General features: G+C 47.1%; 1 protein-coding gene and 1 long non-coding RNA gene across 3 annotated transcripts; one reads left to right on the top strand and one right to left on the bottom strand.

Moving 5' to 3' along the window:
* Positions 1-47,633: 47,633 nt before the first annotated feature.
* Positions 47,634-53,178, bottom strand: LOC119846206. Its single transcript, XR_005289800.2, has 2 exons — positions 53,055-53,178; positions 47,634-48,520 (listed from the first exon to the last, which is right to left on the bottom strand). It is a non-coding gene; the product is annotated as an uncharacterized LOC119846206 (long non-coding RNA).
* Positions 53,179-71,463: 18,285 nt separating this feature from the next.
* Positions 71,464-136,706, top strand: LOC119849751 (ovostatin-like). Of its 2 annotated transcripts, XM_038386940.2 has the most exons (37): positions 71,464-71,633; positions 72,795-72,877; positions 74,023-74,206; positions 74,582-74,738; positions 75,776-75,828; positions 76,921-76,941; positions 79,589-79,757; positions 87,728-87,812; positions 90,734-90,845; positions 92,050-92,164; positions 92,413-92,522; positions 94,241-94,399; positions 95,143-95,370; positions 95,762-95,819; positions 96,431-96,579; positions 99,229-99,378; positions 102,669-102,839; positions 104,621-104,762; positions 107,366-107,462; positions 107,895-108,123; positions 109,648-109,774; positions 110,145-110,266; positions 111,155-111,206; positions 115,251-115,334; positions 116,847-117,023; positions 117,463-117,544; positions 117,957-118,113; positions 118,733-118,807; positions 120,121-120,286; positions 127,752-127,972; positions 129,365-129,580; positions 132,143-132,267; positions 132,652-132,742; positions 133,312-133,380; positions 134,391-134,493; positions 134,876-134,950; positions 136,459-136,706. In XM_038386940.2, the coding sequence occupies exons 3-36, from the start codon at positions 74,036-74,038 to the stop codon at positions 134,935-134,937; spliced, it is 4,305 nt and encodes a 1,434-aa protein (XP_038242868.1). In that variant the 5' UTR covers positions 71,464-71,633; positions 72,795-72,877; positions 74,023-74,035; the 3' UTR covers positions 134,938-134,950; positions 136,459-136,706. The 2 variants fall into 2 exon arrangements, with proteins under 2 accessions (XP_038242868.1, XP_038242867.1); XM_038386939.2 differs by lacking the exons at positions 71,464-71,633; positions 72,795-72,877 and adding an exon at positions 72,949-73,391.
* The last annotated feature ends 7,473 nt before the right edge of the window (positions 136,707-144,179 follow it).

Below are 144,179 nucleotides of genomic sequence, written 5' to 3'. Positions count from 1 at the left end.
GTATTAATACCTATCCCTAACCTCTCTCAACTCACTAAGTTTTGGAACCCATGTCTCTTGCCTAGCAAGTGCTACTTAGTTGAGGGCGAGTCCCTCCGTCATAACAAAAGGCCATGTACAGTTCCACTGTCCTTGATTCACATAATCAGGATAATAACAATTTATTCTTCCTGCCCCAATAACAGAGAAACTGGGGATCCCACAGCAGCCAAATGGGCTCATGCTAGGCGGGGTGGGTGTGCCTATGCAAATGAGATCAGCCCCTGAAGTTCTTTTCCACAACTTGCCACAACTCATCGCCAGATGTCAGGGTGGAGCTTATCCTGACTCTGCTTACACAGGCAAGGCTCTGTGGTGTCAGAGTTGGGAAGGGGGATACTAAGGAAGGAAAGTGGAATCATTGCTTGCTGGAAGTTCACCCCAATAACATTAAATTGTTTGCACCTTTGGACTTCGGGTATTGTTGCTCTCTGTTCATGCGAGAAGGACCAAGGAAATAAGTGGGTGAAGGAATAAGCCCTCTAACAGCTATGCTCATTTTGGGTAGGCCTTTTACAATACATGGTTGTGTCGAAGGGGTTTGTACTTGTTTCCATTATCCTGAAGAGGAGTACATCTTTCCAAAATTTGTGAAATGCTGCACTAATAAACAAACACCCCCCAACTGTGAGGAAGGCCCCATACTTAAAAGATGGAGAAGCTGAGGCATAGTGACTTGCACACAGTCACAATGGGAATCTGTGGCAGAATTTGGATTGGAACCCAGCTGTCCTGACTCTTACTCCTGTTTCTTAACTACAGAATTATTCTTCCTTCCTTCTGAGGAATGTGGCAGGAGAGTCAGTTGGAGAAGTAGTTAGGTGGTCTCTTGAGGGAGTTTTCCCGTAGGCCTTGGGGTGGAGAGCTGAATCCGAACAGTGAGACTGGAGCAGGTAAAGGGATTGCTTCAGTAAAGGTGGTTCGACATGCAGATGAGATCAACCACACAGAGGGATGCTGAAAGGCTGAAGGCCAGCACACCACGTAATGAAGACTGTCATCTAGTGAGGGGGACAAAAAAGAGGAGAAGCAGGCCAGGGAAAGCTGCTGCTGGAATGAGTCAGAAGAAAGCCACTTCTTTGCAGAGATCAGTTTCTTGCTGTTCTCCGTGCACCATTTTATCCACCTTTGCTTAGATTATTTTGCTAACAATCATAAGGTGGTAGTGTTGATCCACTTTGGAATGAAATTTAATGAGAGAAGATTGCCCTAATGAAAATGGATTCCAAGATTTATTCTGATAATTTAAATTAGAGTTGAACAAAGAGAGAGGAGTGAGGAAGGGAACAACTAAATGTGTTAGAAAAGGGTATAGATGGGTAATTGAGCAAAGCAAGGCCAATCATATCAGTGATACAATAAAATGTAACAAATTACACTCCCATTGAGCATCAGATCAATGCAAGTTACACTGCTATGTGGCCTATACACAGTATTTTACACCACAGTTATAGCTTACACCACCACTGCACTTAGCCCTGTGTAAGTTTACTCGGAATTCTTTAATTACAAACTGCTTAACAAGGCAGTAGGGCTACCTTAGCTATGTCCATACACTTGAAAAACAGGATGTGCTGACACATTTCAAAGGTGCAAATTAAGAAGACATGCTGAAAGCCTTGTCCTTGTCAAGTGGGGTTACATTTATTGTGGATGATGCTCTCCGACGTTTTTCTGCTCACTTACCAGTATTACTATTTTTATCCCTCCTGAATCATAGAATTATAGAATATTAGGGTTGGAAGAGACCTCAGGAGGTCATCTACTCCAATTCCCTGCTCAAAGCAGGACCAAAACCAACTAAATCTTCCCAGTCAAGGCTTTGTCGAGCCAGGCCTTAAAAACCTCCACCACCTTCCAAGGTAACCCATTCCAGTGCTTCACCGATGAAGTGAGCTGTAGCTCACGAAAGCTTATGCTCTAATAAATTTGTTAGTCTCTAAGGTGCCACAAGTACTCCTTTTCTTTTCACGCTCCTAGTGAAAGTGTTTCCTAATATCCAACCCAGACCTCGCACACTGCAACTTGAGACCATTGCTTCTTGTTCTGACATCTGCAACCACTGAGAACAGCTGAGCTCCATCCTCTTTGGAACCCCCCTTCAGGTAGTTGAAGGCTGCTATCAAATCCCCCCTCACTCTTCTCTTCTGCAGACTAAATAACCCTAGTTCCCTCAGCCTCTCCTCGTAAGTCATGTGCCCCAGCCCCCCAATCATTTTTGTTGCCCTCTGCTGGACTCTCTCCAATTTGTCCATATCCCTTCTGTAGTGGGGTGGAGTGGGGTCCACAACTGGACACAATACTCCAGGTGTGGCCTCACCAGTGCTGAAGAGAGGGGGATAATCACTTCCCTTGATCTGCTGGCAGTGCTTCTACTAATACAGCCCAACATGCCGTTGGCCTTCTTGGCAACAAGGGCACACTGCTGACTTATATCCAGCTTTTCGTCCACTGTAATCCCCAGGTCCTTTTCTGCAGAACTGCTGCTTAGCCAGTCAGTCCCCAGCCAGTAGCAGTGCATGGGATTCTTCCATCCTAAATGCAGGACTCTGCACTTGTCCTTGTTGAACCTCATCAGATTTCTTTTGGCCCAATCCTCCAATTTGTCTAGGTCATTCTGGACCCTACCCTCCAGGATGTCCTGTTGCAAAGATCCAGTCTCACCTTGGTTTTTCTCAGTTACTATGTTCCCACAGAACTTTGCCTCCTTTAAAAGGGGCTTATGGGGGAGTGGTGCTGCCACCCTCCCACCAGGCAGTTTGCGCACGGGACTAGCAGACAGGAAACCTCAGTGCTTAGGGGAGGGTGAGGAGCTAGTAAGTGTGAAAAACTGGGACAGGGGTTGGGGGGTAATAGGTGCCTGTATAAGACAAAGCCCCAACAGCAGGGCTGTCCCTATAAAATAGGGGCAGCTGGTCTCTCTCTACCTTGGCCCCAACCCCACTAGTCACAGGCTGGACCGGGCGGCCCAGGACAAGGCTCTCACAGCTCAGACATTCAGCCTGCAGCAGGTCGCTGCTCTGCACCACCGTGGGGCAGACCCTGCGCGCCCCCCAGCCCTGCCTCTGGTAACCCAGCGCCCCTCCCCCACCTCTGTCCCCAGGGGTCTCCTCTCCAGCGCGGGGAGGGGGGCGGCCATGACAGGTAACGAGGCGGAAGTGCCCGCGGTTGCGGGCATGAAGGAAAGGGGGTCCTGCCCTGCAGCGCATGCGCCGGGGGCAACCCGGGGTAGCCTTTCAAGCCGTTCTTGGCTTTTCCCCGCTCCCGGCCTGAGGCGGTGACGCCCAGAGCCCCGCCCCTTTCCTGGAGTCACATGATTCGCTCGCTCCCTCGGCTCCGCGCCGCGTGCTCGCGGCGCACATGAGCGAGCCGGCCCGAGCGCAGAGCGGGCGGGGCAAAGACGATGGCGCGGGGGCCCAGGCGGTGACGTCGCCGAGCCGTTGTCACCAGTGCAGGGGCTGCGCTCGGGGCCGGAGTCACGGGACGTAACGTGCCGGCCGCGGTGTAACGCGATCCCTGCGCGCGCGGGGGAGAGGGCGGGGGCCGGGGCCGGCCAGGAGCGTCCAACCCGGGGGGGGGGGACGCGACTGGGCTGGGGGAAGGAGCAAAGCGGCTCTGTGCAGACAGCGGCGGGTCCGAGCCTTTGGCCTCACGACCCCGCCCCCCTTAGCCTGGTCGCGCAGCCCCCCCCGCCCCCAGCTGTCTCCCTATGGGGCTCCTGGAGACCCCGCTGTGCCCCGGGGAGGGGAAAACACTCGTGGGGGGGGCATTTAAACCGGACTCCGCTGTCACCTGTGAACACGTGAGACCCTTTCCTGGAGTCAGAGGCGGCGCCCGCGGTATTTCTGCCGGGGTAGGACTGGCGCGCACCCCAGGGCGAAGTTCAGGGCTGCGAAATTTGCTGTTTATGCCAAGACCAGCCCACGAAATGTGTAATTTCTCCACGGCGAGGGGCCAGGACCCCAAAAGCGAACCACCAGCCTATGAGGAGCTACAGTATTGCCACCCTTGCTTCACTGCTGCTGGTAGCAGCGCTGCTTGAAGCTGGGGGGCGAGAGAGCAATGGCTGCTGGCCAGGTGCCCAGCTCTGAAGCAAGCATTGTATGGTGTTGTCCCCTTCTGTGCTGCGGCACCACCGCTTTCAGAGCTGGGCAGCTGGAGACCAGGTTTCACAGGGGATACCTTATTTAATGGAGGAGACCGTATTTCACAGTCCATGAGGCGATTTTTCATGGCCATGAATGCGGTAGACCCCTAAATATGGACAATGAAAATAGAAAGCAACAGTATAAAAGGCACTGATGCAGCAATGTAGCAATAAATGGCCTGCTGCTTAAGAACAAGTGGAGTAAATGGGCAACATATGTTCTAAACGCTCAAAAACGACAAGGAGTCCAGTGACATCTTAATGACTAACAAATTTATTTGGGCATAAGCTTTTGTGGGTAAAAAACCCACTTCTTCAGTTGCATGGAGTGAAAATTACAGAGGTAGGCATTATTATACTGACCCATGAAGAGAAGGGAGTTACCTTACAAGTGAGCTGTAGCTCACGAAAGCTTATGCTCAAATAAATTTGTTAGTCTCTAAGGTACCACAAGTACTCCTTTTCTTTTCGCAAATTAATGGTGTTATATTTGCAAATGAATTTTAGTTCTGCAGTTTCTCTTTGAAGTCTGTTTTGAAGTTCTTTTGTTGAAATATGGCTACTTTTAAGTCTGTTAGAGAGTGTCCAGGGAGACTGAAGTGTTCTGCTGTCTTTTGTATGCTACCAGTCCTGATGTCTGATTTGTGTCCATTTATTCGTTTGTGTAGACTGTCCGGTTTGGCCAATGTACATGGCAGAGGAGTATTGCTGGCACATGATGGCATATATCACATTAGTCGATGTGCAGGTGAATGAGTCCATGCTGGTGTGGTTGGGTACTCTGATGGTGTCGCTAGAGTAGAGTACTCTGTCCCCATATCTATTTTAGTGACACTGATTGAATTGAATTGGCCCTGTCAACACTGGTTCTCCACTTGTAAGGTAACTCTCTTCTCTTCAGAGTAGCAGCCGTGTTAGTCTGTATCCGTAAAAAGAAAAGGAGTACTTGTGGCACCTTAGAGACTAACAAATTTATTAGAGCATAAGCTTTCATGAGCTACAGCTCCTTTTCTTTTTAAGGATACAGACTAACATGGCTGCTACTCTGAAATCTGTCATTATGCAAGGCACTGAATATAGCTGTATGGAGTGGAAATCTATCAACTTCATGAAAAAACTCGTACACTGTAGGCATCCGATGAAGTGAGTTATAGCTCACGAAAGCTTATGCTCTAATAAATTTGTTAGTCTCTAAGGTGCCACAAGTACTCCTTTTCTCTTCTCTTCATGTGTCAGTATAGTAATGCCTGCATCTGTAATTTTCACTCCATGCATCTGAAGAAGTAGGTTTTTACCCACGAAAGCTTATGCCCAAATAAATTTGTTGGATATAGACTAAAACGGCTACCCCTCTGATACTAAACATACAAAGTTTTTACACTTTGCACATATCTTGCTGGTGGCCGCTCTGACAAATTTTCCTAAAATATGTAATTAACTAGAAAAAACAAATAAATATGCATATATCATTGTAATTTATTTATATAGAGGTTTTTTTGAGGACAATAAAAATAATGTACCATTGTATTTTGGTGCCTTTGGACTCTGCTGCCTCCCTGGTCCCCCGCCCATCACCTCTGACCCCCACTGCTTCCCTCCTCTGCATTGCCCCAACTCCCTTCCACAGCCTCACACCCCAGGCTCACCTTGCTTCTTGACCATGGCACCTGATAAAGCCAGCCCTGCTGAAGCCCCTCCACCCTGAGCTGAAACGCAGAGTTGGAGAGCCACGGCTGGATCCGGGGTGGGGGAGGCTCAAGCCTGGAGCTTGGAGCTCTGAAGGTGGGAGAGGGGAAGAAACGGAGGCTGAAGCATGGAGCTTGCAAGAGCCCCATGCAGCCAAAGGAGGGGCGGGGGTTAAGCCCGCTGCTGGAGCCTCCAGCTGAAGGTTGGGGGGAGCCTGTGAGGGTGAAGATCCCTGCTGGAGCCTCTGACTGAAGCCTGCCCTTGAGTGCTGCTTTGCCCCCTCCCCCCTCTCTGCCCAGGAGGGTGTTGTGGCTGCAGGAGAACCCCCTGATGCCCACATGTGGCCACAGTGGCTGCATTTGAGAAACACCGCCTGCCCTGTTCTGTTCATTTCTTCAGAAGCATCTGGCATTGGCCACTGTTGGAAGACAGGATACTGGGCTAAAAGGACCATTGATCTGACCAGTATGGCTGTTCTTGTGGTTTTATGTTCTTATGATAAAAGTATGCATAATTATGTAAAGGATGTAGACTGAAAAAAATGTTTTTTTTCCAGTAATACAAGAACATAAATGAAACTGAAAGGCAGCAAACTTAACTGATAAAGTTCTGCCCCTTTTTATCTTTAGCATCTCATCAAAGATTGGGGTTCTGTGGGTGTTCCAGCTGGGAGTAGAAATTGGTGATAGGGATTTCTTTAATGCAATTTTGTTTATTTACAAATAAGTCCTATGTCTCTGAACGCAGAGGGACTGACAGAAGTGGAAGCAGCTTATTGTGCACATAGCACAAGAATGCTCTTTTCAGCCTGCACCCCAACTCAAAAAAATCCCTCTCCCCAGGTTTCTTCCAGGGTCAGCCATATGCTATCAGGTATTTCTTCAGCCTGTTGTCCTGTCCTCTCAGTCAGTTTTTGTTTGTTCTCGTCCCCCCAATCCACCCATGCCTCTTTACACTACTCAGTCAAACCCTCCACTCACCTGATGCTAGTTCTGGGCATGCTCTCTTTGTTTTAGGTGTGACCCCTTAACTCTGTTTTACAATTGACTCAAATGCGTGACTGATTCACATGTGGGTTTAAAGAAGTTTTAAGTCAACCCATATCAAGGTTTCATCATGCTCATAACACCTCCCAACTGAGTTTTGTCCATCTTACTAATGAGTAAAATGATGACACCCAATAACCCATCCTAAACAAAAAGAAAAGAAATAATTTTAGAACTACAAGTTTAAGTATTTACATGTGTATAGTGTCCTTCTGTCAGGATAGTTTCCCATCACCAACAAAAGAATCATAGAATATTAGGGTTGGAAGAGACCACAGGAGGTCATTTAGTCTAATCCCCTACTCAAAGCAGGACCAACACCAACTAAATCATCCAGCCAAGGCTTTGTCAAGCCGGGCCTTAAAAACTTCTAAGGATGCAGATTCCACCACCTCCCTAGATAACCCATTCCTGTGCTTCACCACTCTCCTAGTGGAATAGTGTTTCCTAATATTCAACCTAGACCTCCCGCACTGCAACTTGAGACCATTGCTTCTTGTTCTGTCATCTACCACCACAGAACAGCCTAGCTCCATCCTCTTTGGAATCCCCATTCGGGTAGTTGAAGGCTGCTATCAAATCCCCTCTCACTCTTTTCTTCTGCAGACTAAATAATCATAGTTCCCTCAGCCTCTCCTCATAAATCATGTGCCCCAGCCCCCTAATCATTTCTGTTGCCCTCGCTGGACTCTCTTCAATTTGTCCTTCTGCAGTGGGGGAACCAAAACTGGACACAATATTCCAGATATGGCCTCACCAGTGCCTAATAGAGGGGAATAATCACTTCCCTTGATCTGCTGGAAATGCTCCTACTAATACAGCCCAATATGCTGTTGGCCTTTTGTCAATGAGGGCGCACTGCTGACTCATACCCAGTTTCTCATCGCCTGCAGTTCGAAGGTCCTTTTCTGCAGAGCTGCTGCTTAGCCAGTCGGTCCCCAGCCTGTAGTGGTGGATGGGATTCTTCCTTCCTAAGTGCAGAACTCGAACTTGTCCTTGTTGAACGTCATCAGTTTTCTTTTGGTCCAATCCTCCAATTTGTCTAGGTCACTCTGGACCCTATCCCTACGCTCCATGATATCTACCTTTCCGTCCAGTTTAGTGTCATCTGCAAATTTGCTGAGGGTGCAGTCCACGCCATCCTCCAGATCATCAACAAAGATATTGAACAAAACCGGCCCCAGGACCAATCCTTGGGGCATTTTGCTTGATACCGGCTGCCAACTAGAATTGAACCGCTGATCACTACCCGTTGAGCCCGAAAATCTAGCCAGCTTTCTATCCACCTTATAGTCCATTCATCCAATCCATACTTTGTTAACTTGCTGGCAAGAATATTGTGGGAGGTGGTATCAAAAGCTTTGCTAAAGTCAAGATATATCACATCCACCACTTTCCCCATATTCACAGAGCCAGTTATCTCATCATATGTTATGCTTATCAGAATGTTATGCTCACCCAAAATGTGGGGCTTTTCTCTCCCTGGATTTCCTTTCATTGCATTCTTGAAGCATTTTTGTTGTTTCCATGGAACTTGCTGACCTGTGAAAGTTTCTTCTTGCCCATTCTTGTTGAGTGGAGCTGCAGAGTTTTCTCTGGGTGTTCTTTTCAACTGTAAAGTCTTTGGGGGCAAGGATCCTTTTATGTTTGTGGTGATGTATACCTTTTTAGGAAAGTGTTGAGAGTACCAAAAACAATTGAAAAAGAAAATATCTAGGAGGGCGTGGAAAATTGGGATTTCCCTATGAAAACTTTCCCTTAGACTACATGAAAAGGAAAAGAGAGGTTGTGCCTTTTCTCTAGAGTGACCATATTTCCCAAAGAGAAAATGGGACACCCCCAGCTGCTCATCCGAGGCCCCCCTGTCAATGCTGTTGCTGGTGGCTGGAACCCTGCTTCCTGGAACCCTATGACCCCCATCCCGTGAGTCTGTTTTCTGGTCTTTGGAACCCTGTTGGCCCCCACAGGAGGCTGTTGTGATACCAGTCAGCTCTGTGTTTTGGGGGGAACAAGGGCATAGTATCTAGCCTGTCTGACTCATAAAAGACACCCCACCACCACCAGTCTCTGCTTGAACCAAAACCAATCAGAAAAAAAAGCTGGCAGAGAGCAGTGAAGGGCATTAGGAGACCCACCTAGACCCCTCCTAACAAGAGTAAGACATCTCCATTAGCATACAGAATGAAGAACAGAGACAACTCCCCTAGCCTCATCAGCATGAAAGATGGGACAAGGATTAGCATAAAGAATGAAGAACAGAGAACCGCACTGAACTCTGGGACCAGAAAAGCAGGGACACACTGCATCATGGGAATCTCTGCTCCAGATGTTAATGAACCTACACCTGCACACACCCAGCTCAGCAATTATTAGATCAATTTTAGTAATTAATCCTTGATTGATATTCAAAATACTGAAGCAGCCTAGTTGCATTGTGAGGTCCCTGGAAGAAAACACCACCCATATAGCCAAGAGTGATCAGCTCCTATTGTCTAGCCTAAAGAAAACCCTTGAGTCATCAGTTTACCTATAAACAAATCTATTGTTCTCTCTTGAACCATTGCATTTTCTCTACAAAAATCCCTACTCACCCTCCAGTCAGTGTTCCGATGTTTAGATCCAAACTATACATCAGGTCCACTGAGACTCCATCTCCTGACTGATTGTGCTGGGAGCTCTGCCTGTCTCCAGCACTCAGGACCCTGAGCTACCATCATCACCTGGAAACCCCGACCAGTTCAAGCTTCCTGGAGTGGGTGAGATCCCCCTCTTTCTCTCTCTCTGTTTTCCTTTCTACCTTAGGTATTAACCTTTAATAATGTATGTTTTGTTGGTTTAGGCCTCCTTGTGCAGTTATGACCATTATTCAATAAATAACTTTTATGGTTAAGCTGGTTGTCTCTCTCTCTCTCTCTGCACTTTACTTTTTTGGGTTTTAGCTTTCCGCATTTACTCTGCAGCAACACTTCTTTTACCTAAGCTAAAGATCCCTGTAGTGCCGAAAAATACTGTGGGGTTTGCTCATCTCGTGGGTTACTACCAGTACAATTGTGAAATGAAGGTGGGGATAGGGACATGTTGAACCTGTGGCACATAAGAGGGGCGGGGGGCAGCTGAAAGTGCTGCTTAGCCCAGCCTATTGAGACCAGGGGCACATAAGGGTGACAGCTTGAAGGTGCTGCTTAAACCCAGCCCACTGAGTACAGGGACATATAAGGGGATCAGCTTGAGAGCACTGATTGACCTGGTCCACTCAGACTTGCTCTATTAGTATACATGTGTGAACTTGTGTGTGTGTTTTCATCTAGTTCTAGGGCTGGAGGAACCTAGTCCTGGGGAACCTAGGTCCTGCAGGAGAGCTCCACTGGGAGGGGACTTGCGGAAGGAAGGAGTAGCACTCTATACGAACATACAAGTGACATAAGCAGCACATTAATAGAATTACAGAACCCTCCACCCCCCAAAGAGTAACCTTAATAAATGAGCATACCCCAAAGTAAAGGGCATATCTGGTAACAGTTGCCTGGCCGTTGGAACCATGCTGGCCCCTGCATGCTGGAATGCTGCTTCTCCCCCCCTCACCCTGCCTCCCCCCTGTGAGGGGCTAGTATCTGCACTGCACCCCACCTTTTTTTCCAAAAGTGAGCATCTGTCCTGTTTGCTCTTGCCAAATAATGTCAGCAAGATAAAATGGCACAAATGCCTCCTTTTGGGAAAAAAAAAAGTCAGGTTGGCCAGCACAGGGCTTAAAAAAGGGCCTGTTCTGGCCAAAACTGGACATACGGTCACCCTACTTTTCTCTTTGTTTAAAGGAGACCAAAAGCTGTTTTTAAAACGAGCAGGGTTTTTTGTTTTGTTTTGTTTTTTAATAAGAAATTCAGATCTAGTCTATTCTGTTTTTTTCTGTAAGACTTTGTATGAATTCTATTCTAGTCATCTAGATAAATGCTCAGGTTTCACTTATTTTGTAAATTAAGCACAATTTAGAACTGATTTTTAATACTCAATTACATCGAACACCTGACAAGCACTTTAAAAGAAAAGGTCTTTGTTAAATGTGATCCACCAATGGGAATGCTAGTATAGACCTGCATAAGTGACTCAACCTGCTCTGGGAAGAATCGGAGAAGCACCCGGAAGAATAACTCATCTTGCATTATTGCAGAATCTGTTCTATCCCTGGTGAAATAGCTTTTCAGACCCTCTTTTTCATGCACTAAGTTCACAATTGGAAAGAAACAAACATGGGGGTGAATACTAAGCTATTTTCTGCACTGTACCTTGCTTATTTATATTAACTACAGATGAGAAATGGAAGGGTCATCAAAGGCCAGTATCCCATGAGCGGTCTTTCTGCTGCCAGTTAAGGCAGGAGTGGCCTAGTAGTGTCAAGGGGGCTGTGGTATCATCTTACTGAGATGTGCTTTCTGAGATGCCAGTTACACTTCAGGAGTGACCTGCATCGTGCTGCATGAACATGGGAATGAGTAAACTGATAGAGACCAAGCCCATAATTTACCATAGCAGCAGCTGAGCCTAGAAGGCACTGAGCCTTCAGCAGCCAGGCAGCACTCTGCAGACTTGCTGCATGGGGCCATGACCTATATGGCATGCAAACGCTCTAGGGCAGGAGAGTGGATCCTTTCCTCTCCTCTCCTTCCTCGTCCCAGCCGTCACAGAAGCCCTGACCATAGGCACTTCCACCTCAGTAACTGTCATGTTTGCCATCTCCCTCTCCATCCTACCCAGAGGAGAAGAGACCTGGAAGGGAGAAAGGGAGATAGAGAAGATGAGAAAATGGGGAAAGGGATCTGGAGACCCTACAAAAGGAGAGGCAGAAAGAGATGCGGAGGGAGCTGGGAGACTGACAGATGATGGAGAGATAGGAGGAAGGGATGATGGAGGAGATAATCTGCTCCATGGCAATACAAAACAATGACCTAAAGGCTGTTTTCTAAGGGTATGTCTACAAAGCAAAGAAAAACCCGCAGCTTGCCTGTGCCAGCCAACTCGGACTTACAGGCTCAGGCTGTGGGGCTGTTTCATTGCTGTTTAGATTTCTGGGCTCACACTGGAGCCAGAGCTGTGGGACGCTATCACCTCACAGGGTCCAGAGCTCAGGCCACAGCCAGAGCCTGGAAGTCTACACAGCAATGAAATAGCCTTGCAGCCTGAACACCATGAGACTGAGTTGGTTGGCAAGGGCCAGCCATGGGTGTCTAGTTGCTGTGTAGACACACCCATAAAGACTTGTCCATGGCCACCCATACAATAAATAGCATAGCTGAGATAAAGCACTAAGGTCTCATATCTTCAAGTTCTAGGCTGTGTGCACTTGAGCAAACTAACAGGTGAGAAATACGTAATACCAGCCCAAGGAAGATGTTCCAGCTAGATTACTATATTTATTAGACAGTTCTATTACACGAGGTAAAGTTCTTTGGGAATATAATGTGATGCTGCATGCCATATTTTCATAGAGATATTATTATATGATTATGACATAATCATAATGTATCCTATACAGGATGTGTCGTGTGAGTTATCATGGAAACGTTATGATTTACTGAATATTATTATCCTATTTGTATGCATGTATCATTTTTGTATCTGAAGTTAAGAATATTGACTATATATTTGTATTACAAATGTGTTTGCGCCTAGGGAACGCCCACTATGCAGCATGCACTCAGTCTAGATGGCTGGCTGGGGTGAGCCCACTCAGTTAAAGGCCATTAGAGAAAACAATAGGACTTAGAAGAAGTTTATCTCCCACTGGGGGGAAGGGGATGGGCTTCCTGAGGATGCTACAAACAGCCTCTGACTCATGACTGCTATGACACTACAAGCACATATGACAAGGTCACCTGGTGCTGGTCTCCGTCTTGGGATTCCAGTGTTTTTCCGTTGACTGGCGTGGGAACCAAGCTTTGAAGCAAAGTGTTCCCACCATATGCAAAAGCTATATAAAGCAGGTGAGTGACTCCCCACCTAAAGAGACTCCTGGAAACATCTGAGAAACAAAGAGTGAACTGGGAGAAGTGCTGGACCCAGGCTAAAGAGATTTTTAGCCTGTGAACACCTGGGGTTTCCAAGCTGTAAGTTAGTGCAGCTTGCCCATTAAGATCCTGCAGCCTGCTTGCATCATCATTTAGGGTAAGAATTTGCTATTCATATCCAATCTATGTAGTATATTAAGTTTAGTTTGCATGTTTTGTTTATTTGCTTGGTAATCTGATTTGATCTGTTTGCTATCCCTTATAGTTACTGTGACAAAGCTCTGTCCTTGCCTCCATTGGTCCCACGTTTCCTGGCAGATTTTGCTAGCCTCAGAGGCTCACTGTGACCCTCCACGTAACCCTTCTCTCTCTCTAGAGACAAGGGTCACAGTCTACTGAGCCATTTTCATCATAATCCAGTGAGGGAGGTGAGGAGAAGTTATCCTTCCTTACACTGTTGTCTCCCAGTCTCAGTGATTAATCAGGGGGCAAAGGGAGGGGGGAGCCCGGGCTCAGCCTCTACTCCAGGCTCCAGCCCAGGGACCCTAATAGTATCAGCTATGGTAACTGATCTTTTATAAACATAACATGTACAATTCCCTGGGCTACTTCCCCCACAGCAGCCCTCACTTCCTCAAGCTCCACTTCACCTTTACCTCAGGGCCTCCTTCCTTGTGCCTGATATGGTGTGTACTACTCAGCCTCCCCAACAGCCCAGCTTCCTCCCACAGCTCCTGACATGCACACCCACCTGACTAACTGGGAGGCTTTTAACTAGTTTCAGCCAGCCCCTGATTGGCTTCAGGTGTCCCAATCAACCTAGCGTTCTCCCTGCCTTCTGGAAAGTTTTTAATTGGTCCCAGGTGTCTTAATTGACCTGGAGCAGCTGCCATTTCACTGATCCTGGTACGAGGGATTTCTTTAGCCTGGAGCTAATCTCTCCCACACTGCTCTCCCATAGACTTCTAGCGGGGAGGGAGGTGGGAAGTTGCTACTCCTGCTGCTGCTAGGACTTAAGCTCTCCCTGCTGCTCCAGCTGCTCCCCTGGCTGGGCCAGACACCCCCCCCATTCTCTGCTATCTGGTTGCTGGACCCCCTACTCTTGGGTGCTGCTACTACTGCAACTGCAGCCCCGGGGGGGGGGCTGCTAGCCCACTCCCCAGAGAGGAGGAGTGAGGGACCCCAGCCACTGCTGTTCTGGACACTACCACCATCACCACCACCTGAGAGGGGTCCTTTCTGCCTGCCTGGACCACCACCTGGAGTTCTTGGAGCTGCTGCTGCTGTGGAGTCTGCTGGCTGGAGCTGCTGAAGTCCCGAGGAGAAGGAGAGGACCATCTACCAGTGGGGGAGCACCTAGAGACTTTGCAGACCACCGTGGAGGGGGCCTAAGACTGAGTAATTTTCAAACTGTACTCTTGTGGTGGGGGTCTTGACTGTGTTTCCAGGGACACAGGGGGTGTGGCGTGGAGCTGCCCCCCAATCCATCTGTGTGTCCCCCCAACCCCCACCACTACTACCACCACCGCTGCCCCCTCCACCACCCCCACTGCCTGTATACCATCTGCCTCAGCTCCTGCCTCTGGACTCAACTGCTTGCTTGGCTTGCCACACCCTATTTCCACCCTTTGGGTCAGAAGCAGCAGCCAGCTTAAAAAAGACTTGTGCAAGTGCACATGGGCACATGTGCCCCCCCCCCCCGGACTGCCTACCTCCCAGCTTTGCCCTTTACTATCTGCCCCATTTGCCACTTGCTTTGCCCCCTCTTTTGCTCCAGCCCCCCTTACTAGCTTCAGTTTGTTTGCCTGCCCCGCCCATTTCCTTCTGCAGCCTTTGTTTGTTTGCCCCACCCCAGCCTCTGAAGCTAGCCCCTTGGTTTCCCTGTTCTACCTCCAGACCGCTTAGCCCCTCGCTTCGTGTGCCCATGCCCCCTCCCATGCGCTTGTGCATCTCCCCATTTTAGTTTCAACCCCTTTCACTGCACCCCGAATGTTGTTGTATCCCCCCCTCCCCTAGTGCACGAAGAGGAGCCGGAATTCCACCTTGTGTCGGTGACTGACCCCTAACCCCTGATTGCCCCCGTCCAGCCCACCCCTTTTGGCGCCCTCCTCCCCTGCCTGCAGCCTAGCGGGGAGGAGTAATCGACCTGTTTCCCCTCTCCCCTCCTCCTTCTGGTGTCTCTCCTTCCCTCCCTGCTCATGATGGAGGGGGATGAGACGGGTGGGGTTCCTCCAGCAGCCCCAGCTACCCCTCCCCCACCTGCCCCTCTGTCACCCCCCCAAGCCTCCACCTCCACCACCGAACTATCTGCCATCGCCCCCGCTGGGGCATCAGCAGCGACGGGCACCGGGGTGACCTCCACTGCTGCCACGTCTCTCACCCCCTCAGATTCGGGGGGAGTCCCCCCAGCCGGCGGGAAGGGCCAGGGGAAGAAGAAGGGGAAGGGCCTCGCTAAAAAGACCAGACCCTCCATGGCAGGGGCTGCCCCCGATGCCCCGGCCCCATCTCCAGCTGGGGCGCCCCTTCCCGCTGTTCCCTCCACCAGCTCTGCAGGTGACCCTCCCCCAGCCCCCAAAGCATACGCCCTGGTGGCGGCAGCCCCCGAGCCTGCCGCTACATCTTTTCTCCAGCCCACCGCCTCCGCTACCATCTATAGCGGCCGGGGCCCCTTTCCCACCATGACCAGGAAGCACGGCGTCCGTTGCCTCCTGGTGCCCGCTTCACCTCACGTGGAGACCTATGTGCGGGCGTTGGCGAGGGTGGTGGGGCCCACGGCCATTGTGGCGGCCTCCAAAATGTATGGCAAGGTCGTCTTCTTCCTAGCATCGGAGGCCGCCGCCCAGGAGGCGGTGGAGAAGGGCCTGGCGGTGGGGGGCGTGTTCGTCCCCTTAGAGCCGCTAGAGGACCTGGGCGTCCGCCTGGTCATGACCTCCGTCCCTCCCTTTCTCCCCAATTCCACCCTGTTACCCGCCCTTTCTACCTTGGGAAAGCCCATCTCTGTCATCAGCCCTCTCCCGTTGGGCTGCAAAGACCCCGCCCTCCGTCACATCCTCTCCTTCCGCCGGCAAGTGCAGCTTCAACTGCTGCCGGCGGCGCGCGACGGAGAGGCACTGGAAGGGTCCTTTCTAGTCCCCTACCAGGGGGCCCGTTACAGGGTGCATTATTCCACCGGGGAGGCCCGGTGCTACCTCTGCCGGGCGATGGGGCACGTCCGGAGGGACTGCCCCCTGGCCCGGGAAGAAGGGCCATCCAGGATCCCCGAGCCCCGTCAGGGCACCGGCCCCGTCATCGCCGACGCCCCTGGCTGCCCGGCACCCGAAACTGCCCCTCCTCCTTCCCAGTCCACCATTGGTCCCGCTCGGGCCCAAGGGGTACCTCCCCCACTATGCCCAAACGAGCGGGAGAACCCCTCCCCCGCTGTTTGCAATCTGGCGAGGCCTGTGGAGGAGGGTGCGGCAGGGACACCGCCCTGCATGGGAGAGGACCCGCCCCAAGGGGAATCTTCCCTCCCTTGTGCTGCCCCACCGTTACCCCCTCGAGTCCCTGAGCCATCGCCTCTGCCCCCTGACACAACCCCTGCTAGCCAGCCCCCGGATGATGCCATGGAGGGCTGGGCCCTAGTCAAGGGGAAGCGGGGCAAGCGGAAGGCTCGAGCTCCGCTCCTCCCATGTGACGCGGAGGCCCCCCGGAAGACCAGGAAGGGGGGCACCGATGCCGAGCCTTCCGCTCTACCCACGGGTGTGTTCCACCCACCAGAGCCGGCTGGGGAAGACGTGGCAGCACTGGAAGACGGTATCTCCCCTCCACGGGAGTCCCTCCCCTCCAAGACCCCCGAGGCACCATTTGAAACCCCAGTGTGCCCCGAAGTAACCATCGCGTCAGGTGCCGGCGGGGAGAATCCCGGGGTAGCGGAAAACAATTTCCCCTCTATATATGAGGAGATCGAGGCCCTGGGTCTGACCCCGGTCACCCAAGGGGAGGACGACCCTATGCCAGCGGGCCTCGATCTGGGCGACTTCTTTCCAGCCCCCTTTTCCCCATACTCCCTCCCCGTAACCGTTGCTTCAGCTCCCACCTCCAAGGAGCCCCTGGACTCCTCCATCAACCCGGCTGCAGAAGGCACCCTGCTGAGAGCCACCGAGCCAGTTGAGGCGACGGCCAGTGCCACGCGGCTGGAACCTGAGCCACCAGGGGCATCCCTCGCTGGTGAGGAGCATTCGACCTCCTTTCCAGGAGAGGACCCTACAGAAGACAGTCCACCTCCTGATGCCGTGGCTGCCAAATCCACCAGACAGCTTGCGCCCGGCATCGGTGAGAGCCCTCTCCCGACCCAGACTCTCACCTCTACCCCTGCCCCTGCCCTTATCCCGCCCACCTCCCGAGATATTATTGCCACCCCTGGGACAGTCTCCTTCCCCTTTCCAACAGATGACTCCCAGGGAATGGCCTTTGTGTTTGCCCGTCCCGACCCACCAGGGGCTGCTATTCTCCCTCCGCCGCCCCCTATCGCCCCAGCATTCAGGTCAACCCATCAAGAGCCACGTCGGGGGTCCGCACCCTGTCTGCCCATCTCGCTGGGCCAGGGGGCTGTACCAAGGGCCCCATCGGGGAGCAACCAGACCATAACCCCAGCCCCCCATGCGCTGCGAGAGGAGTTGCGGGAGTTCCTAGAAGACGTCCGTGGCTCCCGCAACAAAGTCCAGCTTGCCCTCCAGCGATGGGGGGACTTTAATCAAATCCTCCGGGCCGCAAGGGCCCTCATGGGGGAGGGGAAAAGGACCGGGAGACAGGGCGCCGCGGCCTACCAGCGGGTCCGCCACTTCCGTGACTCCTTACTCACCTACGGGGTGGGTCACGGACTGCTGCGCGGCCCGCTGAGCATCCCTGCCGGCGAGGATCCCCCCCAGCCCTCCTCATGGCACCCTTTACCATTGCAACATTGAACACCGTGGCTGTAAGATGGGTCTCCGCAGGTCCCAGGTGCTCCGGGTGAAATGGAGGGGCTTGTAGTCAACCTCGTCAACATCTATGCCCCAGCAGCGAGCCCAGAGCGGCTGCAATTCTATCAGCAGGCATCCGCCTTCCTCGGCACCTTGGATCCTCAGGAGTGCCTGGTCCTGGGAGGGGACTTTAACATCACCCTTGAGGAACGGGACCGCTCGGGAACCGAGCAGAGTCCGGGCGCCGTCACCGTCCTCCAGGAGATAGTCGAACACCACTCCCTGGTGGACGTCTGGCGCGACCACCACCCGGATGACAATTCCACGTTCACCTTTGTCCGGGTGGAGGCCCATCGGTCGCGCCACTCCCGGTTGGACAGCATTTATTTATCACGCTTTCATCTTACACGAGCCCACTCCTACAGCATCCAGCCGGCCCCATTTTCTGACCATCACATAGCCACCGTGACAGCCTCCCTCTGCGCGGAGAGGCCGGGGCCGGCCTATTGGCATTTTAACAACAGCTTGCTGGAGGATGCGGGCTTCGTGGCATCCTTCCGGGAGTTCTGGCTGGCCTGGCGAGGGCAGCGGCATGCCCTTCCCTCGGCACGGTGGTGGTGGGACGTAGGGAAGGTGCGCGCCCGGCTCTTCTTCCGTGACTACACCCGGGGCACCAGCCGACGGAGGGATGCAGCGATAGAGCAGTTGGAACGGGAGGTCTTAGAGCTGGAGAGGCGTCTGGCCGCCAGCCCCGAGGATCCACCCCTCTGCGGAGCGTGCCGGGAGAAGCGGAAGGAGCTCCGGAGCCTCGAGGACCATCGGGCCCGGGGTGCCTTTGTTCGATCCCGCATCCGTCTCCTTCGGGAGATGGATTGCGGCTCCCGCTTCTTCTACGCCCTTGAAAAAAAGAGGGGGGCTAAGAAACATATCATCTGCCTACTGGCAGAAGATGGCACCCCCCTCACGGATCCGGTGGAGATGTGCGAGAGGGCGAGAGCCTTCTTCGCAAGCCTTTTCTCCCCGGAGCCGACCGATCCTAACGCTTGCAGAGTGCTATGGGAGGAGCTCCTGACGGTCAGCGTGGGCGACCGAGACCGGCTAGAGCTGCCTCTCACTCTGGCCGAGTTCTCGGAAGCCCTCCGTCGCATGCCCACCAATAAATCTCCGGGCATGGACGGGCTGACCGTGGAGTTCTACCGCGTGTTCTGGGACGTCCTGGGCCCAGACCTAGTCACCGTCTGGGCCGAGTCTTTGCAGAGCGGGGTCCTCCCTCTTTCGTGCAGGCGAGCCGTGCTCGCCTTATTGCCGAAGAAGGGGGACCTCCGCGATTTACGAAATTGGCGTCCCGTCTCGCTCCTCAGCACGGACTACAAAATCGTGGCAAAAGCCATCTCCCTGAGGCTAGGGTCTGTGCTGGCGGACGTGGTCCACCCAGACCAGACCTACACCGTCCCGGGCCGCAGCATCTTCGACAACCTATGTCTGGTCCGGGACCTATTGGAACTTGGGTGTAGGGATGGTCTGTCGTTCGCCCTCCTGTCCTTAGATCAGGAGAAGGCGTTCGACAGGATGGATCACGGGTATCTCCTGAGCACTCTGCAGGCGTTTGGCTTCGGACCCAGGTTTGTGAACTTTCTCCGGGTGCTGTACGCTTCCGCAGAGTGTCTGGTAAGGCTCAACTGGACCCTGACCAAACCGGTCAACTTCGGACGAGGAGTACGGCAGGGGTGCCCCCTCTCAGGCCAGCTGTACGCTCTGGCGATCGAGCCCTTCCTCTGTCTCCTCCGAAGGAGGTTGACAGGGTTGGTGCTGAGGGAGCCGGAGCTGCGGCTGGTCCTGTCGGCGTACGCTGATGACGTGCTCCTCATGGTCCAGGACCCGGGCGACTTGGTGCGAGTGGAGGCTTGCCAGGCCATCTATTCAGCAGCCTCCTCTGCGCGGGTCAACTGGGTCAAGAGCTCTGGCTTGGTGGTAGGGGACTGGCGGCAGGCGAGCCCCCACCCACCCGCGCTTCAAGCCATCCGGTGGAGCACGGGTCCGCTGCTCTATCTGGGCGTTTACCTTTCTGCCACGCATCCCGCTCCGCCGGAGAACTGGCAGAATTTAGAGGGCGGGGTGATAGAGCGGCTCCGGAAATGGACAGGACTGCTCCGGTGCCTCTCCTTTCGAGGGAGAGCGTTAGTGCTTAATCAACTAGTCCTGTCCATGCTTTGGTACCGGCTCAACACCCTGGTCCTGGCCCTGGTTTTCCTGACCAACCTGCGGACATCGATTCTGGAGTTCTTTTGGTCAGGACTGCACTGGGTCCCTGCAGGGGTTCTCCATCTACCTGTGGAGGAGGGAGGGCAGGGCCTCAAATGTCTACTTACTCAGGTCCATGTCTTCCGCCTCCAGACCCTGCAGAGGCTCCTTTATGGTGCAGGTAGTCCGGCGTGGAGCATACTGGCGCACGCCTTCCTGCGCCGCTTCCGAGGGCTCCGATACGACCGGCAGCTCCTTTATCTCCATCCGAGAGGTCTTCCGCGAGACCTCTCCGGGCTGCCGGTCTTCTACCAGGACCTCCTCCGGACCTGGAAACTCTTTACAACGAGCAGGTCCGTGGCGGCCACCGAGGGGGCAGATCTCCTCGCGGAGCCCCTGCTATACAACCCCCAGCTCCGTTTGCAGGTGGCGGAGTCCCGCTCGGTGCGCCAGAGGTTGGTCCTGGCAGAGGTCACAAGAGTCGGAGACCTCCTGGACTATGACCGGGGAGATTGGCTGGATCCCCTAACCTTCCCTCAGCGCATGGGGCTTTCCAGACCTTGTACTCCCCGATGCATACTTCAGGAGGTGAAGGCCGCTTTGCCGCCCGCTGCTCGGGTTTATCTCGACCGGGTCCTGCACGAGGGCACGCCCCGCCCACCCACTACCCCAGGCCCGCCGGACCTTTTAATTGGACCCCTCCCCCGTGGACCCAACCGATCCCTTCACCCCTTCACTAGAAGCCAGCTGCACGAGATGCAGCCGGTCTGTTTTCAAACTGCGCCAAGAAAACATCTCTACACGCTCGTGTTCCACACCCTTCACGCCCGCACCCTCGTGTCCCGCCCCGATACAAAATGGCGGGACCTCCTGCCACCTTTGGAGGGTGAAGAGCCCCGGTGGGCCAGCCTATATTCCATCTTAGTCCCAAAGCCCGCCGGGGATGTCAGTTGGCGGCTCCTTCACGGAGCCGTGAGCATGGGCGTGTACTTGGCGCGGTTCACCACAATCCCAGACACCTGCCCCTTTTGCGGCGTGAGGGATACCCTGGCACATGTCTACCTGGAGTGTGCCAGGCTGCAGCCCCTATTCCGGCTCCTCACCAATATCTTATTACGTTTTTGGTTGCACTTCTCCCCTCACCTTCTCATTTATGCACTCCCTATCCGTGGCCCCACAAAGTCACGGGATCTCCTGGTCAACCTCCTCCTGGCCCTAGCTAAAATGGCCATCTACAAAACCAGAGTGAGGAGGTTGGCCGATGGAGTGTCCTGTGACTGTAGGGCCTATTTCCGATCCTCGGTCCGTTCACGTATCCGGGCAGAGTTCCTCTGGGCGGCGTCCTCTGACTCCCTTGACGCCTTTGAGGAGCAGTGGGCGCTGTCCGGGGTTCTCTGCTCGGTGTCCCCGTCCGGTTCCCTTCTTTTGACCCTCTGACCGCACTCCTGTCCCTGTTATTTTATTAGTTGTCCCCCGGAATTTCTTGGGTATCTAGGTCCTGTGGATCCCCCTTTTAGGCTGGGGGGGATCCTTTAGCAGTGGACGGGCTTCGCCCGCCCACTTCCCGGATCCCAATAAGACTGCTCTCCCATAGACTTCTAGCGTGGAGGGAGGTGGGAAGTTGCTACTCCTGCTGCTGCTAGGACTTAAGCTCTCCCTGCTGCTCCAGCTGCTCCCCTGGCTGGGCCAGACACCCCCCCCCCCCATTCTCTGCTATCTGGTTGCTGGACCCCCTACTCTTGGGTGCTGCTACTACTGCAACTGCAGCCCCGGGGGGGGGCTGCTAGCCCACTCCCCAGAGAGGAGGAGTGAGGGACCCCAGCCACTGCTGTTCTGGACACTACCACCATCACCACCACCTGAGAGGGGTCCTTTCTGCCTGCCTGGACCACCACCTGGAGTTCCTGGAGCTGCTGCTGCTGTGGAGTCTGCTGGCTGGAGCTGCTGAAGTCCCGAGGAGAAGGAGAGGACCATCTACCAGTGGGGGAGCACCTAGAGACTTTGCAGACCACCGTGGAGGGGGCCTAAGACTGAGTAATTTTCAAACTGTACTCTTGTGGTGGGGGTCTTGACTGTGTTTCCAGGGACACAGGGGGTGTGGCGTGGAGCTGCCCCCCAATCCATCTGTGTGTCCCCCCAACCCCCACCACTACTACCACCACCGCTGCCCCCTCCACCACCCCCCACTGCCTGTATACCATCTGCCTCAGCTCCTGCCTCTGGACTCAGCTGCTTGCTTGGCTTGCCACACCCTATTTCCACCCTTTGGGTCAGAAGCAGCAGCCAGCTTAAAAAAGACTTGTGCAAGTGCACATGGGCACATGTGCCCCCCCCCCCGGACTGCCTACCTCCCAGCTTTGCCCTTTACTACCTGTCCCATTTGCCACTTGCTTTGCCCCCTCTTTTGCTCCAGCCCCCCTTACTAGCTTCAGTTTGTTTGCCTGCCCCGCCCATTTCCTTCTGCAGCCTTTGTTTGTTTGCCCCACCCCAGCCTCTGAAGCTAGCCCCTTGGTTTCCCTGTTCTACCTCCAGACCGCTTAGCCCCTCGCTTCGTGTGCCCATGCCCCCTCCCATGCGCTTGTGCAACTCCCCATTTTAGTTTCAACCCCTTTCACTGCACCCCGAATGTTGTTGTATCCCCCCCTCCCCTAGTGCACGAAGAGGAGCCGGAATTCCACCTTGTGTCGGTGACTGACCCCTAACCCCTGATTGCCCCCGTCCAGCCCACCCCTTTTGGCGCCCTCCTCCCCTGCCTGCAGCCTAGCGGGGAGGAGTGGTCGACCTGTTTCCCCTTTCCCCTCCTCCTTCTGGTGTCTCTCCTTCCCTCCCTGCTCATGATGGAGGGGGATGAGACGGGTGGGGTTCCTCCAGCTGCCCCAGCTACCCCTCCCCCACCTGCCCCTCTGTCACTCCCCCAAGCCTCCACCTCCACCACCGAACTATCTGCCATCGCCCCCGCTGGGGCATCAGCAGCGACGGGCACCGTGGTGACCTCCACTGCTGCCACGTCTCTCACCCCCTCAGATTCGGGGGGAGTCCCCCCAGCCGGCGGGAAGGGCCAGTGGAAGAAGAATGGGAAGGGCCCCGCTAAAAAGACCAGGCCCTTCACGGCAGGGGCTGCCCCCAATGCCCCGGCCCCATCTCCAGCTGGGGCACCTCTCCCCGCTGTTCCCTCCACCAGCTCTCCAGGTGTCCCTCCCCCGGCCCCCAGAGCATACGCCCAGGTGGCGGCAGCCCCCCCGCCTGCCGCTACGTCATTTCTCCAGCCCACTGCCTCTGCTACCATCTATAGCGGCCGGGGCCCCTTTCCCACATGACCAGGAAGCACGGCGTCCGTTGCCTCCTGGTGCCCGCCTCGCCCCACGTGGAGACCTATGTGCGGGCGTTGGCGAGGGTGGTGGGGCCCACGGCCATTGTGGCAGCCTCCAAAATGTATGGCAAGGTCGTCTTCTTCTTAACATCGGAGGCCGCTGCCCAGGAGGCGGTGGAGAAGGACCTGGCAGTTGGGGGGGCGTGTTCGTCCCCTTAGAGCCGCTAGCCGCTGACCTCCGTCCCTCCCTTTCTTCCCAATGCCGCCCTGTTACCCGCCCTTTCTACCTTGGGGAAGCCCATCTCTGTCATCACCCCTCTCCCGTTGGGCTGCAAAGACCCCGCCCTCCGTCACGTCCTCTCGTTCCGCCGGCAAGTGCAGTGGCAAGTGCAGCTTCAACTGCCGCCGACGGCGCGTGACGGAGAGGCGATGGAGGGACCCTTCCTAGTCCCCTACTAGGGGGCCCATTACCGGGTGCATTATTCCACGGGGGAGGCCCAGTGCTACCTCTGCCGGGCGATGGGGCACGTCCGGAGGGACTGCCCCTTGGCCCGGCAAGGAGGGGCATCCGGGATCCCCGAGCCCCGGCAGGGCACTGGCCCCGTCATCGCCAACACCCCTGGCTGCCCGGCGCCCGAAACCACCCCTTCTCCTTCCTAGTCCACCATTGCTCCCGCTCAGGCCCAAGGGGCACCTCCCCAACTATGCCCAGACGAGCGGGAGAATCCCGCCCCCGCTGTTTGCAATCTGGCGGGGCCTGTGGAGGAGGGTGCGGCAGGGACGCCGCCAAGCAAGGGAGAGGGCCCACCCCAAGGGGAATCTTCCCTCCCTTGTGCTGCCCCACCATTACCCCCTCGAGTCCCTGAGCCATCGCCTCTGCCCCCTGACACAATCCCTGCTAGCCAGCCCCTGGATGATGCCATGGAGGGCTGGGCCCTAGTCCAGGGGAAGCGGGGCAAGCGGAAGGCTCGAGCTCCGCTCCTCCCATCAGACGCGAAGGCCCCCCGGAAGACCAGGAAGGGGGGCACCGATGCCGAGCCTTCCGCTCTACCTACGGGTGTGTTCCATCCACCAGAGCCGGCTGGGGAAGACGTGGCAGCACTGGAAGGCAGTATCTCCCCTCCACGGGAGTCCCTCCCCTCCAAGGCCCCTGAGGCACCATCTGAAACCCTAGTGTGCCCCGAAGTAACCGTCACGTCAGGTGCCGGCGGGGAGAATCCCAGGGTAGCGGAAAACAATTTCCCGTCTATACATGAGGAGATCGAGGCCCTGGGTCTGACCCCGGTCACCCAGGGGAAGGACGATCCTATGCCAGCGGGCCTCGATCTGGGCGACTTCACTCCAGCCGCCCTTTCCCCATGTTCCCTCCCCCTAACCGTTGCTTCTGCTCCCACCTCCGAGGAGCCCCTGGACTCCTCCATCAACCCGGCTGCAGAGGGCACCCCGCTGAGAGCCGCCGAGCCAGTTGAGGCGACGGCCAGTGCCACGCGGCTGGAACCTGAGCCACCAGGGGCATCCCTCGCTGGTGAGGAGCATTCAACCTCCTTCCCGGGAGAAGACCCTACAGAAGAAAGTCCACCTCCTGATGCCGTGGCTGCCAAATCCACCAGAGAGCTTGCGCCCGGCATCAGTGAGAGCCCTCTCCTGACCCAGATTCTCACCTCTACCCCTGCCCCTGCCCTTATCCCGCCCACCTCCCGAGATATTATTGCCACCCCTGGGACTGTCTCCTTCCCCTTTCCAACAGATGACTCCGAGGGAGTGGCCTTTGTGTTTACCCGTCCCAACCCACCAGGGGCTGCTATCCTCCCATCAGGAGCCCCGTCGGGGGTCTGCACCCTGTCTGCCCGTCTCTGTGGGCCACGGGGCTGTACCAAGGGCCCCGTCAGGGAGTAACCAGACCATAACCCCAGCCCTCCATGCACTGCGAGAGGAGTTGCGGTAGTTTCTAGAAGATGTCCGTGGCTCCCGCAACAAAGTCCAGCTTGCCCTCCAGCGATGGGGGGACTTTAATCAAATCCTCCAGGCCGCAAGGACCCTCATGGAGGAGGGTAAAAGGACCTGGAGGCAGGGCGCCGTGGCCTACCAGCGGGTCCGCCACTTCCGTGACTCCTTACTCACCTACGGGGTGGGTCACGGACTGCTGCGTGGTCCGCCAGGAGCCACGAGCATCCCTGCCGGCGAGGATCTCCCCCAGCCCTCCTCATGGCACCCTTTAACATCGCAACATTGAACACCCGTGGCTGTAGGATGGGTCTCCGCAGGTCCCAGGCGCTCTCCTTTCTTCAAGAGTGGAGGTACTCTGTGGTTTTCCTGCAAGAGACCCATACGGATCTGACCACCGAAGACAGCTGGTGGCTGGATTGGGGGGACAGGGTCTATTTTGGCCACCTCACAGTTCATACGGCTGGAGTGGCGACCCTGTTCTCCCCGACCCTACGGCCCGAGGTGCTGGGGCTCACCGAGGCTGTGCCGGGTCGCCTGCTGCACCTCCGGGTCCGCATGGAGGGGCTGGTAGTCAACCTAGTCAACATCTATGCCCCAGCAGCGAGCCTGGAGCAGCTGCAATTCTATCAGCAGGCGTCCGCCTTCCTCGGCACCTTGGATCCTCAGGAGTGCCTGGTCCTGGGAGGGGAATTTAACATCACCCTTGAGGAGCGGGACCGCTCGGGGATCGAGCAGAGCCCGGCCGCTGTCGCCGTCCTCCAGGAGATAGTCGAACACCACTCCCTCCTGGATGTCTGGCGCGACCACCACCGGGATGACACTTCCACGTTCACTTTTGTCCGGGTGGAGGCCCATCGGTCGCGCCACTCCCGGTTGGACCGCATTTATTTATCACGCTTTCATCTTTCACGAGTCCACTCCTCCAGCATCTGGCCGGCCCCATATAGCCACCGTGACAGCCTCCCTCTGCGCGGAGAGGCCGGGGCCGGCCTATTGTTATTTTAACAACAGCTTGATGGAGGATGCGGGCTTCGTGGCGTCCTTCCGGGAGTTCTGGCTGGCCTGGCGAGGGCAGCGGCGTGCCTTTCCCTCGGCGCGGCAGTGGTGGGACTTAGGGAAGGTGCGCGCCCGGCTCTTCTGCCGTGACTACACCCGGGGTGCCAGCCGACGGAGGGATGCGGCGATAGAGCAGTTGGAACGGGAGGTCTTAGAGCTGGAGAGGCGTCTGGCCACCAGCCCCGAGGATCCACCCCTCTGCGGAGCGTGCCGGGAGAAGCGGGAGGAGCTCCGGACCCTCGAGGACCATCGGGCCCGGGGTGCCTTTGTTCGATTCCGCATCCGTCTCCTTTGGGAGATGGATTGCGGCTCCTTGCAGGCTTCTTCTATGCCCTGGAGAAAAAGAGGGGGGCTAAGAAACATATCATCTGCCTACTGGCAGAAGATGGCACCCCCCTCACGGATCCGGTGGAGATGTGCGGGAGGGCGAGAGCCTTCTACGGAAGCCTATTCTCCCCGGATCCGACCGATCCTAACGCTTGCAGAGTGCTTTGGGAGGAGCTCCCGACGGTCAGCGTGGGCGACCGAGACCGGCCAGAGCTGCCTCTCACTCTGGCCGAGTTCTCGGAAGCCCTCCGTCGCATGCCCACCAATAAATCTCTGGGCATGGACGGGCTGACCATGGAGTTCTACCGCGTGTTCTGGGACGTCCTGGGCCCAGACCTAGTCACCGTCTGGGCCGAGTCTTTGCAGAGCGGGGTCTTTCGTGCAGGCGAGCCGTGCTCGCCTTATTGCCGAAGAAGGGGGACCTCCGCGATTTACGAAATTGGCGTCCCGTCTCGCTCCTCAGCACGGACTACAAAGACATGGCAAAAGCCATCTCGCTGCGGCTAGGGTCTGTGCTGGCGGACGTGGTCCACCCAGACCAGACCTACGCCGTCCCGGGCCGCAGCATCTTCGACAACCTATATCTGGTCCGGGACCTCTTGGAACTTGGGTGTAGGGATGGTCTGTCGTGCGCCTTCCTGTCCTTAGATCAGGAGAAGGCATTCGACAGGGTGGATCACGGGTATCTCCTGAGCACTCTGCAAGCATTTGGCTTCGGACCCAGGTTTGTGAGTTTTCTCCGGGTGCTGTACGCCTCCGCAGAGTGTTTGGTCAGGCTGAACTGGACCCTGACCGAACCGGTCAGCTTCGGGCGAGGAGTACAGCAGGGGTGCCCCCTCTCGGGCCAGCTGTACGCTCTGGCGATCGAGCCCTTCCTCTTTCTCCTCCGAAGACACCACCACCACCACCACCACCACCTGAGAGGGGTCCTTTCTGCCTGCCTAGACCACCACCTGGAGTTCCTGGAGCAGCTGCTGCTGCTTCTGCTGCAGAGTCTGCTGGTTGGAGCTGCTGAAGCCCGAGGAGGAGAAGAGGACCATCTACCAGTGGGGGAGTACCTAGAGGCTTTGCAGACCACCATGGAGGGGGCCCTAAGACTGAGTAATTTTCAAACTGTGCTCTTGTGGTGGGGGTCTTGACTGTGTTTCCAGGGACACAGGGGGTGTGGCGTGGAGCTGCCCCCCGATCCATCTGTGTGTCCGCCCCAACCCCCACCACTACTACTACCACCACCGCTCCCCCCTCCATAAGCCCCACTGGCTGTATACCATCTGCCTCAGCTCCTGCCTCTGGACTCAGCTGCTTGCTTGGCTTGCCACACCCTATTTCCACCCTTTGGTCCAGAAGCAGCAGCCAGCTTAAAAAAAAAAAAAGACTACTTTTCTATAGCCATCTGGCCTTGCCTCGTCACATTACTTAAAATCTATCTTTTGTAGTTAATACTTTTGTTTTTGCTTTTTCTAAAACAAATGTGTGTGGAAGTCATAACTCGGGGCAAAAAGCTGTTGTATATTCCTCTCCCCATTGAGGGAGGGGGCCAATTTCATGAGCTTGTAGTTTACAGTTCCGTGTGCAGCGCAAGATGGTATAATTTTGGGGTTACACTCCAGAGGAGTGTGCGTGGCTTAGGAACTGGGAAGTGCCCTAGCTGTGCCTTCCCATGCAGGGGTTCGTTAAAGAACCTGTGTGCATGTAACTGCAGATGGGTGTGTCCTTATCTGTATGTATGCTGGTAAAAGTGCAGGTTGGAGCCTGGGAGAGGGCTTGGCAGGCTGGTCACAGCAGTTCAGTGTAAAGGGAGCCTGGGTTGGTGGGTCAGGGGGCACTCGGGGGAACCCGTCACATGTAATAACAGAGAGAAACCAAGGTTAGACTGGTCTCAGTAACGTGATCAGGACTATTCATCATGGAGAAACATGAATACAACCTGTAAGTGACCAGAGCAACATCAGAGAGTGTCATTCACAATAAATATGACCCCACTGCAGAGGGCCACACTTTCAGCATTCCTCCTTTATTTGCCCCTGCAAAATGTATGAGTACATTAGGTAAAAGGATGCATAATTATGTATTTTCCATGGTACTAAGCAGGCTGAGGCATCTGTATACCAAACCCTAAATCTTGTTTAACACTTTAATGTTGGACACTGAAAGCTCCATGTTAACATGTTTGTCTCTTAGGTCCATTTATGACATTGAAATTAATACAGCAACATACATTGTGTCTGCAAGGAAACGGGCTGGACAAGGTAAGGGAAAAGGAGCTTTATTTTTTCCTAAAAGCAAGGAAGAGATTTAATTTGCGTCCCTCAAAGGCATATCATCACCTGGGGGGCAGGTGTTTTTAACTCGAGTTAGCTAACATGAAGTTAAAAGGTAGTGAAGACAGTTTGTAGTTTCCAATGGGTTAGTAGGTCAAGTTAAAACTGTGGCATAGCCTAGGGTTTACCATGACCTGCTAATTCATGTGACAGCTACAAATTGTCTTGTCTTCACTAGGATTTTACCTCATGTTTACTAATTCGAGTTAACCCTCCTAGTATTTTGGGGTCTATCTGACCACACTATGCATAACAATGTAAATAAAAAATTTTGTGTCAAATCTGGGCCTATTCACACATTATTCTCAAAGTAGGATCAGGTCCCTCTTTCCGTGTTGGTTTTATCATGCTGCTGGTTGTAGTTTTGATGTATCAAACAAAGTCAATAAAAAGGTCAGTTAGATCCTTCAATTTTAGTCAGTGGAGAAAATGAAAGTACTACACATCCAAGGGTCTTTGGAGGTCTCTTGGACCCCAAACACATACAAACATTTAAATAAATCATGACAGGCAAATCACTGTTTCTTCTTTTACGTATTCACAAACTGTGATGAGACCAACCTGTTAGCACTGGTTTTGCCTGCATACCTGTTGTGGTTTTAGTGTAGTGAAAAAAGTCACTCAAATGGTATTGGGGTCAGTTGGACCCCAAATTAATTTTGCATGTATTCCAGCATCAGATTGTTTTTATTTTGAGGCAGCAGTTATGATGGGATTATATGAATCTTTCTCCATTGCTTTTATTATAGTTTCAGTGGGTGAGAAATCACTGATGAAGAAAGAAAAGGAGTACTTGTGGCACCTTAGAGACTAACAAATTTATTTGAGCATAAGCTTTCGTGAGCTACAGCTCACTTCATCGAATGCATTTAGAAACCTGGTACATTCTGAAGGTCTAATTATGTGCAGCTAGTTCAGGGGTGGGTAAACTTTTTGGCCTGAGGGCCACATCGGGGTTGCGAAATGGAATGGAGGACCGGGTAGGGAAGGCTGTGCCTCCGCAAACCCCCTCTCCGCCCCCTCCCACTTCCCGCCCCCGACTGCCCCCCTCAGAACCCCTGACCATCCAACCCCCCCACTCCTTGTCCCCAGACCGCCCCCCTCCCAGGACCCCCTGCCCCTAACCGGCCCCCCGGGATCCCACCCCCTATCCAATCCTCACTGCTCCCTGTCCCCTGACTGCCCCACTGCCTATCCACAGCCACACCCCCTGATAGACCCCCCGGGACCCATCCAATCCCCCCTTTGTCCTCTGACCACCCCCTCCTGGGATCCCCATCCCTAACTGCCCCCCAGGACCCCATCCTCCCCCCGCCCCCTTACCATGCTGCTCAGAGTGGCATGACAGACTTATTGGAAAGCTTGGGAGGTTGGCAGGTGTAAGCCACGCTGCCCACGCTGTGGTGTTACTGCAGGGCAGGGGGACAGCAGGGGAAGGGCCGGGGGCTAGCCTCCCCAGCCAGGAGCTCAGGGGCCAGGCAGGATGGTCCCTTGAGCCGGATGTGGCCCGCGGGCCGTAGTTTGCCCACCTCTGAGCTAGTTGGACAATTTTTGGTAATTTTTTGTTCCATTTTCTGACAAGCTCTAATAATGAACTCTCAGATAAAGAAAAGGGGAGGAGGAGTGTACCTAATGAGATACAAAGAACGGGCAAATTCTGCTTCTCTTGAAATAAAGGCAAATGTTGCAAGTGTGTTTCTAAAAAACAAAAAGCAGCACATGGATTTCTCAGTTGAGGTGCTTCTTATTTCAGATATAGGAAAATAGCAAGTGGAGAAACAACAAATGTAAATCTCCTTGGAAGAGAGCAAACACAGTGACTGTCTTGGTGACATGTGGCATCTGAACTGAAACAGAAGAAGGCAGCTTGCCTTCCAGCTGCTCCCACAGCACACAAGATGGCTCTTCAACAGTGAAAGGTGCAGTACACAGACAACATGATGACAGTGTCTCCCTTCAGTTACATAGCTTTGACTCCTCCCCTGCAATTCATTAACTTATACATGTTTAGTCTTCTGGGAGGTTTCCATTTACATTATGTCTAAAGGTATCAGTCATGAAGGGCATTTGACACTTGTTCCTCATGGCCATCATTAGGTCAACCAATTAGACTAATATCTTCTTTAGGCCAATAAAAACAGGCCCATTTTCAAGTCAGTAAACATATTTACATCATCTTCAATCTCGGGGCCTTTTCTGGACCTCTGCTGTAACAGCAGGACAATATGATTCATTATTATCACCTCCTTTACGTATACCAGTAAATCTTCACCCCAATACCTTTCTGATAACTCTATTCCCCACTGCTCCAATCATTTCAAATCAGAACCCTTCCCCTCCCCCCTTGCTATCAGAAACAATTGGGACAGTACCAGGGTGTAAGCATGTTCCTCTGAAGTATTGTATCTCACATGGTACTCGTGCAATGGAGGTCGAAGCTCATCTTGGCATCACAGCTGCTGCCTAAAGTACAATGCATGCTTTGAGCCCCAGATTTCCTAGGGAATGGTGATGAATTCTGAATTTCTAAAGCATTAATGAAATTAATTACTCCAAATTAGTGCTAGTGCCTCTTCCTCTCCTTGAAATTTTTCTTTACCTTTCACAATGTTGTGTAAGTAAATGCTCTGGGTTTTTTTCTTCAATCTCTGTGGAATAACAGCTTCCATCCCTGCTAGGGAGACATTGCATACTAACAAGTGAGCTGTAGCTCACGAAAGCTTATGCTCTAATAAATTTGTTAGTCTCTAAGGTGCCACAAGTACTCCTTTTCTTTTTGCGAATACAGACTAACACGGCTGCTACTCTGAAACCTGCATACTAACAGAAAGGGAAGTTTGGGAGTAAAATGCACCAGTATCCTGGAACCATTTTTCCTTCTGCTACTTTAATAGTAATATTTTGCCTCACTTAATTTCTTAACATTGGGCTGATGAATTCTGATACATTTGTGAAAAACTGTCCAATAGTTACTAGTTTAATATTGCCAAGAAAGAACTCAAACTCTGAAACATTATGCAGTTCAGGTACATCCTGACAGGCATGTGTCATCTCTTTTTAAGGGATAGAACCCCCTCTGAAAATATGCCCCCTAAAAGCAACCTTTTCCCCAATTTTTGTGGGGTGTGTAGGTAGGGGAAAGGCTAGCTTGGTGAAGGCTATACCACTGCAGTGTGGATTGTACCTATTCTGGGCATGAATAGAGAACTTCACTCTTTAGGGTTTTTCAATCTAGTTTGCCAGGCTGCCTGTCAATCCTGTAGCTTTTGCTGCTGAGTGGTTGGAGACACCCTGCTTTTTTTGTATGAGGAGTGGGAGAACTACCTGTACGGCCTCTAACTACCCCAATAGGACCTTGGAAACGTACAGGTGTCCTTGCCCTTCCTCCAAGAATTGGTCTGCTGGGAGAAAATTCTGAGAGTAAGGAAAATGGGTGCTGAAACATGGTGGTTGTAATAATCAGAATTCCTTTTGTCCCACCTGTGTGTCTACTGTACAGACTTTTTTAGCAAGCACTGCTTGCTGGGGCATAGTCATGGGGAAAATCATGGAGTGGAGATTGACATAAGACCAGATTGGGCTTTAAAATCTGCTTGATGTGTCTCCTCCAGCATCCCATGTGGAAGGTGGTAGCAGAATGGCCAGGCAGCTTAGATATTCTCCCTGCTCCTCACTCATGCTTGTGTGGTTCCCTTGCAGGCTCTCTACCTTAGTATACAAGTTTTTCACATAAGACAAATGCTACATCTATACTGCAACCATGTTCAGTCTCAAACCCTGATCTGGCTGGCAGTAAACAGAAGCCAGATGTCAATTTCCAAAATGTTGGGAACCATTTAAGCAATGCCTTGGAGGCGAGTGATCTCAGCTTTCTCCCAGGCTTCCAGTTCTACCACTGGGATAGAACTGTCCAACCACTGCCAAATACTATCCTTATCTCCAAATGTTCAATCCTGTCATTGAGGTAAGTTACCGTCTAGTGGCTGTCCCACAGAGAATATAATTCCTAAATACTATTGACAGACAATGCAGTAGACACAGGTGGGTTTATGAACCAGAGGTCCTGGGTTTTATTCTCCATTGTTGCATATATGTGTTTATAACTGAGATGGTTGGGCCATGTGATGCTGTATTATCCAATAAAATGTGAAACGTTGAATTTTGAGAAGTTTTATATTTTATGATGATGATTACTTCATACTCCTTTTAGGACAGCCACAATAAATAGTTTTTCTATTACCTATTCTGGCCACTAGATGTCACTGTGGAATCATAGGCATGTAATAGCCCATCCCTGGCTACAAATGGCTGTTTGTGTAGGATCAGGGATATCTCCTGTGTTAAAAGTTGATATCATTTTCCTTGTTTAAAGCTTCAGGATGATCACAGAGTGATGGAGGTGGAAACCAAGAACAACCATGTCCTCTTCTACCTGGAAAAGATAATCTTGGGGAAGAATGTGCTTTTGTTTTTTGTTATATTTGGAGCGTGGATTCCCAAATAAATGAAAAAAAAACCCACTTCATCAGCAGGTCAGCCACTAGCCTGTGTTTATTGTTTTCTACAGAGAGACTTAAAGTGTCTGTTGCCATCCCCTATAGTTGGTGTGGTGGGCTGTTCAGATGGCCTAGTCACACTATATAAATCAATTAAGAGTAACAGCAATTAATATTAAAAGAAACAAAGTCTGATGCATTTTTCTGTCCTGTTTCCAGTCATCTCAGGAGGAAATCAGTTTCTCTTTTTCAGTTGAGCAAAACCTTCCTGGGTCTGATATGAAACCTGCTGCTGTGCACACATCTATCACTACTATGAAACAGGTAGGAGGCCTGGCTGAGTCTGGGAAGAGACCACTGAATCAAACTACTGGTCCCAGTTTTAGCAGAAGCCAAGGAGCTAAATAGTGACGAAATCTGATGCATTTCCCCAGCTAGTTGGATGCAGACTTCTCTTTCCATTTCTGTATTTGCCCTTATTTTTTCCTCCCAGCAGCAGTGTGTGGAAGGTGAATATGTAGCTCTTACTGGTTACTACACAGCTCCTCAGCCAAGGAGAGACATTGGGAATTCTCTCTCCCCATTCTTGTTTAATTTGAACACAAAGACAGATGGACAGTGGCACTTCAAGAACTCTTTACCTGTTCAGTGTGCGGCGTAACCATTGTACTACAGATTTAGCATGATGGTAAAAATAAATGACTTGAGGTGAGCGGTTCTGTCTTGTCTAGTCTGGCATGTCTCACCCACCCACCATATCATTGCCATAGAACCTAACAGCTAAGTAACGATGATTGTATCAGTCATCATGGAGTACCAAAGTCTATAGTTACCATTACACTTAAAGTCCCAAGGTGTTTGCCCTGATTTGGGATAAATAACAGAAACTGTCTCTGCCCAGATCAGTAGAGATGTACAGAGGATTGGAAGATATGTTGTGCTTCCTGTGATTGTGCACACTACCATCTGATCAACATAATTAGCATCAGAAATGGCTTCTGTGGTCACGGATAGTCCTCCCTTCTGAACATTGTCAGTGGGCTCAGTGCAATACATCGGGCACTGACTGTGCATTCTAGATCAGTCATGGAAACAAGTCCCTTGACGCCTGGGGAGGCTGCATGCGCTGGGGTTGGAGCGATTTGTCGTTGGAATACGGATGTTTTCTTCCTTTTCTTTTTTAGACGAGTACGCTCTTGCTGAATACAATACGCCCTGCAGTCAGGCTTCAAGCTGAAACCAGCTAAGAGTCCAGAAAGGGTAACTGAGAGCAACAGGTAGGTATGATAGGTATGAATGGGGAAAGAAGAGCATAAGAGAGTTGGTTGTTTGTGTAAAGGAAAAGGAAAAGTAGAGAGCTAGATGAGAGAGAAATCCACACATACTGCTGTGGATCAGGAAAGACTGCTTTCTGCCAACCCTTTCAAAAAGGTTGGGGACAACCTGGACTTTACCTACATTCCCTGAAGATCAGAGTTGCTGGTATATCATAACAAAGTTGATACTGTGCAATTAGTCTGGAGACCCCCTACCACCTAGATACCCAGGGGCACATTATATGCTGATGTTTCTTTTAGAAGAATGGATTCTTGGAAATCACATTTCTGGCAATAAATTCCTCTCAGAACTATAGTTTTTAGGGAGAAAATTAGTTTCTGCTTGAAAAAATAATCTATAGATTTTAATCACTTTCTCTTTTTTTCTTTTCTACCAGGAGAAATGAAAGCTGTGAATGTGATTTTGATCTCTACTTCCCTCTGTGACTGAGCTTGGATAGGGCCATTTCAATAAATGTCACACTCCAAATTACAGTATGTGTGGATTGGTTAATTTTAACAGGATGAGATTGACACTCCTTCTCCAACGTTGTTGGTTCAGGTAGGGGAGGGCTGTGTTCACACATTGTCCATCCACAGTCAACAGGGCCCCTTGGCTGGCAGTTGTTTCATTAAAAATAAATGGTCCAATCCCATTATATCTTCCAGGTACCTGCATTCATACATTGACAGGTTTTGTCAGTCTATTCCTACGAATCCAGACATGTCTACATGACTCACACATAGCTTAATTCCCCTGTCTCTGGAAAGAGATTAACCCCTCCCTTCATAGCAAGTGGGTCACAATACAAAAGTGAAGTGGGAAATCTAGGCACACACAATTTTCATAAAAAATAATAGAGATTTCCCACATTCTTCACAAGTATCATCTAAAAGACGGTCAAATAGAGGTTTCTCCAATAAAAAGATTCTGTACATCGAAATGAGGAGAGAATGAGGGAAATTGCTAAAGTGAGAGCTTGACTTAATGCTTTACGTTTCAGATGCTCTAACTGTTTTTCCTTCTTGAGTTTTTAATCAAAGGTTAAAACATTTTTAATGGTGACTGATACAATGGGACTCACCAGTGTTAACTTGACATGAACGCACCCCCCCAACCATTTAATGGTGTAACAGTGAAGAACGGTTTGGTGCATGTGATTATTTCTTTTAGATGGCCAGTGATGCTCTTGACACTTTGAAGACCTAAATGTGAAGATATTGTCTCTGTATTGATACATCTTCGTAATGCAGCTTGTGTTTAAGTGCTTTGCTGGATTAGGGCAGAGTGCTTGGTCAGCACGTTGCAGGATCAAATGCTATGAAAAGGATTTTCAAAGTTGTACTGCCGTAGTGCTTCAATGTAGACAGGGGTTCTCCAATTGCTATAGCTAATGCTCTCCCTGAGGCTAGGTACATGGAAGAATTCTTCTGTTGAGAGAAGAAGGGAGGTGGGTGGTGGTGGTCAGGGACTCTCTCCTCAGAGGGACTAAGTCATTTATCTGCCACCCCGACTGGGAAAACCGAGAAGTCTGCTGCTTGCCAGGAGCTAGGATTCACGATGTAACGGAGAGACTGCTGAGACTCATCAAGCCCTCGGATTGCTACCCCTTCCTGCTTCTCCACGTGGGCACCAATGATACTGCCAAGAATGACTTTGAGCAGATCACTGCAGACTACGTGGCTCTGGGAAGAAGGCTATCCACACCATCCTCCAGATCATTAATGAAGATATTGAACAAAACCAGCCCACTCCACTTGATACCAGCTGCCAACTAGACATGTAGCCATTGATCACTACCCATTCTGCCCAATGATCTAGCCAACTTTCTATCCACCTTATAGTCCATTCATCCAGCCCATACTTCTTTAACTTGCTGGCAAGAATACTTTGGGAGACCGTGTCAAAAGCTTTGCTAAAGTCAAGGAACAACCCATCCACTGCTTTCCCCTCATCCACAGGGCCAGTTATCTCATCGTAGAAGGCAATTAGATTAGTCAGGCATGACTTGCCCTTGGTGAATCCATGCTGACTGTTCCTGATCACTTTCCTCTCCTCTAAGTGCTTCAGAATTGATTCCTTGAGGACCTGCTCCATGATTTTTCCAGGGACTGAGGTGAGGCTGACTGGCCTGTAGTTCCCAGGATCCTCCTTCTTTCCTTTTTTAAAGATGGGCACTACATTAGCCTTTTTCCAGTTGTCCGGGACCTCCCCCGATCGCCATGAGTTTTCAAAGATAATGGCCAATGGCTCTGCAATCACATCCGCCAACTCCTTTAGCACTCTCGGATGCAGCACATCCAGCCCCATGGACTTGTGCTCGTCCAGCTTTTCTAAATAGTCCCGAACCACTAGTGAAAAATTCAGGTTAAATGACTTGGCCAGCATCACACTGGAACTGTTAACCATCTCTGAAGAGAAAACAGGCAGGTGAGCTTGGCAACCTGCCTGTGATGGGGATAACATGGTGAAGGCAGGGAACTGTGCAGCCTGGGAATACCTGAGTCGGAAGAGAGAAAGGCATCCAGAACAGCAGCAGCTGCAGAGCTGGAAACCTGAGTGTGGGCACCCTTTGCTTGACCACTGAGGGAGAATGCAAGTGCAGTTGCCCTAAACTGTGACAGTGATCATGTAATTAAAGACTGTTGCATAATATAGATGCACAAGTGGGCCATATTAAGGTTACACAGACAACCTTAATTCTGGTGTTTCCTAACTTTGGAGTGCTTGGCATTGCAACTTTAACATTCTTTTAATTTTTATGTAATTGTATCTAGTTTGTTGGCAACAAAGAGATGACTACATCAGTGACACAATAATCCAAATAAATAAGTAATATAATAATTAATCATATCACTGGCAAACCTCTGATTTGTTTGAAGCCTACTACCCAGAAGGGGAACATGCAGCTAACGCCACAGCATGTTATAAAATCACTTCTCATTGCAATTACAGATAATTCACTCTTATCTTCGTCTGAAATACAAATATCACTAAGAAAATGAAAGGAGAACTGTGTGCACATAAAATGTTTGTTCTCTGTTCCAAATAATCCCACGTTGTTTTAACAGATACAGACTTATCAGATGCAGAAATGAGGTCTCATATGTCAACAAAACATATTCCTTATCTTGCAGCTTGAAACATAATCTCTCCTAAGCCATCTGCTGCTGCAAAAAAGTCCATTCTTCTATGTTAAGTACATGCTGATCCAAACTGTGCCTGAGACATGTCTCTTTTATGTAAAATTTATGTCAATCCATCAAATCTCTCTCCTTGAAAATATGCTTGAATGAGTTGCCTCTCCCAATAACTATTGAAACTCTACTGTATCATCTCCACTCACTCACCTGGTGTTAGCCTTTTACATGCACATTGTGAAGTTGTGATTGGCTACAGAAGGTGCAAAGTAACCAAAAATCGAGCTCTGTATATCAAGCACTGTCCAGAAACAAGGATAATTTGTCTAGAGCAGGCCTGATATTTGCACTTCAAACTTTTCCTAAGCTGTTTGATGTGGGATTTTCATTTTGGCCCAAGTTCAAATGAAAGTAAACAACAGAAGCAGCCTCCCAATATGTGGCAGCCTGACCTGAGAATCACAAATAGACACATTACTCAGACTCCATTTATTACCACTGAGAAAACTTTTCTTGTATACACAGAGACCTGGGCCAAGATTTTCAAAACTGGAGGTATAAATTTAGGCTCTTAAATCCTTATTTAGATGTCTAAATAGCCTGATTTTCCATCATATCAAGCATGCAGCAGCTTCTGTTGGTGCAGTGTTGTGCAGAACTGTGTACGCAAAGAATTTTGGTGTGGTAATGCTGTGCACAAGGCCTCACAGGGACTTACTATGGCATTTTTATGCACAAATGAACATGCACACAAGAGCGTGGGATTGTACTGTTGTTTGTGCCAAGTGCGAATGCACAGGAATTTGCTACAACAATGTTATCCTCAGGTGGGTATGCTGGTCTTATCTAGTCAGTCTATAAATAAGACATTGACATCTATCTAGATATTGGGTAATACAGGACTGTTAACTCAGGGTTGTTGTTTCTCTCTTTCATGCGTGTTTCAAGGAGCTCATTGATCAAAGAGTCATAGTTTCATAGCATTTAAGGCCAGAAGCAACCATTAGATTATCTAGCCTGGTCTGCTGTATATCACAGGCTAGTATGTTTAATCCAGACACTCCTTTCTGAGCCCAATAACTTGAGTTAAACCAAAGGATTTTAGTCCTCAGGAAACTGAACTGTTGTGTACCACAGGCAGAGAATGGGAGAGACTGAGGTGTGCCACCAATGCTAGAGAACCCTGTGGCAGGGAACTGGTGTGATATGGCCAGATGATCCTAGCAGGCGAGCCATGCTGTGGAGAAAGGTGAATAACCCCAATGTTCCTGCCCATTTGACTTGAGGGAAAATTTCTTCCTGACCCAAATCTGGTGATCAGGTTGACTCTGAGCATGTGAACAAAGCACACCACCCAAGCATCTAAGAAAGATGATTCACTGTGCCACCTCAGAGCATTGATCCACCCCAGCAGGTTGCCCATTTCAGGTGTGGCCAATCCCTGACTCTTTAGGGGAAGGACAAAAAAATACATAACAGGATAAGTCTGTCCAATTGTACATTGAGGAAAAAATTCTTCCTGACCATTGTTGGCCACTGGCTGAAGCATGAGATTTGATTATAGTAATTTGTCTTAATGCAGAGTGTCAAGTATGATGGGCATATTGAGGGCAAAGATGAACTTTCTGTTCTCTCTCATTAGCAGACACTGCAAGACATTGACAACTGATTGGGGAGAGCGGATTTAAAAAAAAATGGGTTAAACCTGAAGGCACAAAACTTTCTAAACTGGATGTACGTGGTGTGTTGTATGTTTCAGAGAGTCAGAGAAATTTTTTTTCTGACAATTTTGTTCTAAAACTAAGATGCTACTTACAGAATCACTTTTATCTGCCAAGGTTCTCTCTGAACCACTGATATGAGCACTTGCACTGAATTTGGTCCCTGGTGTGTTAAATCTGGCCTGTGAGAGAGCCCCAATCCTGCAGCTCTTACTCCAATGGAATAGTTCCAGTGAAACCAGAGGTACTGATCACATGAGGGAAAGCTGCAAGATCAAGCCATGCTTAGACTGTAAACTCTTCAGGGCAGGAGCCATCTTCCTATTACATATTTCTGCAGTGCCTAGCACAACAGGAATAATAAATCCCTCCAGATCCAGGAGAGCTGATTCCCTTATGGACCCCTGCAATGCAACAGATATCAAAGAGAAGCTCCCATTTTTCTGGGCCTTGCAAAAATTCTCTTTTAATGCACTGGGCTAATTTGGGCTATGTCATTACCAGAGCAATAATCTCCATTCATGAGGAAATCCCACTTACTGAACATAAGCCTAACTGGCATCAATCAAAGGCCAGAAATTCAACCGCAAGTGATGGGAGCCTCTCTCAAATGTGCAATATTTACTTCCTCACAAATCCCAACCACACCAATGTGTCAGTATGTTCCAGGCTGGGGAGAAGTTATTGGAATGACGCCAGCACAAGCCTGGCACAATCTTCTCGTACTTCCAGTTCTGAAACCTGTTACTGAGCTCGCATTGTTTAACTTCCCTGACATTTGAACCCAGAAGCTTGCTCAATTCCCATTGCTAGTTGGAAGAGTTGAAATTATGCTCCCAGCCTTGCATTATGTGCTTAGCTATCTTTGTTTGTTCAGATCTAATGGTCAGGTGTAAAACACAATACTCTAGGGACTGTCCATTGGAACAATTCAACATAATACCCAAATGCATATTCCTCAGTTCTCTACAATAAATCTGAGAAAGGCACAAAGGAAATTCAACAACCTCCCCCATAAAAATTACTTGTTTATTTTATTTCTGAGTAGGGATGTCCCAAATTCTTAAATGATAAAAAAATTCAGAGGTATCACATCAACTAATTAGAAATAGAATCTCAGCATAGATACACCCCACCAGGTACATGCTATAAGAGATATGGCCTGATCTACACTACAGAGTTAGGTCAACATAAAGCAGTGTCCTAATTAAGTCAGTGTCCACACTACAGTCTTGCTCCCACTGATGTAAGCCCCTGGTCTACATTAAACGTTGAGGTCAAATTTAGCAGCGTTAAATGGATGTAACCCTGCACCTGTCCACATGACGAAGCCCTTTTTTTCAACTTAAAGGGCTCTTAAAATCGATTTCCTTACTCCACCCCCGACAAGGGGATTAGCTCTGAAATCAGTTTTGCTGGGTCGAATTTGGGGTACTGTGGATGCAATTAGATGGTATTGGCCTCCGGGAGCTATCCCAGAGTGCTCCATTGTGACCGCTCTGGACAGCAGTCTCAACTCAGATGCACTGACTAGGTAGACAGGAAAAGGCCCGCGAACTTTTGAATTTCAATTTCCTGTTTGGCCAGTGTGGCAAGCTGCAGGTGACCATGCAGAGCTCATCAGCAGAGGTGACCATGATGGAGTCCCAGAATCTCAAAAGAGCTCCAGCATGGACCGAACGGGAGGTACGGGATCTGATCGCTGTATGGGGAGAGGAATCCATGCTATCAGAACTACGTTCCAGTTTTCGAAATGCCAGAACATTTGTGAAAATCTCCCAGGGCATGAAGGACAGAGGCCATAACAGGGACCTAAGCAGTGCCGCGTGAAACTTAAGGAGCTGAGGCAAGCCTACCAGAAAACCAAAGAGATGAACAGCCGCTCCAGATCAGAGCACCAAACAAGCCGCTTCTATGATGAGCTGCATGCCATTTAGGGGGTTCAGCCACCACTACCCCAGCCGTGTTGTTTGACTCCTTCAATGGAGATGGAGGCAACACGGAAGCAGGTTTTGGGGATGAGGAAGACGATGATGAGGAGGCTGTAGATAGCTCACAGCAAACAAGCGGAGAAACCAGGTTTACCGACAGCCAGGAACTGTTTCTCACCCTGGACCTGGAGCCAGTACCCCCCGAATCCACCCAAGGCTGCCTCCCAGACCCACCAGGCAGAGAAGGGACCTCTGGTGAGTGCACCTTTTAAAATACTATACAAGGTTTAAAAGCCAGCATGTTTAATGATTAATTTGCCCTGGCATTCGTGGCTCTCCTGGATATACTCCCAAAGCCTTTGCAAAAGGTTTCTGGGGAGGGCAGCCTTATTCCATCCACCATGGTAGGCCAGTAGCATGTACTCAGGAATCATTGTAGAACAAAGCATTGCAGTGTATGTTTGCTGGTGTTCAAACAACATCCGTTCTTTATCTCTCTGTGTTATCCTCAGGAGAGTGATATCATTCATGGTCACCTGGTTGAAATAGGATGCTTTTCTTAAGGGGACATTCAGAGGTGCCTGTTCTTGCTGGGCTGTTTGCCTATGGCTGAATAGAAATGTTCCCCGCTGTTAGCCACGCGGTGGGAGGGGAAGCAAAATGAGACCGTGTAACGAAAGCACATGTGCTATGTATGTAATGTTAACAGCAAGGTTTACTGTGAATAAGTGTACCCATTGTTCTATAAAATGTATCTTTTCAAATACCACTGTCCTTTTTTTTTCCTCCACCAGCTGCATGTGTTTCAAGGATCACAGGATCTTCTCCTTCCCAGAGGCTAGCGAAGATTAGAAGGCGAAAAAAACCGCACTCGCAATGAAATGTTCTCTGAGCTCATGCTGTCCTCCCACACTGACAGAGCACAGATGAATGCATGGAGGCAGACAATGTCAGAGTGCAGGAAAGCACAGCATGACTGGGAGGAGAGGTGGCGGGCTGAAGAGAGTAAGTGGCGGGCTGAAGAGAGGGCTGAAGCTGAAAGGTGGCAGCAGTGTGATGGGAGGAGGCAGATTGCAATTCTGAGGCTGCTGGAGGATCAAACTAATATGCTCCAGCATACGGTTGAGCTGCAGGAAAGGCAGCAAGAGCACAGACCGCCGCTACAGCCCCTGTGTAACCAACTGCCTTCCTCCCCAAGTTCCATAGCCTCCTCACCCAGACGCCCAAGAACGCGGTGGGAGGGCCTCCGGCCACCCAGCCACTCCACCCCAGAGGATTGCCCAAGTAACAGAAGGCTGACATTCAATAAGTTTTAAACTTTTAAAGTGCTGTGTGGCCTTGTCCTTCCCTCCTCCACCACCCTCCTGGGCTACCTTGGTAATTATCCCCCTATTTGTGTGATGAATTAATAAAGAATGCATGAATATGAAGCAACAATGACTTTATTGCCTCTGCAAGCAGTGATCGAAGAGAGGTGGGAAGGGTGGTTAGCTTACAGGGAAGTAGAGTGAACGAAGGGGCGGGGGATTTCATCAAGGAGAAACAAACAGAACTTTCACACTGTAGCCTGGCCAGTCATGAAACTGGTTTTCAAAGCTTCTCTCATGTGCACCGCACTCTCCTGGGCTCTTCTAACCGCCCTCGTGTCTGGCTGTGCGTAACCAGCAGCCAGGCGATTTGCCTCATCCTCCCACCCCGCCATAAACATCTCTCCCTTACTCTCACAGATATTGTGGACCACACAGCAAGCAGTAATAACAGTGGGAATATTGGTTTCGCTGAGGTCTAACCGAGTCAGTAAATTGCACCAGCGCGCTTTTAAACGTCCAAATGCACATTCTACCATCATTCTGGTAGATTGCTTGCTCAGCCTGTAGTTGAACAGCTCCTGACTACTCTCCAGGTTGCCTATGTATGGCTTCATGATCCATGGCATTAAGGGGTAGGCTGGGTCCCCAAGGATAACTATAGGCATTTCAACATCCCCAATGGTTATTTTCTGGTCTGGGAAGGAAGTCCCTTCCTGCAGCTTTTGAAACAGACCAGAGCTCCTGAAGATGTGAACGTCATGTACCTTTCCCGCCATCCCACGTTGATGTTGGTGAAACGTCCCTTGTGATCCACCAGTGCTTGCAGCACTATTGAAAAGTACCACTTGCGGTTTATGTACTTGCTGGCTTGGTGCTCCGGTGCCAAGATAGGGATATGGGTTCCGTCTATGGCCCCACCACAGTTAGGGAATCCCATTGCAGCGAAGCCATCTACTATGACCTACACATTTACCAGGGTCACTACCCTTGATATCAGCAGATCTTTGATTGCGTTGGCTATTTGCATCACAGCAGTCCCCACAGTAGATTTCCCACTCCAAATTGATTCCCGACTGACCGGTAGCTGTCTGGCGTTCCATGCTTCCACAGGGCTATTGCCACTCGCTTCTCAGCTGTGAGAGCTGCTCTCATCTTGGTATTTTTGCGCCTCAGGGCAGGGGAAAGCAAGTCACAAAGTTCCATGAAAGTGCCCTTACGCATGCGAAAGTTTCGCAGCCACTGGGAATCGTCCCAGACCTGCAACACTATGCGGTCCCACCAGTCTGTGCTTGTTTCCCGAGCCCAAAATCGGCATTCCACCGCATGAACCTGCCCCATTAGCACCATGATGCCCACATTGCCAGGGCCCGTGCTTTGAGAGAAGTCTGTGTCCATGTCCTCATCACTCTCATCACCACGCTAACGTCGCCAACTCGCCCGGTTTCGCTTTGCCAGGTTCTGGCGCTGCATATACTGCTGGATAACGTATGTGGTGTTTAATGTGCTCCTAATTGCCAATGTGATCTGAGCCGGCTCCATGCTTGCCGTGGTATGGCATCTGCACAGAAAAAAGGCGCGGAACGATTGTCTGCCATTGCTCTGATGGAGGGAGGGGCGACTGATGACAGGGCTTACAGGATTGGCTTACAGGGAATTAAAATCAACAAAGGGGGTGGCTTTGTCAGAAACAGAATGGCTCCCTCAAGGAGAGAACTCAAAACTGGGTTTAGCAGGCCATTGATTTCATGGAGGGAGGAAGGAGAAAATGAATACAAAACAAATCTGGTCTATTTCTTGTTTTGAGCCACTTCATCTATCTTTATACATCTTGCTGGCAGCAGACTGTGCAGTACGACTGCTAGCCATCATCATCTCCTGGGTGCTCAGCAGAAGACGGTGCAGTATGACTGCTGGCCATCGTCTTCTGCTGGCTGCTGATTAAAAGACAGTGCACTGCCATTAGGATTCAATTGCCATGAGACGAAACTTTAAAGGGAAATGACTTGGCTGAGTCACTCCCATGTTTGCCCAGGCGCCCCTGACCTCTTCCAGGTCGGTTAAAAGAGCACCCAGGACTACGTCGACGACAGCTACCAGTCATACTGCACTGTCTGCTGCCAAAAGGCAATAAACTGCTGCTGTGTAGCAATGCAGTACCATGTCCGTCAGCACCCAGGAGACATATGGTGATGGTTAGCTGAGTGGGCTCCATGCTTGCCGTGGTATGGCGTCTGCACAGGTAACTCAAGAAAAAAGGTGCAAAACAATTGTCTGCCTTTACTTTTACGGAGGGAGGGAGGGAATGGTGGCCTGACGATACGTACCCAGAGCCACCCGCGACAATGTTTTAGCCCCATCAGGCACTGGGATTTCTACTCAGAATTCAAATGGGTGGTGGAGACTGTGGAAACTGTGGGATAGCTACCCACAGTGCAAAGTTCCGGAAGTCGACTGTTGCCTCACTACTGTGGACACACTCCGCCAACTACATGCACTTAGAGCATTTATGTGGGGACACGCACACTCGACTGTTTCTACAAAACCGACTTCTATAAATTTGACCTAATTTCATAGTGTAGACATACCCTAAGTGCCCTACTACACCGACATAATAACCCCACCTCCATGAGAGGTGTAGTGTTTGTGTTAATGTAATTAAGGCAGCGCAGATTACTTATGTCAACTGTCATTCTTGACAATTTCATGGCTCTCTGCTGGAGCTGCGAAATTGACACGAAAGCCTGGTTCACAGCCCAAAGCTCTGGCTCAACCCCAGGGTGTGTGTGTGGGGCGGGGGAGCTCCAGTTAGAGCCCTGGGGTCATGGCTCCCTGCTCCCAACTGGGCTGCTGCCCAGGCTCCCTACTCCTAGCCAGGCTGCTACCCCGTCTCCCCACTCCCTGCTTTGAGCCGGGCTGTTGCCCGGGCTCCCCGCTCCCTGCAGGGAGCCTGGGCTTCGTGTTCCCTACTGGAAGCCTGGCTTTGCTGAGGCTCCTGGCTCCCTGCTGCAAGCCCAGCTATGCCCAGGTTCTCAGCTCCCCTCTGGGAGCCCATCGTCTGCCTGGGCTCCAGACGTGGAGCTCTCTACTGTGAACCCAGGCAATTGCCGAGCTCCCAGCAAGGAGCTGGGTGCTGAGAGCCAAGAAGGGCAGTGGGGAAGCGAAGAGCCTGGGGGGGGAGGGGCAGATGGGCTCCCAGTGGGGAGCTGGAGGCCCAGGAGGCAGCCACATGTGGAGCTGAGAGGCCAGGCTCTTCCCCGGCCCTCCACACACACTCTGCTGACTACCCCTCTTAAGTCAATGGAAGTACTCCTGATGAGGACCGCTGACAGGAGGAGGATAATGTGGACCTGGACCACTGCAGTCATTACTGCGGTGGCTGTAATTTGACCTAGCATAGGTTGACTAAAGTTTGTAGTGTAACATGCACTGTATTGCCATAGCTAAATTCCCTATCAATTAGGCGTAAAATGCTCAGCATTTTTGGACATCTGCAACAAATTCCACACAGTTTTTTCATGATGTTTTCTGAGTTTGGGCTGAGCTTGGTGGCCTACTGGAAGTCAAATGGTTGCAAAAGATCATAGTGTTTTTTAAGTTCTCTGATTTGCTCTGCCAACTCCCTGTGCTCAGGAGGGTCAGTGGAAGCCCTTTCGACTAGTATTCTCACATGGAGAGGTGGCAGTTTTTGTGTCCTCCCTGAGTCAGTTAGAAATGACATTATTTTCCCTGGTCCCTGATATTTCCCTAGCAAAGGCTTGAGATATTAGGGAATGAATCTCCTGATTGCTGCTTCCATGCAGTGGGGAATTGCTCCTACTCAGACATGCCATCCTGGTTGGGCGGTGCAGAGGAACAGCCTGGTAAAAACCCACCATAAAGTAGTTCCAGTGTGGTTTTTTTTATACTGTCCCCATAATTTCAGTTTTCAACATGCTGCTGGATTTAGCATTGAATACATATCCTGTGTTGTAGAAGCTGCCATGGGAGAAACAGGAGATATTGGCAGAGGGAGAGTTCAGACTTTTGTCAACTGGGGAGGTAGTTAGAGATTGTAGGATCAATGCTTGGGGTACAATTTTCAAAGCATCTAAGTAAGTTTGGGTTGTAAATTCTGCTGTACAAAAATAGACATTTAGGAGTCTAAGCTGTTGTGTGGCACAGGCAAAGAACAGGAGGGATTAAGGTGCCACTGCAATTGCAGGGAACGGTTTAGGTTAGAGATGCCCAGATAATACTATCCAGTGATCCATGCCTCATGCTGCAGAAGGTGAAAATCCCCAGATCGCCCTGTCAGTCCGAGCTACGGGGAAATTCCTTCCTGATCCCAAATTTGGCAACTAATATGACTGCAAGCATGTGAGCAAGACAAACCAACCAGGCATCTAAGAAAGAGGATTCTCTGTATGTAGTAGTAGGATTTTATGTTTATTATTCTTTATTCTAAATTATATAAAAATACAATGCAGCATGTACTGGTGTATGATTTGACCATATCCTGCCCGCCACCCTTTCTGAAAACAGAAAGGAATGGCCTAATAGGCCATTGGTACAGATGCATCAGCCAGAATCTGTATCTGTGCTGATTTCAAGGCAGTGACAGACCTTTTAGGGTCACCACTTAGTTGTAGGTTTAAAATAAGTAAAAGCATGCAATGGTTGTTTTTTTTCTTGCATTGCAATTTAATGTTCCTGTTCAAATGTTGTGTAAATAAATTCTGTTGTGTGTGAATGAAGAATGTGTGTGTTAAAAAAAATAAGTGTGAAGGCTATCACCAGACCAGATGTTCTAGGGAGACAGACGCAAGGGTGCCAGGAGGTTGCAACATGTCCCTACTGAAATGTCAGAGGAGGGCAGATAGATGACTCTAAAGATGAAACAGGCACCTATCAATGGGAATAAAACAGCTGTAATCAAAACCAGCATGGGGTAACTCCCTAAAAAACATAATACAAAAACAAAATTAAAATAAATTAGTTAATAAAACAAGCACTCAAACAATTACAGCATAATGGTGTAAATTCATTGGTCCCAATGAAGGAAAATCACTACATAAACAGAGTGCCTTGCCATGATACTTTGGGTTCGTCCTGCCAAGACTTCCCCGGAGCATCGTGTTGCGACTGACAGAACCCGGCTCCTACCTACCCATGATCAACCTAGCTGGCCACTAGATTGATCCAGACTGGTAACTATAACATCAGCTGGTGGGACAGTGTGTATATGTAATTAAATGTATATGCTAATTGTTATATCTTCAATAAAGGTGTCGTATTGCCTTTTCCCCTGAAAAAATCCTGTGTGCTTCTTATAAGCATAACACGTACAACTTTATAGTCCTGGTGCACCCTGTCTAGTGCCTCATCTCCCAGTGTGGCCAAACACTCCCAGAATACAGCTGACCCACTGGAAAATCCTTCCTGACCGCTGCTGGTGACCATCCAAGCCCTGAAGCACGAGATTTGGTGCTGGTTACTGTCTTAATGGAGAACTGCAAGTGTTACGAGCAGGTTGAAGGCAATGCTGGCAATCTTTTTCTCTCAATGGCCTATGAAGGAAAGAGATGAACAGAGTGATTCACAGATTCAAAGTCATAGCTATAGGCTGAAGTAGTAATTAGTGTAGACACCTAGTTAAAGGGAAAAGGTAAGAGTATATGGCATATTTGCTCTTTACACAAAAAAATAATATGAACAAGCAACACAGGCACAGCTGGGTCCTAAATAACTCTTATAAACAAACATGGAAGGCTGAGCCACATACCTGCTGCTGCTATGGCTGGTGTCTGGCAACTTCTAAATCACAGAACACAATGAGCATCTCAGGAGGGCTCACAAACTATGGAAAGAGATACTATCCTAATGCCATATAATACGAAAAACAAAGTAATTGCCAGCCAAGGAGAGGAAACAATACTAAACACATGTAACAGAAGTGTGTCCAAATGAGCCACACAAAACTGAACAAGAGACTTAAAGAAAGTCTGTGTTTGCCTCTGAACTATGTGGTTTGAGCTCCAGTCTAGCTATAACTGAAACATCCAAGATTTTTGGCAAAAGAAAATGGCTAACTAGTGAAGAAACTTATGAGTCAATGAAACCTACAAGAAACAACAATGAATTGAACAAGGGCAAAGTTTGTACAAGTTTGCAAACCTGAAAACAGATAACTTTTTGCAACAGCTATTTTGCTTAGCTGTAGTTTCTGACATTTCACAAGAGGGTGAGGTCTCAAATGATGGATGGCCTCATTTTGACAGTGCTTGTTAGAGAGAAAACCCTTTGAGGGTTTTGTCATTTCCTTTGTGGCATGGGAACGGTACAGATCACAGCAAACTCAAGTGAGTTAGTTTTGGTAAAATGGCACAAGTGGAGAGACTAAATCAATGTCTTAAATATATGTTACAAATCATAAGGCTCTTTGTTGCGACATTTCCAAATGAAGCTTGAAGGGATTGGCAGAGCACTGTGGGGAGCCCAGGACTGGAATAACAGGTAGAGGAGTGGTGGGTATAGGACACTGGCAGAGTTGTCTGAATTTTGTGAAGTGTCATCTGCTTACACTGGTTATAATTGATGCCTTGATCACTCTTGTGGATTGGAAGGAGCTTGTTAAAGGAGTTAACAAAGGTTGAAGTTTATAAACTTCACCAAGAGATCTTCTAGTGGATCAGATGGCTTACTCAAGTTCAGGTAAACCAGAGCTGCTGGCTATAATTTTAGTCCAAGCTGTCCTACCACCCAGGAGAAACTCCTTTAACCTACCAACCCTTAGGAATTGTTCCTAACTCCAGAAAAGCCCTTGGTGTACAAGTTGCACCACTTGCCAATTTGATTTGTGTTGCAGTTGATATTCCCTGCAGCGTTCATTCCAGCACTGCTCTTGTCACACAGGGGATGTCAGCTCTCTATGGCTTTGCTCAACAATTTCTCACTGGCTTCAAGAAAAGGAGTACTTGTGGCACCTTAGAAACTAAAATTTATTTGAGCATGAAAGCTTATGCTCAAATAAATTTGTTAATCTCTAAGGTGCCACAAGTACTCCTTTTCTTTTTGTGGATACAGACCAACATGGCTGCTACTCTCAAACCTGTCATTGGCTTCAGTATTTGCTATATCCAGTTTCTCGCCAGGGATCTGAACCAACTTGCATTGACTTTCATTCTTTGCATTTAACTGAAGTCAACGCAAGTCTTTCCAGTGACTTCACTGGGAGTTGGATAAGGCTCTAGAAGTGGTGAGCTGCTAAAGCTAGACAGCAATTAGCCATCTGCTTCCAGTTCACATAAAGGATCTATATGTTGCATTCCATATGTACAATAAGAGGTGAGCTTAGAGCCTTTGTCGAGACATTTCCGCACCACTGGTCTCTAAATTGCCTTTATTGCAAGTGGTAAAGTCACAGAACATAAGCTAGAAGGGATCACCATCTAGTCAGACCTCCTGTCTACCACTGGCCACCAACACCAACCAGCACCCACACACTAAACCCCCAACCCAAAGTTAGATCATAATATTACAGCCCTCAGCAGACTAGACTATTATGTGCCACAGGCAGAGAATAGAAGTGACCAAGGTGAACCAATATCTGAGACCCTTGCCATGGCAGGGAAATTACTAAGTGAGATATACCCAGATAATCCTGGCATGCGATCCACACACAGAGGCTGCAGAGGAAGGCAAAAAAACTCCCAAGGTCACTGCCAATCTGACCTGAGGAAAAATTCTTTCCTGCCCCCACATATGGTGATCAGTTAGACCATTGGTTCTCAACCCGCAGCCCACGGGCCACTTGCAGCCCAATCAGCTCACAGTTGCAGTGCATGTGACATCCTCAGGGCCATACAAGTAGTATATATATTGTGTGCATGTAGCCCATATAGCACGTAGAGAGCTGCATATGCAGCCCACAATGGTAAATAGGTTGAGAACCACTGAGGTAGACACTGAGAATATGAGCAAGAACCAGTCAGCCAAGCACCTGACAGAGAAAATGCTCAGTGCCACCTCAGAACCCTGGCCCTCTCCACCCAGTGTTCCACTGCCATTTGTGGCCATCTTGGTATCTCAGAGGAAGGATACCAGCATCAGGGAATTCCCAACTGGGGGTAGGGGGGAATCCCTTCCTAACCCCTGCAGATGGCTAGCTGAAGCCACGAAGCATGAGGTTTTAAGAACATAAGCCATAAACCAGACGTGAACCCCAGGGCTGCCGAGTTTTTCTTCTACTCGGACGTGGTATTTTCCATTTTTAGATACTAATTTCCATCAGATGTCCTGCCTTCACACCCATGTTCCATATTATCATCCTCATTGAAAACCGAGGCAAAGTATTAATTTAGTCTTTGGGCCACACCTAATTATCTTTAATCTCCTTCCTAGCCACATTGCATAGCACCCCTGCCTCATCCTTCCTTATTCTCTTCTTATTTATGTAACTAAAAACCCTCTTATTGTTTATTTTAATTTCATTGGCAAGAGTTAATTCATCTGTATTTTTAGCAATTGTCACTTTATTCCTACATTTTCTAACCTTCGAGAGGTAGTTTTCTTTGATGATCAACAGCTTTTTCCATTCCCTAGAGGCTCTCTGTTTATTTCTAAAAACCTTTTTGAGGTGGTTATTCATCCAGCTGGGCCTGGAGCTTTTCCCTACATGTTTTTTACCCTTGCTTGGGATGCAAATATCAGACAGTTTCTGCATAATTGATATGAAGAAATTCCAAGCTTCCTTCTCATTTAAGTCCTTGAGCTCTTCAGTCTGTCTTTTTTTAATTAATTCCCTTAATTTCCCAAAGTCTGCTTCCCTTTGAAATAAATAAACACAGCTGATGACCTAGTTTTAATTTAATTTAAATTGAGTCAGTTCATGATCACTCAAATCCAATATTATTTCCCTCAACCAACTCTTCTATGATGTCCTCACTGCTTTTCAAAAACATGTCCAAAATTGCATCACCTCTTCTTGGTTCAATGACAATTTGATGAAGAAAACTGACATCTATATCATCCAGAAATCATTGGGTCCTACCAGTATTAGTAGCACTTATTTGCCAATCTATATCAGGGAAGTTAAAGTCACCCATTCTGATCAATTCCCAATAATCTCTCTCTCCCTCTCTCTAATAATATTAAGGATATTTCTATCCATATCTGAATCTGACCCTGGGGATCTATAGCAGGCCACTAGCCCTCTCCTAGTAGAAACTCTTTTACAATTCGCAAAAAAGAAAAAGGAGTACTTGTGGCACCTTAGAGACTAACAAATTTATTTGAGCATAAGCTTTCATGAACTACAGCTCACTTCGTCAGATGCATCCGATGAAGTGAGCTGTAGCTCACGAAAGCTTATGCTCAAATAAATTTGTTAGTCTCTAAGGTGCCACAAGTACTCCTTTTCTTTTTTGCAAATACAGACTAACACGGCTGCTACTCTAACACCTCTTTTACAGTTCTTCCCCAAAATTATTTTGACCCAGAGTTTTCCCGTAGTTGATAGCAGTAGCAAATCCCTTGTTCCATCTGCAAGCTAGGAACTAGAAGGTGACATTACACATAGACTAGGGTGATCAGATGTTCCGATTTTATAGAGACAGTCCTAATTTTGGGGTCTTTTTCTTATATAGGCTCCTATTACCTCCCACCCCCATCCCAATTTTTCCACACTTGCTGTCTGGTCACCCTACCATAGGCAGACACAAACCACCCCTTACACTCTGCCAATCTCTTCTCCTTTCAGGGTGGGGTCTCTCCAGGCACAAGCTGTTTAAGATACAGTGAGGCACTGTGGTATAGCCTTAAAGACCTCTGTTGGGGGGGGGGGGGGAAATCAGAGGTTCCCCTGAGTCCCCATTAGACTCTGCTTCAAAAATGTGTATAATGTCCTTCCCCACAGCATAGCATATGTGGGGTTCTCTAAGCAAAACAAACAAACAAAAGAAAGGTCTTTTTCTCTCTCTTTCCCTTATGCGGGAGGAAAACCTGAATGAAAGCAAAGGTGGCCTGTAACTTAGGCAGTCTTTTGGAATTCAGCCCTTTGGGCTTGTCTTATGAGAGGATCTATTGTTTTTGATTAAGGCTTACCTCTAACCCCACCTTTTGGCCTGTGGCTTTACAGCTGATCTATGTAATTTCAGAGATGGTGAGGCCTCCAACTGTCTCCTTCTGATCTCTGTCTGTGGTCAGCAATCTCTAAGGTGTGGCAATCCTCTTTCTGTTCACCACACCTTCCTATGGCAGGTGTTCCCTTTTTAAACTCTCCCTGCCTCCAGGCATGGCAAGCCTTATGGGTGTGCCTCATTAGTCTGGAATGATCCCAGACAAGCTCATTAGTCTCCTCTACATCAGAGTGAGGGCATGCCCCTTCAAATCCTACCTCTCAAATTGTAAAGGCTGTTCTGGAGTTGTTTGTCTCCATCCCCATTTCTCACAGAAAGAAATGGGTGTTATCATGGTCTTTTCCCACCCAGTGTTGTACTCTGAAACTATAGGGTTGTAACACAAGGTACCATTGCATTATAAGAGGGTTTGTGTCTTTTTTGTCTGGATCCACTTTAGTGGAGTGTGATCCGTGATCAGGGAGAAGGGGCTACTCAAAAGGTAATACTGGAGGGAATCCACAGCTCACTGGAACGCTAGGCCTCCTTTTCAATAATTGAACAGGCCTTTTCTTTAGGGAATAGTTCCTACTCAGGTATAGGACTGTGTGTTCTTCTTTTCCAAAGTCTTGTGAGAGTATGGCGTTGAGTCCAACGTTTGAGGCGTCTGTGTGCAGTATGAATTTACTGGGAAAATTGGGGCTGTGGAGCATGAGCGCCCAGCATAATCATGCTTTCAGTTCACTAAAAGCTTCCTTGCATTTCTCATCCCACTGGATCTTTTAGGGAGTTGTTTCCTTTATGAGGTCCTTAAGGGGGGCCACAAATGAACTGAAAGTGGGGATAAACCTCCAGTAATATCCTGCCAGGCTGAGAAAATGCCTCACTTGCCTCTTTCTTTGGATTATTAGTCATGCTGGTAGGGCCTATACCTTGTCAGCCGCTGATTTCACAATACGGCTGCCTACATAGAACCTAAGATAGGTTACCTCACCCATGGCTAATCTACATTTTGCAGGGTTGGTCATTAGTCCTTCATCCTAGAGGGCTTTTAACACTTTCTTTAATTGCTACAGGTAGTCTTCCAAGGTAGGACTATAAATGGTCATGTTGTCTAGGCTGTGGCGTATTGAAGGTGCGGGCTGAGGATCCTATTCATAAGCCATTGGACAGTTGCAGTAGCTCCGTGGAGGCCAAAAGGCATAATTTTGAATTGGAAGTGCCTGAAAGGGGTGTAGAAAAGTGTTTTCTCATGTGAGGAGGGGGATAAAGGGATCTGCCAATAATCTTTTGTTAGGTCTGTAGTGCACAGCTGCTTTGTTGGTCCCAGCCACTCCAGTAACTTGTTCATCCTTGGTATTGGATAGGCATCAAATGTTGAGATTGAATTAAACTTCCTGAAGTTGATAAAAACCCAGCCAAACAGTGCAGTTTGGGAACAAGCACTATGGAATGCTCCACTCAGTTTGGGGCTCAACAATTACCCCCATCTCCAGCACTGCTCGTACTTCTTCTCGGACAGTCCTACATCCTCCTAGGCAATGGTCTAGGGTTCTCCCAGACTAGCTGGCCCGGGATAATCGCTAGGTAATGTTGAACTAACTGCATTCTCCCTGGGTGGAGGGAGAATACAGTCGTAAAGTCCTTGATCAATTGGAGGAGGTGCTTCTTTTGTACAGGGGAAACCCCTCACCCCACAGTAATGCCAGTAATGTTGTTGGGTTTTGGCCAAGGGATACCTGGGGCCCTAATTCAGATTCCACAGAAGAGGGAGTTATCAGCAGGGCTTCTTGCATCCTTGAGACAGAATACACCCTTGTATTCACACGCTACACATTATTGTAATAATCATTGTACAAAGTATGTCTTGTAAGGTATCATTTGAAAACTCATAATTTGCTGGTCACTATAGTCCTGGTAAAATATGTGTGACAACATTGTATGCAAAGTTATAAGATTCCCCTGTCTGGTGTTATTAACACATGTTCCAAACCTCACAGTTATGTCCAAACGGAAGTTGTCCTAAACACAGGAATGTGTGCTGTCCTTAATTTGCATTTAAGCAGTAAACAGAGAGTCATCAAGCAGGAAGGAAAGACAAAGAAAGTTCAAACAAATGAAAAAAAAAACAGCAGGGAATATCCTTCCACATACACTCTTTTGCTCCTGGTTCTCAGCTGGAAATGTTTTTCAAGAAGGGGGACAAACTATAAAAAGACAGAATAAAAACCTCAAGAAACCCTCCCCCTGCCCATCATATTCACTGCACCTGAAGAAACAAAGGAAGCAGTACACTCTGGTGGAGGGGGCCTTGGGTCCTTTGGTCAGTAAGATTGCTGAAAGCATGTGGCGAGAAACTTTGCTTGAATTTGATATAGTTTGTTAAGTTAGGCACTAGTAAGTGTTTTATCATTGTTTTTCACGTAACCATTTCTGACTTTGATGCCTCATTATTTGTATACTCACTTAAAATCTAACTCTTTGTAAGTTAATAAATGTGTTTAATTATTTTCCCTAATGTAATGTGTCCAAGCTGAAGTGTCTGGGTAACCCCATTTGGGACAACAAGTTGTGTGCATATTATTCCCTTAAAGGAATAACGGACTCAATATATGTGCACTATCCAGGAGAGGGCTGAGCAGTACAGGACATACATCTATGGGGGAAAATCCAGGACTGGTAGTGTGTTGTGGTCACCCTATGGTAATTTTTAAGGCTAGTGAGAGCCAAGGTGTGGCTAGCTGGCTGACTCCAGCACACACAGAGAGACATACCTGGGGTGACTTACATGATGGAGGCTGTTTGTGAGCAGCAAGGCATTGTAAAGGGCAACCTAGATTACAAGGAAGGGGTGACACAGCTACTCATTATTCTGGATTGTATTGGCATGTCAGAGTCAAGACATTTGAGAAGATTTGAGAAGATTCACATGATAGATCTTAGTTTCTTTCCTTCTATTGGGTAGTCTTATCTCAAAGACCACTGCTCCTATCTGCTTGACCACTTCCATTGGGCCATTAATTTACACTCAGCTGTGGGCAGTAGCAAAAGAACACAGTCAGCCACAAAGAAAGTCAATAGTCATGCCCCTCTATTATAATTTTGCTCCTGGGCCTGTTGGGCCTTTCTCAAATTCTCCCTGGTAAACACTCCTATGTTTTGGAGCCATTCCCTGAATTGTAATCTGTATTGGGTTGTGCTTAAGTAAATATCTTGTTACTCCCAACCTTCACGTAGCAAGTCCAAGATTCCCCTGGTTAGTGACCACAAAGCAACTCAAATGGAGAAAACCCCACAGAGGCTTGCGGGACCTCCCTTATGGCAAACAGAAGAAGTGGGAGTAGCTGGTCCCTGTGTTTGGGGTTATCACTAACATAGCATCTTAACGTTCCCTTCAGAGTCTTATTAAGCCGCTCTACTAGGCTGTCAGTCTGTGGGTTGTACAACAAGGTTTTCATAGGGAATTGACTTTCGGAAGGGAGCACAATTCATGCATCAGCTGGAAGGTGAAGTTAGTCACTTGATCCATCAGTATTTCACAAGGAAATCCCGCACGTGAGAATAGTTTGTGGAGCAAAGAAGAATGGTCTCCGGATACCTGGTTGTGTAGTCGGTGATCACTAATATGTATTGATAACCTAATGTAGTTTTTTTAGGGGCCCGATCATGTCTATCCCAGTTCTCTTGAAGAGTGTCTCAATCAAGGGCAGAGGGACTAAGGGCACCTAAGAATCCCTGTGCTGCTGGCCAGTTGATACTCTGGGCAGGATGAACAATTTTCCCTCACCACCTGATGGATCCCTGGCCAATAGAATTGGGCTAGTACCCAAGACAATGTCTTCTCTCTCTGAAGGGTTCCAGATCATGGGTTGTTGTGCACAAGCTGCAACACAGTTCAGCAGTACCTGCAGGGCACCAGCAGCTGGGCCCTCACCATCTATGTTGATCCATTTCAATTCAATAGATGGATTTCAATTCAATAGACACATTCTTTCTTAATTGCAAAATGCGGATACTGCTCACCCTGCTGAGGCTCAGTTACCTCCTCATTTACAGAGGCCAGTTGTTCATATGCGTGGCTCAAAATGGGGTGGATTCTCTGTTCTTGTATGAAATTCCTTCCCGTAGGAGGGCTACCAGGTCCTGACTGCTTATCTTTTCTTCTCCTGTGGAGGTTGACAGCCATGTTGCTTGGGATGTTCCCTCCTCAGAGTCTTCAGCTTTCCCAAGGCTTACAAAGTTCTGGGGAACTGGCTGTAATGATTGGCCTGGAGTCTCATTTGTTATGCAGGGTCATTTGTTAATGACTGGTGGGGAAGGAGGGATGGGGGAAATGGCCAGTCTCAACCTATGGTTATGGGATAGGCCAATTTTTTTACTAGGATTGCAGTTATCACTGTGGTATGTCCTCCCACTGTCAGTTGTAAACACAGTTGGGGTATGTTTTGACATCACCATGTATACACTACAGTAGATTGTATTTTTAGAAGTGGTGTTACCTCTCCCTATGGAGGCCTGAACAGCCATCTGGCTGCAGCTGGAGTCCAAGTGTCCTTGAATCCTCTTCCTGTGGACCACCACCTGTACTATCAACTTACAGGGAGTCTTTTTCTGTGCCCAGGTCTCTGCCATTCATCCCTGGGCATATTCACATTCCATAAGAGGGCACTCCCACTTTATGTGTACTGTCAAACCATACGAGTAGCACATTATAAGGCTGGTAGCACTGGCACCTTTTCTAGGTGGGGGTGAGTCCAGTTGTGGAGTAGTGACTGGATCCTGGTCCATGAGTCCTGTTCTATTGTTTGAGGTACCTGGTGGTCCCACTATGATGATGTATCTGTGCCTGGCCTTCTAACTCCCTTGGACCATCCCTGGTTCAAGGAGCGGTCTGACCAACTGGGAGAACCACTTCGAGGCTGATTGTCACTGATTCTGTCTCACCCTCCTGGGTCTCTTTCCATTCCATCCTCTGCCCCAGTAAGGTCTTCGGGGTTTCTGCCTCTAGTGAACCTTTGACTTCTACAAAGACCTCCATTAGCCTTACAGCATCCAAGAATGTTCCGAGGTGTTGCTGTAACATCCATTCCCTGTGTTTCACAGGTAATATATTTATAAATTGTTTTGTCACAATGGCTTCGGCCAATTGGGCCCCGATCGTTCTTCCAGGTGGAGCCTGGGTAGCTCTTGGTTCTAAACCACTAATGCTGGGTCTCTTTGGAAATATCCAAATAGTCCAAAATGGTGGATTTTACTTGTTTGTAGTCTTTTGCCTGTTCCAAGTCTAACAGGGCCCACCAAGTATGGGACCAAAATCAAAGCCCAGTGTTCTGTGGAACACTGGGCTGCTACTGTCACCCTCTCATATGTAACTAACAAGGGTCTGGGGTCATTGTCAGGCCCTATTTTGGTTAGCTTCATAGGTAGGGGAACCCCCTTTGAGGAAGCGTGACCTTATCTGCTGCATCATTTCTTTTTGAAACTCCTGCTGCTGGGCCATCAGCTGCTGTTGTTGGGTGGCCTGGACCTGCTGCAGGGTGGTCCACTGCTGCAGCAATTGCTGTTGGAACTGCTGTTGCTGGGCAGTTTGCTGCCACTGCTGCAACTCTGCTAACCACTTATACCTCCGCTCTGGGTCTATCTTGCACAGAGCAGCTGAGCTCTATCTCCTCTAGGGCTTTTTTTTATTATTATTAATTTCTTTATCAGATGTAGTTATGCCTTCATTCTTCAGCACTTGTAGGGGATTATGGGTTCCCCTCACTCCCCACCAGACTCAGCTTCATGCTGTTTATAATGTCCTCCCCCACAGCATAGCACGTGTGGGGTTCGCTAAACCAAACAAGCAAGCAAAGAAAAGAAAGGTCTTTTTCTCACTCTTTCACTTATGAGAGAGGGGAACCCGACTGAAAGAAAAAAAAAAAAGGCAAAAGTGGCCTATCACTTAGGCAGTCTTTCAGGAGTCAGCCCTTTGGGCTTGGTTTATCGATGAGTCTATTGTCTTTGATTAAGGTCTACCTCCAGTCCCCTGCCTCCCAGGGGAATTCTGCTTTTCAGCTAGTCTGTGTATTTTCAGGAACAGTGAAGCCTGCAACTATCTCCCTGTTGGCTGGTCTCTTTCTGTGTCCAGCAGTCTCTAAGGTGTGGTAGTTCTCTTCCTACTCACCACACCTTCCTTTGGCAGGTTTTCCCTTTTTAAACTCCCCCCTCCAAGCAGAGCAAGCCTTACAGGTGTGCCTTGTTAGTGCTGAATGAGCCCAGAAGAGCTGCTAAGTCTCTTTTCTGCCAGACTGAGGACATGCCCCTTCACAGCCTTCTGGCTCTTTTAGATGGTAAGATCTCTGTGGCAGGGACTGTGTTTGTACAAAAGCAACCAAAATGGGGCCTGACTGAGGTCTCTGGGCACTACTGTAATATCAAAGATAAACAATAGATCATCAAGGTGGTGTGCTTGGGTTTATTGTGCACAGTGCTTAATACAGCTGAGTAAGCAGCTGCAGAACTTAGTACTGGGATGCAAACAGTCACATCCTTTATATTTGGTGGATGAGCCCAGAGAGATTGTTACACATAATTGCATGGTAGGAACAAGCCCAAGGCACACCGGCAAGCACCTAATAAATGCAATAAAGCACATAATGTGCCAGGCGAGTTATGAAGTGCCAGGGGGGCACAGAACCAGTAGAATCCAAACACCTAAGGTAACAGTTACATACAGCTTCCCCCAGAACTAATATAAAATGACCATCACAGTCTCTACTTTCAGATTTAAAAGCAAAGTCCTTTCCTAAGAGCACAGTGATTTCAGGGGCTTAAAGTGGGCTCTCAGCCCATGCCAAACTCCCATGCTGGAGAGCTCTATGGTAGATCTTTTGAGTTAGTCACTGGAAAAGGCGGGTGGGGCAGGATGACATAGCTGTATTTGAAATGGCACTTTTCAACTGGCAAATGGAGAACAGCAATCGATGCTTTTCATTACCCTGGGAGATTTTTCCATATGTTTCCTGCTCTTTTGATCATGAGCACTGGTGATATCATGTACATGTCGAGGATGGGACACTATGCACTAGAAGTGGCTGGATGTGCAATTAGAGTTAGAAATATCTCTCATGGTTTGAATATATCATCTGATTTTTTTGACCTCTGGATTTGGAAATGCCATCACTTAGCAGACAGGAAGTGGCCACACTAGGATCCCTACTATGGGTAGAACTGGGAGTTTTCTGATGAACCGTGTATGTGTGTGTGTGCGCGCGCGCGCACGCGCGCTGAAAAATGCCAATATATGTCAAAAACTAAACTATTCATGAAACAGGGTTGGTTTCAGCAAATCTCCTGACTCAAAAAATTACTGGAAAAAAGTTTCAAAATTGTCAAAATAACCCATTATGACATTTTTTGGGAGGGGGGGAGAGGGTTGAGGCAAAATGACTTTTTATTTTGTACTTTTAGTAAGCTTTGACTAAAAAAAGTTAAGGAAAAAAAAGAGGTCAAAAGCAAAACAAAATCTTTGAACTGATCCAAACCAAAGTTTCTCGGGGTTGGGGGGATTGATTTGTGAAAAATTTTGACTTTGTGTTCTGAGTTGAGACAGGAAATATTTTTTTGATATCTCAAAATTTTTGCAGGATGGAAAAGCTGTTTTCTGCCCAGCTTTAGCTGTGGGTCCATCCCCAGCTGTCCTGTAAGCAGCTGATGTAATCATGCAACACTTCCCGATTGAAAAATTGAAAACATTTTACCCTGGTATTCACTCTGCTTTGGTTCTCTATTATTACACATAGGCCATATCTACACTAGGAAGCATTCTGGCAGTAGGTATATGTGATGTTCCACTGGTGTTATCTGGACCGGTGATCTGCTAGGTCACTCCAATCCTTGACTCTGGGACCCAGCCTTACCCTACTCTACTGTGAGAACCCCCACTCTGAGGCTGTTCATACACAGCCTCTGGCATGTAAGCTGCTCCTTTGGATTTTGCAGCTGAATGACACTAGCCAATATCTCCAGTCCCAGATACAACCCTAGGAATCTCCGTCTTGCAGTGTCCCGCCTATGCCCGCTGGACACTGCAAGCTTATATGAGTTCGTCATTTTAACAAAGTAATTGATATGTACCAGGCTTGTTCTCCCAAGGGGAGTCTCTGCTACACTTCAAACCAAGTGCACTGCTTCAGGTAGAATAAACAAAGAGATTTATTAACTATAAAGATAGATTTTAAGTGATATTAAGTGATAGGCAAAAAGTCAGAGTTAGTTACCAAAATAAAAGAAAATATAAGCATGCAATCTAAACTCTCAACCCTATTAGACTGGGCAGCAACTAGATTAAGCAGTTTTTCTCACCCCACTGGATATTGCAGTCCTTAATATACAGGTTTGTTCCTTAAACCTGGGCCTATCGCTTGTGTTGGAGTCTTGTCTTCTTCTCAGTGTCTTAGTTGCTTGCAGCGAAGGTGGGGGCAGGAGAAGGACACAACACTCTGTTTTATACTCTCAGTCCATGTGCTAGGGGAGCACAAGTCCAGGCATGTCAGGTGGCGGGGGGCATTGCTGAGTCTCTCCAACAAGGTTGAGCAATTCCCCTGGTGTGGCCTCATGCAGGTGAGTCATCACATTGTAGCTCCCTTGCTGGACAATGGCTGTTGAACGGTTTGGTTATTTTCCTTGCTGTTGCCTCTGGAGCTAATATCTTGCTGATTCCCCAGCATGTTTTAGAGACCACCATACAACACAATTCTCATAACTTCATATGTATTAATGATATACATATATGGATAGAGAAATTGCTTTCAGCAGATCATAACCTTTCCCCGATACCTTACAAGGCATGCTTTATATGTAAAATCACAATTATATAAAAATCAGGAATATGGGGGTTACAGTACACTGCCCTAAGGTATAGAATGTCACAGTATACCAGTAGACTAAACCTAAAAGCACTTTCTAATGTGGACACATCTTATACTAGCAAAGCTTCACTTTTACTGGTATATCTGACTCCACATACCCCCTCCCCCATGCAAAACAATCTCCATCAGTAAGAGTGCAGTTTCGTTGGTATAATTACATTTACACTAAGGATTTCTGCTGGTACAACGATCACACCACTTTACACTCCTGATCAACACAGTTACGCTGGCAGAAGTCTGTAGTATAAACATAGCCTTAATAACTTAGGCCCAGATTTTTAAAGATGTTTAGTACTGCCCACCTCACTGTTGTAATGCTTAACTGATTTAGCAGCCCAAATCTGATTTTCAAAAGGGATTTAGGCCCTTACGAGTGTAAATCCAATTAACTGTTGATGCAATTTAGGCTCCTAATGGCCTAAATCCCTTTTGAAAATGAGATTTAGATCCCTAAATCAGTTTGGCATTGCAACGCTGAGCCCAGAACCTACCCATGCCCAGCAGCCGCTGTGAGGATTAGTGATAAATTAGCACTAGCTGGAACATACTTTAGTTCTAGTTTCCTGGGGTAAACCACTATCTACAGCTGCTTCTCTGAGAGTGAGTCTTTGGTATTTTTCCATCCAGTGACAGTCTACTCTGTCACATTTTCTCCCCCATCTCCTTTAGGGTTAGTCTTTGGGTAAGCCAAGATAAGTAGTCTGCCAGTAAATGTCTACACCTGGTTTATTTTGAATGGTACCACCTTGCTTTGCTGGAATTATGGTTCTTTGTACTCTACAGTCATGTAGACTTTTACAGTCATTTTCTAGGACAAAGGGTCTTCAGTCCAGATAGTTCTTAAGGCTCTTCACTTCCCTTTTTATGGCCAGAAAATTGTTTTCTACAGAAGCATATTTAGTCACTCATAGAAATAGCTTCCTGTTTTGATTTTTCAGTTTGACATTTCCTTTAGTTGTATTTAAAAAACCAATCAGAAATTTAAAAATACTGCTCAAAATCAAAGTGAAAATTTCACTTGACCCAACATTTATTAATAGTATTATCATCATCATCATCATGAGGGGGAATTGCCAGTGAACCATTACTCAGCCAGATCTATTTTAAAAGCTGCATGCTACTGTGTGTCTTGTGACAAAGGAGCTTTCCACTCCCTCACAGTGGTTTGCCTTTCTCCTCCTGAACCTGTTGGCCATAGAGAAGTTCAAATGTTGAAAAGCCTGTTGCTGCCTGAGGCACTCCCTGAAGGCAAATAACGGCAATTGTAGCCTATTGTCCCATTCTGTCCTCTGCTGTTAACAAAATTCATATAGAAAACAATTATGTATCTGAGGATGGTACAGGATGTTTTTTATATTTTTCATACCTAGTTCCTGATATAACTGTTTCATGACCTTAGATATTAAATTTGTCCCCTGGTTAGTTATGATCTCCTTTGGCAGTCCAAACCGAAAAAAAAATAACTGGACCAAAGTTACAAGCTGATGGCTCTTTATGCCTCTCAGGGGAAATGTTTCTGGATATTGAGTATATAGTCACTCAATTCCATGCTGAATTCCTTTGCTCCAAAAGACCTACTATGTTCATGGCTATTTGAGAGAAAGATAGGTCTATTTTTCATGGTGAAATATGGGGTGTCTGATCACTTTTCCTTTAGGGAACTACTTTTTGGCACTCAGGGAAGTCTCTGATGTAGTCACATAACTGTTGATACATGTCAGGCCAGTAAAACCTTCTGGGTAGTCTATTAATAGAATAATAGAAGTGAAGGGCTGGAAGGGACCTTAGTAGGTCATCTAATTCAGTCCCATGCACTTAAGGCAAGACTAAGTAATAACTAGACCATTCCTGACAGGTGTTTGTCTCACCTGTTCTTAAAAACCTCCAATGACAGATTCCACTATCTCCCTAGGAAATTTCTTCCAGTGCTTAATTACTCTTACTGTTAGGAAGCTTTTCCTAACATCTAACCTAAATCTCCCTTGTTGTGATTTAAACCCATCATGTCTTGTCCTGTCCTGAGTCGATAGGGAGAACAATTTGTCACCCTCTTCTTCATGACAACCTTTTATGTACTTGAAGACTGCTATCACATCCTCCCTCAATCTTCTCAAGACAAAACAAAGCCCTTTTTTTCAGATCTTTCCTCATAAGTCATCCAAGACCTTAAATCATTTTTGTTGCTCTCTGGAGTTTCTCATCTTTCCCAGAGAGTAGTGCCCAGAACTGGACACAATACTCCAGCTGAGGCCTTATCATTGCTGAATAGAGTGGAAGAATTACTTCTTGTGTCTTGCTTACAACACTCCTGCTAATACATCCCACAATGATTGTTTTTTTTGGCAACTCTATTACATTGTAGACTCTTATTTAGTTTGTGATTCACTATGACCCCAAGATCCCTTTCCACAGTACTCCTTACTAAGCAGTCATTTCCCATTTTGTGTTTGGTCAATTGATATTCCTTCCTAAGAAGAGTACTTTGCACCTGTCCTCATTGAAGTTTCTCCTATTTACTTCAGGCCATTTCTCCAGTTTTGTCAAGATCATTTTGAATTCTAATCCTGTCCTCCAAAGTACTTGCATCCCCTCCCAGCCTGGGTACCACCCTCAAACTTTAAAATGTAGTATCTCTCCAAATCATTTATGAAGATATTGAATAGAACTGGACCCAGGACAGATCCCTGCAGGACTCTGCTCAACATGCCCTTCCAGCTTGATTGTGAACCTTTGATAACTACTCTCTGAGTATGCTTTTCCTGGTGAGAGAGAAGGGGAGAGGGAAGAGACAAACTGCTGCAAGGCTAGTGGCAGCAGGGATATAGACTTTTCTAGTGTGAGAGACTACGCTCCTCCCCATAGGGAAGACATGCAAACCCAGTGCCTGTTTAGGGGAAGGACTGACACCCCGGAGCCAGCGACAGAGGATGTGGAAAAAGCTAATGTACTCAATGCTTTTTTTTGCCTCTGTCTTCACGAACAAGGTCAGCTCCCAGACTGCTGCACTGGGCAGCACAATATGGGGAGGAGGTGACCAGCCCTGTGTAGACAAAGAAGTGGTTCAGGACTATTAAGAAAAGTTGGACGAGCACAAATCCATTGGACTGGATGCATTGCATTCAAGTGTGCTAAAAGAGTTGGTGGATGTGATGCAGAGCCATTGGCCATTATCTTTGAAAACTCATTGCGATCGGGGGATGACTGGAAAAAGGCTAATGTAGTGCCCATCTTTAAAAAAGGGAAGAAGGAGGATCAAGGGAACTACAGGCCAGTCAGCCTCACCTCAGTCCCTGGAAAAATCATGGAGCAGTTTCTCAAAGAATCAATTCTGAAGCACTTAGAGGAGAGGGAAGTGATCAGGAACAGTCAGTATGGATTCACTAAGGACAAGTCATGCCTGACTTATCTAATTGCCTTCTATGATGACATAACTGGCTCTGTGGATGAGGGGAAAGCAGTGGACATGTTGTTCCTTGACATTAGCAAAGCTTTTGATACGGTCTCCCACAGTATTCTTGCCAGCAAGTTAAAGAAGTATGGGCTGGATGAATGGACTCTAAGGGAGATAGAAAGCTGGCTAGATCATTGGGCTCAACGGGTAGTGATCAATGGCTCCATGTCTAGTTGGCAGACGGTATCAAGCGGACTACCCCAAGGGTCGTCCTGGGGCTGGTTTTGTTCAATATCTTCATCAATGATCTGGATAATGGAATGGATTGCACGCTCAGCAAGCTTGCAGATGACACTAAACTGGGAGGAGTGGTAGATATGCTGGAGGGTAGGGATAGGATACAGAGGGATCCAGACTAATTAGAGGCTTGGGCCAAAAGATATCTGATGAGGTTCAAGAAGGACAAGTGCAGAATCCTACACTTAGGATGAAAGAATCCTATGCACTACAGGCTGGGGACCAAATGGTTAGGCAACAAATCTGCAGAAAAGGACCTAAGGGTTACAGTGGATGAGAAGCTAGATATGAGTCAACAGTGAGCCCTTGTTGCCAAGAAGGCTAACAGCAATTTGGGATGTATAAGTAGGAGCATTGCCAGCAGATCGAGGGATGTGATTATTCCCCTCTATTTGGCATTGATGAGGCCTCATCTGGAGTACTGTGTTCAGTTTTGGGCCCCACATTACAAGGATGTGGAAAAATTGAAAAGAGTCCAGTGGAGGGTAACAAAAATAATTAGGGGGCTGGAGCACATGATTTATGAGGAGAGGCTGAGGGAACTGGGATTATTTAGTCTGTAGAAGAGAAGAATGAGGGGGATTTGATAGCAACCTTCAACTACCTAAAGGAGGATTCCAAAGAGGATGGAGCTAGGCTGTTCTCAATGGTGGTAGATGATAGAACAAGAAGCAATGGTCTCAAGTTGCAGTGGGGGAGGTTTAAGTTCAATATTAGGAAAATCTTTTTCACTAGGAGGGTGCTGAAGCACTGGAATGGGTTACCTAGGGAGGTGGTGGAATCTCCTTCCCTGGAGGTTTTTAAGGTCAGGGTTGACAAAGCGCTGGCTGGGATGATTTAGTGGGTGTTGGTCCTGCTTTGAGCAGGAAGTTGGACTAGATGAGCTCCTGAGGTCTCTTCCAACCCTGATATTCTATTTAGGATTTACCCCAGGCCCTGTCCCTGCCAGAGGAGGGAGCGCTAATCCAGTGAGACAAAAGGGGTGCCTTGCTACACTCCCTTCTCGAAATTCATTGTCTTTATTTTGCTGTTCTCCCTTCTACCATTCCTTAAAATCATGAACTCTACCATTTCCCGATCACTTTCACCCAAGCTGCCTTCCACATTCAAATTCTCAACCAGTTCCTCCCTATTTGTCAAAATCAAATCTAGAGCAGCCTCTCTCCTAGTAGATTTTTCCACCTTCTGAAATAAAAATATTGTCTCCAATATATTCAAGAACTTGTTGGATAATATGTGCCCTGCTATGTTATTTTCCCAACAGATGTCTGAGTAGCTGAAGTCCCCCCATCACCACCAAGTCCTATGCTTTGGATGATTTTGTTAGTTGTTTAAAAAAAGCCTCATCCATCTCTTCTTCGTGGTTAGGTGGTCTGTAGTAGACCCCCTACCATGACATCACCCTTTTTTTTACCCCTTTTTTTTACCTCCTTACCCAGAGGCTTTCAACAAGTCTGTCTCCTATTTCCATCTCAACCTCAGTCCAAGTGTTCTCTGTAATGTATGTCTACACTTCAACTGAGGGTGTAATTCCATTTGAGCAGACATACTAATGCTCGCTGTGATTGAGTTAGCGCACTAAAAATAGCTGCAGCAGCACAAATGGAGGGAGGGGTTAGCCATCAGAGTGCAATCTCATACAAGAGACTAGGCACATACCCAAGTATGGGCCAGCCCTTTCCGCTAGTCATAGCGACATTCTATTTTAGGGGATGAGTGTGGGTATGTCTCATAGAACTGGGAAATTACATTCCCAGCTTGAAGTGTAGATGAACCCATAGTCAAATTAGGCCAGGTCTACACTACAGACTTCTGCTGGCATAGCTCTGTCAGTCAGGGCTGTGAACAGGAGTAATCTGGCCAACAACTCTGCTGGCAAAAGCCCCTAGTGTAGACACAGCTACACAGGCAGAACTAAGCTTTTACCAGTGTAGCTCATTTCACTCAGGGGAAAGAGAATGAGCTATACTGGTAAAAATACAGCTTTACCAGTATAAGCTGCATCCAGACTCGAAGCGCTGTGCTAGTATAGTATATCAGTATTGGCTGTTAATGGATTTTGGATCTTAAGTGCCTAAATCCCATTTGAAAATGATACTTAGGCTCTTAAATCAGTTAGGTGTTGCAATGCTAAGCATCACAGCAATGCCTAAATACCTTTAAAAGTCTGGGCCTAACATCTTTTGGCTAAATGTGATCATGGCTGCATTCCAAGGAGGATTAATACTTCATCATTAGAGATATGGAAATTCATTGGAATGCACTGAAGTGATCAGAAATTTTCACTCCTACTGCTTCCTATAAAACCTTGTTTAGGCAGAAAAGAAAGTGTAACAATTTGTTAAGACAACGGGCAGGTCGAAATGCTTGCTTTGACCCAGGTGTCTGCGGAACAATGCTTAACCTTGGCACTAATATGGAAAGTCCTGTTTGGCTGATAGGGTCTCCAGTTCTTTAATTGACAAGGGTTTTTTAATTGTTCTAAGGCATGCAGGCCCAGACAAAGCTTTCTAGGAGTTCTGTGGGCAAAGAAGATTGTGAACTGATAAAAAAAAATCCTGCTCACTATAATAAGCACAGCCACAACTTAGAGTGGTCTCAAAATAACACGGGGTCTAGTGTTGGTCAGAGATGGAATTTCTTTAGTGCATAATAAAAATTAGGGGCTGCAGCAGCATGTTTCAATATACAGCTAACATTATTGCTTCTTTGGAAGGGGCACAGGGCAACGTGCAGAGGGGCTGGGGCAATTGTGCTCTGTAAATACAGGACTAGTGGAATCAGGCAGCCTGGGTTCTATTCATGGCTGTGCCAATGACTTATGACCTGGGACAGGTCTTATTAATGATCTGGATGATGGGATGAATTGCACCCTCAACAAGTTTGCAGATGACACTAAGCTGGGGGGAAAGGTAGATATGATGGAGGATAGGGCTAGGGTCCAGAATGACCTAGACAATTGGAGGATTGGGCCAAAAGAAATCTGATGAGGTTCAACAAGGACAAGTGCAGAGTCCTGCACTTAGGATGGAAGAATCCCATGCACCACTACAGGCTGGGGACCTGACAAAGCCCTGGCTGGGATGATTTAGTGGGTGTTGGTTCTGCTTTGAGCAGGGGGTTGGACTAGATGACCTCCTGAGGTCTCTTCCAACCTTAATATTCTATGATTCTCTATGCAGACAGAGGCCCAAACAGACTGGTGGTGAGGTTGGCAGAAACTTATTTGGAAATTGACTGAGAAACACCACCACTAAAGTCTGTTCAGGTTCCTCTTGAATAAGGGAACTAAGACTGTGGGCCAGGGATGGACTAAAGGCAAAGGGAGTAATGCATTTAAAGGCAAACAGCAAATCCAGGAGAGAAACAAAAGTTACCAATTGCTATTATTATAGTCAGACTGGCCACAAAGCCCAGGATTGCCCTTTTAAGAAATCAAAGCTTACTAACATGTTATGTAATAATGTATCCCAGGAAGACATCTACTCTCCCAGGGCAGGAATCCAAATGTGCTCCATTACACTGAATAGCCAGGTAATAAATGCTGTACTGGATACAGAAAGCTTCCAGAGCCTAGCCTGTAGTCAATGAATTCCTATGAAAGACTTAGATCAAGTGAGAATTAGGAAAATAAGTGGTGTATGTGGCAGATGTGACAATTAGCAAACTGAGAGAATTGTATGTAAGATCCCATGGGAAGAAAGTCTAAGGGTAAAAAAGAGTTCAGGAAAGTTGGCAGTTTTTTAAAGAGACATTATTAAAGTCACAAGAGCAAACTATCAAAAAGCATAGAAAAGAGATCCCAGAGGACTGAAAAAAGGGTAAATATAGTACCAAATTATAAAGAGGGGAATAAGGACAACCCAGGGAATTATAGACCAGACATCTTAACTTCAGTACTCAGAAAGATAATGGAGCAAATAATCAATTTGTAAGCTCCTAGAAACAAATAAGGTTATAAGTAACAGTAAACATGGATTTGTCAAGAACAAGTCATGTCAAACCAACCTGATATCCTTCTTTGTCAGGGTAAGAAACCTTGTGGATGCGGGGAAGCAGTAGATGTGCTATATCTTGACTTTAGTAAGGCTTTTGATACTGTCTGACATAACCTCATAAACAAGCTAGAGAAATATAGCCTAGAACAGGGGTTCTCAAACTGTGGGTCAGGACCCCCAAGTGGGTCACGTGTTACACTTGGTGGGGTCCAGGGCTGGAGCCTGAGCCCCATCTCCTGGGGTTGAAGTTGAAGCCTGAGCCCCACCACCCAGGGCTAAGCTTACATGACCCCCACGCAGGGCAGAAGCTCTTGGGCTTTTGCTCCCCCCACACCTGGGGCAGCAGAGCTTGGGCAACAGGGATCAGGCAGGCTCAGTCTTCAGTCCCCCCTCCTTGGGTCATGTAGTAACTTTTGTCGTCAAAAGGGGCCACAGTGCAACAAAGTTTGAGAACCGTTGGCCTACACAATTCTACTATAAGGTGGGTGCACAACAGAGAGTAATTATCAAAGGTTCACAATCAAGCTGGAGGGACATGACAAGCAGAGTCCTGCAGGGATCTGTCCTGGGTCCAGTTCTATTCAGTACCTTCATAAATGATTTGGAGATATACTACACTTTTAAAGTTTGAGGATGATACCCAGGCTGGGAGGGGATGCAAGTACTTTGGAGGACAGGGTTAGAATTCAAAATGATCTTGACAAACTGGAGAAATGGCCTGAAGTAAATAGGAGGAACTTCAATAAGGACAAGTGCAAAGTACTCCACTGAGGAAGGAATAATCAAATACAAAATTGACCAAACATAAAATGGGAAATGACTGCTTAGTAAGGAGTACTGTGGAAAGGGATCTGGGGGTCATAGTGGACGACAAGCTAAATATGAGTCAACGGTGTAAGACTGTTGCAAAAAAAAAAAAAAGCAAACATCATTCTGGGATGTATTAGCAGGAGTGTTGTAAGCCAGACATGAGAAGTAATTCTTCCGCTCTACTCTGCGCTGATTAGGCCTCAGCTAGAGCATTGTGTCCAGCACTGGGCGCCACATTTCAGGAATTATGTGGACAAATTGGAAAAAGTCCAGAGAAGAGCAACAAACATGATTAAAGGTCTAGAAAATATGACCTATGAGGGAAGACTGAAAAAAATGGGTTTGTTTAGTCTGCAAAAGAGAAGAGGGGAGACATGATAAGAGTTCTCAATACAGAAAAAGTTGTTAACATAAGGGGGGGAGAAAAATTATTCTCCTCAACCTCTAAGGATAGGACAAGAAGCAATGGGCTTGAATTGAAGCAAGGGAGGTTTAAGTTGGACATTAGGAAAAACTTCCTAACTATCAAGGTGGTTAAGCACTGGAATAAATTGCCTAGGCAGGTTGTTAAATCTCCATCTTTGGAGAATTTTAAGAGCAGGTTACACAAACATCTGTCAAAGATAGTCTAGATAATACTTGGTCCCTTCCAGTCTTATGATTCTGTGATTATGGGGATATCTTCACTGCAGAGTTAGCTGGAGCTCTGAATTTGGTGTTTCCCCTATCCTCACACCCCATCTGCACACAAAACCCTCTCACCCAAGTTTACTGTTGCTTTAAACCCAGGCTATCTGACCTATCTGGGGCTATAGGCTAATATTACTCAAGCTGGTAACCTACCCATTCTGTAGTGAGGACACAGGTTAAACCACTCCAGTGCTAATAGTCCTCCAATGCCTTCCTTCTGTGTGCCCAGAAAGGACAGACAAGTTCACCCACAATTCACTGGGAAACAGTCATAGAGTGGTTCAGCTCATTGCAGGGCAAAGAACTCTGGGATGTGCCTCTCAGAGTCCTAGTGAGGCAAGTGGGTGAGCGCAGCACCTTTGAGCACACAGGAATGCTGTAGGGTTTTGCAGTGTGACCACCCACACCTGGGTTAATGCTGCAGTGAAGACACACCCTAAGAGGGTTACATGAAGGTTAACAAAGAGGTAAATACTCCTATTTAACAAAGAGTAAACACTCAAACATCAACAGCCAACACCAAACTTGTCAAGAAAACAGAGGAATCAGAAACAATGCAGCATTGTACGATGGAAAAGGAAGATATAAGGAGCTCAGGCTTTAGACTGAATCTTCCTGTTACTCTGTTGCTAGGAATGTTGAAATTCTGTGTCTGCTGCAAACTGACTCCACAAAGTCATTCTGAGCTTCTGGGTCAGTAAAAACTCCACGCTTGCCGCTATTCCCTTTTTCCAAAGTTTGACAGGGAAAAGAACTGAACATTAGCTGCTGCCTCTTGGCCTTGTACTACATAACAGCAAAAACTCCCACCTGGGGCAATTTCCACAAATATTTCCATAAATATTTTCAGTGAGATGGGGTATGCTTTTCTGGAGCAATGGGGCCATTCAACTGCAAAAGAGACTTTGCACTAAAACCACAAAAGTGCGTATTTTTGTAATTTTTTTAATATGAAAATAACCCTTTTGCCAAGAAATTTGTGTAAAGTGAAATTTTGAGGATGAGCTGCTTGATATGTTTCTGAAACAGAACAATCCTGCACTGGCTGCAGAGAACAGACAGGTCTTCTGCAGCTTTATTTATTGGCACTAGAGCTGGTCAGGAATAAAACCATGCCAATGTGGCTCCAAGCAGATGATATTTAATCAAATTGTTAAGATAACTCTGGAGTACAGGAATCACAAACATCAAACAACTAATTTCCAGTGTTGCCTCTTGTTTTTGTGTGGTGAGGTGGGGAGAGTTGGGCTTTGTGTCCTCTTTCAAAACAAAAGGAGGGGATTCCAGTTAAAGAGCAGGGACCCTATCTTCCTCTTTCAGGATCTGTGTAACTTTCATTGAAATTAGTTGTATCCTGACTGGGGAAAAACTGAGATCCAGGAGTGCTAGCAGATATCTAGGGACTTGGTGGAAGCACATTATTTGAGTAATAGATAAAGCCTTAGAGAATAGACTGCAGCAGACATCCAGCATTGGCTACAACAAGGAGAGAGACTAGGTGTGAGTGACCTAGATCTGTATCTAGCTCTGGTTTCCCTATTCTTCAGTCTCACTATAATCATATTTAAAAGTCAAGACGGTGGTGAAGCGAGGGAGACGTGCTCTATTCTGTTCATTTTCTACTCCAGGAACGTGCACACTGATTTCAGCAAGGATCAAGCATCAAAATATGCATGTAAAGTTAATCCATGGCAAGCAGCTTGTTAACCTGGTAGGTGAATTACTCCAGAATCAAGGGGAGGGGGGAACCCAAGCCTTAAACTAGTTTAACTGGCTCATTCTGCTTTGGGTCATTTCCTGCTTCCCTGGCCAAGCATCAGTGTTAGAAGCAAGCCAAGTCACTGAAGACATTTTGCATGGATGATTAGAAAATTGCAATAAGTGATGCAACTTGGAGGGCAGGGAGCTGGAGTGGGTTGTGATAGGTTCTGGGGAGGGTCTTGGAAAGAGTGGGATGGACTAGGATCCCCACCCTTTGCTGGGCTTATAAAGCCATCAGCAACTGCGGTGAGAGAAAGGGAGTCAGGGAGGAGTGGAGGAACAGGTTCTTTCATTGTGCAACTTTGAGCAAGGAATGTCCAAGGGCTATTAAAATCTCAGAGAACGTGCTGTCCTTTGGGTGATTATATCTCAGCATTTCCCTTGTTTCTGTGGACAAAGATGCTGCTGAAGTTTTTTCTGAGTGTCCTTGCTGTTCACCTAACAGCTGCATATGCTCCTGAACTGTAAGAAATACCATGTTCTTTACTAACGATATGTGTTTACCAGGAATCCTTCATTTATTGAAGGGTTTGGAGGCACAGTTAGAAATACTGCCACCACCTTTTATATCTGGAAGTCTAGGGTGAATTCTAATTTAGCTGGGATGATTTAGTTGGGGATTGGCCCTGCTTTGAGCAGGGGATTGGACTAGATGACCTCCCGAGGTCTCTTCCAACCCTGATATTCTATGAAATAGGTTGAGTGCTTCTCATCTGAGCACAAAACACACTTTTTACACCTTGCTAAGCTACCACAATATTTAAAATGTCTGAGGTTATATGCATAGGAAAGGGAACAGTAATAGCCAGGTGTGGTGTGATAGGTATGGGCTTCCAGGATTCATAACATGGGGGGCTGCAGAGCAGGATTGAGGGGCATCGACAGAGCTGTGTGGGAAGCCCAGGAATAGCAAAGTGGCTGTGAGGGATTGCTGGCAATTAGCAGAGCTGTCTGGGGTCCTCGGTTATATCTGAACCTATAATGAAAAAGTCTTTTACTTCTCAATAACCATTGTCTGACCTCAGCCAAACAGGTAGTTCCTTCCTGTCTGCCCCCTTGTCCCTTGAATTAATTTGTGTTGTTTGATTTCCATAGACAGTATGTCCTGATGGTGCCATCAGTGCTGCAGAGCAGCTCTCTGGATCAGGCCTGCCTGCAGCTCCACAACCTCAATGAGTCCGTGTCTGTGAGTGTCGTCCTGGAGTACAGTGGTTCCAACACCACTATTTTTGAGCAGCGTGTGAGAGGAAATTACTTCTTCCAGTGCATTAGATTCTTGGTACAGACTTTAATTTACATTCTAATAAAGAAAGAAAAAGTAATCATGGAAAATGTGCATGATCAAACAAGTGATCTTACAGAGTTAATGATGGGAAAGGAAAGGGTAAAGTAGAGGAGGGAGACTAAGGGAGAAATAAGAGCTGGAAGGAATGTGAAATGGAGAGGGGGAAAGGAGGCGGGGAGAGCTGCACTGTGAGAGAAGAGAGGGATATGGGAAGAGAGAAGCAGTAAAGATCTGAGAAAGAGACAGAGCTGGCAGTGAAACAGAGGTGTGGGGTGAATCTACAGTACACTCCCTGCTGCAGGTAGACCGCACCAGGAGAGAATGGTCTAAGCTGAACATTCTCCCCCTTATATTTTGCATCCCTCCCAGGCTCCTCGTGCCACCTTTTCCCCCTTGGCTTTCATCACTTTCTCTGCCAAAGGCACCACAGTCAGGCTGGCAGAGAGGAGGTCGGTGGCGATTCAGAATGTGGAGAGCGTCATCTTTGTCCAGACAGACAAACCCATCTACAAGCCAGGACAGACGGGTGAATGTGGATACCACTTTACTTAATGTCATTTCCTCTGGGAACCAATATCCAGAGCTAGAGTGAGAGAGAGAACTGCTCTGCAAAATGCAGGTCAGAGCAGACAATGTTGTGGATTTGAGCTGACTGCTCAGCACCTTACAGTAAAATCATTGCCAATGTCTGCAGTGGAGCTGAGGAAGCCACCCTCAGACACAGGACAGCACCTGGTGGGTGACTGTCAAAATCCCAACTCACTCCCCAGTCGTTATTCACTCCCTTTTCACAGTCACTGCCTTTGTCCCCTGCTCTCACTGCTGCTGCTTTGTTATGGCTCCCAGGCACTTGTAGCCATGAATAGATGATGAGAGCACTGCCCGATGGCTTTCTAGCTATAGCTCCATATCTGTGGCCATGGCTGGGCTTTCCAGCTTCAAGGACATGGCAAGCACCCAGTAGGAGATGCTGCAAGGGAAGGTCCTCTCACAGAATTACCTGCTGTGCAGACACTGAGGAATCACTTCTGAGTTGGGCAAACTGCTCTAATCTGAAATGGCTGCTTCTTAATAACGCTTGCACTTTTATGAGCTCAAAGCCCTGTGCAAACATTAACTAGATTAATGCTGACACACCCCTATGGGGGAGGTGGGCACATTTTACAGTGAAGAAATAGAGATTAAAAAGGGGATTTGTCTAAAGCCACACGGGGAGTCAGTAACAAAACTCAGGTTATCTGACTCCCAACCCAGTTCCTATTCCTTCAGACCACACTCCCTTTTCTTCAGTAGGCTAGACAAACCTCTGGAGAAAAGCATTCCCTACTGCTAGGCCAGATCAGGGAAGTCAGTCCCATGGAAGGGTATACCATGGAAAGTCTCTCGCATGAGAGGATGGAGCTGGAACCCTCTTCACTGTGGGTACAGATCCTATCTGTGATTTACCTGTTTCTTTTTCAAAGGGGGGGTGCTGGAAAACCAGCTGAAGTGGGGCTATGGACCAAACTGGAGCTCAGAAGATAGAGGAGAGCTAATGTTGATCTCTTGCCCATGTCTTTTCAGTGCTGTTTCGAGTTGTCGCTCTCGATACCCATTTTAGGCCTGTTCAGGAGACGGTAAGTGTGACCAGAGACTGGAATCATCCAGGAGCCCCACCTGGATGGTAAATTGGTGGGTGTCACCTCATCAGCCCTAGTCCAACCTCTAAATACACACTTGTCTGGGACAGAATTGGAGCTGAATTTCTGCAGAAACCGAAAGAGAAATATTAGTTTGAACTGGAACCTTAACACTGCACGTACAAAGTCCGGCCCTTACATGCAGCAGCCACACAGGGAAGCACAAACGTATAGGCAGATGTGTGCCTGGCACAAGAGCCCTCCTGCTACTGCTGGGCAAGGGGCTTCAAGGAGTTTGTGCCTTGCAACGCGAGGTGATCTTTACTGCTCCAACAAGCAATTTCACTTGGCCCACTCCTACCCATTTAGCATGTGCCGACAATGGCTACAGGCTCACTAGCCATCTGCAAGGTGAGAGAATCTAGACACTGCCAAACAACAGACTCTCTGTCTCAGGGATCAGAGTAGCAGCCGTGTCAGTCTGTATTCGCAAAAAAAAAAGCAGTACTTGTGGCACCTTAGAGACTAACAAATTTATTAGAGCATAAGCTTTCGTGAGCTACAGCTCACTTATGATACTTATTGCAACACATGGAGGGGTCCTGGCTGGCTTCTTGGCTGGCCTCTTGGCTGAGGAGAATAGGCTTTCTGTACCTTATTCTCACCCCATACCTGTGCAGGAGAGAGCAGGACTTTGCCCTGTTGAAAGGTGCTAGATAATCTGAGAGTAGGGATGGATGAGACCGATAGGATGCCTGATTCTGATCTTAGGTACAGCATTGTAACAGTAACTGTACTGCTTCTGGTTTGCACCAGTAGAAGTGAGATCAGAATCTGTCCCAGGTTGTCTTATGCCCTCATTTCCTCTTTTTAAAAATATGTTACCTTCAGCATTTAGGGTCAAACCTCGTGGTTCTTACTCAGGTAAAATTCCTACTGAACTCAGTGAAAATCTTGCTTGAATACTCACTGTAGATTTAGGCCCTTAATATCTAAAATAGTTTTTAAAATTGTTATTCATTCAATGCTGAAACAACTATTACTGTTTCCTCAAACACTTACAATCTCTTTTCCTGGTTTCTCTTTCAGTATCCCTTGATCACCATTCAGGTAAGAGACTTGCTTTTTAAAATGTGTCACGTATAAAGGTGAAATCCTGAGTGTGTGTGTGTGTGTGTGTGTGTGTGTGTGTGATATACTTAACTGGCCACATTCTGCTCTCAGATCCACTGGTAGAAATTCACATGCATCCGACTAAGTGGGTATTCGCCCACGAAAGCTTATGCTCTAATACGTCTGTTAGCCTATAAGGTGCCACAGAACTCTTTGCCGCTTTCACAGATCCAGACTAACACGGCTACCCCTCTGATACCAGTATTTCTATGGAATCCAGTGGAGCAAGTCCAGCTTTACAAGCAGAGTTCAGCCCAATAATAGTTAAAATTGTCTTGTTCCTATGGTCTTCCTATCAAGAGTTCCAATTGCTTTGGTTTATAGTTTGCATAACTTGCCCCTGCTGAAAAGCAAGGAACAAGTGTAGATAATGGATGCAATTACTAGCTGCTTTGGACCATGAAGTGTTCTAGAAATTACATGGCATGTTGTGCTTTTGTTAATAAGTGAGGAAAGTTTTTTCAGTTCCCTTCCAATCAGATGTGCCTGCAAGATTTCACTTGTACTGTGAAGTCCAGCCATTAGTTGTTGCATACCGTGAAATTTAAACATTACAGAGTTTGACATTGTTCACTAACAAGCACAAGGCAATTGCTAGAAAGTCTTTTTTAACCAATGTAAAATGAGATATAACAAAAGGCTATGGGAGCCCAAATAAGGGGGGTAGGATTGTAGAGTGCCCTCCTGACCCTGTCTCTTCCTTCCTCCCCTCTCCTTCCAGTTGGGGAAAACAAGGACAATGGAGGGGCAGGGTGGGGGGAAGGGTGTGTGTGTGTGTGTGTGTGTGTGTGTGTGTGTGTGTGTGTGTGTGGTGAGAGATCCCTCTTCACCTTTTCTTCTCTCTCCCACCCCCTTCTTCATAACAGCATGGAAAACTGGAACCTTCTGGAATATAGGGCAGGGTGGGAGAATGTAGGGTTTATCTATCAGTGAAATGGGATAGCAATACTTCCCTAGTTCACAGGGATGTCTTGGTTAACAGCAAACAAACAATATGGCACTTTAATACAACCTAATGAAAGGTATACCTCTAGGAACAAATACTGTAGGCCATACATGTGCAATGGGGGATTCTATCCTGGTAAGCAGTGATTCTGAAAACAATTTGTAACTTGTGCTGGATAATCAACTGAACATGACCTCCCAGTGCAATGCGGTGTCCAGAAGAGCTAATGAGATCCTTGGATGTATAAACGGGAATCTTGAGTAGGAGTAGAGAGGTTATTTAACCTCTGTATTTGGCATTGGTGAGACCATTGCTGGAATACTGTATCCAGTTCTGGTGCTCATAATTCGAGGATGTTGATAAACTGGGGAGGGCTCAGAGAAGAGCCACAAGAATGATTAAAGGATAGCCTCAGATAGTTCAATTTACTTAGCTTCAAAAAGAGAAGATTAAGGGGTGACTTCATTACAGTCTATAAGTATCTACATGGGAAATAGATATTTAATAATAGGCCCTTCAGTCTAGCAGACAAAGGTATAACATGATCCAGCAGGTGGAAGCTGAAGCTAGACAAATTCAGACTAGAAATAAGGTGTAAATTTATAATGGTGAGAGTAATTAATCAATGGAACAATTTACAAAATCTCGTGGTGGATTGTCCATAACTGACAATTGTTAAATCAAGTTTGGATGTTTGTCCAAAAAAATATGCTCCAGGAATTATTTTGGGGACAATTTATGGCCTGTGTTACACAGAAGTCAGGCTAGATTATCACAGTGGTCCCTTCTGGCCTTGGAATCTATAAATCTATGAAACGGGAGAAGTGTGGGGAAAGTCAGGCTAAATTCAACATGCACCAAATTCATCAGGTGGAAAGAACTAGAAGACTTAGGGCTGATCTATACTAATGTAATGGTCTCAAGTTGCAGTGGGGAAGGTTTAGGTTGGATATTAGGAAAAACTTTTTCACTAGGAGGGTGGTGAAGCACTGGAATGGGTTACCTGGGGGGTGGAATCTCCTTCCTTAGAGGTTTTTAAGGCCCGGCTTGACAAAGCCCTGGCTGGGATGATTTAGTTGGGGATTGGTCCTGCTAGATGACCTCCTAAGGTCCCTTCCAACCCTGATATTCTATACTGCTTAAGTTGATGTAACTTGCGTCACTCAGGGGTGTGAAAAAAGACACTCCCCCTGAGCAACGTAGGTTATATTGAGCTAAGCGCTGTCCACACCAGTGCTGTGTCAGCAGGAGATGCTCTCCCACTGACATAGCTTCTGCCTCTCGCAGAAGTGGAATAATTATGCTGCTGGGAGAGCGCTCTCCTGTTGACATAGAGTATCTTCAGCAGGCATGGTACAGCAGTGCATCTGCAGCTGTGCTGCTGTAGCATTGTAGTGTAGACTTGCCCTCTGATATTTACTATAGACAGCATACAACGTTGATTAGTGTCCCATATAGGTATGACAACAACTTACTTTGTGTCTTTGATTCTTGTTGCATGTGCTAATAGCAAAACATTAAGTTCTGTGTCAGCAGGAGATGTCAGTTAGATGGAAGATAAATAATGCATCAGGTTTCCTTTAGGCACAGATACAGCTAGTTTCTTTTTCTTATCTTCCTGCTCCCTCTGTCCCCTAGGATCCTCAGGGCAACCGGATCTTCCAGTGGCTGAATGTGACATCTCGGATGGCAATCGTCCAGCTCACGTTCCAGTTAATCAAAGAGCCAATCCTGGGCAACTACCAAATCATTGTGGAAAAGAAATCTGGATCTAGCACTCGTCACTCATTCTCTGTGGAGGAATATGGTAAACACCTGCTGTTGCTATTATTTATACTAGGGGAAAAAATAGTTGGAGCAGGGCCCACTCTGTCATAGTTAGACCCAAATTGCAACCCCCCACAAAAGTGTGCATTGTTATGTGTGGATCTCCTGACCCCATTGTGAATGGACCAAGTCTCTACCCTGTCCTCAGCAGAGTCTAGAAACCTGAGCTGGTGTCCAGACTCCCCTCATCTGTGCAGTTTGGATCTTCAAGTAACTCAAGAATAAGACAAATTTGTTCTAGAGTTATCTGCAGACCCAAACTTCAGACTAAACTTCATCCTCAAGCATGGCTCTTCCTTAGGTTTGAACATAAGAATGGCCATACTGGGTCAGACCAAAGGTCCATCCAGCCCAGCATCCTGTCCACCAACAGTGGCCAATGCCAGGTACCTCAGAGGGAGTGAACCTAACAGGTAATGATCTAGTGATCTCTCTCCTGCCATCCATCTCTGCCCTCTGACAAACAGAGGCTAGGGACACCATTCCTTTACCCATTCTGGCTAATAGCCATTAATGGACTTAATCTCCATGAATTTATCTAGTTCTCTTTTTTTTAAACCCTGTTATAATCGTAGCCTTCTCAACCTCCTCGGGCAAGGAGTTCCACAGGTTGACTGAGTGAAGAAGAACTTCCTTTTATTTGTTTTAAACCTGCTACTCATTAATTTCATTTCGTGGCCCCTTGTTCTTCTATTATGGGAACAAGTAAATAACTTTTCCTTATTCACTTTCTCCACACCTCTCATGATTTTATATACCTCTATTATATCCCCCCTGTGACGGGGCAAGGCCAGATGGCTATAGAAAAATAGTGGGAGATAGATAGATATATGGGCTCCAGGCTAAACAAATCCCTGGTACTAGGTTAAATGAAATGGAATGGAAGCTGCTCCAGTTAGTCAGGTGGGTGTGCATGTCAGGAGCTGTGGGAGGAAGTTGTGCTGTTGGAGCGGCTGAGTAGTACACACCAGATCAGGCACAAGGAAGGAGGCCCTGAGGTAAGGGTGAAGTGGAGCTTGAGGAAGTGAGGGCTACTGTGGGGGAAGTAGCCCAGGGAATTGTACATGTCATGTTTCTAAAAGGTCAGCTACCATAGCTGATACTATTAGGGTCCCTGGGCTGGAGCCCAGAGTAGAGGGTGGGCCCAGGCTCCCCCCACCCCACCTTTGCCCTCTGTTTAATCATTGAGACTGGGAGACAACAGAGACTGTGCAAGGAAGGATAACTTCTCCTCACCTCCGTCGCTGGCTTATGATGAAAATGGCTCAGTAGACTGTGACTCTTGTCTCTAGAGAAAGAAGGGTTACGTGGAGGGTCACAGTGAGCCTCTGAGGCTAGCAAAATCCACCAGGAAACGCGGGACCCACGGAGGCAAGGACAGAACTTTGTCACACCCCTTAGACTCCTCTTTTCCAAGCTGTAAAGACCTCGCCTCTTCAATCTCACCTCATATGGGACCCATTCCAAACCCCTAATCATTTTTGTTGCCCTTTTCTGAACCTTTTCTAATGCCAGTATATCTTTTTTTTTTTTTTGAGATGAAGGGACCACATCTGTACGCAGTATTCAAGATGTGGTCGTACCATGGATTTATATAAGGGCAATAAGATATTCTCCATCTTATTCTCTATCCCATTTTTAATGATTCCTAACATCCCGTTTGCTTTTTTGACTGCCGCTGCACGTTGTGTGGACGACTTCAGAGAACTATCCACGATGACTGCAAGATCTTTCTCCTGATTAGTTGTAGCTAAACTAGCCCCCATTATATTGTATGTGTAGTTGGGGTTATTTTTTCCAATGTGCATTACTTTACATTTATCCACATTAAATTTCATTTGCCATTTTGTTGCCCAATCACTTAGTTTTGTGAGATCTTTTTGAAATTCTTCAGTCTGCTTTGGTCTTAACTATCTTGAGCAGTTTAGTATCACCTGTAAACTTTGTCACCTCACTGTTTATCCCTTTCTCCAGATCATTTATGAATAAGTTGGATTGGATTGGTCCTAGGACTGACCCTTGGGGAACACCACTAGTTACCCCACTCCATTCTGAAAATTTACCATTTATTCCTACCCTTTGTTCCCTGTCTTTTAACCAGTTCTCAATCCATGAAAGGATCTTCCCTCTTATCCCATGACAACTTAATTTACATAAGAGCCTTTGAGGGACATTGTCAAAGGCTTTCTGGAAATCTAAGTACACTATGTCCACTGGATTCCCCTTGTCCACATGTTTGTTGACCCCCTCAAAGAACTCTAATGGATTAGTAAGACATGATCTCCTGTTACAGAAACCATGTTGATTTTTGCGCAACAGTTTATGTTCTTCTATGTGTCTGACAATTTTATTCTTTACTATTGTTTCAACTAATTTGGCCGGTACTGACATTAGACTTGCCAGTCTGTCATTGCCAGGATCACCTCTAGAGCCCTTCTTAAATATTGGCGTTACATTAGCTATCTTCCAGTCGTTGGGTGCAGTAACTGTTTTAAAGGACAGGTTACAAACCATAGTTAATAGTTCCACAATTTCACATTTGAGTTCTTTCAGAACTCTTGGGGGAATGCCATTGGTCCTCGTGACTTGTTACTGTCAAGTTTCTCAATTAATTCCAAAACCTCCTCTAGTGACAGTTCAATTTGTGACAACTCCTCAGATTTGTCACGTACAAAAGACGGCTCAGCTTTGGGAATCTCCTTAACATTCTCAGCTGTGAAGACTGAAGCAAAGAATTTATTTAGTTTCTTCACAATGACTTTATTGTTTTTAAGTGCCCCTTTTGTATCTTGATTGTCCAGGGGCCCCACTGGTTGTTTAGCAGGCTTCCTGCTTCTGATGTACTTAAAACAAACATTTTGTTATTAGCTTTAGAGGTTTTGGCTAGCTATTCTTCAAACTTTTTTTTGGCTTTTCTTATTACATTTTTACATTTAATTTGGCAGAGTTTATGCTATTTTCTATTTACCTCACTAGGATTTGACTTCCACTTTTTAAAAAATGCCTTTTTATCTCTCACTGCTTCTTTTACATGGTTGTTAAGCCACCATGGCTCTTTTTTAGTTCTTTTACTGTGTTTTTTTTAATTTGGGGTATACATTTAAGTTGAGCCTCTATTATGGTGTCTTTGAAAAGTGTACATGCAGCTTGCAGGGATTTCACTCTAGTCACTATGCCTTTTAATTTCTGTTTTATCTAACCTCCTCACTTTTGCATAGTTCCCCTTCTGAAATTAAATGCCACAGTGTTGGGCTGTTGAGGTGTTCTTCCCACCACAGGAATATTGTTATATTATGGTCACTATTTCCAAGTGGTCCTGTTATAGTTACCTCTTGGACCAGATCCTGCACTCCACTCAGGACTAGATCGAGAGTTGCCTCTTCCCTTGTGGGTTCCTGTACCAGTTGCTCTAAGAAGCAGTCATTTTAAAGTATCGATAAATTTTGTCCTGAGGTGACATGTACCCAGTCAATAGGGGGATAATTGAAATCCCCCACTATTATTGAGTTTTTTATTTTGATAACCTCTCTAATCTCCCTTAGCATTTCATCGTCACTATCACTGTGCTGGTCAGGTAGTCGGTAATCGATCCTTACTGTTATGTTCTTATTAGAGCATGGGATTACTATCCATAGAGATTTTATGGAACGTGGATTCATTTTAAGATTTTTATTTCATTTGATTCTACCTTTTCTTTCACATATAGTGCCTCTTCCCCCTCCCCACCCCCATGCCCTGTTCTGTCCTCCTGATATATTTTTGTACCCTGGAATGATTGTGTCCCATTGATTTGTCCTCACTCCACCAGGTTTCTGTGATGCCTATTATATCAATATTCTTCTTTAACATGGGGCACTTTTGTTCATCCATCTTATTATTTAGACTTCTAGCATTTGTATACAAGCACTTGAAAAACTTGTCACTCTTTATTTGTCTGCCCTTTTCTGATGTGTCAGATTCTTTGTGAATGTTTCTCCTCTGACCTGGCCCATACTTTATCCTCTTTCATCCCCTGCTCCTGACTAAAACCAAGAGTACCTACTCTGAAATCTATCAATAGACTCTCCTCTAAGAGAAGTCTCTGTCCAATCCACATGCGCTTCTGCAGCAATCGGCTTCCCCCATCTCTTAGTTTAAAAACTGCTCTGCAACCTTTTTAATGTCAAGTACCAGCAGTCTGGATCCACTTTTAGTTTAGGTGGAGCCCATCCTTCCTGTACAGGCTCCCCCATCCAAAAAGTTTTCACAGTTCCTAATAAATCTAAACCCCTCCTCTCTACACAGTCTCATCCATGCATTGAGACTCTGAAGCTCTGCCTGCCTACCTGGCCCTGCGTGTGGAACTGGAAGCATTGAAGAGAATTCTACCATAGAGGTCCTGGATTTCAGTCTCTTTCCTAGCAGCCTAAATTTGGCCTCCAGGATGTCTCTCCTACCCTTCCCTATGTCATTGGTACCTACCTGTACCACAGCCACCAGCTCCTCCCCAGCACTACACATAAGTCACTACACATAAGTGTATCGAGATGCCTTTGTCTCTAGAACCACCTCTTCTTAGTTCATTTTGGCCCAGAGGGACATTCTCAACCAAAGTAGAGCCACCAGAAATTATCCTGGATTTTCATACAAGCTTGACCCTGGAATGACTCAACAGAACAGGCCCGCACTCCTTTCTGCAAAAGATCTTAGTCTGTGGTCCAGTTACACTACAAATTCCAGGCTGTTCCACTCTGGCTTCTGGTTCAGCCCACTCCAAAGACAAAGTCTGTTAGCAGAATCCAGAAATCCATCTAGATCCAGGGTTTGCGTTTTGAACAACCCCAAGTCTGTGTTGTTAGGAGCTAAGGTTTTTGCATTGGGGATGTCTCTCACAAGAGATGCAATTTAACAGCAATGCACTATACTCAACCTGCCAAAGGTACTGACCCTAGTTTGCCAGCTCTTTGGACCAAGACTGCAGCCCTGCATGACTCCCTCTTTTGGAGTGTTAATTCTGCAATCAGGAAGTGTGATTGCAGCCTGTGTAGACATATCTGAGCTAGCTAGATCAAAGCCTGCTTGTGTAACAGGAGCAGTGAAGCCATGGCAGTAGGGGCTGCAGCTGCTAGAGTATGGACCCAGGGTCTTGGATGGGTGTGGCTAACCCAGGCAACTCCTCCACTACCTCTGCGCTGCTGAGGCTTCACTGCTATTGCTACTCTGGATAGCTTTGATCTACCTGTGCTGCAATCACATCACGTGACTGCAGCGTATGCTGTATGCCTCTAGGTATCTTTCAGACATTGAACTCCACTTGTCTTCTGTTTCTCCCCTTTTTTTGTTCCTAGAGACATTCTGACACTAGTCATCTTCAATAAATGTGCCGTTTGAGAACTAAGAAAGAAGAAATGGGGCCGCTTAACACTGAGGATGGAGTGGAGGCTAAAGATAATCTAGGCATGGCCCAATATCTAAACAAATACTTTGCCTCAGTCTTTAATAAGGCTAAAGAGGATCTTGGGGATAATGGTAGCATGACAAATGGGAATTAGGATATGGAGGCAGATATTACCATATCTCAGGTAGAAGCAAAACTGAAACAGCTTAATAGGACTAAATCGGGGGGCCCAGATCATCTTCATCCAAGAATATTAAAGGAATTGGTACCTGAAATTGCAAGCCCATTAACAAGAATTTTTAATGAATCTGTAAACTCAGGAGTAGTACCGAATGATTGGAGAATTGCTAATATAGTTTCTATTTTTAAGAGAGGGAAAAAAAAAGTGATCCGGGTAACTACAGGCCAGTTAGTTTGACATCTGTAGTATGCAAGGTCCTGGAAAAAATTTTGAAGGAGAAATTAGTTAAGGACATTGAAGTCAATGGTAAATGGGACAAAATACAACATGGTTTTACAAAAGGTAGATTGTGCCAAACCAACCTAATCTCCTTTTTTGAAAAAGTAACAGATTTTTTAGATAAAGGAAATGCAGTGGATCTAATTTACCTAGATTTCAGTAAGGCATTTGATACTGTGCCACATGGGGAATTATTAGTTAAATTGGAGAAGATGGGGATCAATATGAACATCAAAAAGTGGATAAGGAATTGGTTAAAGGGGAGACTGCAACGGGTCCTACTGAAAGGCGAACTGTCAGGTTGGAGGGAGGTTACCAGTGGAGTTCCTCAGGGATCGGTTTTGGGACCAATCTTATTTAATCTTTTTATTACTGACCTTGGCACAAAAAGTGGGAGTGTGCTAATAAAGTTTGCAGATGATACAAAGCTGGGAGGTATTGCCAATTCGGAGAAGGATCGGGATATTATACAGGAGGATCGGGATGACCTTGTAAACTGGAGTAATAGTAATAGGATGAAATTTAATAGTGAGAAGTGTAAGGTTATGCATTTAGGGATTAATAACAAGAAATTTAGTTATAAATTGGGGACGCATCAATTTAAAGTAACGGAAGAGGAGAAGGACCTTGGAGTATTGGTTGATCATTGGCAGCTCATAGTCATCCTATGTGATATGGCTGTGAAAAAAGCGAATGCGGTTTTGGGATGCATCAGGAGAGGCATTTCCAGTAGGGATAAGGAGATTTTTAGTACCGTTATACAAGGCACTGGTGAGACCTCACCTAGAATACTGTGTGCAGTTCTGGTCTCCCATGTTTAAAAAGGATGAATTCAAACTGGAGAAGGTACAGAGAAGGGCTACTAGGATGATCCGAGGAATGGAAAACTTGTCTTATGAAAGGAGACTTAAGGAGCTTGGCTTGTTTAGCCTAACTAAAAGAAAGTTGAGGGGAGATATGATTGCTCTCTATAAATATATCAGAGGGATAAATACAGGAGAGGGAGAGGAATTATTTAAGCTCAGCACCAATGTGGACACAAGAACAAATGGGTTTAAACTGGCCACCAGGAAGTTTAGACTTGAAATCAGACGAAGGTTTTTAACCATCAGAGGAGTGAAGTTTTGGAATAGCCTTCCAAGGGAAGCAGTGGGGGCAAAAGATCCATCTGGTTTTAAGATTCTACTCGATAAGTTTATGGAGGAGATAGTATGATGGGATAATGGGATTTTGGTAAATAATTGATCTTTAAATATTCAGGGTAAATAGGCCAAATCCCCTGAGATGGGATATTAGATGGATGGGATCTGAGTTACCCAGGAAAGAATTTTCTGTAGTATCTGGCTGGTGAATCTTGCCCATATGCTCAGGGTTTAGCTGATTGCCATATTTGGGGTCGGGAAGGAATTTTCCTCCAGGGCAGATTGGAGAGGCCCTGGAGGTTTTTCGCCTTCCTCTGTAGCATGGGGCATGGTTGACTTGAGGGAGGCTTCTCTGCTCCTTGAAGTCTTTGAACCATGATTTAAGGACTTCAATAGCTCAGACATGGGTGAGGTTTTTCATAGGAGTGGGTGGGTGAGATTCTGTGGCCTGCGCTGTGCAGGAGGTCGGACTAGATGATCAGAATGGTCCCTTCTGACCTTAGTATCTATGAAACTGGCTTATTACTATTTGTTTCTTCTCTCTAAAGAACAGAAGTTAAAACATCTTTTCTAGGTGCAAGCTGTGGAAAAACTTCTCCTAGGCAGGTTATGAAACTTAAGTGACAAAGATTAAAGGTTGGCACCTGGAACTAACCTTTATCCTAGCAGCAATTCACTAGCTTTCTCAGCACAGCGTGAGGAGTCTAACCGCTGCTTGTTTCATGGCTTGTTCTTTCTTAAGTAGCACCCTAGAGCAAATCATTACTTGTCTATGTCAGGTTTACTGATCGCTAGTGGAACGTTTTCACCATGATCCTCAAGTGTTGGATCATTTCCTTGCTCTCTTTTACCAACCCACTTCAGAGCACTCTAGTTCCCACCTGCTGTGTGTTAGTAATAACTAAACAAATGGGAGAGTCCATTTCTCACCTAGGACCTAATGTGTCTTTTTTCCCCCCCACACACACTAGTGCTACCAAAGTTTGAAGTTATGGTCAATGCACCAAAAAGTGTCTCAGTCCTGAATCCTGATTGGACAGTGAAAGTTTGTGGTGTGTAAGTATCTGATACAATGTTGCAGAGAGACTGGGGGCAGGGTGAGACCTTCCCCGAGAGACTGACAAGAGGGCAGACTCATCAGCATGGGGGGGGGATGGAGGTGGAGGAGGACAAAGCAATCGGGCCATTGACTTTGGGGATAGCAGCCTCCATTTATTTGTGTTCCTCTGACTTGTGGGTGGATGGGAATTTTATTGTTTGCACAGATGTATGGTGGGTTGTACACAACATTATCTGCTTCCTTATGGGCCCCCTGGGATGGGCTCATCCCTGCCCAACAGTTATTTTAGACGTGGGCTCTGCTAAGCCAGCCAGCAGCATGGAGTTGAATCCCTTGCTGGGCTTTAGCATCCAAGCGGGCCATGGGTCCCTGAGCTGACTCTATTCAGTGTAGCTGAGAACAGTTGGGCTCAGTCCTTTAAAGGGCTGAGTAACTCTTACACAAAGAGAGTATTATGTCAAATCTAAAGGTGAAATCCTGGCCCGACCATCATCAAAGGGAGTTGATTTGCCTTCCTCTGCCTCAGAGGGTCAGTTTCATCCCAGGACATCAGTGGACTCACCCCAGGGAGAAATTGGGGCCCCAAACGTTGGTACAATGATTTTAAAATATGAAGTTTAAAAAGTAGGGATAGAGTTCAGATCACTTTTAAACTTCCCCAAAGCTCAGGGAGTTGCTCAGATCCTGGGTTTGGCTCAGACCTGTCTCCATGGCAAAACAGATGCAACTGTCACCAAAGCATTCAGAGTGAATGGCCCAAAGGCCTGGACAACAGTATACCCACCTTTTGTAGTTTTAGGGAAATGGATTGGAGCACAGGGAGCTTTAGAGTTGGTCTGTGGGAAATTGCATTGCACTGCAGAAGAGAATCAAGTGTCTGTAAAACAGAGGTGGGCAAACTATGGCCCGTAGGCCACATTCGGCCTGCGAGCCTGTCCTGCCCAATCCCTGAGCTCCTGGCCGGGGAGGCTAGCCCCCGGCTCCTCCCCCATAGCAATGCCAGAAGCGCGGCTTGTGCCCGGCCACCTCCCAGGCTTTCCAATAAGCCTGTCCTGCCACTCTAAGCGGTATGGTAAGGGGGCAGGGGGAGTTTTGAATAAGGGGCAGGAGATCCTGGGGGGCAGTCAGAGGACAGGGGGCTGTTGGATGGGGCAGAGGTTTGGGAGGTGCTGGAAGTCAGGAGATGGGGGGTGGGGTTGGGGTCCTAGGAGCGGGGGATAGGGAGCTATGTGGTTGGATATGGGGTGGGGTCCTGGCGGAGCAGTTAGGGATAGGGGTCTTGAGAGGGGACAATCAGGGGACAAGAAGTGGGGGGGAGGTTAGATGGGGGTCCTGGGAGGCCTGTCAAGGGGCAGGGGTGTGGATGGGGTCAGGGGACAAGGATCAGAGTGGGTTCGATAGGGGGTGGGGTCCCAGGGGGGGTCAGCCAGGGGACAAGGAACAGGGGGGTTAGATGAATCGGGGGTTCTGATGGGGGCAGTCGGGGCGGGAAGTGAGAGGGCGCAGGGGCCAGGCTGTTTGAGGAGGCACAGCCTTCCCTACCCAGCCCTCCATACCATTTCACAACCCCGATGTGGCCCTTGGGCCAAAAAGTTTGCCCACCCCTGCTGTAAAACAATGTTTACTAATGTGGGGAATGCTAACTAGTTTGGGGGGACCCACAGGGCAGAGGTCTGGATCAGCATGGCCAGAGAAAGATCCTGGACCCCCAGTCTATGTCCCCCACACTCTGCAACATGCTGCTGAGTCTGCAAGTCAAATGGCAAGTAGCTCTTTGACAGCCAGCCACTTTCCTTTCCTGCTCTGCTTGTGGTCCTGGCTGGGTAGAGCCTGGCAAAATATCTCCGTCTGAACTTTTTCCTAGTAAAACATGCCAATTCAAAGACACCAAAACATTTTGTGAATTCATGTCAGTTTTGCAGAATTGTTTCAAATGGACCCAAACCCCCCCGCAATTCACTCAAAGATATGAAAAAATTAAAACTCTTTTTTGACACTTTGGAAATGAAATTTCTATTTTTGATTCAAAACAATATTTTTTTAGAAATTTCCTTTTATTTTATTTTTTAAAATGTTAGTAAATTCTTGAAATTGAAACAATTTTTGTTGACTTTTTAATTGCCAGAAAAAAAGTGAAAATTTTCATTGTCCGTTCTACCAAATGCAGATCTTTCCCCCCCGATTCTTTTGGAATGACTAGCAAACTGAAAAATCCCTTATTCACCCAGCTCCACTCACATGAATGTGGCAACAGGCTAATGCAGCAGCTCTAACATCTCTGCTTTGCTGGTGTGGCATTTGGCTCAACATCAGGTGGCATCAAGTTGAGGCATCTAGTGAGGAAGGGCAGGGGCTTCTGGGGGACTGCAGAGAAAAGAGGGGAGTTGGCAATAAAGAGGGAAAGCGAAGAAAATGTTTAATACAGTGAAAAGGAAAAAAGGCAAGATGAAAAGAAAAAATGAGACAAAACAGGCAGAACAGAGGAATGAAGATGGCAGATACATGGGGACATGGAGGGGAAGGGCTGCATCATGGAAAGGTTGGGAATCGCTGCTCTAAGAGCAACTCGGAGGCCCCTTCATGGGGCACAGATTGCCCTGTTTAAGGAAATGACAGGGTGTTTCGTTAGGACAAATGAGTATGGGGCAATGGAGATACTGAGGAAGAAACTCAGCTGCAATGTCCTCAGACAATGAGAGGTGTCACCAGGGTACAGAGGTTGGCATGAAAATCCATATCATTGCTGCTCACAGGTAATTAACCTTTCTGGAGTATTCAGAAATCTAGATAGAAAGCACACAAAATTACTCCCATCTCTGGTTCTCAGGCCTGGTGTGGGTCCAGGGTCTGTAGCCGTCCGTTAACTCAAGTCAGTCTCTTAAGCCCCAATTCACTGTTGTGTTTTCTCCTCCACTAGGTACACCTATGGCCAGCCTGTCGAGGGGAGAGTCCAACTCAGTGTGTGCAGAGATTTCAGTTTGTATGGGAACTGCAAGAGAGACCCACTTTGTCAGTCTGTTACCAAAGATGTATGATGCACAACAGCTATTTAGAAAAGATTCCCATCCTTCTGTCTTCCTTCATGCCGCCTCCTCCTCTTTTTCTCTCTCTTCTCCCCTTCATTCCTCCCTTCTAATGCAGGGAGCACAGGACTGAGACTCAGAAGACCTGGGTTCTCATCCCTGCTCTGCCACTGGCCTTCTGGGTGACCTTGGGCAAATCACTTCACATCTCTGCCTCAGTTTTCCCATCCATGAGGTGGGGATAATGATACTGCTCTCCTTTGTAAGCTGCTTTGAGATCTATGGAAAAAAGCACTAGAGATTATCTTAATATTATTATCTTTGCCTCCTCTCCCCAATCCCCTCTTTCTTTTTGAACATAAATTTTATTTTAACTAGTTTTGACCCTTTTCCCCTATATTGTGAGAGGGGTTTGAGTCCTTTGGGTGGGCAGATAGCTTTGGGATAGAATCACAGAGCATTTCCCCAATATATTTGGGACTGATGGGGTCCTTGGTACATGGAAGTTCCTGGCTAAATATCTACCTAATCTAAAGTGCCAGTATCTATAGGGCTCCAGGCACCTTAGGAACTAGCTATAATCTAGATAAAGGTACTTCCAGAATCAGAAAGGAAATATCCTTCATCAAAATAATATTGGGGATGGTTGTGTGCACCAGTTAAACATTCAATAATAACTTCTATGCAGTATTAGAATCTGTCTCATGGGGAGAAGGGATGTTGACCAAGACACTGGGTTCTCTCCAGCTCTTGGAAAAGTACCATAAGATTGCTTCCCTTCAGGAAGAGTGAGAGCTGCTCCCAAACTCTCCCTGAAAAGACAGGATCTTTAACACAGCATGGTTTGCCACCCTGCTTTGCTGTTCTGCAGTGTTAACACACAGTGCCTTCCTCAATACAGGGCAGAATGGCAGGGAGTTTAAAGTCTAGAGGGCAGACTCTAACAGTGCAGTGTTTCCTGGCATTGGGCATAGCCCCAGAGAGTCAGCAATGGATATGTGACCAAGTCTCAGTGAGGAATCTGTACCAGCTAAGCCAGGCACAAGTATGTTGTAATGGTCTTTTGTATGAATACTCTACTGTTGTCTTTGCTCAAGGGAGTAAGCCAGATCCCTCTTTGTCCCCTTTGGCAAGAAGATCTCCAGTTCTCCTGACCCTGCACAGAACTGGGCTCTTTCCCTGCTCACTGACTGTTTCCTTCCCTTCTCAGTTGGGAAAGGATGGCTGCGTCTCCCAGGTCTTCAGCTCCAAGATCTTTGAGCTTAATCGTTCGGGCTACCAGATGAACCTTGATGTGAAAGCAATTGTGACAGAGATAGGAACAGGTAACACCTTCCAATCAGTCAGACTGGGGTACAGTGATGGAAAAAGGTGCTGGAGAGAGGGACTGCTCTGTGGGTCAAAGCTCTGACTGCCCAGCACAAGGTTCAATTCCCTGAAAAGATCCATTTTATAAATACAGTGGCAAACTATCTCCAAGGCAAACACTTAGTTGGTTCATTTGTCTCTATTTAAGCCATGTTAAATTCAAGACTAATTAATGTCTCATCTTCACCCTGGGCCTGTCTTGCAGGTGTGCAGCTTACAGGCTCTGCCTACATTTCCATAACACAGGTGCTGGGCAGTGTGCGGTTTGAAAACATGGATCAATCCTACAAAAGGGGAATTCCTTACTTTGGACAGGTAGGCCAGCAGCGAGGGACCCTCTAGGACAAGCTACTGTATCCTGGGTGATAGAAGGGTCTGTAAGGTAGGGGAGTTGCGTATTGGGATCCAGCAATGTGACCAAAAGTCTTTCACCAAAGAAGGTTTTCTTCCCCAAAGCTTCATTCATTCTTTCTACTTAGACTGCACAGTTTAGAACAAAGGAATTATTTTCTTAAACAACATTTGTCCATCCTTGGCTACAACTCGGTTCTTCAGCTAGTCGATAGGGACCTCTGATTACCCATGAGTTTACTGCCTTTGTTCTGACGTCTTGTCTATGTTGAGGGGAAATGTTTTGTGTTTAAAAAAAAAATGTTAACTAACCATGATTTTAACTGCATGATCAATGTGATTTAAGTTCCCCCCACCCCACAGGTTAACTGGAGCTAATTGAAGCTTTTTTTTTTTTAATGTTGGAAAACAGTTTGTTTTAATTCACCAAAAAATGGTGGGTTTTTTTGGGGGGGAGGGATTGGACAAAAAAACTTAACTTAGCAATTTTTCATCTCAATTTTTCATTTTGTTCTGGTGGGAAAAATGCCCCATCTTTAAAATTCTGTTTTCTTCAACTAGAAGAAGGAAGCGGGGAATAAAGTAAGATGCTATTGGGAAGAAATTATTTTCTCTTTTTTTAAATTTTTTTCACTTGCACAGGGTCAGTATATGACTGCAGAGCAATGTTTGCCCAACCTTGAGCCTGGGCTCAAGTCAAACCCCTCTTGTGTCCACACCAATTGTGCTAACCTAGGGCTCAGATCCATAGTCACAGGAACCTGGAGGGTCCGAGTCCATGTTAAGCTGGGACCTCAAGTCTGAGCCCTATTGCTTTCCATTGGGCATGCTTGACTCAGATTCTGGAAGTCCTCCAGATGTATCCCAGAGTTCCAGGAGGCAGAGGAGCAGCATTGCAGGCAGCCAGCGTGGCTGCGGGAAGTGCTATTACTACCTGTCTGAGTGTGCTCCCCCTTCCTGCTCTGGTTCCTCCTAGCGGCTTGCAAAGCTTGCCCCAAGCAGGGAGCAGAACTGATGGCAGGAGGCGGCTTCCAGCTGCCGGGATGTTGGGGGTCATCTCTTCCTGAGCTGGGAGCCCTGCCACTCCCACTCCTTGCAGGGCAGCATTTGGTCCTCACTTTGCTCTCTGGCCCTTGGTCATAGGCCCCCCTGGAGCTGCGTGTACTGGGCAGAGTGTACTGTGAGGGTGGTGAGTGGTAGACAGCCCCAAAGCTTCCCCATAGCCAGAGGCAGATTAAGATATGTTTTGGGAGCCCTGGGCAAAAAACATTTGGGGACCCCCCCACATACCCCCGTGCCATGGGGCCCAACTCCTCCCCTTCTCCCAAGGCTCCACTCCCTGGCCAGGCCGGGACAGGGGCTGCTCTTGAGCACTGTGGTCCCGCACCCAGGGCAGGTAGAGGGTCTGGGGCTCCCCACAGCTGCCCAGGCTCCCTGGGTGGTTTTTATTATAGCTTAGGACAGTGGTCCCCAAACTATGGGGTGCACTGCCTTAGGGAGGCACAGAAGAACATTTAGGTGGAGGGTGCGGTAGGGCCACTTGGATATTTGTTTCTGGGGGTATGGTTGTATTGGATGGAAAACAAACACAGGCAAAATATACATGTCCATATTCAAATGGATTAGGAACTGAACATTGGTCTTCTACCTCTCTGAGACCATGACGTTCCATTTTCCTTTAGGTCAAACTGGTAAATGAGGATGACTCGCCCATCGCAAATGAGGTTGTCCAGCTGTTCCTCAATGAAAAGAATGTGGGCAACTACACCACGGATGGGAATGGCACTGTTCAGTTTTCAATTGACACTTCTGAAATGTTCAATCCTCAGTTTAGCTTGAGGGTGAGTACTTGAAGAGCTAGTGGGGAAGGGCTGTATTCCCAGGAGAGGCACTGTGTTGGGGAGAGGGCAGGCTGCTCTTCACCTGTTGGCTAGAACCCGTGTCCAAAGAGGTTCATAGAATATCAGGTTGGAAGGAACCTCAGGAGGTCATCTAGTCCAACCCCCTGTTAAAAGCAGGACCAATCCTCAACAGTTGGGATGGGATGAAGACTGTATTCTGGTGATGGACTGTGCTTTCTCTGGCTCCTTTCATGCCCCAATGATCACAAAGCACCTTCTAAAGCAGTGGGTTATCATCATAGCAATAACTGAGATATTTAAGAGTAAATACAGCAGCTTTTGTGTGCTCTGCAATATCTCGAGCATTAGCTGACTTTGGTAAGGGAGGACATGCTGGCCAAGAACAGTGAGGCAAACTGTTGGGATGGGAAGAAAAAAGGGAATTGATTGATTTGATTTAGCCTTTTCTTTTTTTCTTTGTATCTTGTCTACAAAATGATTGTGACTTTCACAAGTTTGTTTTCCCTTTTGGCACATATCTTCTTTTTCTGTCACCTCTCTCCAGGTTGCTAGAGATGGTCTGCTGTCACTCACACTACCTGGGCAGTTAGCTTTAAATAAAATGCCTTATCAATGGCTTATGAATTTCAGTCTCTTTATTTGTGGCAGTGACTTGCTGTTTCCACTGCCTCCCCAGTGAAACATCTGTTTGTTCTTTTCTCCCCTTCCCCTTTTCTTGTCAGGCGATATATAAAACCAACGACAACTGCAACGCTGTTGGTTGGTTGGTACCCTACTATCCTGAGGCCTATTACTCTGTCCAGCGCTTCTACTCCCGGACTAACAGCTTTGTGAAGATCAAATTGGAGCCGGAGGAGCTGAGCTGTGGCCAGCAGAGGTCAATAACAGTGTACTATGTCCTGAACAAAAACGGGTATGGGAAGATCACTAGTGTGAAATTCTACTATGTGGTAAGTGTCAGATGGCTTCTCTCCGTCCCTAAAAGTACTCAGTCTGGGATTGGCCCAGCAAAACCCCAAGTACCAATATCTCAAGTGATTGATCTACTGGGTTATGGATAGCAGAGATGCTTTCTAGGCTGAACTCTTCCTTGATTCACATTGCTGCACAACCTGGCAAACAGGACTATGAAAGTAGGGACAGGACTGGGGTGGTTTGGCAGGACAGTGTCTGTGTGTGGGAAATCTGACCTATCTACCCTTGGACATGCTATACCTGACTTCATATTGAGCCAAAGAGTTAAAACAATCCAAATTGCAAATGTCCTATTATCTGACTGGGTTGTGTTCCCCACCCCCGTTCCCTCCTGTCTCCCATCTCATGGCATCTTTCTGTGCACAGGTGATGGCGAAGGGCAAGATTGTCCTCAGTGGCAAACAGCAAGTCAGCACCAGTGGTGGTAAGTATGGTTTTTGATGCAAAGATAATGAGAATTAGGGAACGAAGTAGAGCTTCTGGGATCTGTGCAGGAGGCGGGACTAGCACAGCACCTCTCCCCACACACACGTACATGTGTGTGTGTGGTGCAGTGCGGTCAGGCTGGTAATCGCCACCTAGAAGACCTCTGTTGAATTAAGGGTGGCTGCCCAACCCATCAAACTCTCCACAGAGGCAGTAGGGGAAAGCAGCTTATGTCACCCCTGGGGAAGTAATGGCCTGTGGAGATCCTCCCAGAAGAAAACTGGAGCAAATGGATTTTTCAAGGAGATGCAGAGTGTGGCTAAGGGAATAAGGAAATAGCACATATCTTGTGAGATGTCTGCCATTAGGATGTTGGATCTGAATTCTGATCTGGAATCTGACTGGATTTTGGATACGCCTTCAAACTCTAATTTTAACTTTGGTGGAATCTGGATCTGAATCCAAACCCACCACCACATCAGTCCATCTCCACAGTATTTCCTCGCTATACCATCTCAACCCCCTTACCATTTTACATACATGCCAGCAGGGATGGCAGCTTCTAGAACAGTTCTCTGATTTTACTTTTGACTTGTCCCTTTCTCCCAGCATCTCTAAAAGGTACTTTCTCCATCCCACTCGCTGTCAGTGAGATGCTGGCTCCTGCTGCTCGGATGCTGGTCTACACCGTGCACCCTGCCAGGGAGCTAGTGGCCGACAGTGCCAGATTCCAGATTGAGAAGTGCTTCAAGAACAAGGTGAGTGAATGTAAGATATTTCTATGACTGTATATTTTTTTCTCCTATGGGAGACCTTTATTTCCCCCCCCCCGCCCAAAAACACCTCTAAATCTCTGCTCCAATCTTACCCTCTCATTCCCTTTGCTGTTTCTAATCTTCTCTTACTGTGCCATTCATCTCCTTTTCCTCTCAGCCTCATGCCTGTGCTATACTGCCCTACCCTGCTTACACCTGGCTCTCATTTCCTGCCCCCCCAAGTGCCCATTCTTTCTTAAAATCCACTTCTTCAAGGAATCTTTCCTAAACTGATAGGCATCTCTCTGTCCTCAACTCTTACCCCATGTCTTGTTTATCCAATAGTCAATTCTTCAAGGTAGGGAATATGTGTTACTCTGTTGGATAAATCCCAAGGTACTCAGTATATTTTAATGCCATGATATATTTCTGTGTAGTTATAGCTGGGTGAATATTTTTCAGCAAATAGTACATTTGCCAAAAAAATGCATTTTTCAGAGCACTGACATTATTTGTGAATTCAGGTTGAATTTTGTGAATAGTTTTGACTAGAAACAAATTTCAGAAGCTTCAAAATGGTACGTATTGTGACAAAGCTCTGTCCTTGCCTCCATGGGTCCTGCGTTTCCTGGCGGATTTCGCTAGACTCAGAGGCTCACTGTGACCCTCCATGTAACCCTTCTCTCTCTAGAAGAAAGGGTCACAATCTACTGAGCCATTTTCATCCATTTAATCCAGCGAGGGAGATGAGGAGAAGTTATCCTTCCTTGCAGAGTCTCTGTCTCCCAGTCTCAGTGATTAATCAGGAGGTAAAGGTGGGGGGAGCCCAGGCCCAGCCTCTACTCCGGGCTCCAGCCCTGGGACCCTAATAGTATCAGCTATGGTAGCTGACCTTTTAGAAATATGACATGTACAATTTCCTGGGCTACTTCCCCCACAGCAGCCCTCACTTCCTCAAGCTCCACTTCACCCTTACCTCAGGACCTCCTTCCTTGTGCCTGATCTGGTGTGTACTACTCAGCCTCTCCAACCGCACAACTTCTTCCCACAGCTCCTGACATGCACACCCACCTGACTGACTGGGAGGCTTTTAACTAGTTTCAGCCAGCCCCTGATTGGCTTCAGGTCTCCCAATCAACCTAGCGTTCTCCCTGCCTTCTGGAAAGTTCTGAACTGGCCCCAAGTGTCTTAATTGACCTGGAGCAGCTTCCATTTCACTTAACCTGGTACCAGGGATTTGTTTAGCCTGGACCTAATATATCTATCTCCCACTACTTTTCTATAGCCATCTGGCCTTGACCCATCACAGTATGTTTTTAATTAGTTTCATTTGGAAATGTTTTGAATTGACATTCAAAACATTTCACTTGACTCCCTCACATTGTTGTGTTTTTTTTGTTTCAGTGAGGAAAAAATAAATGTTTTTGTTGAAAACTAATCAATTTTTTTCATTGTTCAGTTCAGCCACCAAACCAAAAAAAATCAGTGATTCCCCCAGCTCTGCCTATAACTGAGAGAAACACACTGACTGTTCCATAAACACATATGTAGGTTTGGAGCTATGAGTTAACATTTTCAAATGCTCCTCAATCACTTAGGAGCCTTTGAAACTTTATTCATGATCTAAATATTTACGTCACCTGGGAATTTATTGGGAAGTAGAGTTTTAATTGTGATAATTCTAATTATAGATCAGTTTGGATGTTATAAACTTTCACAGCTCATCCGTGGGTTTTTTTTTTTTCAGGATTTCAGTTTAAAGGAAAGGCAGTGTAGTGCAGTAATATTTGCACATTAGGGCCAAATTGTGTTTTATCTTGCATTGCTTCTGATGTGAGTTACACTTAATTCATCCCAGTATAACTGAGAGAACAATTTGGCTAATAAGATTTTGTTTGCAATTCTAAATATAGTGTGATTTAATACAGGAAATTTCCTGCTGGACTACATTACCCAAAGTCCATAAACTGAAGCTGGGTATGTCTATTCTTGGAGGAAAAGAAAAAGCAGCAGAGAACATGAAACAATGGGTGTTACCATACAGCACTGTAACTGCTGGTAATATCTCACCTTAAGTGATAACTCTTGTTACAGTGTGTATATAACGTTCTCTATGTATATAAATCTCTCCACTGTATTTTCCATTGAATGCATCTGATGAAGTGAGCTGTAGGCCATGAAAGCTTATGCTCAAATAAACTTTAGTCTCTAAGGTGCCACAAGTACTCCTTTTTCTTTTTGTGAATATAGAACAGTAAGTGCTTACATTAGGGGAGGCAAAGGTGTGTTTACATTATTCCTCTAACTACTCTGGTTTTCCAGGGCTCTTGTCCTGAACACATTTTTTTAAAAAAAGAAAGTGGCAAGAGGTAAGAGTTGCGTTACACTGGATGGCAGGCACTGTGTGGATTGCCAGAGATGTAGAGAAGAACACACAGGAGCCTTTGCAGGGTCTTCATGGTCACATCTGGCCCTGGGACAGGGACTCCTAGGAGATTCTGTCTGAAGAGGAGGCCTTCATCCTGCAGGGAGAAGAATGAAGTTGTGGCAATGGGTAGAGGCCCGTCCATCTTGTCACAGGACCTATACTCACACACAGCAGTCCTTTGAGGGGCAGGATTTAACCCATCTGACACCTCTGCTCAATTCCAGGTCCGGCTGCAGTTCTCCAAGAAGCAGGGGCTCCCAGCCTCTAATGTCAGCCTCCACCTTGAAGCTTCAGCTAACTCCCACTGTGCCCTCCGGGCTGTGGATGAGAGCGTGCTCCTCCTGAGGCCTGAGCGAGAGCTGTCTGCTGAGACCGTAAGTCCTCTACCCAGCACTGTCCAGGCTAATGTGCTGCTTCCTTTCAAATTCACTCGTCTCCTATCTCTCCTCACTCTTTTCCCATCCCCTGCAGCTCTGCTGCCTTCATCCCCCTGCCTGGTCTTTCCTAGTTCTGTGGTTTGATCCCTTATTTCTCTCCCCTATAAAAACATTCCATCAGAGGCAAAAGACCACACCATCCCCTCGTGGGAAGAGCCTCCTGTTCTCTCCCTCCTCCACCAGCCACTCTGGGAAACATATTAAAGAATATTTAAGTACGTTATATTCAAGATGGCAGGGCCTGATGAAATTCATCCTAGGGTATTGAAGGAACTAACTGAAACAATCTTAGAACCATTACCAATTATCTTTGAGAACTCATGGAGGACAGAGAAGGACCCAAAGGACTGGAGAAGGGCAAATATAGTACTTATCTTTACAAAGGGGAACAAAGAGGACCTGGGAAATTATACTTTGATACTTGGAAAGATACTGGAACAAATTATTAAACAATCGGTTTATAACCATCTAGAGGATGGTAGGTTTATAAGGAATAGCCAGCATGGATTTGCTAAGAACAAATCAACCAGATCAACCTAATTTACTACTTTGACAAGGTCCCTGGCCTACTGGGGGGGTGGGAAGGGAAGCAGTAGATGTGATATACCTTACTTTTACCAAAACTTTTGACATGTCCTACATGACATTCTTATAAGCAAACTAGGGAAATGTGATCTAGATGAAATTACTATAAGGTGAGTGTACAACTGGTTGAAAGACATGCTGTCAAACTGGGAGGGGGTATGCAGAGGGGTCCCACAGAGGTTATCCCTGGGTCAAGTATTATTCAATATTTTCATTAATGACTTGGATAATGGAGTGTTTTTAAGCTTATAAAATTTGCGGATGACGCCAAACTGGGAGAGGTTGCAAGCACTTTGGAGGACAGGATTAGAATTCAAAACAATATTGACAAATTAGAGAAGTGGCTTGAAATCAGGAAGCTGAAATTCAATAAAGACCAGTACAAAGCACTTCAGTTAGGAAGGAAATATCATCAAATGCACAACTACAAAATGGGGAACAACCGGCTAGGTGGTCGTACTGCTGAAAAGGATCTGGAGGTTATCGTTGATCGCAAATTGAATATCAGTCAACGCTGTGATGTAGCTGCAAAAAAGACTAATATCATTCTGAGGTGTATTAACAGGAGTGTTGTATGCAAGATACAGGAGGTAAATGTCTCGCTCTACTCAGCAATGGTGAGTCCTCAGCTGGAATACTGAGTCCAAATCTGGAGAGCAAAACAATGATGCAAGGTTTGGAAAACCTGACTGATGAGGAAAGGTTAAATAAACTGGGCATGTTTAGTGTTGAGAAAAGAAGACTGAGAGGGCACCTGATAAGTCTTCTGATATGTTGAGGGGACTGTTATAAAGAGGATGAGGATCAATTGTTCTCCATGTTCAACGAAGGTAAGTCAAGAAGTAATGGTCTCAACATGCAGCAAGGGAGACTTAGGTTAGAAATTAAGAAAAAAAAAATATCTAACAATAAGGGGAGTTAAGCTCTGGAACAGGCTTCCAAGGGAGGTTGTGGAATCCCCGTTACTGGATGTTTTTAAGAACAAGTTGAACAAACGCCTGCCAGGGATGGTCTAGATTTACTTGGTCCTGCCCCAGCACAGGAAATGGACTAGATGACCTCTTGAGGCCTGTTCCAGCCCAACATTTCTATGATTCTACAATTCTACGTCAGATTGTGTCTGCCTCTACCTGCCCTCCGAGTACATGTCACCTCCCTCCTGCTAAGCTGCAGCCTGAGCAGCAGAAGGTGGAGGCAGATCACACTATGGCAGTGATCTTCACTATTGTTGAAGTGGGGGCCACTTTGGCAAAAAACCTTCAGTGTGAGAGCCACATCAACTACTAAATTAACAGATTGCTTACTACTCCTTAATGATGCAATGTTACAGAGCCACTCGTGTAACTGAAACAAAGTCTACTTGTACAATAAAACAATACTTTTTATAAAATAATAAGCAGGAAAATATATGGAATTAAAAAGGCACCTATATGAGTAACCTTTTTTAAGAGCAAAATAATGCAAAACTTGCTTTAAAAATGGAAAGCATGCCTGCTCCTCCTTGACTTTGTTCATGCAGTATTTGTAATCTGTCATCGCAATCCTAGTAAGGCAGTCCAAATATTCATTGGTCAATTTGTTCCTCTGTGTTCTTTTCACCTCTTGGGCTGGGGTGCAGGCTCTGGGGTGGGGCTGGGGCAGAGGGTTTTGGGGTGTGGGAGGGGTCTCAGGGCTGGGACAGAGTGTTGGGATGTAGTGGCGGGGGGAGGTGAGGGCTCTGGCTGGGGGGGCAGGCTCAGGGGTGTAGCCAGGGCCGAGGTGCAGACAGGTTGCCCCAGTGCTGAGGCCAGAGGCCCCATTCCCTCAGCCCTCCCCCTGCCGGCAGCAGCTAGCTCTGGGGGAAGGGGCCTCTCTCTCCCCTGTCAGCAGGCAGCATGGAGCTCTGGGGGAAGGTGCCTCTCGCTCACCTCTGGCAGCAATGAGCTCCAGGGCCAGGGGAGAGGCTCCACAGAAGTCCTGCAAGCCTCAACTTGCTCCCCTCCCCAGTTTCCGCCCACCCCCTACCTCTCTCCTCTCCAGGTTCCTTCTGTGTGGCCCTTTAGAGCTGCTGCACAGCTATTTATAGCCTGAATTGTGGCCGCACAGCTTAAAGGGAACTTAGTGAGTTGCACTTAGTGTCGATGGGAACCACCACTGGCTCACGGGCCTTGCAATGAAGAACACTGCACTATGGGCAGGAGCGATGTTCCCAGTAGCAGGGAGAAAGTAAGAGCCAATCAAGGCTTGCTCTAGGCAAGAGTCTCAGCCTCCCCACCATCAGGAACTCTCTTGCCACAACAACTATTAATCACCCCCTTCTGGACTTTAGGAACCACCCAGGTAGGAAGGTGTGTAATGTGTTAGGATTAGGCAGTGTTCTAAGAGTTAACAAAGAAACTTTCTGGAGGCTGAAATGGAGGATCATGAGCCAGTAGTGTGACAGTCCTAATACAGGCCAATATTGCCTGGGGGCCTGTGCTCCTTCCTGGACACCACACATCACAACAGAGCAAGGTAGATTGAAGAGAGTTCAGGAGAGGATGAGGCAAAGGATGAGAGACCCAGACTGGTATCCCACCCCTAGCAGCAGCCATTACCTGGTGAATGTCCCTGTACAGATCTCTTCCCACATACAGGGTCTATGTTTGTTTCCCCACTCACAGGTGTACAACCTACTTCCCTTGCAAGAGTTATATGGTTATTACTTCAACGGGCTGAACCTGGAAGATGACACCAAAGAGCCATGTGTCCCAGCTGACAACATCTTTCACAATGGCTTGTATTATATGCCTGTGTCCTCTGACTTCGCCCCAGATGTCTATCAATATTTCAAGGCAAGCATGCTGGAATTTCTTTAAATTAGCCCACAATGAACTGTCACCTGGTTAGCAATGGAAGAGGAGAGCAGGGAAGGGGGTGGGGGTGGTGAAGGTGAAATTTAAGTGCCCTCTCTGGTTTTCTCCCTTGCAAATCATGAAATGCAGCTGGCACCTGGTGTCAGGTATATAACTTCTTCCGCTGACATGTCCTCCTGCACTTAGTCTTATTGGTAGGGAAAGCCGTTTGAGTGCTGAAGTAGAGCTGGTCAGGAATTTTTCGATGAAACTTTTTTTCATTAGAAAATGCCAATTTGTAAAACTGAAACTTTTCAGCCAAAAGGGTTGGTTTTGACAAAACTGTTGTCAGTAAGGTTTATCAGGTCCAGAATGGAATTTCTGGTCAAAACTAGAAAGAGAGGCCCACCTCAGAGTAGCCAATAGCCTAGTGGTTACAGCACCCATCTGAAGTGTAGAAGATGCACCTTGAAGTCCATGTTCTGCCTGATTCAGAGGCGGGTCTGGAACCTACGTCTGCGTATACTCACTGAGTGCTCCGACCACGAGGCTATTGGCCATTTATAGGAAGAGTTTCTCCTGTTGAAGCTGTTTTACTCTGACACTGATTCAGAGCCCTGACTCAAGCCCAGGTTTCCCACGTCCCAGGGGAGGACACTAACTCCTAAGCTGTTGGGGATTCTGGAATGGAATTTTCTTTCTCGCTTGTTTTTTTTTTCTTCACACAAAAAACCCTTTTAAAGATGTTAGTTTTGTCCCATTGTGGAATGGGAAGAATTTTGAAAACTTGAAAGGTTTTGCCCCCAGCTCTATTATGAAGTTCGTAGTCTGGGGCGGGGGATAGGGCCAGAGTCAATCCTGCACTGTGGTGCAATCTTATTTCCTGCTGTCATATATCCAGCCTCCCCTTGCAGCAGCTGAGCCTCACAACATGAAGGTTGTCCTGCCATAACAGAGGGGTGAGATAAGATGGCTCAATTTATTTTCTAGCTGTAGACTCTGATTTTTTTTTTTTTTATCTGAGAGGCGTGGGGGGAGGGATAGCTCAGTAGTTTGAGCATTGGCCTGCTAAACCCAGGGTTGCAAGCTCAGTCCTTGAAGGGGCCATTTAGGGATCTGGGGCAAAAAACGGGGCTTGGTCCTGCTTTGATCAGGTGGTTGGACTAGATGACCTCCTGAGGTCCCTTCCAACCCTGATATTCTATGATTCTATCTATGATTGGACAGGTCTCCCAAGGGAAATGATGGAAACCTAGTTGCATTTCCTAATGTACAGTAAGGAAAAGTCCTACACTGGCCCTCAGGTAAAGGGCTAGATGGTCTGTGATAGATCTCTTGCATCTCTAGATGCTGAAGTGAGACCCCTTTCAGAGCTCCATTAATATAGTTTCTGACTGTACAGCAGGTGTCGCTGTCATACATTAGAGATTCAGCACCAAATTCCTCTGTTCTGAGTGTTGTGTGTTTGTAGTGCACACTCTCAATGGATTCCTTTGGCATATTCTGCATCTCTAACATGCATGGAACTCCCATTGACATTGGCACAGAAAATGCCATAGAGATAACAGGGTAGAAGAGAGAGAGAAGCTGGCCCTAGGATGGGGCAGTGGGAGAAATAGTACCACTAAGAAGAGCCTGGAGTTTAGATGGGCACTGTTCACTTGTGGTATTATCCACTCTCTTGTAACTAGAAGGTTGTGGATTGGGAAGGAAGGCAGAGTTGAATAAAGCTGTACTAGGAAGCAGAAGTGGTTGATGTACTTTTCATTTTGATTTTGAAGGAGATGGGCATGAAGGTTTTTACCAACTCTCGGCTGCGGCAGCCCGTGGTGTGTGGAAGTGTCAGACCACGCCCTGATTTCCTTGGCCGTCCTGGCTTTGGTGGAAGTTTGTCCACACCTATGGCTACTGCCAAATTGTCAGGTAATAGCAGGTGGCAGAAAAAAAGATGAAGTTGTTTTCTTCCTGCATGGATCTGTGAGATTAGGAACGCTTGTGGGGAGAAAAGGCACTATGTGGAGTGGACGTATGAGCCTGTGCGCATGTTAGCAGTCACAGATACACACGCTCTATCTGAAATCCCAATCCAGTGTGGAACAAAAGCGTACAGGGTTTCAGGTAATGCCAGTGGAAGCCTGTCACCTCTAAGCCACTGCTTCCAATCCAACCTGAGAGCAGACACTTTCGGGGATATAATACAGACGTGTTGGACCAGCTGGCTCTTGGTTCCAGCATGAGCAGTTTGTACTGAGAGGCAGCATGGCACAGGGATTAGGGCACAGAGCTGAGAGTCAGGAGATCTGGTGTCACGTTATGGGGTGCAAGTGACACTAGTGAGACATTGATCTGCCTTGTACCTCTGGGTGCCTAAAAGTGCTCTGCTGCCGTGGTTCCCTGTCTGGATGCTCCCAGCCAGCTGACGAGCATGCACTGGGTGTCTGTGTGTTGAGCAAACCTGATTCAGCAGCTCGGACTCCAGCAGCCTGCTTGTTGTACTACAGCCAGTCTCTTGTACTCACCAGCCTTGGTTACTATTAGCCAAGTGACCCCAGCACATCCCCCAGTCCCGAATTTCCTCAAAAACATGTGCTCTGAAGTGTCCAGCCCTCTGCTGGACCACTCGGAGATATAATAAGGTTTGTTTCTTCCTTTAAAGAGACAGTACTAAGAGCTTGCCACATTAACTGGCGTTAACAATTACTTCAATTCAGACATGGCACAGGGCTGGCTTAAATTAAAACAAGTTTATTAACAACTGGTCATGGGTTAAGTGATGCCAAGTAAAAGAAATAAACGTAGAGATGGCTACAAGCAAATGAAAGTGAAAACATGAACCTAAAAGTCTAAATCTTATCTAACAAGGCACAGTCTTTGTTTAAGATGATTTCACCCATCAACTACTCTTAGTCCAGCTCGGTTGATTGTCTCTCAGTCAGGACCTTCTATAAAAGTACAAGGTGCTGATTTCCCCTGTCGTCTTGGGTCTAAGATAAATATGAAGTCTCTTTCTGTCCCTTATATTCTCCAAGAATTGTGTCTGTTCTCAAAGTTAGGAAGGCGTATTCAGTGTCCTGTGTCTCTCTGGGATGCAGGAGCCACGATAATTCTCTGTCTCTCAAATTCAAGCTCAAAACAGCTCCTGCTGGTTTGCTTGATAGCTTTGTTCATGGCTAATATTTAAGTTGAGGTAAACACATGTTCCTTGGTCTAGGGCAGATCTGTTTATCACCTTTACCTAGGCTAGGCTGTTTTCTTACACGTCTTCTAGTAACATTATACAGATTCAATTCATAACTTCACAAATAAGGTTAACACCTGCATTTTACAATGATATAAATGACCAGTGTGCTATTACTTTTCAAGTGATACCTTATAAGATATATTTTGAACAAACATCATTGCAGTAGTGTGAATTGCAGAGTGTGAATTCAGGGGTGTTTTAGGGTCACACCTGGGTTTGACTTCCAGTTTTTCCATTGATTCCCTGGGTGACCATGGGCAAGTCAAACAGCCTCCTTTGTGTCTATCAAATTGGGTTTGCAATACATACTTCATGGGAGTGTTGTAGGGACTGGTTAATGTATGTGCAGAGATCTGTAGTCCTCAGATAGAAGGTGCTACATAAATGCAAAGATTTACCACGTTGTCAAAAGATACTCCTATTTCTAAAGCTGGTTGTTAATTTTTCAATGAAACCATTTGTGAAACAGGTTCAGATTCAACAGATCTCCTGACTTGAAAACAACATTTAAATGAAACGTTTTGAAATTGTCAAAATGTTTCATTTAATCATTTTAAAAAAATCTGTTTTTTCCCAATTTGAAATTACTTTCTGTTGCAAAATTTAAGATAGGTATACTGAAAAAGGATAAAAAAGAAAAAAGGGTCAAAACTGAAATGAGACATTTTGCAGTTACTTAAATGAATCGTTTCAGTTGGCCCTGAACCAATTATGTTTCCAGTTCCCAAATATTTTTGAGAATTCAACTTTTTATCCCAGTTTGAGATGAATCTTTGTCCTGGCCTTTGAACGTTAACCTGATTGTGAATAAGGGATAAGTAGTGTATGATTTAGTAGGTGAACATTTCATTCTAACTTTGCCCTTAATAAAAAAAAAGTTGTTGATCTCTTAAAAATATCTGAGGGATGGGAAAACTGTTTCCCACCCATCTCTAACCCAGCTCGCCATTGGGTGGCCTGATGAAGTGAGCTGGTGGGTCTCAATCCATTTCTGGGGGATATAAGGTGGCCACATTCAAAAACTCCCCATCACAGCTGTAACTCAATAGAGGACAATAATTGAATCCCCTGCTTAGTCCTAGAGGTTTTCTCTCCTGAACAAGTTTGAGAAACACTGGTATGGGGGTGGGGACAGTGATTTGCTTACCATTGCCCCTGCTTTGCCAGTTTGGGGGATAAACACTGTGGCATCAGTTTGATCCATAGTGTATGCAAAGGCGACTCTGCCATTGTACCTTTGCTGAATGCACTGGGTTTGACCGAGTTCCCCATTCTCCCTTTACAGAGACTGTTTCTGCAGATGATTCTCGAGGCAGAGTCATGATTGAGACTGTTCGAAAATTCTTCCCTGAGACATGGATTTGGGATCTCGTTTCAGTAGAGTGAGTACTGCTTATTCTGTCTTCTCATCTTCTTTTAAAGGTCCCACTGTTGCCTTTCAAGGCAACAGGAAGGGCATGAAACACTTCCTATAGCTAGCTGCCTTCCACCCCCCGATCCCTGCATGGTGATATTTGTTCAAGGCTGTCAGTTCATGTTCCCAAATAATGCACCCAGCATGTCAGACTTGGCTAGCGAAAGGAAGGAATGTCTTGTTGCTAAGGTAGAGTCAAGAACTTAGGGTCTTGTTCCATGCTCTGCCACTGATTGTTCTGTGGCATGCAGGAGAATTTTCTAGGGGCTTCTCTTCAGAGGATTTGAGTGATGAATTTTGGGCACTCAGACAACAAGGGGAATTCCCCAAGCAGAACATGGGCAGTGCTCACTCTGTTGTCTCTGAGTGCCACATACACACTCTGCCTCATTCCCTCTAGTTCCACTGGCAAGGCCAACATTGTATTCATCATCCCTGACACCATCACCGAATGGAAAGCCAGCGTCTTCTGTTTGGAGAAGGAGTCTGGATTCGGTATCTCTGCACCTACCTCTCTGACAGCCTTCCAGCCTTTCTTTGTTGACCTAACCCTGCCCTACTCCATCATCCGGGGGGAAGACTTCCTCCTTAGAGCCAATGTCTTCAACTACCTGGACAAGTGCATCAAGGTATGTCCTCTTCTTCTCTCTCTGATTAAATGTGTCCCCCACAACCTGGAAGATACCACATCCTTTCCAGGACACCTGTCTGTGTGGCTAAAACAAGCAGCAATGTGGTAAATTTGTTAAGACCTACCTATGGCAAATCGGCCTATTGTGCCAATCCTTCTGGGCCACTACAGAGTAGAGACAGAGCTTGCTGAATTGTGTTCTGGGAGTGGGATATAAGCAAACCTCCGCTGAGAGTTAAAAAGACCAGAAATGTGGGTGTATATGTAGCATCATTCATACTTCAGGGTTCTTTACAACTCTGTTGACTTTAGTGGGGCTACAGAGGCTGAAAGTCAAGGCAGAACCTGGACCTGGGCCTCCCAAAGTGCAAGCAAAGGGGGTTGCAGGTGAGGAGTTGAGCCTGGTCAGATTCTGAATCCTGTCTGGGGTGCAGGGTACAGAGAGCATCAGGATCACAGTGCTTGTATCAGTGGAGTATTTGCCTAGGCAGAGGCTCTGCACAACTTCTGACGGCTGGGGTAAATAGCCTGCACTTCTTGTGCACCAGTCAGCAGCATGAGGCAGAGCTTTCTGCCCTTCAGGACAGGAGGCGTAAGAGCCGTATTTGAACATGTTCTTTCCAGTTACCCATAGGGGAATTCTGCCAACCTCACTACCCTGAGGCAGAACACATCCAATAACAGTGGGATGCACCCACACTCCTCAATAGCTTACACACAGCTTAAAGGGGACCTGTGAAAAATATATGTACCCTCTTCTTTTTTTTTGCTTTTTTGCATTGTATCTAAAAAAACTTTTTCCCCCTGTTTTTTTTTCCTGCTTGATTTTAATATTAAATCATCAAGTCTCATTTTATCCTCCTTTTTTGGTGGAGGTCTCGTAGGATAACAGGAGAACTACAGTGGGAACTTTCTTAGCCCTTAATTAAAGAGGTGTGTTTGAATAATCACAAAAGTATTAAAAATACTTTTCTCTTTACTGATTGTTAAGAGTCTATGTTAAATAGATGTTAACAAACAAAAAGACGGAGTTTTAAATCCCTTTTCTTTTCCATCTCTTGTGATGTCATAATCCCTTTCCAGTTTTCCTAGTAGTCCTGCAACAAAACATAGAAATCAGAAAAATGTTTGGAAGAAAAAGTAACAACCCTTGGTGGCCTTCAATATACCCCATAAAGCAGCAAAAAAGAGCCCAGGCAGTGGTTTTCTATGCAGATCACCTGGAAGGCATTAGCACCTTTTGTACCGAGTGAGAGCATGGGTGCCGGTCAGTATATTAGGTTATTTACTGCCATGGTATATTTCATGTCCCTATGGATGGCTACTAGAGACAGGCAGATGGGAGCTCTGTTAAGGTGTCCTCTGAAAAGTGGCCCATCCAATACCACAGCATCCCTGTTCCGGTTCTGCCTCATAGTGTTGGCATTGGATATCCACTGGAGACAGTCAGAAAGGAGCTCCTGTAATGCTCACTCTGTCAGACATAGCCTGCGCCACATCAGTATTTCTCTCCTGCTTTCAGGTTGGTATTTTGCTGGCCAATTCCCAGGATTACCAGGCTCAGCTCCTCTCCCCAAAGAGAGATGATGGATGCGTATGCGCCAATGAGAGGAAAACCTATGTCTGGAACATTATCTCCAAAAAACTCGGTAAGTTTCCGCACAACTTTCTGTCCTGTGATTGATGCTGGTCTAGTCATGTGTCACCAAAAGCCGATCCCTAACCAGTCCATCTCCTGAGTCCATAGAGCTTGAAGCTACGTTGCCCCAACTTCGCTTGCCTGGGAGGTGCTCTACAGAGAGCTGCATTGCCTTGCCCTTTCCATGTATAGAGCTCAGAGCTCCATCCCCCATGGCTGATCATCTATGGTGACTAAACAGTCATCATACCAGCTGACCCATAGAGTCCCGTACTGCAGCTTTGTCATGTGTAGAGGTCAACTTCCAGAAGAAATCTGCTAACAGCCATCATGCTGGACAATGGAGGTACCTTTTTTCTCTTTATTGGGTGCTATTCCAGGTGATGTGACGTTCAATGTTACTGCTGAGACCAAGAGGAGTGGTGGGAAGTGTGGGAACAGAACATCTGGGAAGCTGGAGATAGGGTGGAAGGACACCCTGATCAAAACCCTGTTGGTTGAGGTACAGTGGAAAGCTCTGGCTCTGTGTCTGAACATCCCTCCCTCCTATGAAGAGTACAGCAAGTATATGTGAAAGCAAGTCAGAGTATCTGAGGTTCCCTAAAGCGCACCAAGCTTGGGTCCAGTGTCAGCCAGCTGGGATAGGGCTGGGTGTTCAGTTTACGAACGATACCACTGCCATCAAGAATGTTGTTGGGAGGGCGAGTGTTTGAACATGATGGAGATCAGAGTGTGTGAGCCAGCCCACCCTGAAACCTCTCCCTCCTTCTAACTGCAGTGCTGGAGAGTTTGTCCTGTCTGCTGCATTAGCCAGCCTGGGGTCAGATTGGCCATGCTGATGTAGCCACTTTGTAGGACAGGACTCCTTTTCCATTACCAAAATACCCTGTGCATGCATTCACTATGTTTGCATCCTGCACTTAGGACAGCTGTTCCCTGGCTGGCAGAAATATTACTACCCTGTATGTCATCTTAAACTGGGACATTCAGGAATTGCCAATAAAAACCTTTGCACCCCACTATCCTATATATCAAGCTATATTATTCACAAGTGACAAAGTCCTTACTGAGTTATGTTGGGGGAAGTAAAGAGAGGGGAGGACTGAAGCAGATGGAAGAAAAATACAGCAAGTTTCCCCCACCCCCTTGTGTAATAGAAGGAGGGAGAACGGGAAAGACTCCACAGATCCAGAACCAATTGTCTAGAGCTCCCCTGAAGTAGCAGCCACATCATGGCTGTGTCTGGCCCCTAGACTCTGGGTATAATACCCTGATTACTTGACAGTATGGATACTGGGATGGCTTTTCATTACTGTCATTGGACCATTTTCTTTTGTGATGTTCATTCTGACATGCTGTATGTGTCTCCTCTCTCCCCTCCACCGACCAGCCTGAAGGCATCGAAAAGGAGGTGACCCAGAGCTCCCTCATCTGCACAAAGGGTAAGGGCATCTCTCCAAATTCTGTACTTGTTGACTGGGACCAAAGCTCTTTCCCTCAGCACTAATTAATAATTTCATAATTCCCTGACCTATCCCCCTTTCACTGAGGCACTGTACAGGTGGTACCTAGATGTGTGAGGAAGGATAGTCCAGGAGTTAGAGTGCTAGTCTGGCAGTGGGATGATGAGGGTTCAATTCCCTGCTGTGCCACTAACCTCCTGTTTGAGCTTGGGCAGGTGACTTAGGGTATGTCTACACTGCATACTAAGCCCAGGTTCTGACTCAGGTTTGGGCCCAAGCCCCCCTTGTGTTCACATGCAAATCAGTCTGACTTGGGTACAGCAAGCACTCATGACCTGGCTCCTAAAACCCTGCTCGGGGGTGGGTCAGAGCCTGAGTCCTGCTGTGACTTGGGTCCATTTGCAGTGTGGCACAGGTCAAGCTGCAGACCAAGGTTATGACATGATTGGAATAACAGAGACTTGGTGGGATAACTCACATGACTGGAGTACAGTCATGGATGGTTATAAACTGTTCAGGAAGGACAGGCAGGGCAGAAAAGGTGGGGGAGTAGCACTGTATGTAAGGGAGCAGTATGACTGCTCAGAGCTCCGGTACGAAACTGTGGAAAAACCTGAGTGTCTCTGGATTAAGTTTAGAAGTGTGTGCAACAAGAGTGATGTCATGGTGGGAGTCTGCTATAGACCACCGGACCAGGGGGATGAGGTGGATGAGGCTTTCTTCCGGCAACTCACGGAAGCTACTAGATCGCATGCCCTGATTCTCATGGGTGACTTTAATTTTCCTGATATCTGCTGGGAGAGCAATACAGCGGTGCATAGACAATCCAGGAAGTTTTTGGAAAGCGTAGGGGACAATTTCCTGGTGCAAGTGCTAGGGGAGCCAACTAGGGGGAGCGCTTTTCTTGACCTGCTGCTCACAAACCGGGTAGAATTAGTGGGGGAAGCAAAAGTGGATGGGAATCTGGGAGGCAGTGACCATGAGTTGGTTGAGTTCAGGATCCTGACGCAGGGAAGAAAGGTAAGCAGCAGGATACGGACCCTGGACTTCAGGAAAGCAGACTTTGACTCCCTCAGGGAACAGATGGCCAGGATCCCCTGGGGGACTAACATGAAAGGGAAGGGAGTCCAGGAGAGCTGGCTGTATTTCAAGGAATCCCTGTTGAGGTTACAGGGACAAACCATCCCGATGGGTCGAAAGAATAGTAAATATGGCAGGCGACCAGCTTGGCTTAATGGTGAAATCTTAGCGGATCTTAAACATAAAAAAGAAGCTTACAAGAAGTGGAAGGTTGGACATATGACCAGGGAAGAGTATAAAAATATTGCTCGGGCATGTAGGAAAGATATCAGGAGGGCCAAATCGCACCTGGAGCTGCAGCTAGCAAGAGATGTCAAGAGTAACAAGAAGGGTTTCTTCATGTATGTTGGCAACAAGAAGAAAGCCAAGGAAAGTGTGGGCCCCTTACTGAATGAGGGAGGCAAGCTAGTGACAGAGGATGTGGAAAAAGCTAATGTACTCAATGCTTTTTTTGCCTCTGTTTTCACTAACAAGGTCAGCTCCCAGACTGCTGTGCTGGGCATCACAAAATGGGGAAGAGATGGCCAGCCCTCTGTAGAGATAGAGGTGGTTAGGGACTATTTAGAAAAGCTGGACGTGCACAAGTCCATGGGGCCGGACGAATTGCATCCGAGAGTGCTGAGGGAATTGGCGGCTGTGATTGCAGAGCCCTTGGCCATTATCTTTGAAAACTCGTGGCGAACGGGGGAAGTCCCGGATGACTGGAAAAAGGCTAATGTAGTGCCCATCTTTAAAAAAGGGAAGAAGGAGGATCCTGGGAACTACAGGCCGGTCAGCCTCACCTCAGTCCCTGGAAAAATCATGGAGCAGGTCCTCAAAGAATCAATCCTGAAGCACTTAGAGGAGAGGAAAGTGATCAGGAACAGTCAGCATGGATTCACCAAGGGAAGGTCATGCCTGACTAATCTAATCGCCTTTTATGATGAGATTACTGGTTCTGTGGATGAAGGGAAAGCAGTGGATGTATTGTTTCTTGACTTTAGCAAAGCTTTTGACACGGTCTCCCACAGCATTCTTGTCAGCAAGTTAAGGAAGTATGGGCTGGATGAATGCACTATAAGGTGGGTAGAAAGCTGGCTAGATTGTCGGGCTCAACGGGTAGTGATCAATGGCTCCATGTCTAGTTGGCAGCCGGTGTCAAGTGGAGTGCCCCAGGGGTCGGTCCTGGGGCCCGTTTTGTTCAATATCTTCATAAATGATCTGGAGGATGGTGTGGATTGCACTCTCAGCAAATTTGCGGATGATACTAAACTGGGAGGAGTGGTAGATACGCTGGAGGGGAGGGATAGGATACAGAAGGACCTAGACAAATTGGAAGATTGGGCCAAAAGAAATCTAATGAGGTTCAATAAGGATAAGTGCAGGGTCCTGCACTTAGGATGGAAGAATCCAATGCACCGCTACAGACTAGGGACCGAATGGCTCGGCAGCAGTTCTGCGGAAAAGGACCTAGGGGTGACAGTGGACGAGAAGCTGGATATGAGTCAGCAGTGTGCCCTTGTTGCCAAGAAGGCCAATGGCATTTTGGGATGTATAAGTAGGGGCATAGCGAGCAGATCGAGGGACGTGATCGTTCCCCTCTATTCGACACTGGTGAGGCCTCATCTGGAGTACTGTGTCCAGTTTTGGGCCCCACACTACAAGAAGGATGTGGATAAATTGGAAAGAGTACAGCAAAGGGCAACAAAAATGATTAGGGGTCTAGAGCACATGACTTATGAGGAGAGGCTGAGGGAGCTGGGATTGTTTAGTCTGCAGAAGAGAAGAATGAGGGGGGATTTGATAGCTGCTTTCAACTACCTGAAAGGGGGTTTCAAAGAGGATGGCTCTAGACTGTTCTCAATGGTAGCAGATGACAGAACGAGGAGTAATGGTCTCAAGTTGCAATGGGGGAGGTTTAGATTGGATATTAGGAAAAACTTTTTCACTAAGAGGGTGGTGAAACACTGGAATGCGTTACCTAGGGAGGTGGTAGAATCTCCTTCCTTAGAGGTTTTTAAGGTCAGGCTTGACAAAGCCCTGGCTAGGATGATTTAACTGGGACTTGGTCCTGCTTTGAGCAGGGGGTTGGACTAGATGACCTTCTGGGGTCCCTTCCAACCCTGATATTCTATGATTCTATGATTCTAAGGTCAGCGTAGTGCAGGATGGATGCGTTAGCACAGTGCTGAGACCCGGGTCAGCCAATTGTAATCCCAGGTTTACAATGCAGTGTGGATGTTCCAGCACAGTCCCACAGACCCAAGATTAGTGTGCAGTGTAGACATATCTCTAGTGTCTCTGTGTCAGTTCATTTAGTGGAAGAACAGCACTTTCTAATAGTGCAGGGGGCCATATAGCTACCTAAGATACGTAGTTCACTGGGCCATTTCAGGCATGTGCTGGCCCCCCTGAAGGCATATTTGATTGATGTCTTCCCCTCAGAGTTTAATGTTCCATTTCCTTTTCCCAGTGAGGATGTAAGGTAGGGCTAGGAGTGGGGAAGAGAGATAGGAGAGCCTTAGATTGGATTTTGCCATGAAGAGTGGTCAGTAGCCAAGCTGCTGTGGAGGCCATAGAAGACCACCTGCTAATGGAGGGAACAGAAAATAGGACTCTGACCCTCACCAACATCAAGTGCCTTGCCAAGGAGGGTCCTTCAACCTGGGTTCCTGGCCATGACAAGTGCCATCACAGCCTGTGAGCACTGGCCTTGCCTAGATACGTTGACTTCTGTGGACTGTGGTAACTTACATCAGCTGAGGATTTGCCCTGTTTTGTCTAGCTTTCACTGTATTCATTTTATTTTGTCTCCTTCACTCCTGCCTATTGTTAAGCTCTTGGGGGCAACAGCAGCAGTTTCCATATACTGTTCCCCATTGTCTTCTGATGTTGATTCATTTTCATTTTTCCAAGAAGTGCTTAGTTGCTATGATCAAAATTAATCTAATATTTTCCCCACAGATGCTGCAGCCACAGAACCGGTGTCTCTGAAGCTGCCTGAAAACCTGGTAGAAGGATCAGCCAGAGCCTTTTGCTCTCTCACTGGTAAATCTATTAAGTTTTGTATTGAGATTCTTGCACCTCAGGAAAGGCAAACTTCTGAGCAGCAAGGCTTATTCCTGCCTCTTTGAAAGTAACCATTCAGCTTTGCAGTGGTAGAAGACACCCTCTTTGCCAGAATCCAGGTTCTGAATGTTGGTGATATTCCTTTCTTTTGGTATAAAGTGTTTATTGGCACTTGTTTAGGTTGACCCAATTCTTTGCCACTCATGCCCAATGCACCCATCCTAAACTCATGCCAATAAAACCTTGGTGCCCCACCATCCTATATCCCAAGATACATTACTCACAAGGGACAAAGCCCTTACTGAGTTATGCTGGTCCTCCCAAAATCATACCAATAAACCCATTACATCACCGCACCCCATCATGTGCTCTGTATGTACCATGCTTTCTAGAAATACTATTTTAGCAATGTTGTAGCAAAGGGGTTTTTTAAAGCTTTATTAAAATTCTTTTGTATCCCTCTGTGAGTTCAGTTATCCAGGCCTTGGAAGGAGAACAAATAGAAATTAATACAATTTTAGAAACCTCTAAATATTTCACCCAAATACCATTTTGAAATAAATAATTGCATTGCAGTTAAGGCCTGATACATTGAGGTGTACCAAGCCTTAGAAACAATTGATGGGTGTCCCATTGAGGAACTAAGAAATCCTTCCCCTGAAGTGTTATGAAGCAGGGTTCCCAAAGTTTTTCATAGTGGGGGCAATATTTTAGTACAGAGACTGCCTCCTGGACACTTTTTTCCCTCACCTGATTCATGATCACTGAGATACGCTTCTCCATCTCTTGCCATCCCTGTGACAACTACAGCAATTTCTTACATGGAGAGGTAACATTGGGAAAGTATTTGATGCATTTCAGCATTCTCTTAATGCATTTTAACAGCTGGAAATAAAGATAAAATGCCTGTAGCATGTGACCTGCCTGCTCTTTATGGACAATCAGCAAGGGCTGTGGAGACCACAGTTTGGAAACTTGCGTTCTGAAGTGCCCATTTCTAGCACTGTTGGGTTGGGAGTTCTTTAAACCTGTCCAGGGCTCTTTTGCCTAGGCTGTACTGACAACTGTAACTTTCTTGGGATAAGGAAGAAACCTTTCCAGGTGGGGTGTTTTTTGTTCTTAAATAAAAACCAGCTGTTTGAAGCTTTGCAGGCATTTGCCATGTTCAAGATATTTCTGGTGCAGATTAGCTAGCAAAGTGCAAGTGTGGTGGGCAAAGGGGCATGAGGTGTGGGGGTTTCTTGTCTGGGATTTTTTGCTGTCTTCTACTTTAGAACAGAACAAATGTGTTCTCCTGTGCTCGGGATTCAAGGATTACTGAGAAAAGTAGTGGTAGAATCTCTGCAGTCAGGGGTTAATTCTAGAATCTCTGCCAGGGTCTTGAGGGTCCCTGTCTATTGTACTGATGTTACTGTTCTGTAATACATATTAACTTTACAGATTCTGATGTTGGCTCTGTGGGAAACTCACTCCCTATGTCTCTGTTCCCAGGTGATATCCTGGGCACAGCCATGCAGAACCTGCAGCAGCTCCTCCAGATGCCCTTTGGCTGCGGGGAGCAGAACATGGTCCTGTTTGCCCCCAACATCTATGTCCTGGATTATTTGAATAAAACGGGGCAGCTGAGTGAGGCGACCAAATCCAAGGCCATTGGATACTTAGTCAGTGGTGAGGGGCCTGGTAGCTCTACATTTTTCACTTAACTAAGCACACTGAACCATGTAGCTGCCTTGTAATACCCTGCTGACCTGCTTGCTCCTGCAAATCAATTGGTAGTTCTTTTTGAAATTGTTCCTTACATCATCCTGCCTCTTCTATTCCCTCCCCACCCACTTTTTCACCTTGTTTGAGGTTGTCTATTTATGTCTTGTCTTCCCGCCTCTTCCAAATGGCTGGTTTTTGTTGTCAGTCCTTAGTATGCTCTCCTTGCTCCTTTCCCCCAGGCTTTGATGCCAAGTCAATGTTCTTCTGCTCCCCTCAGTCCCTCCGACACATCGCCATTTGATTCCTCTAATTGGGGTTCTGGATTTATTTGATGGCAAATTAAAATGGGATTTTTTTGTTGGTTTTAATCAGGGAACATTTCCTCCTCCTTGTGTGTGTTCAGGGTACCAGAAGCAGCTGTCATACAAACACCCGGATGGATCCTACAGTGTCTTTGGGACCAGAGATAATGAAGGAAACACATGGTGAGAGCTGGGAAGCTGGCGGAGGCCTAGGCTGGTAATGAATCCATGAGCTGCAGATGAAAGACGCACACACTAAATAAATCAATCACACACGTAAAGAGCATGGACTAGAACTTTAATTCTACAGCTCTAAGAACAGACATCTCTACCAGTGATGCTAAAGGAGAACTCTTAGCTGCTACTGGCAGCAGGTCCCTTTTTCTTCTCTGTAGATTCACCCACTTGAGATGACATGATCATACAAATGCACGCAAAGTCAGCATTTTACAGACAGATTAAAGAAAATGTTATGTGCCATCATCTGTCGCTCATTCGCCTCCTGGTCTGTGTGTAGGAGGGGAAGGGACCTGCATTGTGTTTTGACGCTTTAGACTCCAAGTGACTGCTCATATCTGTGTTGTTCTCCTCCCAGGCTCACCGCATTCGTATACAAGTCATTTGCACAAGCCAAGCGCTATATCTTTATTGATGACAGTGTCCAGTCCCAAACTCTGATCTGGCTCTCAAGCAAACAGAAGTCAAATGGTTGCTTCCAAAGTGTTGGGAAACTCTTCAACAATGCCTTGAAGGTGACACATTTCTGCTCCCTGCCAAACTTCCTGTCCTGCCACTGGGAAAGCACTTTCTTACCACTGCCAAATAGCATCTTTAATCACCAATTCTGCCCTTTCCCCGGGATAACTCTTCAGACATACACCACTGTTAATGTCAAAGTTTAATGGGTTTCATTTTCCAAAGCATATCTCTCATCTTACAAATCTATTTTCTTTCCCCAATCTCCCAGCTCCTACATTCTGTCCCATCCACTACAGATGTACAAAGTCGAAGAAGTTCTTTGCTTGCTGGCAGATAGGGGCTCCGCTCCCACATCCTCTAAGGCAAGCAGCTGCCCCTATGAGAGGTTAATAGGCTCGTTCTTCTTCCTTAAGAATTGCTTCCATAGCTGGCCAGGCTCTTCATTGTAAAGAAGAACTCGGCCTGCAATAGAAGCAGAGCCAGTCCGACGTGACCAGCAAACACTGGTGATCAGTTTGAGAACTGTTATCCTGAACTCGCTGTCCAGGCATAATAGGGTAATAACACAATATGGGAACCACTCTGGTGTAGTAAGTCAGTGAAACAGTTCAGGGGGAGGAGAAGGTGGTCCCTCTCCCCAGAATTACTAGTTCTGTCATGTGTTTTATTCAGGGAGGAGTTGACGACGAGCTTTCACTCACAGCCTACATCATCACGGCTTTGCTTGAGGCTGCACACCCCAGCTCGGTAAGGATTCCTTCACTATGGTTGTCCTGCTGTAATTTGTTTCAGTCAATTGGCTTGGCCCCAGAATGTGTTACAAATTGCCTGGGTACTGGAAGTGATGACCCACAGGACATGGCTGCATGGAATGTGTATGCATTTGCTGTTAATAAAGAGAAGGGGCTACATACTGTCCCCAGTCTTCAAGCCGAAATTCCACTGCACTCAATAGGGTCTAGGGCAGTATATGGCTCAGTGTAACTTCTGATTAAATGAAATGCTAGATGTGCCTATAAACTTGCCAGGCTCTTGTGCTTGTATTATATCTCCGCCTCAAACATGAGTCGCTCAGGACCAGGAGAAAGTTCAGGGAAGACCCATGAAACCTCTAAATGGGTCTGTTACCTCATTTATCTCTGAATATGTGCAGAGATGGAATAAGCTCCAGTTCTTCTGAATGATACACATGCGGGAACCAGTTAAAAAATGTAAAAGTCCATTAAAGTGAGGGACACATTGTGTCTTGCTTTACAGTGGTTGGCGTAAGGGAGAGCAGAGGCTGGGCCTTAGACCCTAACATATCAGACTTCCTGACTTGTATTTTCCATACATTTTTGTAGCAGGTGTTCTGTTTCTGTCTGAGGAGCTTGCTTCCTCCTGGCCTATATTCTGCAGCAGTGAAGACATGGAGTCAAATTGTGATCTCCGTGATGTTGGGGTAACTTCATTTACTTCAGTGTAAATCCAGGACAACACCATAGATGTCAATGGATTGACACTGAAGGTACTCTGAGCAGAATCTGACCCATAATGTTGAGTTTGTCCATTACGACAGAATGTGATATTACCAATGGAAGTTTAATAACTTATTGTAGAGCTAAGAAGAAGCAGTGGGCTGGAAGGGGGAAAGAATGAGCTCTCAGTTATACTCAAATTTTAACGTCAATAATGAAATCAAAGGCATGATAACAATGTTTATGATAACAACAAGGAGGCTGGTGGCACCTTAAAGACTAATAGATTTATTTGGGCATAAGCTAAATCTGGGCATAAATCTGTTAGTCTGGTGGCATCTTAAAGACTCCTTGTTGTTTTTGTAGATACAGACTAACATGGCTACTACCTGATACTTGATTGCTTTATGATGATTCCCTAGTCTGAAAATCCCTGTTTCAGAGATTTCATGCTGCCCCTCCTGCAGTCCTTTCAGACCTAAAAGGTTCCATGCTCGCTGCAGTGATGGTGGCCAGATAAAGTGAGCCTGGAATGTTCTGGAACAGAAATATTTGGCTGGGTGAATATGTACGTCACCCCCCCCCCAATTTATTTCTTTATAGCACCCCGTGGTCCGAAATGGCCTGTTTTGCTTGGAGGCTGCATCTGGAGAGGAAATCAGCAAAGTTTACATCCAGGCACTCCTGGCCTATATCTTCTGCCTGGTCGGCAATGAGGGGAAATGTGACTTCTTCTTGAAGGAGCTGGACAAATCCGCTAAGAAAGTTGGTGAGTGTCACCTGGTTTTTCTGGGACATTAGCACTGATGGCAGATGGGCCTACCTAGATTATACTGCCACCTTTAATTCTTGTGTTCAAATCTAGAAACCACAGTAACTATATCTGTCATGGAGTTTGACTCATTAGACATTGTGACAATACTCAATACAATTGCCTCCGTGGGTCCCGTGTTTCCTGGTGAATTTCGCTAACCTCAGAGGCTCACTGTGACCCTCCACATAACCCTTCTCTCTCTCTCTCTCTCTCTCTCGAGACAAGGGTCACAGTCTACTGAGCGGTTTCAGAGTAGCAGCCGTATTAGTCTGTATTCGCAAAAAGAAAAGGAGTACTTGTGGCACCTTAGAGACTAACGAATTTATTTGAACATAAGCTTTTGTGAGCTACAGCTCACTTCATTGGATGCATTTGGTGGAAACTGTCTACTGAGCCATTTTCATCATAAGCCAGTGAGGGAGGTGAGGAGAAGTTTATCCTTCCTTGCACAGTCTCTGTCTCCCAGTCTCAGTGATTAATCAGGGGGCAAAGGTGGGGGGGAGCCCAGGCCCACCCTCTACTCCGGGCTCTAGCCCAGGGACCTTATTGGTATCAGCTATGGTAGCTGACCTTTTAGAAACATGACATGTACAATTTCCTGGGCTACTTCCCCCACACAGCAGCCCTCACTTCATAGCAACCAAGGTTTTAGAAGATTGATGTGGTAAATTTGCTCCGATTTCCGGCGGCCTGGCTGCCACACCTTATAGTTCACCTCTCCCACGGCTTCGATTACTTCGTGGGGTCCCTGCCACTGGGCCAACAGTTTACTTTCTGCTGTGGGCACCAGTACCATCGGCCGACCCCTGGTGGAAACCGTCGAAGTTTCGCTTGGTGGTTATAATGGGTTCATTGGGTCTCCTGTGCTCTCTCCAAGTGTTCCTGTACAATGGGCGTAACTCGGGCTATCTGATCTCTCATCTGCAGTACATGCTCAACTATGTTCCTTCTGGGATTTGGCTCCTCTTCCCAGGCTTCTCTGGCTATATCCAGTATATCCCGAGGGTGGCACCCATATAGTAGTTAGAATGGAGAGAAACCCGTGGAGGCTTGCAGAACCTCCCGGATGGCAAACATGAGGTAAGGCAATAGGGTATCCCAATCTTTCCCATCCCAGCTAACCACTTTCCTGATCGTGGCCTTGAGGGTCCCATTGAATCTTTCCACAAGGCCATCTGTTTGCAGGTGGTATACAGAGGTCCATAGGAGCAATGTACATGGAGCAATGAACAGAGATCTTTCATCAACTTGGACATGAAAGGTGTCCCTTGATCAGTCAATATCTCCTTGGGTAGCCCAACCCAGGCAAAGATCTGTACTAGCTCCTTACCTATTGTCTTGGAAGCTGTGTTGTGTTGTATAGGGGAACAGCTTCTGGGTACTGGGTTGCATAGTCCAGTACAACAAGCACATGTTGGTGGCCCCGGGCTGTCTTCTCTAGGGGCCCTACCAGATCCATGGCTATCCGTTCGAAAGGAACCTCTATTATTGGAAGAGGTATCAAAGGAGCCTGCAAGTGCGGGCGAGGGCTATGTAACTGACACCCCGGACAAGAATTGCAGTATCGCCAGACATCTTCATGTACTCCTGGCCAGAAGAACCTCCACAGGATCCGTGCCTGGGTTTTCTCTACCCCTAGGTGTCCTCCAAACAGGTGACTGTGGGCGAGACTCAATATGGCTTTTTGATGTTTTCGTGGCACCAGAAGTTGTTGTATCTCTTGCTCCTGCATTTGCACCACACGGTACAGGAGATCTTTCTTCACTATAAAGTAAGGTCCGGGACCCCGGACCTTCCCATCCACGGGTATTCCATCACTCTCTGCCACCTCTTTCCTGGGGTTATCATATCTGGGATCCTCCACCTGGTCCCGCCCAAAAGTCTCTCTCTGAGCACTAACCTGCCCAAGCTGCCAGGGGCCGGTTTCTGCTTCTTCCAACGGCTTGCCACCATCATGGCTGGGGGCAGCCTCTGGCTCACCTTCTGTGGTGGAAGTTTCTCTGTTGGCTGCTCGCGTCCATCTGCCTACTAGGGAGGTCTTCTGGCCCTGGGTCAGGATCTGGGTTCCCAAGGCCTTTGCAGCCTTTTTTTTTTGTCTTCTGGGTCTTTCGGGGGGCTGAGAACAGATCCTGAGAAATCTTAGTGAACATCGGGGGTTGACATTTCCCCGGTGACGAGTTGCTGTCCTCAGGGTCCCCACCTCCCTCCAGCCTCTCTGGGGGGAGTAAATTATCAAACCCTGGATAGTCCCTCCCAATGACTACAGGATATGGGAGTTTGGGAACTACACCCACGGTCATCTCAATGGAGTTTCCCTGAACCTCTATCTCTACTGGGATGGTGGGGTAATGGCTCACGACCCCATGCACGCATGTCACTGCTACGTGTTTGGCTTGTAGCAGCTGACTACTTTTTACCAGCTTACCCGATATGAGGGTGATAGCACTCCCAGAGTCCACAAGCACTGTAGTCTCTGCTCCATTTATCCTCACTGGCCTGGTGTAATTATGCAGGGCTAATGCGACCCCCACGAGGTGGATAAGGGAGCATGGGACCTCCCAATCCCCCAAGTTACATTGCATAGACTCCTCGGTGCTGGGACACTGTGCTGCTCTGTGTCACCACTCCCCACATGCATAATATCTAGAATTTCTTTTAATCACTCCCCTATCCTAGGGGTTAGAGGGTTTAGTCCTGGGGTTCCCCCCACTCAGGCCAATCCCTTTCTTCTGGGGTCCCCGCTGGTTTTCGGCCCCCCCTTCTTCCACCTAGGACTCCCTGGGTGTTTGGCTGCCCAACCTTCCAGGGTTGGGGTCGGGTGCTTGCTTTAAAAGGGGCATTCCTTGGGTAGTCAGGTCAGTTCCCTGGCTGTCATCCGTCTTTCTACCAGTGTGATCATCTCGTCGTATGTGGACGGATTATTCTGGCCTACCCATTTGCAGAGATCTGGCGGCAGTCCCCGCATGTAATGGTCTATGACCAGGGTCTCCAAAATCTCCTCTGGCCTGCACACCTCAGGCTGTAACCACTTCTGTGCAAGGTGTATGAAGTCGAATAGCTGGGACTTCGGGAGTGTGTTCTCCTGGTATGTCCACCCATGTAACCTCTGGGCCCTTACTGCTGCCGTTACCCCTGATCGTGCTAGGATCCTTGCCTTCAGACGGGTATAGTCGGTGGCATCCGTGTCAGGCAAGTCAAAGTAGGCCTTCTGGGCCTCTCCACACAAAAAAGGGGTGAGAATGCTGGCCCACTACTCCTGGTGCCATGCCTCACGCTGAGCAGTCCTTTCAAATGAGAGGAGATATGCCTCTACATCATCTCCTGACGTAATGTTTGGCAGACAACCAATGGCCCTCAGGGTTTGCGTCCCGTCGGACCCCCGGGCCTGCGTGGTGAGGATTTTCAGCTGGTCCATCACCTCTCTCAAAAGGGCACAATCGCAGGTCGCCTGGCTCATCGATAATTGATTGGTTTCCTGCTGTAGCCGCATAGGCTCCTGTTGTGCCATTGCCTGAACCCAGGTGGCCTCCTGCTGGGCTGCCATGGCTTGTACCAGAGCTCTTACCACTTCCTCCATTGTGGTACAAAGCAAACAAACCAAACCCAAAAAAACCATACAAAACCCGACTGCACTTTTTTAAAAAAAAAAAAACCTCTTTCTTCCACCACGCTGTGAACAAAGTCCCACTCCTGACACCAGTTGTGACACTACTCTGTCCTTGCCTCCATGGGTCCCACGTTTCCTGGCAGATTTCGCTAGCCTCAGAGGCTCACTGTGACCCTTCACATAACCCTTCTCTCTCTCTAGAGACAAGGGTCACAGTCTGAGACATTTTCATCATAATCCAGCAAGGGAGGTGAGAAGTTATCCTTCCTTGCACAGTCTCTGTTGTCTCCCAATCTCAGTGATTAATCAGGGGGCAAAGGGAGGGGGGAGCCCGGGCCCACCCTCTACTCTGGGCTCCAGCCCAGGGACCCTAATAGTATCAGCTATGGTAGCTGACCTTTTAGAAACATGACATGTACAATTCCTTGGGCTACTTCCCCCACACAGCAGCCCTCACTTCCTCAAGCTCCACTTCACCCTTACCTCAGCGCCTCCTTCCTTGTGCCTGATATGGTGTGTACTACTCAGCCTCTCCAACAGCCCAATTTCCTCCCACAGCTCCTGACATGCACACCCACCTGACTAACCTGGAGACTTTTAACTAGTTTCAGCCAGCACCTGATTGGCTTCAGGTGTCCCAATCAACCTAGCATTCTCCATGCCTTTTGGAAAGTTCTTAATTGGCCCTAGGTGTCTTAATTGACCTGGAGCAGTTTCCATTTCACTTATCCTGGTACGAGGGATTTTTTTAGCCTGGACCTAATATATTTATCTCCCATTTTCTATAGCCATCTGTCCTTGCCTCGTCACAAAATACATAGGGAGATAGGCAGGCCCATAGTTAGGCAAGTTGAAATGGGGATGCTGTGAGGATCTGTGGTTTTGTTTTTAACACACAACCCAGATTGACCCTCCTCTCTTCTTACTGAAGGAGCCCTTGACTGTCATGTCCACCTCCCTACCTCAGCCAGGCTTCCCAAGCTTCCCTCCTGCATGCACCTGTTTGCACAGGAGATGTCCAATATTATGTAATACTTTGACGCGAAACTTTTTGTTTATCAACGATTAGAATTTACTGGGCCTGATTCTGACCTCCCTTTCACTGATGCAAATCAAAGGTAGCTGGAAGGAGAGAACTGGGACCAGTGTGTGTCTCTTGCTTTAGTTCTAGCCTTTCCTCTCAGGTTTCAGAGTAGCAGCCGTGTTAGTCTGTATTCGCAAAAAGAAAAGGAGTACTTGTGGCACCTTAGAGACTAACAAATTTATTAGAGCATAAGCTTTCGTGAGCTGAGTGTGAGCTGTAGCTCACGAAAGCTTATGCTCTAATAAATTTGTTAGTCTCTAAGGTGCCACAAGTACTCCTTTTCCTTTCCTCTCAATCTCTGTCCTATCTTTTTATGTGACTATCCAGTAGAAAGAGTGACAGCTTGTGGCACACAAATATAATTACAATCTAATCCAAATATCCCTAAGGCCAGGTGGATGAGTGACTGCTCCTGCAGAGTAGTCTGGTGGAATATTGTGTTCAGTTCTGAACCTCCCCGTCTCAAAAAGGATCTAGCAGAAATACAGGGGGTTCAGCGATAAAAGACAAAACTGACCAGAGAAATGGAATGATTTCCATTAGGAGGCAGATTGAAAAAAACAGAGTATTTAAAGCAGAGACAGAAAGAAGAGAAATAAAAGAATGATATGGAGAAGGTAGATTGTGTGCTTCTGTTCTGACTTTTTCATAATACCTGACTAAGGGAACATTCAATGACATTGAAAGGCAGAAACTTTAAAACTGATAAAAGGAAATGCTTATTAATATAACACACAATTAGTACATGGAACTCATTGCTATTAGAGTCCATTGAGACCTAGAACTTATTCTGATTCATAAAAAATCAGAAGCGTGTATGGAGAATGAGAATATCCACAGTTACATTGGGTAGGATTTAAAAAATCCCCAAAATTTGAAAGGGATTAAATTGTTATATTTCAGGGTGTAAGACTACCCATACCCAAGGAGGGTTAGGAAAAAACTTCATGGGTAGGTTATTCCATAACTGCCCAATTTGCAATTTCTTGTACCTTCCTCTGAAGGTGGCTGGTTCTGGTCACAGTCAGAGACAGGGTACTGGATGAGATGGATCACTGGGTGGGTATGCCATAGCAGTTCCTCTGTTCTCCATGACCAGAGCTTCAGTGAAACATCAGGAGACTTAACCAACTATCAGATAATGGATAGCTGAGGTTTGACTGCACAGAGCAATCTCCCTCAGAGTCCCAAATCCAGCCTCCTTTGACTCCCTGCTCACCTCAGGGAAGGACGATGCTGTGATCAGGAATGGAGCTTGCAGGATTTAGCACCTGAACCTAGGTCCACCAGACCTAGCCTTTGCAGTTCTCCCAGTCCTAGAGAGAGCCAGGGAGCAGGAATCAAATTTTGCCCTGCTTTACATCTGTAAATCGGGAGTAACTGGATTTATTGGAACTGGCAAAGGTACAGAAAAAGTGCAACAAAAATGATGAGGGGTATGGAATAGTTTCCATATGAGGTGAGATTAAAGATTGGGACTGTTCAGCTTGGAGAAGAGACCACTGAGGGGAGCTATGATAGAGAACTATAAAATAACAGCTGGTATGGAGAAAGTGAATAAGGAAGTGTTATTTACTCCTTCACATAACATGAGAACCAAGGGTCACCCAAAGAAATTAATAGGCAGCAGGTTTAAAAAAACGGAAGGAAGTATTTATAGACAAAACACAGTCAACCTGTGGAATGTGTTACCAGGGGATGTAGTGGAGGCCAAAAGTATAACTGGGTATGAAAGAGGAAGAGGAGAAGTTCATTGATGACTATTAGCCAAGATGGGCAAGGACCCAACCCTATACTCTGAGTGTCCCTAAACCTCTGACTGCTAGAAGCTGGGACTGGATGACAGGGGATGATGGATCAGTCAATAGTTGTTCTGCTCTGTTCATTCCCTCTGAAGCATCTGGCCCTGGACACTGTCAGAATACTGGGCTAGATGGACCATTGGTCTGACCCAGTATGGCCTTTCTTATGTTCCTATGTTCAGTGAAGTTTCTCTGGAGTTACACCAGTGTACATAAGCAGATCTGGCCAGAGGACTGAGAAATAAACATTTATATCCCCTAATGGAGTGCACAGCACTGAGTTTTTTCTCCATGGTCCTTTCTGGAGAAAGAAATGCTAGGTCTACACTATATACCACTGCTGGTGTTGTGTAGTGTGTGTGCAGCTGCATATCACAGTGAAAAGAAGGTTTCATCCTCACTGTAGTCTGTAGTTACATGTATCAGTGAAAGGCTCTGGTGGTGGGGTTGGGGAGTGGGGGGAAGGAGGCACTGCTCCCTGCAGCCAGATCCATTCACTATCATGAGGAAAAGCACCAGCAATGGGTAGCTGGAAGAGCCTTTCTTTGCTGCCTCACTCCTGCCAGAACCTTTCCCTACTGCCTGTGTCTTTCCCTGAAGTGGGGAAACACTCCAGCAGCAGGGAGACACTGGAACACTGCATTGTGGGAGGCACGGCTTAGGCAAGTAGAAAGCCGTGTAGGGTAAGTACTCAGGTACGTACTCATAGCTTTCAACTGTGTCTGTACTCTGCTCGCCTAACCAGCGCCTCTCTGCCTGCACTGCTATTTATCTCTATGCTAGGGGAGCTAGCCATCTATGTACTCTGCATGCCGCCAAAAGAAGACATACCCAAAGAGAATGGGACTGGATCTTCTGCATGGCAGCACAGACTACTAATTACTAAGCTGCTGTTCTGGTTCTTCACAATCTCCTTTCTGTTCTCAGGTGGCTCAGTGCACTGGGAGCGGGAGGTAAAGCCTCCTGCAGAAACGTTCCCCTCTTTCTATTCCCGTGCCCCCTCTGCTGAGGTTGAGATGACCAGCTATGTGCTGCTGGCAGTGCTCCACAAACCCAAACGAGCTCAAAAGGATCTAACATTCGCCTCACAGATTGTGAAGTGGATCATCAGACAGCAGAATTCCAATGGGGGCTTCTCTTCCACTCAGGTACAGCAACTACTTTCTGCCCTCTAATCACACCCAGGAAATCTCAGGCAGCTGCTCACATAAGCCAGCTGCATTAGAGATTGAGAGAGAGCCAATGGGACTGTGATTAAAGAGATCCATTGACCACTTTCTCCTACAGATAGTCCAGGCCCTATTCCAAAAGCTGGAGTAGCAGCTATGAAGGGATTGCAGGCTTCCTCACACCCTGCCAGCTGCTTAGGGGTTTGATGATCTGTTCCCCTAGCCTCAACCTCTACATACATAGTGCCAATGCACTCAAGCTTTTTGCAGAATGGTGTGTGTGTGAGAGTAAATGTCACCTATGGGGGGAGCAGAACATCAGAGTTGAGGTCTGCTGTCCAGAAGACAATCTGGTTCTAAATGTGCAAGGGTGAAAGTCACATGGCAGCAATTGAATAGCAACAGGTACAGTTAGATCTTCACATGGGTAGGAGTTCAGAGAATTCCATTAGTCCCTGGTTCTCAGCATATTATTGATGTGTGTATGATTTGCTATTGGACACACCTTGTGCAGTGAAGCGTTCTGGAGGTGTGCCCTAATGCTCTACAGGACTCAGTTTCCAAGACGAACTGGGATGGGTTTGGGCTAGAGGCAGGGGTGAAAGTAAATCTTGGGACTTACCGGTACAGGGCTGGGCTGGGGCCGGCTCTGGCCCCCAGAAGGGGTGGGGGCTCGGGCAGAAGGGGCAGGGCTGGGGGAGGTCAGAGCCCGTCCTGGCCCACCCTATACTGGCAAGTGCCTCCTTCCCCCTCCCCGGGGTAACAGCGGCAGCCAGGGCCTCTGGCAGCAGTACCTCTGGGAGGTAGCAGCGGCCAGAGCCCTAGGCCCTTTAAATCGTCCCCGGAGCACCGCCGCCGCTTCCCCAGGGCTCCGGCAGCAGGGCTCCAGGGACGGGGCTCCGGCTGCCACTACTGCCCTGGGCCCTTTAAATCGTCCCCGGAGCCTGCTGGAGCCCTGGGGAAGCAGCGGCAGGGCTCTGGGGACCATTTAAAGGGCCCAGGGCTTGACCACCGCTACCGCCCCGGGCCTTTTAAATCGCCACCGCAGCCCCACCGCCGTTACCCCAGGGCTCCAGCAGCAGGGCTCTGGCAGCAATTTAAAGGGCCAGCAGCTCCAGCTGCTGCTGGGAGCTGCAGGCCCTTTAAATTGCGCCTGGGAAAGCTGATCCACCCCGGTACAGTGCACCGGCTCTTGCCGGTACACCATACAGGGCGTACTGGCTTACTTTCACCTCTGGCTAGAGGTCATCTGCACTGAAATCTTGTGAGCTGTGAAATGATTGTGGTCTGTATTGGAACCATGTGTTTAATAACCCAATGCAGTATCTCAACAGTGTGTCTGTACTTCACAATTATTCTACACTTTTTCAGGACACAGTTATTGCTCTTCAAGCCCTGGCTGATTACGGTGCAGCAACCTACTCTGAGAATGGCAAAAACACAGTTAAAATCAGTTCCAGCAAGCCTTTTGAGAAGGTCTTTGAGGTGAATAGACAAAACAGGTTACTGTTGCAGCTGAGTTCCCTGCCTGATGTTCCAGGGAATTATATCCTGGAAGTGAATGGCAATGGATGTGTCTTTGTGCAGGTAAGTGCTCACCCTACCCTTCAGCGTGTCACTTCTTCAGCACATAATACAGCCTTTCTTCTTTTGTGTCCCTCTCTCTCCCCCTCCTACTCCTCCTCCCCCCTACCTCTCCCCCTCCCCCCTACCTCTCCTGTTTCTTTTCTTAAGACTCTTTTTGGACAAATATATCAACTTTTTAAAGTCCAGTTCAGAAAAGAAAGAATTGGCCGTTGGTGTTTTTTCTCTGTATCACACGTGATTAGTTTTTTCTCGGGTGATGACTGGTAACTGGACATGTGTCAGACACAAACATCCTCCTCTTTATTTGTAAAACTTGAGTTCCAGTTGAAGGAGTATGGTTTGTTTATCTGTCAGTCATAGGGCTTTATACTGCTGCCCATCTTTGTAGTATCCAACTGCTTCCATGTCAAATCAATAGCAATCTTCCTATTTGGGGTAAAAATGTGCCTGGGATATTTTAGTTTGAGTGGTTGGATAGGTAAATGTGTTAGATGTTTTCAGGGATTTTTTTTTTGTAGACATTTGTTTGGTAGATGAGGACCGTCAGTGTTGAGAGTGTCACTGTTGCTATGGTGGAAAGTTGTTTGGTCCCCCCTCCCCCCAAGAGGAAGGTTTTTCAGGATTTCCTAAAGATGGTCAGGCTCTAGATTCACCTGATCTCCTCTGGCAGTTTATCCCAGAGCCAGTTCCCTTTGACTGACCATGTCTTGTCCCCAGCTCTCACATGCTTCACTCTGGGCTTTTTTGATTTGCATCCTCCCAGAGGAGCCCATCTCCCTATCAGAAAACACATCAGAATTCGGTCCTTCGGTCCGAAGCTGTGGTCTTCGGACTGCAACACAGGAGTGGGAGGAAGAAGAGCTGGGTCCTCTTCCTGTCTCTTCCACTGACTCAGAGTGACCTTGAGTAAATCACTGCAACAAGGATCATCCACAGGAAAAGCTCTAATGAAGCAGTGCAGTATTAAATGGGTGGGAAAAATGCCATATGATGCAGCCAGAACTGGGAACACAAGCATTATGAGGTAAAAAAACGCAAAGAGCTGCTACAGTTTATAATTGCTAACTCGAGAGGCCAAAACTCTGTGCACCTCTCTTTGGAAACATTTCATCCATTAAAATAGCAGCTGCCAAGAGGTTAACAACAGAAGCGTTTTGGAATAGCACTGCCCCTCTTGTTCCTGCTGAGTGCTGCACCTTGAATCTTAACCCATATTGTGTGCTAGTCATGGTGAAAGGATCCTCCTAGACAAACATCAAACTAAAGGTGAACAAACTTTGAATTCTACTTTGCCATCTCCAGACAACACAATCAATGAGAGGAAGGATGGTGATGTGATTAATACACTGGACTCTGGAGATCTGGGTTGAATTCCTGGCTTTGGCAAAGCTGTCTATGTGACTTTGGGCAAGTCACTTAATTCCTATATGCCTCAGTTCCCACCTGTAAAAAGGGTATTGTTACAACCTGGTGCAGTACCCCCCTGTATAGTCATCAGTCTGTTGTGAGTGGGCCCAATCCAAGCCAATTAGATCTGGGTAGAGTCTAGTCACTGTTTCTAGCTGTGAGACTCCGCAGCACACTCAGAAGCTCAGATCTGTTGGAACATGGGGTGGTGCTCTCCAGCTGTCCTAGATCCTGAAACCTCTCAAGCCTCCCACTTGCTTACTTATACTCCGTCAGAGTCCCGTTAGGCTGAGGCTCTCTGGGCTTCTACTGGGTCTCTGGCAGGAAAGTAAGGAACACAGGCTTAGCAAAGATGTTACTTAACCATCGTGGTTTTACTTTTAAAGCATTCAAGAGTTACAGATCTTTGAAAATAACAGAAGCCCTGAGATGCACTGTCCTTAGTCAGATCTCATCCCTGGTTGTCAGAGTTTCAGGCTAAGCAGAGTCTCTCCTGCCCTCTCTTTTAAGCTCTTCTTACATGTTGCAGTGGATGGGCCCCTGCACAGAGCAGAATCTTGCCCTTAAATAGGGCCATGATTCTGAGCCATATGCTTGCCCCCTACCCTTGTATGCCCAGTGTAGAGAGACCATTGTTCCATGGGGTTGGACCAATAGTTCAGTCATTCAGAATCAGTAGCCCCAGATGACTCTCAGTGATGGTCCTTCAGCAAGGACCTGGAATGCAGTACAACAGGCTACCCTTGCACAAGTCCAGACTAGTGTTCAACACATAGTGTACAATGGAATTCATAATCTGATCCAGACATATCCTACTCTGTCACAGTGATAGCATTTCCCTACTTCACAGCATTTATAAGATGCAGATACATTGGTTATAAGTCCCTAGGCAGATAAAAAAGCTAATGGGGATTGACATGTTTTTTTCCTCACACTTCTGGCTGGCCACTTGGTGGCACACTTATTCCTTACATTGTTCAGTTGTGAGGAAGGGAAGGTTTTTAATGTTACTGATGGAGAGCGTGGGGAGTTGGTGCATTCAGTCAGGATTTCTCCAGTCCATGGAGCAAAAAAGGGGTTGCTAGGCACCACAACAGGTGGGTTAATCGCTCAAATTGATTTCTAATTTTCATGACCATTTTTCATCTGTTCCAGACAACACTGAGATACAACATCCTTCTTCCCAAGAAGACTTCTGGGTTCTCTCTCTCAGTGCAGACGGCAAATGCTTCCTGCGCAGACAGTTTCCAGGCAAAGTTTGACATCGTCCTCTCAACCAGGTAACCTCCTTTCAGTTGCCTGGATGACAAGAACTGGCTGGTTAAGAAGGGATGGCTTTTGAAACAACAGATTACAAATATTAAAGGGCTGTTAGATGGTGTGTGTAAAATGCCTCTGGGTATTAATCACCTTGGTTTGCTAGACCCTTATCCCAAACCCGGGGGATACCCCCTCTTTCCAGACAACTCTCCCTCCCTGGGGATACTTGTCCCCTTATTGGACATCTATCTTTGGTCATTTCTGCACCTCTTCCATGTTAATAAATTATTAGCAATTACATGCAATTTTAAAAGGCCTTTGCAGGCTGTGTGCACTCTGGAGCCGAAGGTGTCATGTTTCCTCCACATTCATGGTCCAGAATGACCCAGTCCCTCTCATTTCAGTTATGCTGGGAACCGCAATATCTCCAACATGGCCATTATTGACGTCAAGATGCTCTCCGGCTTCGTACCTGTCAGTTCATCCCTGCAGAAGGTAAGGAATGGCAGTGACGTGAGTAAGCCATCTCAGGGAAAGGAGGGAGTTACAGAATATTACAACATGGACTGGATAAAAAGAGGGGCCTGGTTAGCACAGGAAAAAAAATACTCTCCTAGGGATTTTAATGTATCTGTAGCACTTGAATAGATTATGGATTCTCCGTCTGGGGGTCACACCCTCCAGGAGTCCTGAACAGGGGTCAGGGTGTCACAACTACCCTGTTTCCTATATTGCTAAATTGGAGGGAGCTCCCAGATAGAGCTTGGCTAAATGGGAGCGAGATTCAGGGGAGGGAGGTGTCCTAATATGGACAAGGTTGAGGATCACTGGATTAGATTAACTAACTGGAATTCCAAACTGACTGTCTCTTGTATAACTGTCTAGATATGTGCGTTTCTTGACAAAGCCCCTAAAAACATGGGTCTCTATCAAGTGATTATTTTGATTGCCCTATGCTAGCCATTAGATAACACTTTGGCTCAGTCATTTACTTCAGATTCTGGGGTGTCTTGCTTTCAGTGATTATTAATATTTGAATGTTTCCCCCATTTCCTTGTCTAAAGCTTCGTGAGGATCAGAACGTGATGCAGGTAGAAACCAAGCAAAACCACGTCCTTCTCTATCTGGAGAGTGTGAGTTCTGGAAAATCAATTCTTTGGTTTGGGTTTAGCAGGTTTTAATTTTGCATAGAAGATACACATATGTGGAGTGGCTACATATGTGATAAACTGCATTGATCATGATCTTTGCCCATTAATCCATCTACCCTGAAACTATTCTAACATTCCAAACCCCTCAGCAGCTTCCAGCAACCTCCTGTTCTTTTATTCAAAATAAAACACACTAAAAACGTTTCCTGCTTTCAGCCACTGACTGCTGGGGGCCAGGGATCAACCTCCCCAGTGGGCACACATCTCCACTAGGGGCTTTTCTCTAAAGCAGCTGGTGCTGGCCACCAGCACAGACAGGATACTGCACTAGATGGAGCACTAGTTTTATCTGGTCTGGAAATTTTGATGTTCCTTTTCCTCCTCACACCTGCCACATAGAGAATTTCCACCTTCCCTCCAATCAAATTGTACCTGCCTGAGGACTGGAGCTAGCAGGACACAGTCCTGCCCCAAAAGCAGCTTTTCTAGTCAGAAAAAAATGTTGCATCTTTAAAGTTGATTCCCTTAAGGCCCTGCAGGACTAGTAATGGGAGTGTTTACACCATTGGAAAGGGGAGATTACCAGCTTCTCCATGGGATGCACACCCTCATTTCTATGCTTGGAGGGACTGCAAGACATTAGACTTCAATGCCATGACCATTTGGAAAGGTCATTTTTTAGATGTTAGTTTTGCTTCCTCTCAGCTCTGTTTAGTGGGACTCATGATGACTGAGGATCCCAGCAATACAGGAAGGAGAGGAAAATTAGAACCAATAACATTTTTAAAAACTTTCTAAGACTGTTTGTTTTTAAAATGACTGATACAGGCAGGTAAATAATGGATGCCAGGGCTGGAGTGCATCATACACACTGGAGGTGTGTGTGTTGGGAACCCACCACAGCTCAGCAGTCTCTGGGGTTGACCATCTACTGAGGAGTCAGTGTTCTATGAACAAAAGCTGATGCCCATCTCTGTCCCCCCTGTTCCCAGGTCTCAAAGAAGACTATCAGTTTCTCTTTCTCAGTTGAACAAGACCTTCCTGTGTCCAACATCAAACCAGCTTCAGTGCTGATCTACGATTACTATGAAACAGGTAGGAGGGCTTTGTTTAGACCACACACCGAGTGTGGGGGAAGTGTCACTGCATTTATTAAAGCTGATGGAGGGTTGTTACAATTGGGAGGCTGATAGGGGCCTTGGAACTCAATTGGGGTTTGAAGTGAACAGGTGTCTCTCCATTGACTTGAGTAGGTTTGGCTCAATGAGCTTTAGATCAGGCCATAGGTGCTGAATGTGCATTATAAGCCTGCTCTGGAATAGGTGATGGATTAGAACTGGGAAGATTTCAAGGTGATCCATTTTGAGCTTCTATGGATCAGGGATACTCCACAGGCAGGGGAGGGGAGGGTTTGTGTGATGGGCATCAGAGATGGAGTGACTTCTTACTGCAATGGGAATATTCCCATCTCTTCCAGATGAGAATGCTGTTGCAGAATACAAGTTACTTTGCAATGAGACTGCCCCTGAAAACATCTAATCATCTGGGAAAGGTAAGTGAGACCTGGAGACACTGAGCAGATACAGGGAGAATGTGGTGAGCGGAGAGCAAGAAGAAAGGTGAGGTAAGTGGGGAGCTGCACTGAGTAGATGAATAGAGGTGGGGTAAACAGTTGATAAAGTTCCTATAGGTTAGGGTATCTAGTCTCTACCAGCCTAACCAAAGAGTAGGGAGAGAAGGTTGTTTTCATTTTAAGAGCCCAATCCTGCCAGATGTCAAGTTCCCAAAATTGATGCAAGTTGGGGGCACTCAGCAGTTCCCAGGGAGAGCTCTGCCCTCTGCAGCATTGGAGCCCAAGTGCATACAATCAGATAGATGGAAAATGGCTGAAGAGTATTATATAACCACTACCATCTTCCAAAATGCAGTGCTTTTCGAATTAGCTGTTCCACTGAGATCAGCCCTTCAAAGCCTGCCTTCTCCAGGTACCCACCTGGCCATTTCACAGTGAACTGGGACTCCTGGAAATCCCATTTCTAGCCAGTGAATCAGTGAAATGCTTTCTGGAGAGAAAGCTGGCTCATACTAACTTCATTCTTGGAGCTGGAGTATTGGTGGTTCAGTGGGAGACATCTCACCTCACACGTGAGGCCCAGTTCAATTCCTGGAAATGGAGCATTCTTACTCCAGGTTGGCTGCTACCTGCAGGGCTGGGCTGTTGGGGCTGCAGATGTATCCAGCAGCTGGGTTCCTTGGTCCAGCTTCACAATTCTGCCCTCAGTATAGCTGTGCAGCACAAGTGAGCTGGGCCGCTAACCCAGAGTTCAAGAGATTAAGAACATAAGAATGGCCCTACTGGGTCAGACCAAAGGTCCATCTAGCCCAGTATCCTGTCTTCTGACAGTGGCCAATGCCAGGTTCCCCAGAGGGAATGAAGAGAACAGGTAATCATCGAGTGATCCATCCACTATCGCTCATTCCCAGTTTTGGCAAACAGAGGTTAGGGACACCATACCTGCCCATCCTGGCTAATAACCATTGAAGGACCTATCCTCCATGAATTTATCTAATTCCTTTTTTGAACCCTGTTATAGTCTTGGCCTTCACAATATTCTCTGGCAAGGAGTTCCACAGGTCGACTGTGCGTTGTATGAAAAAATACTTTTTTGTTTGTTTTAAGCCTGCTGCTGCCTATTAATTTCATTTGGTGACCCCTAGTTCTTGTGTTGTGAGAGGGAGTAAATAACACTTCCTTATTTACTTTCTGCACACCAGTCATGATTTTATAGACCTCTGATATCCCCCCTTAGTGTTTTTTTTTTTTTTCAAAGCTGAAAAGTCCCAGTCTTATTAATCTCTCCTCATATGGCAGACGCTTCATACCCCTAAGAATTTGTGTTGCTCTTTTCTGAACCTTTTCTAATTCCAATATATCTTTTTTGAGATGTGGCAACCACATCTGTACACAGTATTCAAGACTGAATCCATCCTCTCCTAGAACCTATAAATTATGTGTTTGCCTTGTTCTCACTGATGTTTCTGCTTTGCTTTTTCCTCCAGGACTGTGGTGAATGACGAACAAGTGATTATGTTTTCCATTTTCCTCTATGTTCAGTCACAGAAAGACCATTTCATTGTGCTTCACCTTTCTAATCACAGGGGTCCATGACAGCGTGTGTCATTTTTACCTGAACTTAGGCCTTATGCTTCCTTCCATGAAGCTTTTCTCCAGGTCCATATCCTGAACATGTATTAGTTCTCTTCAATAAATCTTCTCATTATTGGAGATGTGCACCTGGTCTCTACTTTGCTTTTTCTTTATAAATTGGTACCAATTAGGACTTTCCCCACAACTCCAATGGGCTGGACGTTTCTGCTGCAATGATCAGAGGTGCCATTGTTAACTATGGACAAATTTCTATAGTCACCAGGTTCAGATTTAATGCCTTATTCGGGTAGAGACCCCATCTCAGAGTGATAGATTCAAGCTGTCTGTGCAGACCCAGGCAGACAGCACTGCTAGGTGCCACATTTGGAAGGTTTCCTTTACTGCTAAGGGGCAAGAAACTTTTTTTTTAAATGACTGTTCACATAGTGAAGAAACCAGTAGGAAAACCAGAGACATAGAGAGCAGAGATCATTGAATCCAAGTTCTATCTGGCCTTCAGGGACCACCCGGAATGGTCACATCAGCAAGAGCCTCTGCTCAGCCTCCACCCAACAGCAAGGAGATTCTGTTTCAGCCATATTTTACTACAATAGCCTTTTCCTGCCCATGGCACCATGTCAGAAAGGGAAATGCAGCCGCATCTAATAATCCTTGGTAGCTATTGTCATGCAGCACGTTTTAGCTATTGATCTGTCTCTCTCTTCTCTCCTACTTGGGCCCCATCTCCTATATGCAATAGTGATACCCCTCCTCCCTCCTTGCACCCACATCACTCCAGTCCCAGAGGGAGATGTCTCCTGCTCCTCCTGTAGGTGCTGCCACCCTCAGTTATGCCATCCTGAGATCTGCAGCAGGGGCTGCTGCTTCACCACTGCAGAGCTCCTAGCACAGCACTCAACGCCTGGGATTTCATGGCCAGTGATACAATTTCAGTCCCAGCTAGAGCCAGTCTGGGAATGACTTAAGTTTCCAGCTCTCATGCATTTCAAACCCTGCCTAGGAGCAATCCTTCTGATTGGCTGCCTTCCCCACTTGCCCACCTCCTGGGGAATAGCAGCCACCTAGGGCTGCTTCAGGTATCAGACAGAGTTGTCCCCTGTGATGGGTTGGATCACAGAAACCCCCTTGGGGCTGCCAACTGATGTGCAAAGACTACTTCTGCCCCTGTTTTTGCTGCCAGCTTGGAAGTCCAGCACCCTGTCTTGTTGAGCCAGACACGCCCAACACAGACCCAGGATCTGAACCACATGCCCCAAAGCTGCAGACTTAACTGAAAGCAACTTAAGAAGTGTTCCTGTCTTTTAACACTCAGATGCTCAACTCCCAATGGGGTCCAAACCCCAAATAAATCAGTTTTACCCTGTATAAAGCTTATACAGGGTAAACTCATAAATTGTTCGCCCTCTATAACAGCGATAGAGAGATATGCACAGCTGTTTGTTTGTTTGTTGTCCTCCCCCCCCCCCCCCGCAGGTATTAATACATACTCTGGGTTAATTAATAAGTAAAAAGTGATTTTATTAACTAGAGAAAGTAGGATTTAAGTGGTTCCAAGTAGTAACAGACAGAACACAAAGTGAATTACCTAGCAAAGTAAAATAAAACATGCAAGTCTAAGTCTAGTACAGTAATAAAACTGAATACAGATAAAATCTCACCCTCAGAAATGTTTCAATAAGTTTCTTTCACAAACTGGATGCCTTCCTAGTCTGGGCACAATCCTTTCCCCTGGTAGAGCCCTTGTTCTAGCTCAGGTGGTAGGTAGGGGATTTCTCATGATGGCCGCCCCCTTTGTTCTGTTCCACCCACTTATATATCTTGTGCACAAAGCGAGAATCCTTTGTCCCTCTGAGTTCCCACCCCTCTTCTCAATGGAAAAGCACCAGTTTAAAGATGGATTCCAGTTCAGGTGACATGATCACATGTCACTGTAAGACTTCATTACCCACTTGCCAGCCCACAAGTATACAGGAAGACTTACAAGTAAAACAGAGCCATCTACAGGTAATTGTCCTGGTTAATGGGAGCCATTAAGATTCCAAACCACCACTACTGTCCCACACTTTGCATAACTACAATAGGACCTCAGAGTTATATTTCATATTTCAAGTTTCAGATACAGGAGTAATACATTTATACAAATAGGATGACCACACTCAGCAGATTATAAACTTTGTAATGATACTTACAAGAGACCTTTTGAATGAAGTATATTCCAGTTACATTATATTCACTCATTAGCATATTTTTATAAAATCAAATAGAGTGCAACATCACATCACCCCTCCCGTCAGAGGCCAGAGCTGTTTTCGGGTAGAGGGCGGGGATGGAGCAATTGACACCATCCTTATCAAAGGGGAGAGGGCAGTATTTAGCAGAAAGAGTAGCTCAGGGTTATGCTACTCTCCTCTGCTGTGAACTATGGGTCAGCCTGGACCCTGTTTCTCCTCCCTGCAGCACTGGTAAAGGTCAGAGGAGGTGAAGACCCCTGCAGGAGGCTCCTAGGTGAAATGTGGGTCAATGGAATTATGTGGGGCTGGGGGTGCAAAGTTGATGTGAGCCTGGGGCTGTATCATTGATTGCTGGGATGGGGGCAGGCCAGTGTGGGGCTGGAGGTGTAGCATTGATTGATTAGGAAGTGCTGCAAGACACATCCCTGTCCAGGATCCCAGCTGACTTCACAATGGGGCCTGGGCTTGGAGCTCTGCTACAGAGCCTCATGCTTTGATGGTCACCCCCATAGTAATGTCACAGCTATTCTCAGTATGCTTCCTTTCTCTTCACTGGATGGTTGCCAGTTATTAACTTCTGTCCAAGGAGACCAAGATCATTTGGAAAAAGGAATGAAAATGTTTAGTGAATTTGAAATTGTGACACTAATAAAAATTGAACCAAGGTGAAAAAATTTTGGGCTGGAAAATGTCATTTCATTCCTTACTAAGAATCACAACAAGGAGAAGGCAGTGATGTGACACCTCTATATATGACTGGGACAAACAGATATCAAGTGGTGGTCTGGTTGCCTGTAGGAGGCACAATTTACCTTGGCACCAGCTACCCAACTTAATCTAGAAATTGCTAGCCAAACTGGCAGAGCTTTAGGAACGTCTCTCACCAGGAGAGGCATGAGATGATCTTCCATATTATCTCTCCTGGATCCCATGGCTCCACAAGGGATTGCTGCCTACATGCAGGGTTAGGAGAGCTAGTGGGGAGGGGAAGGTTCTCACTTCACAGCTCTCCAGAGCAAACATGGAGCTAGCCCTCTGCTGAAGAACCCCTCACCCTTCTCAGGCACCAGGGAAGGGAAGGGGCTCTAGGTGAGTTCTAGTAGGAATCCAACAAGGATTTGTTGAGTGTTATATGTGGTGTCCTGACCCAGGGGCTTTTTGCTCTTGCTTTTGTGTCAGTCAGGGAGACAGTGTTGGGAGCCAGATCACTACAGGGAACAAAAGGTGCTAACACACCACTGGGAGTCATTGCCATAGGTGTCCCCTTGTATGGCTGGGGTCAGTCTCAGAGGAGGGGCCTTATTTCTAGGGGTCCTGTTGCCTGGCTGGGTTCTTTACACCTTTGGTGCAGCAGCAGATCATTCAGCCAGTAGATCCCCTCCCTGGCCTGTCCTCTTCCTCCATCAGGATTTCACCTTCAACTGCTAGTCCCTGAGCAAGGAGTCTCTCTCTCCAGTTGCTGAGGAGATAGACATGGTGGGCAAGCATAAGAGGCCCTTCAGAGAGAGAGAAAAAAACTTCAATTCTCTCTGTTCCTGAGAGAGTCTGGATCACAAACCCGGGGGGAGTGATGGAGGCTCAGGGCCCAATGGGGGATCCCTCAGAGTTCCTGTAGGGATTGGGTGATTGTTGTCAAACCCTGACTGCCCTCCCTCCTGCCCTGGGTGCAGTTCATTAGGGCTTGACATGGCCCCTAGGTGGGACCCCAGACCAGAGCTAGCTCTTTCAACCTCTTTCCCCCACACTAAGGCCTGATGGAAGGGGGCTGCTGGGACATTTAACCTCTGCTCCATACTGGCATCACCGTGCATCTCACTTCAGACCTGTCTTGAGCTGAGCTAAGGAGCCCATTGTCATGCTGGAGGGGCAGGCAATGGAAATGGTCTCGAGGGTTGAGAAGAATCAGGGACAGTATCCTCCCCTCAGAGGGCATGGGGGCCTCCTGCAAGAAACGCTCTCAGGAGTCCAGGGTGTCTCAGATGAGTCTATTCCTGGGAATAAGACATGGGTGGCAAAATGAGAAAGATGTCTCAGTGCCAGGACTGGGATTCAGGAATGGGGAACTCCCACCCAGTCTGCACCAGGGCTCAGATCTCCATGCCTAGTGCCCAAGGCGCCCAGGAGGGCATGGCTCTTACCTCCATGTGGGACATGTCTCCTGCTTAGACAGTGCTCAGTGTAATGGGACATGGTCTCCTGGCCCCACTCCTCCCCAAGCTGGGCCAGCTGAAGGTAACATCTTTTTAGGTGTCTGGGACTCCTCCCTTCCCAGAGACAAGAGGAGAAGGGCCCAGGGCAGAGGATACAGGGTGGCAGGCCTGGGTGGAGCCTTATGGGGAGGGTATGGTACTACAGGGGGAGCAAGTTGGTGCCCAGCTCTCCTGCAGGGCTGGGATGACCTGGGCCAGGCCACTGACTGTTTCCCTAAGATCCTCCTGTGAAATGGGGTGACATGTCCCTGCCCCAAGGTGAGGAGAGGGGAAGTTTGTTCCTGTCTCGGAGGGGCTCACCCACACGGGTTTGCTTGGGCCCAGGCCAGGAGAGGGGTGAGAGTTTGCACCCTAGAAATGACCTCTCACCATCCCCCAGCCAGTGCATGACCCCAACCTCCAGGATGGGTGACCTGCCCCTGCAGTGGGGACACACAGGTCTGCAGCACAAGTCTCCCAGCTTTCCTGTGATCATGGGGTTGAATTAGTGCCTGGGTTTAAAGATGTTTCTCACTTGGGATATAATATAACATCTATGTAGCCTAAATTGTCCTATACCCTGTTCTCTTATGCTATCCCATAATGCCTTGTATTAGCTACATTTTACTGTAGCAGTAGATAGGGAGTTGTACTCACAGGCCAGTACTCAAATGTCCCAAAGGAAAAGGACAAAACATATGATTGTTCTACCCACATACAAACCTAGGAGATACCTTCACATTTTTGGATACCTGGAATGCATGTGTTCAGAACAAAGAGATGAGAGGTGAACCATGGTACCAGAAGAACAAGCTAGAAAGCTGATTGGTGAAATCTAGTTTCAGATGATGTACACTGTTCCTTGGACTTGTAAGCAGGTTGGGTATAAAAAAATGGCTGTAGAGGTATAACTTTGGGAGCACACCTTCTGCGTAAGGTGAATATAACATCACTGCACAAGATGGCTTCCCAGAGACTTGTATTGAACCTTCTTCCTATACTGTATTATTATTCGCTTATAGCAATAAACCTGAATGACATAGGTTATTTGGTCTCTTGAGTATATTTTATAATGAACCAAAGTGTGATCAAGCAATTGACTATACCATTTGTCAACACATGGCACTTGCCTTGGCCAAGGGTGGCCTCATGGGATCCCAGCTGGGAAGACACAATGGGAACATGGATCTTCTAGTGTCTCCATTGCAGCATCCCACAAGGTTAAGGTTAAACTCCCCTGTGCCCCTATTTGTGATATGCCACTAGTGATTAAACTGGCTTGCACCAGAAACTATACTGTTCAAATTATCATTTTTTATTGTTTGTATGTTGGCTATATTGCTATCATTCCTATTGTTCCTTTTCTCTTATATTTTACACATCCTGAAAGTCCCCTTTGCTGAGGGGAAGCATAAAGCCTTTCACACCTGCATTTCCCACCCCATTGCGCTTGTCATGCACTTTGGATGTGCTTCCATTGTTTATTTAAGATCCAAATCCACTTACTCCCTGGACAAGGACACTCTGATTCCTGTCATGTATAGAGTGGTGTGTGTGTAGTCCATCGGTTCAACGATGACGTTTTCATGCTCTCTCTTTTTCTGGAATGACTCAAGTCCAAAATGTGACGCGCATGCTCGTGAGCATATCGGGCAGACAAAGTCATTGGTAAGTGTCTTGGTAGCTATAGCAGTAGTATGACGCTTATCGCTGGCAGCTTGGAAAGCTCTGAGCGTTGTGTTGTGTGCTGCCATCCTGATCTATTTAATGCAGCCTTCTCAAGATCATCTGGTTTTATTGTATAGTTGGGCTTTTATCACCATGGCCTTGATGCTTATGGCATTTGACTTTTGGAGAACCTTCAGGTTGGTAATTTTGTCCTGCCAGCAGATCCCCATAATGGCACACAGATACTGCATATGGGAGGCCTCTAGCTGTTTGATATACCATTCGTATGGTGTCCAGCTCTCACAGCCATAGAGGAGAGATGTGAGCACAAAAACATTGTAAAGTTTTATTTTTGTAGAGAGGGTTATGTTGTGGGATTTCAGGACTTTATTATGTAGCTTTCCTAGTGACTAAGAAGCTTTCTGTATCCTGTTTGTTATCTCTTTATCAAGAGATCCATCATTGGAGATATCGCTTTCAAGATAGGTAAAACTGTCAACTTGCTTTAGTTGGATTCCACTAATGGATATGCTGGGGGATATGACGTGGAGCGGTGAAGATGATTGATGCAACACCACAGGTTTCTCTAGGCTGACTGCAAGGCCAAACAATTTTGATGCTTCAGTGAAGCGATCTAGGAGGGCACAGTCATCGGCAAAGACTGGTTCTCTTATTAGTAGTAGTTCTGTTACTTTTGTTTCTGCTTTAAGCCTTATAAGATTGAAGACTGAGCCATTGTGTCTGTATCTGATGCATATGTCTCTGTTGAGCGCATTTGTAGCATGGTTGAGAACATGGGTGAAGAAGAGGTTGAACAGTACAAGGGCAAGGACACAGCCTTAGCATAGTTGTCTTTGTGCCTTGCTTTACAGGTGTTTGAATCTGCCTCTCTTTGAGCTGGACTGAATATCATTTTGCCAGATTTGGAGAGCCTTATTTTTTTTCTTTCAAGAATACTATGATTTCCTCATCATTTTCATCCAACCAGTCATGGTGAGCCCTTTTCTTCTATCCAAGGACGTCAGTTGCAGCTTTTTGTGCTGTATCTCTGAATTCCTCCCATGAGACAGGGTTATCACCAAGGTCGGTTTCTAGTGCACTTTATAGCTTGTCTCAATAGGACGCATGGTTTAGTTTGCAATATCAGGGATCATCTTGATTGTTTTGGGGCATTTCAGGCACGTGGGTACAATGTGTATATTCAGTATTGACCTAATCATTCTATGAAGCGTCCGACATTCTGCTCCACGTATGGTCCTGGTGATTCTGACATCCCTTATGTCACATTGTTGGACAATGATGTAATCTATTAGATGCCATTATTTGGATCTGGGGTACATCCATGTAGTTTTATATTTGTCTGCCTGTCTGACGATGGTATTTGTAGTTGTCAGGCTATGTTCTGCACACTTGCTTAGGAGTAGGAGACCATTTTCATTCATTTTTTCAATGAGACCTTGCCAGTTGTTGTTATCTTTACTTACTCGTGCATTGAAATTTCCTAGGATGATTAGTTTGTCACTT

Source organism: Dermochelys coriacea, chromosome 1 (genome assembly GCF_009764565.3).
Source record: "Dermochelys coriacea isolate rDerCor1 chromosome 1, rDerCor1.pri.v4, whole genome shotgun sequence".
NCBI lineage: Eukaryota > Metazoa > Chordata > Testudines > Dermochelyidae > Dermochelys > Dermochelys coriacea.
Note: the sequence above shows the minus strand (reverse complement) of the source record. Positions and strands in the feature narration are given on the sequence as shown.

Excerpts from the sequence above, each read along its gene's own strand:
- LOC119849751 (XM_038386939.2), top strand. The coding sequence starts at position 73,327 with ATGCTGCTGAAGTTTTTTCTGAGTGTCCTTGCTGTTCACCTAACAGCT. Across the intron at positions 74,207-74,581 it reads TCCAGTGCATTAGATTCTTG|GCTCCTCGTGCCACCTTTTC; the intron begins GTACAGACTTTA and ends CATCCCTCCCAG. Across the intron at positions 132,268-132,651 it reads GACATCGTCCTCTCAACCAG|TTATGCTGGGAACCGCAATA; the intron begins GTAACCTCCTTT and ends CTCTCATTTCAG.